Source organism: Somniosus microcephalus, chromosome 6 (assembly GCF_052327205.1).
Source record: "Somniosus microcephalus isolate GS21.2 chromosome 6, FLI_Smic_1.0, whole genome shotgun sequence".
NCBI lineage: Eukaryota > Metazoa > Chordata > Chondrichthyes > Squaliformes > Somniosidae > Somniosus > Somniosus microcephalus.
The window spans coordinates 194,786,983-194,908,878 of NC_140992.1; the positions used below are offsets into that span (position 1 = coordinate 194,786,983).

At 45.6% G+C, this 121,896-nt stretch overlaps 2 protein-coding genes, 2 long non-coding RNA genes and 1 pseudogene across 9 annotated transcripts in view; 3 read left to right on the forward strand and 2 right to left on the reverse strand.

Moving 5' to 3' along the window:
- Positions 1 to 382, forward strand: part of b3gnt9 (UDP-GlcNAc:betaGal beta-1,3-N-acetylglucosaminyltransferase 9) — an 8,876-nt gene extending 8,494 nt beyond the window's left edge. For both annotated transcript variants that reach the window (XM_085991148.1, XM_085991147.1), the window contains exon 2: positions 1 to 382. This exon is cut by the window's left edge and continues 4,358 nt beyond it. The gene's annotated coding sequence lies outside the window, so the exon portion shown is untranslated.
- LOC147116302 (uncharacterized) overlaps positions 1 to 3,742 on the reverse strand; it is a 19,116-nt gene extending 15,374 nt beyond the window's left edge. The window contains exons 1-2 of one of the 2 annotated variants that reach the window (XR_015078778.1): positions 669 to 3,742; positions 1 to 39 (exon numbers count right to left, since the gene is read on the reverse strand). The exon at positions 1 to 39 is cut by the window's left edge and continues 739 nt beyond it. This is a non-coding gene — a long non-coding RNA (uncharacterized LOC147116302). The other variant, XR_015078777.1, reaches the window with a different exon arrangement.
- Positions 3,743 to 21,647: 17,905 nt separating this feature from the next.
- Positions 21,648 to 120,794, reverse strand: phaf1 (phagosome assembly factor 1). Of its 4 annotated transcripts, XM_085991150.1 has the most exons (17): positions 120,077 to 120,794; positions 108,753 to 108,835; positions 97,891 to 97,974; positions 86,761 to 86,874; positions 71,187 to 71,230; positions 64,107 to 64,186; positions 58,504 to 58,598; positions 56,861 to 56,958; positions 56,127 to 56,239; positions 39,919 to 40,052; positions 39,363 to 39,446; positions 39,192 to 39,274; positions 35,154 to 35,197; positions 29,734 to 29,786; positions 27,650 to 27,708; positions 27,080 to 27,152; positions 21,648 to 23,322 (listed from the first exon to the last, which is right to left on the reverse strand). In XM_085991150.1, exons 1-17 carry the CDS (start codon positions 120,138 to 120,140, stop codon positions 23,233 to 23,235), a joined length of 1,395 nt encoding a protein of 464 aa, XP_085847276.1. In that variant the 5' UTR covers positions 120,141 to 120,794; the 3' UTR covers positions 21,648 to 23,232. The 4 variants fall into 4 exon arrangements, with proteins under 4 accessions (XP_085847276.1, XP_085847278.1, XP_085847275.1 ...); XM_085991152.1 differs by lacking the exon at positions 86,761 to 86,874 and having other exon boundaries at positions 120,077 to 120,786; XM_085991149.1 differs by lacking the exons at positions 108,753 to 108,835; positions 120,077 to 120,794 and adding an exon at positions 98,612 to 98,655.
- Positions 23,400 to 24,868, forward strand: LOC147116305 (uncharacterized; annotated as a pseudogene).
- LOC147116306 (uncharacterized) lies at positions 34,499 to 37,853 on the forward strand. The gene is made up of 2 exons (XR_015078779.1): positions 34,499 to 34,817; positions 37,574 to 37,853. It is a non-coding gene; the product is annotated as an uncharacterized LOC147116306 (long non-coding RNA).
- Positions 120,795 to 121,896: the final 1,102 nt, after the last annotated feature.

Below are 121,896 nucleotides of genomic sequence, written 5' to 3' on the forward strand. Positions count from 1 at the left end.
TCATCTCCATCCTCAACTGGTGCCAATCCTTTAATAAATCTGGTGGATAAACATTATGAGATGTCAGTTTACTAGTCCCACATGTTTTGATCACATGTAGCCAATCTGTGCACAGTAAGGTATAACTTTTATGCATGTGCTCCTTTTAGAGTTAACACTACCATAATCTAATCAATACTTCTATCCTCACTACTGTGACAGGCTAGTTAATAGAGTCACCCTGTGCTAGAGCCTAGCCAGTATAAATATTAAGGCACTTTAAGCTATTCTAGACAGTCCCATTGTTGTAAATATACATCTTTCAAAATAAATGTATTTTTATACTTTGTCTGTATCCCCTCAATAAACACAACCAGAATTATAGAGTCTGGATTAACTGTGATTCTAATATCTCTTCTTTAAAAATCAGCTTGTACGTTTAATTACTTTATCCATTTTTTATCAGGTTATAGTGTCAAAAGAATTTGAAAAGTATTCTAGATTTGTTACGGTCAGTAACCAGATTCAGCATTAACCTTTGTGAACTAGTTGACTTGTAGGGAAGACTGCTCTTTTAAATTTGCTTTTGCCCAAATGTGTGTCGACTAGTCTGAAAATTACTGTGATAACAGCAATGTCCTAAATATGGTGAAAAAACAAACTAAGTTCCATTAACTTGAATCACTCACCCAATCACTCACATAATCAGTGCAGACAGGGAAGACTCTTCTGGGATGGAATTGATTAAGACAGGTTGATTCTGCTCATCTGCATCGGTATTTCTGGAAGCTTCGAATTCACTATGCAACCCCAGAGACAGACAGAAATTAACCAGGTTCTTGCCAAAGTACTGATCAAAGTACAAACAATCTTTCATGTTGGGGAACAATGTACAGGCCTGGGTGGGGGTGTTCGGGCCGTGCAATACCAACTTTTCTAGGCTCTAAGATTGGGAGTGGGGGAATGAGCTTACCCAATAGAGGACAATATTGCATTGTTATTGTTGTGGGCCGACTAATGACTCGATACTCACCAACCCCCATCCCGATCCAATGTCCCATTCTCAGTAAATCATTGATTCAGATTGGTTTTCTTCAGAAATTTGTCACAGGGGGACACTTAACAACTTCAAGATAATGGCACGAGGATGTCAGTTTCTAAACAAACACACATCAACTGGAGATAAAAATAAGATGCAGGTTGTAATGTTGCTCTCCCCTTAATCATATTCTCTCTCTTGACCACTGCTGCTGTTCTGAATGGCTGGGAGCCATTTACCAACAATTGGTATTTATTTTGGAATCAGTTTCAGTACTTCTGACTCACTGCAGATGTTTGCCTTGGAAGCTCGGCTCCTCTTCCCTCCCCCACTCAGTTCATCAGAGGTCAGAAATATTTACTGCAAAATGCCAAAATTCACTGCTGCAGCCAAGTCATTGTAAAATGAATAAAACCTCCACAAGTTTGCCAGCAGACAGTGAGACACCATCCACGTTGCCTGCCAGCAGCAAAGAGAACAGCTGAATCTTAAGATTATAAGTAAGAGGTTTTAGAGGAAGACATGTAATGGAAAACGAGGAGCTTTTTAAGCCATTGGATGGCTGCGCAGGCAGTGTGTGCTGCAGTGTTAAAGCTCCCAGCATTCAGGAATCGATCCTGACCAGTACTGAATCTGTGCAACAAAAGCAAAATACTGCGGATGCTGTAAATCTAAAAAAAAAACAGAAAATGCTGGAAATACTCAGCATTGTGGAGAGAGAAACAGTTAACGTTTCAGGTCGATGACCTTTCATCAGAACTGGCAAAAGTTAGAGATGTAACAGGTTTTAAGCAAGTACAAAGGCACGGAAAGGGGGGAGGGGAGCAAAGAACAAAGGGGAAGATCTGTGATCGGGTGGAAACCAGGCGAGGTTAAATGACAAAAGGGATGATAGTGCAAGTTTAAAGAAGGTGGTAATGGGACAAGTAAAGAAACAAAACATGGGTCTAGAGGAGCAATGGATCTGTGCAGTTGGTAGCCTGCCCTGAAGATAGCTACCATGCGATGCGGAGAGTGACTGCACCTGGCAACTTAAAAGATTTTAATTATAATGGCCTTAGCCAAAGTGAAGGAGTTAAAATCATAGAATAGAATCATAGCATCGTTACAGCACAGAAGGAGGCCATTCGGTCCCTCGAGCCTGTGCCGGCTCTCCGCAAGAGCAATTCAGCTAGTCCCACTCCCCAGCCCTGCAATTTTTTTTCCTTCAGCTACTTATCCAATTCCCTTTTGAAAGCCACCATTGAATCTGCCTCCACCACCCTTTCAGGCAGTGCATTCCAGATCATAACCATTCGCTGCATAAAAAAGGTTTTCCTCATGTCACCTTTGGATCTTCTGCCAATCACCTTAAGTCTTTCTGCCAATGGAAACAGTTTCTATCTACTCTGTCTAGACCCCTTTAAATATAAAAGTCACACTGTTTTCATTAAAATGGGGGAATTCAATAAAGTTTGCCACTGGAGGTGAGAAGGTTAAGTGGAGACCTGATAGAGGTTTTCAAGATTATTAAGAGTTATGATGAAGCAAATGGTGAGAGATTGCTTCAACTGGTAGGTGACACACTAACAAAAGCCCACAAATTTAAGATAATCACAGAGAATTGAAGAGGTTAGTATTTGTTTAATTTCTCTGCCATTTCCTTATTCCCCATTATAATTTATCCTGTCTCAGCCTGTAAGGGACCCACATTTACTTCTGCAAATCTTTTCCTTTTTACATACCTATAGAAGCTTTTACATTCTGTTTTTATGTCTCTCGCTAGTTTACTCTCATTCTATTTTCCTTCTCTTTATCAATTTCTTGGTCCTCCTTTGCTGAATTGTAAAATCCTCTCAATCCTCAGGCTTACTACTCTTTTTGGCAACATTATAAGCCTCTTCCTTTGATCTAATACTATCTTTAACTTCTCTTATTAGCCACAGTTGGACTGCTTTTCCTGTGAGGTTTTTGTGCCTTAAAGGAATGTATATTTGTTGTAAATTATGTATTAGTTCTTTAAATGCTAGCCATTGCGTCATACCTTTTAATGTAGTTTCCTAATCTACTTTAGTCAACTCACCCCTCATACCTGCGTAGTTTGCTTTGTTTAGATTTGAGACACTAGTTTTGGATTTAACTAAATCACTTTCAAACTCAATATAAAATTCTAGCATATTGTGGTCACTCTTCCCTAAAGGCCCCTTTACTACAAGGTTATTAATTAACCCTTTCTCATTGCACAATACTAGATCTAAAATAGCCTGTTCCCTAGATGGTTCCTCAACATACTGATCTAGAAAACTATCTTGCATATATTCCATGAATTCGTCCTCCACACTATTACTGCAAATTTGGTTTGCCAAGTCTATCTGTAGATTAAAGTCTCCCATGATTACTCTATTACCTGTAATGTATGTAATGTATATATACCTTAAGGGAGAGAACTACTTTTTACAGCTCCTGTATACTGTAGTACCGGCAGTGACCACACCTGTATATAAACCCTGAGTAGTGATCTGTACAGTTAGTTCTAGAGTAACCCTCATTCAGTAAACACCTGTTGAATCGTTCCCTGCAGTCTGTTGTCTGATTATTGAAGGACACAACATTAAGATACACGGACATAACATTGGCGACGACGCAGATTCGAACCTACCTGCAACTCTGCATCACCTCCCAGGGATTCGCTCCTGGAGAACAGTGGAAGAAGGTCGAGTCCAGAAGCACGGGCGTCGACCACGGGCAACTGCCCAGTCATCCAGCAGAGATTTGAGCATCGCAGGGGAGGCTGTCGAGAGCCAGGCTTGGCTTTCCAGTCATGGTGGTCCAGCGAAACGGTCTGGCAACAGGTACTGCGCAGACCCTTCCCGGACAACAGCGGGCTAGAGCTCGACCGAGCGGCACAGAAAAAGGCCGAGCAGCGTCGACGGGGGAGAGAGGGCAGAGCGCACAGGGCGCAGCCGGTGTTCAGGACCGAGCGGCGTCAACGGGAGAGAGAGACGAGAGAGAGCAGAGCGCAGCCGGTGGTCAAGGGCCGAGCAGCGTCAATGAGGGAGAGAGGCGCGCAGGAAAATGCGAGGCGCTGCCATTGCCACGAGGACCGCAGAGAGCGGCATTAGCAGCAGCAGCGCACGAAACCCACAGGGCGTCGCCATTTGCCACAAGGACCGCTGAGAGCGGCGTTGGCAGCAGCGCGGGAGACGCCATTTTAAGCCGCAGCGGGGAAGAAATGAAAGCGCGGGAGACGCCATTTTAAGCCGCAGCGGGGAAGAAAGGAAAGCGCGGGAGACGCCATTTTAAGCCAGTCTAACCACACCCAAAATTGCCGAACAGTGGCAGTATCACAGCGTTCAACAATGAAGTCGAAGATTGGACGACATATGTCGAACGCATAGAAGTATACTGCAAGGCAAATGAAGTGCCAGATGACAAGAAAGCGCTGGTATTGTTGAATTCAATGGGTGCCAAAACGTATGGCTTACTACGAAACCTAGTAACCCCAGAGAAGCCAGTAGAAAAGGATTTTGAAAACATAGTGTCAATCCTACAGGACCACTTAAACCCCACACCGCTGCTGATAGCAGAAAGATTTCAGTTTCACAAAAGGAACCAGCATAAAGATGAAAGTAATGCTGAGTATTTAACGGAACTGCGCAAGCTATCGAAACACTGCCAGTTTGGAACGGGACTAGCAGATACTTTAAGGGACAAGTTTGTGTGTGGGCTTCAAAGTGAAGGAACCCAGAAACGGCTTCTATCAGAAAAGGATCTTACGCTGGACAAGGCTTTCAGCATTGCAGTATCACACGAAGCAGCAGCACGGGGCGCTGCAGAGATACAACGGAGACCGCAAGAATATGGCACAAATGAAATGTCATGCGGAACAGTGAAGTGCTATCGCTGCGGCAGAACACACGACCATAATGATTGCTGGTTCAAGGACAAAGTGTGGAAAAGTAGGACACATAGCAAGAGTCTGCAGGTCGGGAAAGAAAACCAGCAGCAAGAAATCTCCACAGGAGAAGTACAAGAAGGTACATAAGGTGACGGAGAGTAGTTCAGACGAACAGAAGAGTGATACAGACTCCGGAAGCAAGGAGCTGGGTTGTCTGAAACTACATAATGTGATCAAAACGGAGGATCACCAAACTATCTGGGTCACGCTCAAGATAGCAGGAGTCCAAGTGAAAATGGAATTGGACACAGGATCAGCCCTAACAGTTATAAACCGAAAGGATTACAAGCGGCTATTCTCACATATACCCTTGAGAGATACAAAGATTGTCTTGAAGATGTACACGGGGCAAAAAGTGTACCCCAAAGGAAAAATAAGGGTGAACGTTATATATAACGGCAAGGAAACACCAAAAATGGACCTATATGTATTGCCAGATGGAGGACCACCACTACTAGGACGTGAATGGATCCGGAAGATACAGCTAGATTGGCATTCCATACAAGCACTGACTGTAGATGCCAAAAAGGATGACGACGTCACACCTGGACGACTGTCAAAAATGCTAACTGATGCACAAGAAGTGCTCCAGCAGGGACTCGGAACACTAAAAGGCATAACAGCGACGATCAAAATAGAGGAAAATACAAGCCCAAAGTTTTTTAAGGCTCACACTGTTGTATCCGTGTGTTAATGGAGACACGGAATGCAGGAGCTGGTTTAACAGGTGTTTACTGAACAAAGTCTGGAGGTGAACTAAAAGATACAAGACACTATACAGGCTTATATAGCCCGAGTGGCCACTACCGGCATTACAGTACACAGGGGCTCTTAAAGGCACATACACCACAATTCCTCCCCTTTTAGACAACCAGTACATAACATTTTAAGTAATCATTAATTAACATGTTTACAAGAACAATAATCTACACATTTGCTGCAGTTAATCAATTATAAGTCAGTCTCTCTGGAGGCTTCCTGACTCGGTCCGGATAACGCCTCGGTGGTGTAGTAGGTTCTTTTGGCAAGGTCGATTCGGCTTGAATGCCAGTGTCGGGTTCATCTGGTTCCAGTATCACCGGATCGGAGGTAGATACTATGGGTATCTCTGCTTCATCATTAGGCGTATAGAGTTGTGGTGTAGGTTGTACCTTTTCGGATGACTCTATGATCTGGTCAGCATGGCGCCTTATTATGCTTTCTCCAATGTCCACGGTATACATCAGTGGTCCTAGTCGTGTGAAAATAGTTCCAGGCTGCCATTTCTCGGTACGGTAGTCCCGGGCCAAAACTTGTCGACCTATCTGGAAGGTTCTAGTTGGCCTTTCATTCATGCCTTGAAATTGCCGGTTCTCTACGTCCCTTCTGATGTTTGCTTGATCAAATCCAGCCGGCATCTTAGTCTTCTATTGAAAAACATCATAGCGGGAGTTTGGTTTGTAACCACATGTGTTGCATTCCTGTATACAAACAAGAAGTTATCTACCTTATGCTGTAGATTTATGTCTTCATTACCCATGGCCTTTATGGCCTTCTTGAAGGTCTGGACAAACCTTTCAGCCAATCCATTGGTGGCGGGATGGTATGGGGCGGACGTGTAGTGCTTAACCCCATTGTTTTTTAAGAACTTCCTGAATTCTTCGGACACAAATTGCGGTCCATTATCAGAACAGATCTGTTCAGGCAGCCCATTCCTGGCAAATATGGTCCTTAATACTGTGATGGTTTTTTCCGTGGTGGTGGTGGACATCTTTATTACCTCCGGCCACTTGGAGTGTGCATCAACCGCGATTAAGAACATTGACTCCATAAATGGACCAGCAAAGTCGATGTGTACCCTTTGCCATGGAGATGAGGGCCACTCCCATGGATGTAGAGGGGCTTGTGGTGGGGCGTTTTGGACCTTCTGGCATCCTAGACAGCCCTTGGTCATTTCTTCAATGTCTCCATCGATACCTGGCCACCACACAAACGCTCTGGCTAGGTTCTTCATTTTCACTCCACCCAGATGCCCCTCGTGAAGCTCCTTTAGCACTTTATCCTGGAGTTTGGGTGGAATCACCACTCTGGATCCACACATCAAGGTTCCTCGGCACACTGACAGCTGTTCTCTTCTTTGCGAGAATGCTGGCAACAGTGGTTCGCCATGTGCTGGCCATCCCTTCACCGTTAAATCGTAGACTCGTGAGAGAGTCGGGTCATTTCTCGTTTCCTTTTCAATGGTAGAATTTGTTACTGGTAGACATTCCACTATGGTTGAGTGGAACATCTCCACTGGGTCCACTGTAGGTGCTTCTACCGTTGGCAACGGTAGACGCGATAAACCGTCAACATTTCCATGCTGTTTTGATCCTTTGTATTCTATGTCATATTGGTGTGCCCCTAGGGAAAGGGACCACCTCTGTAGCCTTTGCGCTGTCATCATGGGAACGCCCTTTTTAGGGTTGAATATGGAGACGAGGGGTTGATGGTCAGTCAACAAGGTACATTTTTGTCCGTGTAGGTAATGGTTGAATTTCTTCACTCCTCATACCAGGCTGAGTGCTTCCCTGTCGATCTGGGCATAGTTACGCTCAGCTGAGTTCAATGAGCGTGACGCAAAAGCTATCGGCCGCTCCGAGCCATCAGGGAATCTATGCGATAATACCGCTCCTACGCCGTAAGGGGATGCATCGCACGCCAGTCTGATTGGCAGTGATGGGTTGTAATGAGCCAAAACTTCCTTGGACGTGATCAAGCCTTTGCAATTATGGAAGGCACGTTTACAGTCTTTGCTCCATTTCCAATTTACTCCCGTTTGTAGCAGTTCGTTAAGAGGGTGCAGAACAGTTGACAAGTTCGGTAAAAATTTATGATAGTAATTTATCAATCCCAGGAACGACCTTAATTGTGAGACATTTTCAGGTGCTGGGGCTTTTATGACCGCTTCAATTTTTTCAGGTGACTTACGCAACCCTTCTTCGTTAATTATGCGGCCACAATATATTTGTTTCTGGAAAAATTCGCACTTGGGGCGATTTGCTCGTAGGCCCCGTTCTCTCAGCCTAGTGAGCACCTGCTCCAAATTGGCAAGGTGCTCGTTGTCGTTTTCTCCTGTTACAAGGATGTCGTCTAGGTAGCATTGAGTCCCCGGAATCCCTTGCAGGACTTGCTCCATAGCTCTTTGCCAGATAGCTGGAGCTGATGCTACTCCGAAAACCAGTCGATTGTACTGGTACAGGCCTTTGTGTGTGTTTATCGTGAGATACTTTTTAGAGGCCTCCTCAACCTCCATCTGTAGATATGCCTGTGCCAAGTCAATTTTGGTGAAACGTTTCCCTCCGGATAGTGAGGCGAAAATATCTTCTATCCTCGGAAGAGGATACTGTACCGTGTGAAGGACCGGGTTTACAGTCACCTTGACGTCCCCACAGATGCGAATTTTTCTCTGTTTTCAGTTTTATCATTATTCAACGTTTTCTTCATGACCGGGATGATGGGTGTTGCCCACTCGCTCCAATCTATCTTGGATAACACGCCTGCCTTTTCCAAATTCTCCAGCTCTGCCTCGACTGCTGGACGAATTGCGTATGGCACCGGCCTTGCCTTAAAAAACTTGGGAATTGCCGCATCTTCCACTTTTATTGAGGCGGTGACGCCTTTCAAGGTTCCTAGTTCCTGTTGAAACACTTCTTTGGCGTTGGCCAAGATGTCTTTTAATTGTTCAGGTATGACATCATCATTTTTTTTCTTACTGGTCACCATCAGTGCCTGGAGTGCCAGTCTAAACGTATCTTCCTGATCCATTCACGTCCCAACAGTGGTGGACCACCATCTTGCAGAACGTATAAATACAACTTCTGTATTTCCTTGCCGTTGTATACAACAGGCACCCTTATTTTCCCTCTGGGGTGTACTTTCTGCCCCGTATATGTTTTCAAGATAATGGATGTGTCTTTCAAAGGTATATGCGGAAATAGCCGCTCGTAATCCCGTCGACTTATGACGGTCAGAGCTGATCCTGTATCTAGCTCCATTTTAACTGGGGACACCGCTATCGTGAGGGTAACCCAAATGGTCTGGTAATCTTCTTTGGCAATTACATTATGTAATTTGAGACAGCTTAGTCTCTTGTTTCCGGAGTCGCTATCGCTCTTCTGGTCTTCGGAGCTACTGTCTGTCATCATTTGTACCTTTCTGTACTTTTCCTTATTGATTTTTTTTCTGTCAGTGGATTTTTTGTTTCCAGATCGGCATACACGTGCAATGTGTCCCATCTTTCCGCATTGCCTGCATGCTTTGTACTTGAACCAGCAGTCCCTCTGGTCATCGGTGGATCTGCTGCAGCGATAACATCTCTCGAAACCCTGTGTCATTTCATGGGTGCCGAAGTCCTGTGGCTTTTGCTGTATCTCTGCAGCTCCTCTTGCTGCTGCTTCGTATGGTACAGCCACACTGAAAGCCTTGTCCAGTGTCAAATCTTTCTCAGAAAGTAGCCTTTTCTGTGTTCCTTCACTTAGGAGACCGCAGACGAATTTGTCTCGAAGATAATCTGCTAGTCCTGCCCTGAATTGGCAGTGCTTTGACAGCTTTCTTAATTAGGTGAGGTAATCAGCGTTACTTTCATTCTTGTGCTGATTCCTCCTGAAGAATTTGAATCGTTCCGCTATCAGCAGCGGTGTTGGGTTTAAGTGCTCCTGTAGGGTATCAACAATCTCTTTAAAATTCTTGTCCATCGGTTTGGCTGGAGTGATTAAGTTTCGTAACAGCCCGTATGTCCTTGCGCCCATTAGATTTAGAAGTACCGATGCCTTATCATCCTCTATTTCATTCGCTGTGCAATATACCTCCACTCTTTCCACATATGTGGTCTAATCCTCTACATCACTATCGAAAGCAGTAATATTGCCAGTCTTAGGCATCCTGAAAAAAAATGGCGCCTCCCGTGCTCCCCTTTCTTCCCTGCCGAGAAAAAATGGCGCCTCCCGCGCTTTCCCGCTGCTGACAACGCTGTTCTCCGCAGTTTTTATTTACACAGATATTTTTAATAGTTGGAGACTCGTTACCACCGGACTCTCTGGGACTTTTCCCTCCCTCTGCTTGGTCCGAATGCCGACCTGCTTTGCAGCGCTGGCCGTCTCCCGAGTGCTCCACCCTCCGTCTCTGTTTGCCTCCGCCTTCGCTGCTCGGCCCCGCTGCAAAGCCAGCCGATCGAGCCGCAGCCCGCCGCCCAGGAAGGATTATTGCAGTACCTGCCACCAGCCCGGCTAGCTGGTGAAACCAGAGGTTTTTTTCGTTTTTTTTCTTCGACCTTCGTCTGAGGAATCGATCTCCTTGAGGTGCTGCTGAATTGCAGGTAAGTCCGTTTCCAATTCGTCGCCACTGTTGTATCCGTGTGTTAATGGAGACAGGGAATGCAGGAGCTGGTTTAACAGGTGTTTACTGAACAAAGTCTGGAGGTGAACTAAAAAATACAAGACACTATACAGGCTTATATAGCCCGAGTGGCCACTACCGGCATTACAGTACACAGGGGCTCTTAAAGGCACATACACCACACACACCAAGCCCCATTCACCCATCATTCTAACTCTCACCTTATGCGATCCGCCCAGCCGTCGAAGCACAGCTGGAAGGTTTGGAACGTTCAGGAGTACTGTCCAAAATGGACTGGAGCGAGTGGGCTACACCCATCGTTCCTGTAATGAAGAGGTCGTTGAGTAATACGCCTGGGGAACCAAAGAAGGTTCGCATCTGTGGGGACGTTAAGGTGACAGTGAACCCAGTCCTTCACACTGTACAATACCCGCTTCCGCGGATTGAAGATATTTTCGCCTCGCTATCTGGAGGGAAACGCTTCACTAAGATTGATCTGGCCCAGGCGTACCTGCAAATGGAGGTAGAAGAAGCCTCGAAACAGTACCTCACGATCAACACTCATAAAGGTCTCTACCAATACAACCGGCTGGTGTTCGGGGTAGCATCAGCTCTGGCTATTTGGCAAAGGGCAATGGAACAAGTCCTGCAAGGGATTCCAGGGTCCCAGTGTTATTTGGACGACATCCTGGTCACGGGCGAAAATGACAGTGATCACCTCGCCAACCTGGAGCAGGTGCTCACTAGATTGAAGGAATATGGGCTCCGAGCTAATCGCCACAAATGCGAGTTTTTCCAGAAGCAGATCTCGTATTGTGGCCACGTTATTGATAAAGAGGGGTTACATAAGTCCCCTGAAAAGATTGAGGCAGTGGTCAAGGCTCCAGCACCGGAAAATGTGTCACAACTGAGGTCGTTCCTCGGGCTGGTGAACTACTACCATAAGTTCTTGCCGAATTTGTCTACCGTACTACACCCACTGAACACCCTACTGCAAACGGGGGTACCATGGAAGTGGAGTGACGAATGTAAACGAGCTTTCCAGAAGAGCAAAGCATTGATCACATCAAAAGAGGTGTTGGCTCATTTCAACCCAGCACTACCAATTCGGTTGGCGTGTCATGCATCACCCTATGGCATTGGAGCGGTGCTGTCGCACAAATTCCCGGACGGCTCGGAGAGGCCAGTAGCCTTTGCGTCTCGGTCACTAACCTCAGCCGAGCGTAACTATGCCCAGATTGACAGGGAGGCCCTTAGCCTAGTGTGGGGAGTGAAAAAGTTCAATCACTATCTGCACGGGCAGAAGTTCACCTTGCTGACTGACCACCAACCACTTGTCTCCATCTTTAATCCAAAGAAGGGCGTTCCGGTGATGACTGCGCAACGGCTACAAAGATGGTCCCTTTTTCTAGGGGCGCACCAATATGAAATCGAGTATAAGGGCACGAAACAGCATGGAAACGCTGATGGGCTATCACGCCTGCCACTGCCTACTGCGGAGGAAGCACCAGCAGTGGATCCTGTCGAAATATTTCATTCGACTATAATTGAATGCTTGCCAGTAACTAACGCTGGTATAGAGAAGGAGACCCGAAATGACCCGACACTGTCTCGGGTATATGATTTGACGGTGAAGGGATGGCCAGCACATGGCGACTCACTGTTGCCAGCATTCTCATCCAGAAGAGAACAGCTGTCAGTATGCCAGGGGACCTTGATGTGTGGATCCCGAGTGGTAATTCCACCCAAGTTAAGGGAGAGAGTGCTCAATGAGCTTCACGAAGGTCATCTGGGAGGGGTGAAAATGAAAAGCCTTGCTAGGGCTTATGTGTGGTGGCCGGGGATCGATCAGCAAATCGAGGACCTGACAAAGAGCTGCTCAGGATGCCAGAAGGTCCAAAATGCACCACCACATGCCCCTCTACACCCATGGGAGTGGCCCTCATCTCCATGGCAACGGGTGCATATTGATTTTGCTGGTCCATTCATGGAATCAATGTTCTTAATAGCCGTGGATGCGCAGTCAAAATGTCCTCCTCCACCACGGAGAAAACTATTGCAGTCCTACAGACCATTTTTGCCAGGAACGGCTTGCCAGAGCAGATTTGCTCTGATAACGGACCAAAGTTTGTGTCCGAAGAGTTTCAAAGATTTATGAAAAGGAATGGGGTAAGGCATTACGCATCCGCCCTCTATCATCCAGCCACAAATGGATTGGCTGAGAGGTTCGTACAAACCTTTAAAAAAGCAGTAAAGGCCATGTGCGATGACGACATTCCACTGCAGCATAAGGTGGACAATTTCCTGTTAGCTGACAGAAATGCGACATATGCAGTCACCAACCAGGCCCCGGCCATGATGTTCTTTAACCGAAGGTTGAGATCGCGTCTGGATTTGCTCAGACCAAATGTACGAAGAGATGTTGAGAGTAAGCAATTCCAGCACATCAATGAGAAGCCGACAAGGAGCTTCAATGTAAGGCAACCAGTCTTGGCCCGCGACTACCGAACAGAGAAATGGCAACCAGGAACGATATGCACACGGCAGGGGCCACTAATGTACACTGTGGACGTTGGGGAGAACATTGTGAGACGCTATGCTGACCAGATCCTAGAGTCACAGGAACGAGTCAACCCCATGTCTCGGCCATACGTACCTGGTGAGGAACCCGACGTACAGGTCGCATCCACCTCAGAAACAATAGCATTGGAAGCTGATGAATCAACTGACGACAGGGTGCTAGAATCGCCTCCGCACCAAGAGCGAGACACTCGGGAAAGGCGTTATCCAGAATCAGGAAGCCTCCCCAGAGACTGAATATATGAATGGACTATTTTCATATAACATTGTATATTAAAAATGTTAATTGTTAAATGAGTATTATGGTACTGTTAATCTAAAAGGGGAGGAATTGTAATGTATGTAATGTATATATACCTTATTAAGGGAGAGAACTACTTTTTACAGCTCCTGTATACTGTAGTACCGGCAGTGACCACACCTGTATATAAACCCTGAGTAGTGATCTGTACAGTTAGTTCTAGAGTAACCCTCATTCAGTAAACACCTGTCGAATCGTTCCCTGCAGTCTGTTGTCTGATTATTGAAGGACATAACATTACCCATGTTACATGCGCCTTTAATTTCCTGATTTATACTCTGCCCTACATTACAACTGCTATTTCGGGGCCTATAAACAACTCTCACCAATGTTTTCTACCCCTTGCTGTTTCTTAGCTCCACCCAAACCGATTCTACTTCTTGATTTTTGGAACTAAGATCCTTTCTCTCTACTGTCTTTATCCCATCCTTTATTATCAGGGCTACCCCTCCTCCTTTTCAATTTTGCCTATCTCTTCTAAAAGTTAAGTATCCTGGAATATTTAGTTCCCAACCTTGGCCAATTTGCAACCACATCTTCATTATGGTTATTAGATTAAACCTGTTAATTTCTATCTGCGCTATTAATTCATCTATTTTGTTGCGAATGCTTCGCGCATTCAGATATAGTGCCTTTAGCTTGGACTTATTTCTATTTTTCCCTGATGTCCCCTTAGTCACTGATGCCTTATTACCTTTGTTATTCTCGCTGTCCCTTCCTGACCCACTCTGCTTATCTCTACCCCAAAATCTACTCTGCTCTAGAGCCTTGACATTTCTTTCACTGCTTTTAAATTGACTCTTTCCTGAAGCCTTCCACCCCCGCTTCATTAGTTTAAAGCCCTGTCTGCTGCCCTAATTATTCGGTTCGCCAGAACACTGGTCCCAGCCGGGTTTAAGTGGAGCCCGTCCTGACGGAACAGCTCCCTCTTTCCCCAGTACTGATGCCAGTGCCCCATGAACTGAAACCCCTTCCTCCCACACCACTCTTTGAGCCACGCATTTAAACCTCTAATCGGTTTGTCCCTATGCCAATTTGCGTGTGGCTCAGGTAACAATCCAGAGATTGAGGTTCTGCATTTTAATTTGGATCCTAGCTCCTCAAACTCCCTCAGCAGAATCTCATTCCAAGTTCTACCTATGTTGTTGGTTCCTATGTGGACCACGACAACTGGATCTTCCCCCTTCCACTCCAAGTTCTTCTCCAGCAGCAAGGAGATGTCTTTAACCCTAGCACCGGGCAGGCACCACAACTTTTGGAACGCTCAGTCAAGGTTGCACAGAACAGTGCCTATCCCTATGGGGAATAAGGAAATGGCAGAGAAATTAAACAAATATTTTGTGTCTGGTTTTCATGGAAGAAGATGCTAAAAACTTCCCGGAAATAGTGGAGAACCAAGGCTCTAGTGAGAATAAGGAACTGAAAGAAATTAGTATTAGTGAAAAAAATACTGGAGAAATTAATGGGACTGAATGCCGATAAATCTCCTGGACCTGATGGCCTATATCCTAGGGTTTTGAAAGAGGTGGCTATAGCGATAGTGGATGCATTGGTTGTCATCTTCCAAAATTCCATTGATTCTAGAACGATTCCCATGGATTGGAAGGTAGCAAATATAACCCCACTATTTAAGAAAGGAGGGAGAGAAAATGGGGAACTACAGACCAGTTAGCCTGACATCAGTAGTAGGGAAAATGCTAGAATCTATTATTAAGGACATGGTAACAGGGCTCTTAGAAAATAATAATAGGATTGGGCAGAGTCAATATGGATTTATGAAAAGGAAATCATGTTTGACAAATCTAAGTTTTTTGAGGTTATAACTAGCAGAATAGATAAGGGATAACCAGTGGATGTGGTGTATTTGGATTTTCAGAAGGCATTCGATAAGCTGCCACAAGAGGTTATTAAACAAAATTAGGGCTCATGGGATTGGGGGCAATATACTAGCATGGACTGAGGATTGGTTAATGGACAGGAAACCGTAGGAATAAATAGGTCATTTTAGGGTTGGCAGGCTGTACCTAGTGGGGTACTGCAAGGATCAGTGCTTGGGCCTCAGCTATTCACAATCTACATCAATGATTTGGATGAGGGGACCAAATGTAATATATCCAAGTTTGCTGATGATACAAAGCTGGGTGGAAATGTAAGTCGTGAGGAGGATGCAAGGAGGCTTCAAGGGGATATAGACAGGCTAAGTGAGTGGACAAGAACATGGCAAATGGAATATAATGTGGAGAAATGTGAAGTTATCCACTCTGGTAGAAAAATGGAAAAGCAGGGTAATTTTTAAAATGGTGAGAAATTGGGAAATGTTGGTGTTGAGGGACCTGGGTGTCCTTGTACACGAATCACTGAAAGTTAACATACAGGTACAGCAAGCAATTAGGAAAGCAAATGGTTTGTTGGCCTTTATTACAAGAGGATTTGAGTATAAGAGTAAAGACGTCTTACTGCAATTATATAAAGGCCTTGGTGAGATCACACCTGGAGTATTGTGTAGAGTTTTGGTTTCCTTACCTAAGGAAGGAAATACTTGCCATAGAGGGAGTGCAATGAAGGTTCACCAGACTGATTCCTGGGATGGGGGAATTGTCCTATAAGGAGAGATTGAGTAGACTGGGCCTATATTCTCTAGAGTTTAGAAGAATGAGAGGTGATCTCATTGAAACATACAAAATTCTTACAGGGCTTGACAGAGTAGATGCAGGGAGGATGTTTCCCCTGGCTGGGGAGTCTAGAACAAGGGGTCGCACTCTCAGAATAAGGGGTCAGCCATTTAGGACTGAGGAGGAGAAATTTCTTCACTCAGAGGGTGGTGAATCTTTGGCATTCTCTACCCCAGAGGGCTGAAGCAGGTCAGTCGTTCAGTATATTCAAGACAGAGATCGATAGATTTTTGAATATTAAGGGAATCAAGGGATATGGGGATAATGCAGGAAAGTGGAGTTGAGGTAGAAGATCAGCTATGATCTTATTGAATGGCGGAGCAGGCTCGAATGGCCAAATGGCCTACTCCTATTTCTTGTTATGTAAAAATAATCTTTGCACAGAGGCTCACTGGAATGTGGAATTCTTTTCCACAAACTGTTGAAGCAGATTCTGTAATTCTTTTAAAATGAAATTATAGTCGTTTAGAAAAAAGGGAATATTAAAAAGGGAGTGAGTGAGTGAGATTAGACTTGGTGGCTAAGCATATTGGCTCCCATTAAAATAAATGGAAGGAATATCTGCTGGGCTCCTTTACGGGCATGCATTCCGATCCACCTGATCGCTGGATATCGAGTGCACGCAAGCTATGTAGTACTCCTGTGCACAGACCAAGGACAATCTCCCCTTCTATATTTGACTCTACCAATTATTCATAGTCTCAGCTGTACTAAGCAGTATTGAAGGAAAGGTGCATCCCAATGGAATGCCCTATAATTGTCCATCATATAAGGGAAGATGCCTGTAATTTGATTGCTATTTGTTAGTTACCTCTCAACAGATTTGAGACAATCTGGAAGAGGAGAACTGGTACAAACCTTGCTGCCCAGCAAGATGGTGAATGGAGGTAGGTTTGTGGTTCACAATAACACAGCAAGAGTTCGACAAGAATGCCGGCTTCCAACAATTCTAAACTAGGAGAGGATAACATGTTTCTTGAATTCTTATTTTCTAACATTTAGGACTGTCAAAAAGACCAATGAATATTACTTCTTTTTTAGAATGAACTTGTATATATTGTAGCAAATGTTTAGGATGTCCCAAAATACTTCACCTCCAATGGATCACTTTTGAAGTGCAATCTCTATAATGTAGGCAAACAGCACAGCCCACAGCAATATCTCAATGAACAAATGGCCAGAATCTGTTTTAATTACTGTGCATAGTGCAGTATCCATTTGAGGCATCAGACATGAACCAAACAATGAATGATTGAACAGAAAATGCTGGAAAGACCCAGGTCAGGTAGCATCTGTGGAGAGAGAAATAGTTAATGTTTCAGGTTGATGACCTTTTGTCAGAACTGGCAAAAGTTAGAGATGTAACAGGATTGAAGCAAGTACAGAGGCTCTCCACAGATGCTGCCCGACCTGCTGAGTATTGCCAGCATTTTCTGTTTTTATTTCAGTTTCCAGCAACTGCAGTATTTTGCTTTTGTTGAATGAATGATTGAAGATGTTTTCACTGATCAGTTTACATTCCTTTTTCAAACTATTCTGACCATTACAAACATCACCATCTCTGTCCTACCCCAGGCATTATCTGAGCTACAGTTTTTTTTTAATAATACCCACCGTTAATGAGACTCCATGGTTGGGCTGCAGGATTGAAGAGATGGTATCCACCCTCTACCCCCTCCCCAGAATGGAAGAAAGAAAACGGAAGGTGGTAGGTTAGAGATGTTAGTGCCCAGTGAACAAACTGGGCAGGATGGCCACTGGCACTGGGGAATTAGACAGTTGGGTTTGCTGTTTCGAGAGAGCCAGCAACAGGTGCCTCGAAAGCAATACTAAGTGTTGCAGTGGAGCTTTACACAAACACTCAAATGGATCCAAGTGAATTTCAGTAAAAAAAGGCAGCAATGGGTTTTGAATTCAAGTCCTCAGTCACATGCAATACCAGTTAATGAATTTTTTACTAAAAGATCAACAAGATGTGTGAAATTGTGTTATTTTGTTAAGTGCTCAACAGAGGGCTAGAGCACTGGAGATCAAATCCCAGCACAGTTCACCTTTCTGAAGTGGATAAAATCAGTACATCATCTTAGGATGAGGAGGGGGAGAACAGGAGTTAAGGACCATTGCAAGTAGTGGCTCTCAGCAATAGAATCAGGGATCAGCACCACCTTGTCCTACCATCCGTTGGCAATGGGCTTATTTTGTGTAAAGTTCAATTTCAAGACAGGCCCTCAAGCTATTAATCTTGTTACCTCATTTTAATGTCCTACCTCGAGAATCCTCCTTACTTTGCCTAGCTCTCTACTTCTTGTCCATGTAATGTCTGTCAATATTGCTGTGCATATTGGCCACCATTCCAGAAACAAGCCCACTCCCCACCCTTCCTTTTTAGCAATTTGCTGGCCTTGCTCTGTACACTCTACATCTCCCAGCTATGCTTCCTTCTCCAGCACCACTGACTCCCTCAATCCATCCTCTGTAGCCTACTTTTTCTCCTGCCGCCAACCCAGGCTCAAGTCAGTCTTGAACAAGTCCATGGTCTCCTCCTGCTCCTCACTTGGTATTTTCTGCCACTTCTTTTGCTGGCTTTACCCTGCTTCCAGTACAGAGACCATCCTACCCAAAGCCACATCATCTGCAACTGTGACTGCAGTGCCTAATCACTCCTTGACCTCTTTGTGCAGCATTTAGCATGGGACACAACACGCTCTTCCCCCTCTCTTGTCCAGCTGTGGGGCTATTCTTGCATAGTTCTACTCCTACACAGCTAGCATATCTCCAGTAATGGCTTCTATTCCCACCTCTGCACAGTCACCTCTGGAGTTCCTCAACAATTCATCTTTGACCATTTCCTCTTCATCTACATGCTGGGCCTTGCTCAGATATGGCATTAGCTTCCTTATGTATGCTGATGGCACTCTGTTCTACTCCATCACTTCTTGACCACCCCTGGTCATGTTGCCTGACTGGCTGCAAGTTATGAATAAGCCACAACTTCCTCCAATTGGACCAGAGCCATCATTTTCAGCCCCCGTCATAAACACCAACCCCATTCTCTGCCATTCACTCAGGTTGAAACAAGCTATACAAAATCTTAGCATACTGTTTAATCTAGAACTGAGCTTCAAACCCCATATCCTATCAATTGTAGGGTTCGAAAATCCACAACCACATTTTACCAAAAATTGGATTGCCCTATACAGTTTAAAACCAACATTTTCGGCCAAGGCAGAGGTCCCGACAAGCAGGCTGGTATATGCCTGGGACATCCAAATACAGGGGACTGTGGCTCAGAGGCGAGCCATAGATGTCAGCCAATCGAAGCAGAGTGCATTCTCAAAGGCCAATCAGGGGACCAAGTCAGACCTGAAGCGAGGAAACCCCCAGCCAATGGGGACCACCCAGTCCGGGTTTGAATATGTGACTCACCCCTAATCAGGCTATGAATACAAGCCATCATCACCTTAATCAAAAATAACAGAAAATGCTGGAAAAACTCAGGTCAGGCAACATCCGTGGACAGAAATTTGAGTTGACGTTTCGGGTCGAACCCTTCTTCAAAACTGGAAAGAAAAGATAGATCGGAGGCAGGGCTGCGATCGGACAAAAGAATAAAAGAAACAAAAGAAGCAAAAAAGAGACAATAAAAGGTGTTAGAAGCTAGACGAGATGGTAATAGGCTGAGATTGGGTGTAAAGTGTACTGGCAGGGCAAGGGATAGCTGCCAGGTGTGAAAGCAAAACAAAAAGGAAGGGGGGGGGGGGGGGGGGGGAAAAGGAGTGGAAAAATTATGATCCGAGGTTATGATCTGAAATTGTTGAACTCGATATCTTAATCAACTCTGACTAGGGACAATAGTCTTGGGATCACTACAGTTAAGAGGTAGCCCAAACTAATCAAGTCCCAGGACTGACACAATGGGGCAGCAGACTTGGAGGAGCCAATGTGCACTCAAAACAATACCCCTGTCCTCACACCTACCTGTATAAATATGGAACACAAGAAGGACCAACGCTGAGAGAGAACTATTACCAGAAGAACGAACAGGAGAGCGAGTTAAGACGCTGAGGGAAAAGACGAGCCCGGGAGGGACGAGCTGGGGCGAACTAACAACTAAAGAACTCCAACCGCGCTGAGAAGATCCACCATCAGGCCCCAGGCTCAATCGGTATACTGAAGGTTTACTCCGCTACCAGACAGCGCAACATCGCCGCAAGAAGCCGTACCGTATACCGACTCCCGTTCCGGGGACCTCGACAAGAAGACACCAATGACTGAAGTGGCTGTGGAAGACGGCATTCACTCGTGTCATTTCGGGAACCTTTTCCATCAAGCACAAACCAACCAACGACAACCGATCGAAAGCGCAATCAACAAAACCAAACTTCGAGAAAACCCGACCAGACGCAGCAAGGTCCTCTCCGAGGTTCGGCGAACCCCAAGGCACAGGTCAAATTCCGACGACGACAGCAACAACAACCGCACTCAAAATTCCATCTGTCAAGGGAGGAGGCGGAGAGTATAATCCAAGGGCCTGCAACTGTCAGTCTAGTTTAGGTAGGAAAGTGGGTTGGTGGGATTGGACTTGGTAAAGATAAAACTGTGTAAACATTCTCGTTGTGTCCGTTCTCTCTCATTTTATTTATAGTTATAAATGTGTGTGTGTTTATTATGTTTGTGGTAGAACTTACCTTGGCAAATAAAATTGGTTGTCACCTGTTCTTTTTCCAAGGACTACTTGTCTCCGAGTGTCTATTTAAAGTGCATCGTTCTCCACCCAAATTCTGGAGTTAGAAACAGATAGGGGCATTAGGGCGCTTCGAATCTGCCAAACAAGTGAACAGCAGACTAGGGAAAAGAGAGAGGACTCCAGGAGCACTTGGGCTCAGGAGTACCCCACAGATTAGGTATAAACTGTGCGGGTCGCCACCGTATTTTAGTCCTCCTCTATAAGCTGTTGTTCTCTATCTCCTTAGAGGGTGTTTAGTGACACCCGACCTGCAGACTAACATAAGCTGCAAGGGTATAAAGGAGACCGAGGCCCAATACATCAACAGGCACTAAAGACCCCTGCAATTGGGCAGAGCAGAGCCCCATCCCCCTACACAATTCGCCCCAGCTCACCAAGACTGCTTACCTCCAACCCTACATCGCCTCACTACTGCCAAAATCTATTGCAATGCTTTTCTCACCTCTGCACTCTATTTTCCCAACTACCTCCGTGCTGGTCTCCCATCTTCTTCCCCTCAAACTCCAAAGCTCAGTCACCCATATCCTGTCTCTCACTAACTTCTACTTGCCCATCACCTCTATCCTGGTTGATAGAGTCCCTGCCCAATGTATTGAGATTTTAAAAAAAGGTCAAATACTCTGAAGTGTCCAGGCAACATGTGAGCAGAGACTCCAGCCATTGGATGAACTTGCGACATCTGCTATGATTGACGGCTAATGTTTATTCAGATGCATTGTTATGCAATGTAAAGACTTCTTACTGGCCAGAAAGCCTCTTGATCATTCAGGAAAGTCCAGGATTTTGTTGTGATGAGTACTCAGTTCCTCTGATGTAGCACCAAGGGTGGTGATGTGATTGTTCTGGTGAGCTTCCCTACCATCCAGGAATGGATCGGTGACCAGGGTGGGGCAAGATGGATCCCCACTCAAAACAGCCTTTGTACAGACAACCAACACCTCAAAGAAGTGGTATCCAAGTGTGTAAGCTCTGCTAAATGAGAGGGCGGCCATTCCCCACACCTCCTACACATTCCAAAAAGAACCAGTCAACTCAAATTGTCACAAACAGCGAACTGGAGTCTGTTTTATTTGTGTTGTAGAATACATGCTCTTAATGTGCATATTCTTTTTTTCCTTTTTGTAATTAAAAAGTCAGGATTGTGCAGAAAGAAAAATGAATGAAGAGGCACAAATAGTTCCCATGGTAAGCAAAAAGCACAGGAAACAGCACTAAACTAAGCGAGTTTAGTTAAGAATCAACAGCTACAAGAGAACAGCTTCAGCTTCGAAAGTAAACTGTAACATAGTCTTTAAACAACATCCACATGTGTTGGGTACAACAGTCTGGAATCTCACAGTTTACAGGAAGACAATGCGAAGTATCACCACAACACACATCACACATCCCTGCTACTGGTCCAGAGTCAAAACATTGATTACAATTCAAAATACATCCTTCTCATTGTTCAGCATTAAACTATACAGGCACTCCCTGTACATTGTTAAAATTACAAAATGCATTATTTACAGATTTGTACACACAGTGTAAACACACAAAATTTGTCTATTTATTACAAGTTGCTACAATGTGATGTAAAAATGAGTCACAGCTAAGAGATTTAGTTAATAAAAAAAGAAAAGCACTAAGCACTCACTATTTTGACGAGAGAACAGCCAGAGTACCTTCACATCTTCCTATGAATGAACAGAGCTCTCGAGAATACTGCAAAGAGCAGGAGTCGCCACACTGAGCGCGTGCAGTGTGCAATCTCCTGTGGACTGACAAAAATCGGCCAATGGCCAGCACGTTGCTGGGGGTGTGCATTTCCGTCATGTGAAATAGCGCTGAGACACGAGGAAACTAAGCGCATTGAAGATATGTCTTTGGCATCAAATTAATAACATGCAATTCAAGACATGGCAGAGAGGATTGCATTTCAACCCAATATAGTGCGGTGAAGTGAATAAATCACCACTCTCCATTTCCCCACCCCCCTCCCCCCACCGAGCAGCGGGACCGGCTGTGTGCATGGACTGGACTCCTCTCCACAGCCCAGTCTCACCCGATTAGCTGGCACTATACCCTGACACTCCTCAGTGGATTAAACACATTAATCAAGTAATTAAAGTGTATGTAGTGCAAATGATATAACCATTTCTATAAAAACATGCTACTATCTAAGCTACAGAGATAGGCTGTGCCTGAACTCGGACAAATTTCTGTCTCTGCTGGGACACAGAAATGAGTGTATGGAGTACCACACCACTACAGTAACACCTATTAACAGAAACCTGAAACACTGCCCATACGAGGCTCATACAACTTGTGCTTCTTGTGTCTGCAGCTCCATTGCCTGCCTGCTCATCCTCTACAGACTCAAGATAGGGCAGAGCCCAGCCAGCCTGTGCTGTACAATGGAGGAGAGAAACTGGCATAATGCAAGCATAGAGCTGCACACCCCGTCGCCAGGGGCCATCACCAGCGATGAGGTCAGTGACAAACCGGAACCCCTCCCCTATTCAGATGAGGCCAAGGGCACGGCATGGATCGGATCGTGCTGTTCTGTACAATGGTGGCAGCAAATCAAGGCACACTGTACTAAACCGGTAGCGTCCTAGTTGGTTCAAATGAGATTGAGGCTCACTGGGTCAGCTCTGTGGTTCGAGATTGGCTGCTGGGCCTGGGAGGGCCATAAAGTGTTACCGATGCTATGTGATTGTTCTGCATGACCTGCGAAAGGAGACAGAAGCATTTGGTTATCTCAAACACTTTATTAAAAAAAAATATATATATATATTTATACATACATGTACATACACACATATATAGCAAACAAAAGTGTGTGTACTTGCAGGTGTATAGACACAAATATGCACACACACAATCTGGTTTCCCCTTGCTATTTTCTCCTCTATGGGCTGGCATATGTAGGACTAAGAAAGAAGTTCTGCTGAGGGAGTATGTGCAGCTAGGGGCCAAATTGAAAAGCAGAACCAAAGGTAATCATCTCTGGATTACTACCTGAGCCACGAGCAAATTGACATAGGGTCAATAAGATCAGAGAGTTGAATGCGTGGCTCAAAGACTGGTGTGGGAGAAATGGGTTTCAATTCATGGGGCACTGGCACCAGTACTGGGGAAAGAGGGAGCTGTTCCGTTGGGACGGGCTTCACTTGAACCATGCTGGGACCAGTGCCCTGGCGAATCGAATAACTAGGGCGGTAGATAGAGCTTTAAACTAAATAGTGAGTGCGAGGGTTCAGGTGAAGGGGAATTTAGAAAGTCAAAGAGAAAGGAGAAGGCAATAGTGCAGGGTAGCGATAGGGGTAATGATAACCAGAGTGTGAGGAGAGAGCGTACGAACATAAGCGTGCACCAGCAAAGAGAGTCAGAGTAGGGAAAAATGCTAAAGACAAAATTAAAGGCTCTTTATCTGAATGCACGCAGCATTCGTAACAAGATAGATGAGTTGATGGCATAAATAGAAATAAATGGGTATGATCTGATGGCCTTTACAGAGACATGGTTGCAAGGTGACCAAGGCTGAGAACTGAATATTCAGGGGTATTTGGCATTTCGGAAGGATAGGCAGAAAAGAAAAGGAGGTGGGGTAGCTCTATTAATAAAGGACAAGATCAATGCAGTGGTGAGAAATGGTATTGGCTCAGAAAATCAAGCTGTAGAATCAGTTTGGGTGGAGAGAAGAAATAATAAGGGAAAGAAGTCACTGGTGGGAGTAGTCTATAGGACCCCTAACAGTAGCTACACTGTAGGACAGAGTATAAATCAAGAAATAATAGGGGTTTGTAAGAAAGGCACTGCGATAATCATGGGCGATTTTAATCTTTATATAGAATGGACAAATCAAATTGGCATGGGTAGCCTTGAAGACGAGTTCATAGAATGTATTCGGAATGGTTTCTTAGAAGAATACATTGTGGAGCCAACCAGGAAGGTGGCTATTTTAGATCTGGTAATGTGTAATGAGACAGGATTAATTAATGATCTCATAGTAAAGGATCCTCTAGGGAAGAGTGATCCTAGCATGATAGATTTTCAAATTCAGTTTGAGGATGAGAAACTTGGGTCTGAAACTAGTGTCCTAAACTTAAATAAAGGCAATTACAAAGGTATGAAGACAGAGTTGGCTAAAGTGGACTGGGAAAATAGATTAAAGGGTAAGACGGTAGATAAGCAGTGGCAGACATTTAAGAAGAAACTTCATAACTCTCAGCAGAGGTTTATTCCAGTGAGAAAGACACTACGAGAAGGATGAACCATCCGAGGCTAACTAAGAAAGTTAAGGATGGTATCAAATTGAAAGAAAAGGCATACAATGTTGCGAAGATTAGTGGTAGGCCAGAGAATTGGGAAATTTCTAGAAACCAATAGAGGATAACTAAAAAAAGAGGGAGACGATAGATTATGAAAGTAAACTAGCAAAAAATATATTAAAACAGTAAGAGCTTCTACAGGTATATAAATAGGAAGAGGGTAGCTAAAGTAAACATTGGTCCCTTAGAGGATGAGGCTGGGGAATTAATAATGGGAAACAGGGAAATGGCGGAGACTTTGAACAAATATTTTGTATCGGTCTTCATGGTAGAAGACACTAAAAGCATCCCAATAATAATTGATAATCAAGGGGCTACAGGGAGGGAGGAACTTAAAACAATGACTATCACTAGAGAAAATGTACGAGGCAAACTATTGGGACTAAAGGCTGACAAGTCCCCTGGACCTGATGGCCTACATCCTGGGGTCTTAAAAGAAGTGGCTGCAAAGATAGTGGATGCGTTGGTTGTAATCTACCAAAATTCCCTGGATTCTGGAGAGGTCCCAGTGGATTGGAAAACCGCAAATGTAACGCCCCTATTCAAGAAATGAGGGAGGCAGAAAGCAGGAAACTATAGGCCAGTTAGCCTAACATGTGTCATTGGGAAAATGCTGGAATCCATTATTAAAGGAAATAATAGCAGGACATTTAGAAAATCATAATAGTCAAGCAGAGTCAACATGGTTTTAATGAAAGGGAAATTGTGTTTGACAAATTTACTAGAGTTCTTTGAGGATGTAATGAGCAGGGTGTATAAAAGGAATCAGTAGATGTAGTGTATTTGGATTTCCAGGAGGCATTGGATAAGGTGTCACATAAAAGGTTACTGCACAAGATAAGAGCTCACGGGGTTGGGGGTAATATATTAGTTAACCAATCCTCTATCCATGCTAACACAAAACAAAGTCGGGATAAATGGGGCATTTTCAGGTTGGCAAACTGTAACTAGTGGGGTGCCACAGGGATCAGTGCTGGGGCCTCAACTATTTACAATCTATATTAATAACTTGGATGAAGGGACAGTGTGTACTGCAGCCACATTTGCCGATGATACAAAGATAGGTGGGAAAGCAAGTTGTGAGGAGGACACAGAGTCTGCAAAGGGATATAGATAGGTTAAGTGAGTGGGCAAAAATTTGTCAGATGGAGTATAATGTGGGAAAAAGTGAGGTTATCCACTTTGGTAGGAAGAATAAAAAAGCCAATTATTACTTAAATGGAGAGAGACTACAAAATGCTGCAGTACAGAGGGATCTGGGGGTCCTCGTAAATGAAACACAAAAAGTTGGCATGCAGGTACAGCAAGTAATTAGGAAGGCAAATGGAACGTTGGCCTTTATTGCAAGGGGGATGGAGTATAAAAGTAGGGAAGTCTTGCTACAACTGTTGGTGAGACCACACCTGGAGTACTGCATAGTTTTGGTCTCCTTATTTAAGGAGGGATATACTTGCATTGGAGGCAGTTCAGAGAAGGTTCACTAGGTTAATTCCTGAGATGAAGGGGTTGTCTTATGAAGAAAGGTTGAGCAGGATGGGCCGATACTCATTGGAGTTTAGAAGAATGAGAGGTAATCTTATTGAAACATAAGATTCTGAGGGAGCTTGACAGGGTAGATGCTGAGAGGATGTTTCCCCTCATGGGGGAATCTAGAACTAGAGGGCATCGTTTCAGGATAAGGGGTCACTCATTTAAAACAGAGATGAGGGGGAATTTCTTCTCACAGGGTTGTGAATCTTTGGAATTCTCTACCCCAGAGAGCTGTGGAGGCGGAGTCACTGAACATATTCAAGGCGGAGATAGATAGATTGGAGCTACAGGGGAATCGAGGGTTATGGGGAGCGGGCGGGAAAGTGGCGGAGGCCCCTATTTCTTATGTTCGTACTCCTGCTCCTATTTCTTATGAGACGATACATAAGAACATAATAACATGAGTGCTAGTTGCCCTCTGGTATCTGACTTAAGTGGCCATTATTATGGTCTTGATGACAAGTGCTGGTAGGCTATCTGGCTGCAAGGATCGTCACTGCTGAGCCTCATCCTGTCTGCACACAATATCCACACTGCACACCCCAGAAAAGGTCACAGGAAAGAGAAACAGGGCCAATTTCCCCCCTCCCCAAGCCCAACATGCCGAGACCAATTTATCATACCTCAAAGATCATGCGCTGCAGTCCGAAGCAGAAAGTTGATCCGAAAGGGTTTGTGTTGTTTGCTGAAGACGATCTGCACCAGGAAAGAAATAAAAGCAAGGTTAGTTAATAGAACACAAAGATGGAGAACCGACTCCACACCATCCAGCATGGAGCCCCCTCCCCCCATAATAATGGGCTGGACCCCCTTAAAGCTCACTTCCCCATACAGTTTAAAAATTCATGCATCTTTGCTTTATGAAAGTGCATTAACCCAACTATGCTGAACTCTATTTGCAAATAATTTTAGATTTAAACACTGTGCAACTCAGAAGTATTGCTAGACCAAGCAAAGTTTCGTGGGATGTTGCCCACTTTACAGTGCCCATGTGCAATATCTGATTTTAAGCTACACTTTTAATTCTAGACTTTTTTTTTTTGCAAAATAAGCAACAAGTCAGGCTTAGTAAGAAACTCCACATGCATTTTAATTTTGTTTCCTCAGTTCTTGTGTTGCTTACTGCTATTCCTCACAGACCCCACCACTACCCTCTTATTGGTACACTTCACGCTCAGATGCTCATACTGTACCTATGAAGGACCACTGGCTTCTCCATGGGGTGTCCAAGCAACTCCTGAATCGCATCCCACTGAAAAATTGTAAGACAGGTATCAGTGCCGATCAACATTGGGAGGTCTATAAAGACCATGCAGGTTTACTTAATAAAGCAACATCACAGCTCCAGCCAGGCCATGGCATAGAAAGGGTTAAGCTTCCAGGTTAGAATACCACACCCCAACTTTCAGCTTCTCATTTTGCCAATGATTTTAGGCAGCGTTGATTTTAGTGGTCAGAGGCTGAGCGAGGCTGGCTCAAACAGCCTCATACTAAATTTATACTTCATTCAGATTAGGAAATTGGAGTTGGACAGGGGAAAGAGAAACAAAGTAACCCAATTAAAAATTAAATACAATCCAATTCCAAACAAATGTGACTAGCAAATGAGCCTCCTTGTCTGATGAGCTTCACAACTTGGCAAAAAACATATCCGCTACCACCTCCGACTGCGTCTCGCCCTCCCTCACAACCATTGCCCAACATTTGCTGCACGTCCTGCCCACATACAATAAAACAAGGAAAACACAAGGCATCAATGGAGGACTTTCTTCAACAAGCTCAAAATGGTTGCTGGGAGAGGAAAAAACCAAGAACCAGACAAACTGCAACTCTTATGTGAGGGAATGATGGAAAATGTGGCCCTTAGAAGTCTAAGGTGAGCAGAAGCTTTCAAAGAAACAGGGTTACTTTGACAAGAATTAATCCTCATTTAAAAAAAAAAATTCTCAGGATGTGGGCATCGCTGGCATTTATTGCTCAACCGTATTTGCTCTCGAGAAGATGGCGGTGAGCCGCCTTCTTGTGTCGCTGCAGTCTATGGTTTGAAGGTACTCCCAAAGTGCTGTTTGGTAGGGAATTCCAGGATTTGACCCAGTGACGATGAAGAATCGGTGATATATTTCCAAGTCGGGATGGTATGTGACTTGGAGAGGATCTTGGTGATGATAGTACTCCCTTTGTCCTTCTGGTGGTAGAGGTTGCAGGTGTAGCTTATGTAGAATGTGAAACGGGGCTGTAAAGGTTATTTTTTTTAAATGGTGGTGGTAGGAGAGTGTGAAAAACTGCGACAAAGTATGTACTCAAGGCAATGCATGTGTGTTGGGGCATGGAAGACTGCCACTTTTTGCTCAGTGTCTCTACTGAGCACTCCCAAACCAGTTATAGCAAGAGCTGGATTCAAGGTAAAGCTGCCACTATCTGCCCTGGCTCAGCAGCTACTTCCAGGAGATGCAACGTAAGTGAAATGTGGTGTAAACGTCATTATGTTGTCTCAATCATATTCCCCAACTCCCTACACCAGTATGGCATTTTGATTTCTCAAACAGGCCATCTTTATGGACCCCCAGCTGAATTATGGGCAATTTTATGCTGAGAAATTTACACCCACTAGGTACCGAGATGTAACTGCCTGAGCTGGTTCCACATCGGAGTCTGGAAGCCCGCAGACTTTGATCTCATCAGTCTGCAATGAATTTGACAATGCCCTGGAGTTGTAAATCCATAGTTTTTCAAACTGGGATCCCTGTGATATCTGAAAGAGGCTCACCAAGGTTATCAATTTTCTGACTGTCATTTTTCACGTTTTTCTATATCTGCTGACTAACTAGCACATGATTCCTGTTGCTTTACTCAAACATTTTCTGCAATGAGAGCAGTTTTCTTTTGGGTAGCTGACATGGTCTTTCGGAAGTTCGCACAGGTGTGTGTCAAATATTTGAAGGAGGGTCCCCACACACAAAAGCTTGAAAAACACCTATGGGATCTGCTCTTAAAACAGGCTTGTACTAGTTTGCCTCCAAGTCATTTTCCTAGTTATATACAGAACTAACATTTTTGTCTCCCATTCATCCAATCAGCGCAGTGCACTTGTGCAGTGCAATGAGGACAAGAATTAATCTATAAATATCACAGGTAAAAACAATAACATTTACGTGAAACAAGAGACAGGCAGACAGACTAATGAGTATTGCCCAGATAACAGTGGAATGCAGGAGAGTGCGTCTGCAAGTGATGGGGTGTGACAAATTGTTCAGTAGTTGTACTTTTGATGCCTCACCTTGCTGTATGTGGTTACAGTACACGCTCGTGTGTGTGCATCAGCACTGCCGTCTGTTGGTAAAACCAAAGCCATCAGTAAGAAGGAGAATTAGCAAAAGAAAACATTGCGATTACCACCCAGCCTACAGCCAGTCTGAAGTCATTCAACTTCAGTAAGTCTTGAGCAGTGGAAATCTGCAGGGATGTGAGACTGCTTCTGACACCACTATGTTCAGCTGCAAAATAGAAGTACCATCTATGTTTACCCCCCAAAAATACACAAAGCGATTAAACACTAAACTGCATTAAAGTTAGTGGTAATCAGGATCCCTTCTCGTTGTGCTAGTGACAAGAAGTCGAATAACAAACATTAAAGTCAGTGAATCCTTCCAATCTCACTTACGGACAACACAGGCCATCAATCACGACTGACTACGCGAAGCCTTAGTAAATGTCAGCTTGATGGTCTATTTGTTGAGTATGAGACCCAAGGTGGCAAATCTCGAAGATGTAAAGGTCAAAAGTCAAATTTCTCCTATAAAAGATAGGCAACTTGCTTTGTCATAGAAACACAGAAGAGCAGGAGTAGGCCATTCGGCCCATCGAGCCTGCTCCGCCATTCAATGCGATCATGGCTGGTCATCCAAAATTCAGTACCCTGTCCCTGCTTTCTCCCCATATCCCTTGATCCCTTTAGCCTTAAGAAATATATCCAACCCCTTCTTGAATATATTTAATGAATTGGCCTCTACTGCCTTCTGTGGTAGAGAATTCCACAGGTTCACCACTCTCTGGGTGAAGAAATTCCTCCTCATTTCTGTCCTAAATGGCTTACCCCTTATCCTTAGACTGTGATCCCTGGTTCTGGACTCCCCGATCATCGGAAACATCCTTCCTGCATCTAGTCTGTCCAGTCCTGTCAGAATTTTATAAGTTTCAATGTGATCCCCTCTCATTCTTCTAAACTCCAGCGAGTATAAGCCCAATCGACCCAATCTCTCCTCATACGTCATTCCTGCCATCCCAGGTATCAGTCTGGTGAATCTTTGCTGAGCTCCTTACATGGCAAGAACATCCTTCCTCAGATAAGGCGACCAAAACTGCACACAATACTCAAGGTGTGGTCTCACCAAGGCCCTGTACAACTGCAGCAAGACATCCTTGCTCCTGTACTCAAACCCTCTCGCTACGAAGGCCAACATACCATATGCCTTCTTAACCGCCTGCTGCACCTGCATGCTTACCTTCAGCGACTGGTGCACAAGGACACCCAGGTCTCGTTGCACTTCCCCTTCTCCCAATCTATTGCCATTCAGATAATAATCTGCCTTCCTGTTTGACACCAAAGTGGATAATCTCGCATTTATCCACGTTATATTGCATCTGCCATGCTTCTGCCCAATCACCCAACCTGTCCAAATCATCCTGGAGTTTCTCAGCATCCTCCTCAGAGCACACACGCCCACCCAGCTTTGTGTCGTCTGCAAACTTGGAAATATTACATCTAGTTCCCTTGTCTAGATCATTAATATATATTGTGAATAGCTGGGGTCCAAGGACCGATCCCTGTGGTACCCCACTAGTCACTGCCTGCCACTTGGAAAAAGACCCATTTATTCCAACTCTTTGCTTTCTGTCTGCCAACCAGTTCTCTATCCAAGTCAATACCTTGCCCCCAATCCCATGTGCCTTAACTTTACACGCTAATCTCTTATGCGGGACCTTATCGAAAGCCTTCTGAAAGTCCAAATACACCACATCCACTGGTTCTCCCTTATCTATTTTACCAGTTACATCCTCAAAAAATTCCAGTAGATTAGTCAAGCACAATTTACCTTTTGTAAATCCATGTTGACTTTGTCCTATCCTGTCACTGTTCTCCAAGTGCTCTATTACATCTTTTATAATGGACTCTAGCATTTTCCCCACTACCGATGTCAGGCTTACCAGTCTATAATTCCCCGTTTTCTCTCTACCACCTTTTTTGAATAGTGGGGTAACATTAGCTACCCTCCAATCCATGGGTACTGTTCCAGATGCCATCGAATGTTGGAAGATGATCAGCAATGCATCTACTATTTCTAGGGCCACTTCCTTAAGTACCCTAGGATGTAGATTATCAGGCCCTGGGGATTTATCGGCCTTCAATCCCATCAATTTCCCTAACACCATTTCCCTACAAATACTGAATTCTTTCAGTTCCTCCCTTTCATTAGACCCTATGTTCCCTGACATCTCTGGGAGGTTATTTGTGTCCTCCTTTGTGAAGACAGAACCAAAATATGTATTTAATTGGTCCGCCATTTCTTTGTTCCCCATTATAAATTCCCCTGATTCTGACTGCAAGGGATCTACGTTTGACTTCACCAATCTTTTTCTCTTCACATATCTGTAAAAGCTTTTACAGTCAGTTTTTATGTTCCCTGCAAGTTTACTCTCATACTCTATTTTCCCCTTCTTAATTAATCCCTTTGTCCTCCTTTGTTAAATCCTAAACTGCTCCCAATCCTCAGGTTTACTGCTTTTTCTGGCCAATTTATATGTCCTCCCCTTGGATCTTATGCTATCCCTAATTTCCCTCGTTAGCCACGGTTGAGTCACCTTTTTTGTTTTATTTTTATGCCAAACTGGGATGAACAAATTCTGTAGTTCATCCATGCGGTCTTTGAATGTTTGCCATTGCCTATCCACAGTCAACCCTTTGAGTGACATTCCCCAATCAATCCTACCCAACTCGCGCCTCATACCATCGTAGGTTCCTTTATTTAAATTCAGGACCCTAGTCTGAGTCAACTACTTCATTCTCCATCTTAATGAAGAATTCTATCATATGATCGCTCCGACCCAAGGGGCCTCGTACAAGTCCTATATCTGCCTCCTTTGCCAGTGAAACACAGACTTCAAAAAACTACCATTTGCAAAAATCTGTGCAGTGCACAAGTCCAGGCATCACAAGGAAATCATGGTAACAACTGCAGATATTTGAACTGTAGTGTCACAGTTATGTAACAAAAATGGAGATTTTGATTGGGCATCTTGCTCCAATATCCTCAGTTAACAGCTGGGGTTATGCTGCGCCAATGTCTTTTTTATTACTGGCCTGCAACTATGTACTACTTCAAGAATGGAGTTCCACATCTGCATGTCAGCAGTGGGTTATACTGATGAGTTTGTTCTGGGAAGAATTGTCAAAGCTAAATTCAAACATGAGCAGGATTTCCTGCTCTCAGCACCGCCAGGCTGCCACCTTCAGATGTAAATGATAATTAGCACCTGCCCAAGACGGTTATAAAAAGAAAACCAACATTATTGGGCCAAGAAACTGCGTGGTACTGTGCCACTGGCCAATAATTGCTGGGCAGCTATTTAAAATCGGGTATGGCAACATAGGAACAGAGATGTAGTCGGACTGTGCTCCAATTAGGCAGCTTTAATTATTAGAATGCTTAGAACTTTAGATTTCAATGGAATGTGAAAAACTCCCAATAGACAGATTCCTACCCCTGCCAACTTCCAATGAACCTGTCCCTGAGATGTCCTGGTTCAATACAATTTCAAGGACAGGCAGACCTCAAATGTTTGTTTTAACCAAATCAGAAAGACCTGTGTCCACTGCAAGGGACAGGGTAAAATACATCAAATGTCACAAACCCTTAAAAAAAAGTTAATTTATACAATAGTTATACATCAGATCTCTATCCTGGAAAACAAATTCCAGAAGAAACCACCACAAATGAAATTTGTTGCATTAGACACACAAGCGGGGGTCTCCTCTATATGACAACGATGTAATTAACCAGCAGCAGGTACTATTAAAACCAGTGACTTAGCACATGTGGCTGTGGGGGTTGGGGGGGGGGGGGGGGGGGGAGAAGGACTTGTCGGAGTGTAGCACCATTTGTCGATCTGTGATCTGGATTTCTTGTGGATTAAAACCAACAGCTATTTAGAGGATTACATTAGTCCAAGGATCACAAATGCAGCAACAGTGTGGCGTGCAGTTGTCTTTGCACCCACCCCCACCACTGCTCCATCACTGATTCCATCCCCATCTCACGGCCACGGTCCCAAGCGGTTCATAACCTCGGCATCCTATTTGATCCTGAACTTAGCTTTCAGCCCCCTATCCTCCCCATCACGAAGACCGTCTACTTCCACCTCCGTAACATCTGCCTCCAGCCATGCATCAGCCCATCTGGGTCTGTTGTAGACTAATGGATAGAGATTGATACCACGATTAGTCAACAACTCCATTATTATTGTATTATGCAACTATCAGGATGGTAGAAGACAAATTAGATGGACCGTGGTCTTTTTTCATTTAGTAATTCCTATGTTTCATCTGCTGCTGAAACCCTCATCCATGCTGTTGTCACCTCTAGACTCGAGTATTCTAATGATCTCCTGGTTGGAACCTCATTTTCCACCCTCCATAAACTTGAGTTCATCCAAAACTCTGTTGCCTGTATCCTAACCTGTACCAAGTCCTGCTCACCCATCACTCCCCCGCCGCCCCCCCCACCACCCCCCCCCCCCCACCCCACCCCCCCTACATTGGCTCCCGGTCCACCAACATCTTTGAATTTAAAATTCTCATTCTGGTGTTCAAATCCCTCATTGGCCTCGCCTCTCCCCATCACACCCCATAACCCTCCCGAGACCTCTGGATTCCTCCAACTCTGGCCTCATGCATCAGTCACTCCCTTCGACCCACAACTGACGGCCGTGCCTTCAGCCATCACGACTCTAAGCTCTAGAATTCCTTTCTCAGATCTCTCTACTTCTCTCTGCTCCTTAAAACCTACCTCAAACCAAGCTTTTGCTCACCTCTCCTAGGGTTCAGTGTCAATTGTTGTTTGATTAAGTTTCTGTGAAGCGCCATGGGACACTTTCCCAAGATGAAGGTACGATATAAATGCAAGTTGTTATTGTTGATGTGCCATTTTTGACACCAAATAACTCCCACAGATACTTCAAGAGTCGCTCTCAAATACACTGACCTGCAACACGGCTGACTGAGAGATAGGTGCGGGGAGCAAGATACACACAGGATCCATAAACAACTCTGCTGGCTGGACACGAGGCCCCAGCAGTTAATGTCAAGTAAACACTTTTTTTTTTAAATCAGAGTTAAAAATTAAACCACACTGCACTATAATGGAATGCTGAATTTAAATTTGTTGAAAGGATCTTAAAAACCAGAGCACTAACTGCCCGTTTGTTCTCTTATCGCTCAGCAACTATTTCCTTCGTCTCTTCCACTGGGCACAGTGCCACACCAGGCAGTTCATTTAATCATGGGGCTGCAACCTCTTCTTCCAAGAACATGTGTTCTGAATTCTTTGGAACTATCTGCTTTCCAAGGCAAAAAGCAAGCCGAAACCTGGCCAAAAAGCAGCATTGCGCCCACACCAGTCTGTTTCTCAAAAGGGATCTCACCTCGTTTAACTGCCAGTGGGATCTTGAAATCACAGCGATGGTATCTGTGAAAAATAATGAAATGACAGAAAGTCTATTAGATCAAAGGAAGAGGCTTATAATGTTGCCAAAAAGAGCAGTAAGCCTGAGGATTGGGAGGATTTTAGAATTCAGCAGAGGACCAAGAAATTGATAATAGAATAAGAGTGTAAACTAGCAAGACATAACAGACTGTAAAAGCTTCTATAGGTATGTAAAAAGGAAAAGATTAGCAGAAGTAAATGTGGGTCCCTTACAGGCTGAGACAGGAGAAATTATAATGGGGAATAAGGAAATGGCAGGGAAATTAAACAAATACTGTGCATCTGTCTTCATGGAAGAAGATGCAAAAAACCTCCCGGAAATAGTGGAGAACCAAGGGTGTAGCGAGAATGAGGAACTGAAAGAAACTATTAGTAACAAAAAATACTGCTGGAAAAATTAATGGGACTGAAAGCTGATAAATCCCCTGGACCTGATGGCCTACATCCGGGGGTTTTGAAAGAGGTGGCTATAGATAGTGGATGTATTGGTTGTCATTTTCCAAAATTCAATTGATTCTAGAATGGTTCCCACAGATTGGAAGGTATTAGCAAATGTAACCCCACTATTTAAGGAGGGAGAGACAGAAAACGGGGAACTACAGACCAGTTAGCCTGACATCAGTAGTGGGGAAAATGCTAGAATCTATTATTAAGGACGTGGTAACAGGGCACTTAGAAAATAATAGGATTGGGCAGAGTCAACACGGATTTATAAAAGGGAAATCATGTTTGACGAGCCTGTTAAGAGCTTTTTGAGGTTGTAACTAGCAGAATAGATAAGGGGGAACCAGTGGATGTGGTGTATTTGGATTTTCAGAAGGCATTCGATAAGCTGCCACACAAAAGAGGTTATTAAACAAAATTAGGGCTCATGGGATTGGGGGTAATATACTAGCATGGATTGAGGATTGGTTAACGGACAGGAAACAGTAGGAATAAATGGGTCATTTTAGGGTTGGCAGGCTATACCTAGTGGGGTACCACAAGGATCAGTGCTTGGGCCTCAGCTATTCACAATCTATATCAATGATTTGGATGAGGGGACCAAATGTAATATATCCAAGTTTGCTGATGATACAAAGCTAGGTGGGAATGTAGGTTGTGAAGAGGCTTCAAGGGGATATAGACAAGTGGGCAAGAACATGGCAAATGGAATACAATGTGGAGAAATGTGAAGTTATCCACTTTGGTAGGAAAAATAGTAAAGCAGAGTATTTTTTAAAATGGAGAGAGATTAGGAAATGTTGGTGTTCAGAGGGACCTGGGTGTCCTTGTACACAAATCATTGAAAGTTAACATGCAAGTACAGCAAGCAATTAAGAAAGCAAATGGTATATTGGCCTTTATTACAAGAGGATTTGAGTAAAAGAGCAAAGATATCTTACTGCAATTATATTGGGCCCTGGCAAGACCACACCTGGAATAGTGTACACAGTTCTGGTCTCCTTACCTAAGGAAGGATATACTTGCCATAGAGGGAGTTAAAGAAGGTTCACCAGACTGGTTCCTGGGATGGAGGAATTGTCCTATGAGGAGAGATTGAGTAGACTAGGCCTACATTCTCTAGAGTTTAGAAGAATGAGAGGTGATCTCATTGAAACATACAAAATTCTTACAGGGCTTGATAGGGTAGATACAGGGAGGAGGTTTCCCCTGGCTGGGGAGTCTAGAACCAGGGGTCACAGTCTCAGAATAAGGGGTCGGCCATTTAGGACTGAGATGAGGAGAAAGCTCTTCACTCAGAGGGTGGTGAATCTTTGGAATTCTCTACCCCAGAGGGCTGTGGAGGCTCAGTCGTTGAGTATATTCACCACAGAGATCGATAGATTTTTGGATATTAAGGGAATCAAGGCATATGGCGATAGTGCAGGAAAGTGGAGTTGAGGTAGAAGATCAGCCATGATCTTATTGAATGGCGGAGCAGGCTTGAGGGGCTGAATGGCCTAACTATTTATGCCTGGAGTTATCCCCTCCACATAACAATTGAGATTCCCCTCCCAATACCCAGGAGAGTCAAGACACCAAAACTGAACTCAGTAGCCCAGAGAAATCAGGCTCCCACACACCAAATACCCACAGGACAGTGGAGATCTCCCATTATAGGAGAGTCAAGAATCCTGTCCTACCTGGAGTATCAGGAACAGTATAGAAGGAAAGTTAATTCTTAATCAAATTGCAAATCCATAAAGGATTTGCCTGTCTGAATCTAACAAAGCTTTCCCTGCCACTAGAGGGGACTGTTTCATGCAGATCGCTATCCAGCTTTCAGAAATATGAGGTGCCACTTTAAAGCCCCAGTTACCGAGACGAGGTATTCTTTTTGGAGATTAATCAGTTCTCAAATTTCTACTTTTGCAGGAGCTTTAACAACCAACTTTCAAGGACTGTAGAAACATCATCACGAAACAAAGCATAACTCATCTAGGACCATGGATGAAAATACACATCTTCAAATCAAGACCCAACAGCAAAACCATTAACCTAAACACAGCGCCAGTGAAACAGCTGTACACAGCGCAGTGAGATCAATCCTGAAAATGATTAAATCCTAGGTTTCCTTTGAATGAAACACATCTAGTAGACTGCGAATTAAGGCAACACAGGTGAAAAACAGTAAAATCACCACTTCTTGTCCCCAGTGCCTGCCTCCCTGACTGGATTAATTTCTGTAAATTACAGACTTCATTTATAATAAATACAGGACAGAGGCTATCTGAACAAAACACAGCAACATACACACATATCACAGCCAATCCACTAATACCATACAGTTAGTGTCATTTTGTGCATCAATTAAAGATTAGGGATTTTTTTTTGATCCAAGCACCCCAGTGATTTCCTTCACTGATTAGTCTGCAAGTAACCTGTGGTCACATCATGTTCAAACTTACCCTGCTGCTTAAGTGTAGGACAAATACTCATCTGTAAGTCAGCACAGGGCTCTTTATCCAAGGTAATCAACAGTCCTCCACTACCTTGCTCAAGTTACCATCCTTCACATAATGCTGGCAGGCTGCTCAACTGTTCAGGCCAACACTAGCCTTACTTATGCGCGCACATGTACACTTTGCAGCAGGGGTCCACTGGACAGCCATCTGGAGTGAGAACCCCGGCCAATTCCTGCCATCCTCCCCACTTTTCCCCCACCTTCTTTTCATATGGCTGTATGTACCAGAGATTGGAACCTTTGATCTTCCTGAAGTGTACGGCCCCATCAGGCAGTGCATTCATCCACTGGGCCATTGAGACCAGACTCTCAATATTATGTGCCGATCTATGGTTACCTATGAGGCCCATCAGTACTGAACAAGGCACACCTTCTACCTGCCCAGTACTGAAGGGGGCTTGGCTTCTCCCTAAATGAAGATGGACGTTCCAAGGGAAGAGCACTCTGATGCTGCACAGCAGTGCAATTGGAAGCAGCTGCACAACGTGCTTTAAAGCTGCTCTCAGCATTCATTTTACAGCACAGAAATAGAGAGCTCAGCTTCAATAGGAGAGCAGCCCAGTGGCAAGTAGCACGGTCAGATTGTACTCGAAAAACAGCTGCAAACCTTCTGCATTGGGATATTACACGAGACACAGTTCCACAGGAGTCGGTAATCTTCTAGTTTTTCTTTCAAAATGGGCGCTTTTTAGTCAGGCGCTTAGACAGTGAGTATTGGCTGGCTATACAGCTGAGAGAGGCATCAATGCCAAACCTGATTCCACCCTCACACAAAATCTACACACATACTTTTCAGCAGAGGTCGTTGTTCAGTCATGAGCCAAAACAGTGGTAAAATTTTTCTTGCCTAGATTGTGAATGTAAATATTTAATACTGAAACATGTTGCAGAGGTTTTTTTAAACTATTATTTAAAAATTCAACAGAGTAGGAATGGCCTACTTTGTGTAGGAAGTGATGCAGCATTCTATGATTCTAAGCCTACAAGTCTCTCTAGAATGCAGTGGGTACTGCTGCAGCTGACACTCACATGTTAAAGTTGTAATGACCTGGGTAGTTGGTGTGAAGGACAAATTTCTTCACCTGATGTGTGGTGGCGTCAAACAGGACGTCCTGTTGAGGAGAAAGAGAAATAAAAGCTCTGGGAAGTGAACAGTGTAAAGCCAACTTCTCAGCAACAAGTGAGATTGCAGATACGCACCACTCCCAGAGTAAAGTAGTTGAAAAAGTAGTCATTGCACTTGGAGGGAACCTGCTTGTGAGGGGAGGGAGAGTGGATCTTCATCTGTAGAAAAAAAGTAGATAATCAATAACACAACAACCACCACAATAGGCATAGCTCAATGCTGTAAATGGGCAGACTAACAAACTTCTCAATATACGAGATCTACAGCAATTTGGGCAAAATACATGTGGTTTCATAACTAGAGTCTCCACAGCCAATAAGGACATTTATCTGTGTTACCATCCAATGCTAGGTCTTCAGGACTGAAACTGTATAGTATAGAAAGGTGCAGTCACTGTTTAAAGGTCACTGGTGTTAAACAGGAGATGAGAACTGTACAATGCGAAACATGCACAAACTGCTTAAAAAGCAATTCACACTGAATGCAACAATTCTGGAGAAAGCTGTAACAAATACATTCAGTCCCAGACTAACACTACAACCCTCAAGGTTCAGTCGGTCACAAGTGGACAACGACAAGCTGCTCCCTGACATTCTCATCACCCTACCCCTGACCTCACATCAGACTTACCTTGTCCTCAGACTTGTAGAAGACTTTGTGCGGAGATCCCAGAGCACTCAGCACATCTTGGCAGGAATCCCCAAAATACACACAGCGCTCAAACGTATGCATCTTTGTATCTGCCAATACCCCGGGGCCACAACCTGCAACCAGGAGAGAAAGGGGCAGCTTAGAATCAGCTCAGAAAGCGCAGTACACTGGAGAAAAGGAACACATTTGCCAAGACAGTAAAGTTTATTCAGGCAAGTTAATAAAATACTGGCACCTGGTGACAAAGTAGACTGGTTCACCAATATTCTGCACCATGAAATGTCCATGTATGGGTTTCAAACACTCCATCTCACCCCACCCTCAACACAGCATCTCAGCTGGGTTAGGCAAGTGAAAATCAGGTACACTGCAAGACAATCCGCACCAGGTTACCCTTGTGCACCTCGAAATGGCCAGCTTTAGATGAACGCTAGCAGAAATTAGGGAAGGGGTCACCTCTCAGCATTCCCAGGCAGGTGGCCATGTCTGACATTCAGTGCTGAAGTTAGGAGGAGCAGAAATACAAAATCAATCCCAGTAGCTGTGCTACGGTGTTAACTATTGCATAACTTAGTACTGATTAACAATCAGTTAAACCAAAACCAGGGCACGGTTTACGTTAAATTCCACTTTTATTACATGGCATGCCAAGATTTTTAACCAGTATTTTAAGGATCAGTTTCTGCAACACTGCCCATTTAGAATCAAGCCAACAAATATGCACGGTGAATGAGTAAACCAAATTCTGTTTTATTACATGGGATTACCAAGGATTGTTAGTAGCGTTTTTGGGATCGTGTTCTGCAATTCCATCCACCAAACTGCAGATTAGTGGCCTTAACCATAGAGATCGTTTGGTGTGGAAAATGGAAATGTCACCATTTCTGTAAGGAGTGCTCCAGCCTGGAATTAAAATGCACTGTTGGAGCTCCCCAATGACTTAATTGCCACAGCCAAAAAGACCAAAGGTCCGAGGTCAGTGTAGAGTTAGTTGATCTCAGTCAGGTTGGCATTAGGGCCTGTGCAATTGGCAACAGCACCCAGGATTAAGAGGGTAAAAACCTCATCCATGCTTTTGTCACCCCCAGACTTAACTATTCCAATGCTTGCCTGGCATCTCATCCTTCACCCTCCACAAACATTAGCTCATCCAAAACTCTACTACCTGCAGTCTAACCGGCACCAAGTCCCACTCACCAGCAGCCCTGTGCTCGCTGACCTATACCGAGTCCCTGTTCCCAAACTCCTGAAATTTAAAATTCTCATCCTCGTGCTCAAATATCTCTATGGTCTCGCGTCTCGCGCCTCCCCATCTCCATAACCTTCTCACCTCGGAGTCAGAAGGTTGTGGGTTCAAGTCCCACTCCAGAAACTTGAGCAGAAAAGCTAGGCTGACACTCCAGTGCAGTGCTGAGGGAGTGCTGCACTGTCGGAGGTGTTGTCTTTCAGATAAGATGTTAAACCGAGGCCCCGTCTGCTCTCTCAGGTGGATGTAAAAGATCCCATGGCACTATTTTGAAGAGCAGCAGGGGAGTTATCCCCGGTGTCCTGGTCAATGTTTATCCCTCAATCAACATAACAAAATCAGATTATCTGGTCATTATCATATTGCTGTTTGTGCAAGGTTGCTGTGCGCAATTAGCGGTCACATTTCCTTCATTACAACAGTGACTACACTTCAAAAGTACTTCATTGGCTGTAAAACGCTTTGGGATGTCCTGAGGTCATGCAAGGCGCTATATAAACGCAAGTCATTCTTTTTCTTTTCTCCACCCCTACAACCCTCCGTGAACTCTGCATTCCTCCAACTCTGGCCTCTTGTGTATCCTCCATGCCCTTCACCCCACCATTGGCAGCTGTGCCTTCAGGCATCTAGGTCCCAAGCTCCATAACTGCCACCCTAAACTTCTCCACCTCTCCTCCTTTAACACCCACCTTAAAGCCTACCACTTTGACCAAGCTTTTAGTCACCCCTCCTAATATGTCCTTCTTTACTCTGTCTATTTTTGCCCGAGTACACTTGTGAAACGCTTTGGGATGTTTTTCTACATTAAAGGCACTACATAAATGCCAAGTGGCTGTTGTTGTTGATGCCCTCTGCAGTCAATCGGCCTACTAAGACTTGCATGTTAAGGTACTGGAAGGCACCTGGCACCCATGGAACTATACCCTAGCATGAAGAAGCACCTTCTAGAAAGGAGGTGGTAGGGTAGAGAAGAAAGAAGAAAAATGAATTACTGCAGCAGAGAGAGTGATTTACTTTACACCTGACATAGGCAATACTGTTCTTGATAGGGCAGTGGAGAGCAAGCTTTATTCTGCATCTAATTCATGCAGTATCTGACCTGGGAAAGTTAGGCAGAGCACGAGAGAGGAAGCATTATGCTACATGTAACCTGTGCTATGCCTGATCTGTGGGTTTGATGCAGAGATTGGTCATAAAACAGAAACAGGCTGACACCAGACTGGACTAGATATTTGTAATGTATGTACCTTTAAGGGGAGAACTACTTTTTACAGCTCCTGTATACTGTAGTACCGGCAGTGACCACACCTGCATATAAACCCTGAGTAGTGATCTGTATAGTTAGTTCTAGAGTAACCCTCATTCAGTAAACACCTGTTGAATCGTTCCCTGCAGTCGTTGTCTGATTATTGAACGACACAATTAAGATACACGGATCAAACAGTGGCGACAAGCAAGTTCGAACCTACCTGCAACTCTGCATCACCTCCCAGGAATTCGCTCCTGGAGAACAGTGGAAGAAGGTCGAGTCCAGAAGCACGGGCGTCGACCACGGGCAACCGCCCAGTCATCCAGCAGAGATTTCAGCATCGCAGGGGAAGCTGTCGAGAGCCAGGCTTGGCTTTCCAGTCACGGTGGTCCAGCGAAACGGGCTGGCAACAGGTACTGCGCAGACCCTTCCCGGGCAGCGACGGGCTAGAGCCCGACCGGGCGGCACAGAAAAAGGCCGAGCAGCGTCGACGGGGGAAGAGAGGGCAGGGCGCAGCCGGTGTTCAGGACCGAGCGGCGTCAACGGGGGGGGGGGGGGGGGGGGGGGGGGGAAAAGAGACAAGAGAGAGCAGAGCGCAGCCGGTGTTCAAGGGCCGAGCAGCGTCAACGAGGGAGAGGCGCGCGCAGGAAAACGTGAGGCGCTGCCATTTGCCGCGAGAACCGCCGAGGGCGGCGTTGGCAGCAGCTCGGGAGACGCCATTTTAAGCCACAGCGGGGAAGAAAGGAAAGCGCAGGAGACGCCATTTTAAGCCAGTCTAACTACACCCAAAAATGCCGAAGAGTGGCAGTATCACAGCGTTCGACAATGAAGTCGAAGATTGGACGACATATGTCGAACGCATAGAAGTATACTGCAAGGCGAATGAAGTGCCAGATGACAAGAAAGCGCTGGTATTGTTGAATTCAATGGGTGCCAAAACGTATGGCTTACTACGAAACCTAGTAACCCCAGAGAAGCCAGTAGAAAAGGATTTTGAAAACAGTGTCAATCCTACAGGACCACTTAAACCCCACACCGCTGCTGATAGCAGAAAGATTTCAGTTTCACAAAAGGAACCAGCATAAAGATGAAAGTAATGCTGAGTATTTAACGGAACTGCGCAAGCTATGGAAACACTGCCAGTTTGGAACGGGACTAGCAGATACTTTAAGGGACAAGTTTGTGTGTGGGCTTCAAAGTGAAGGAACCCAGAAACGGCTTCTATCAGAAAAGGATCTTACGCTGGACAAGGCTTTCAGCATTGCAGTATCACACGAAGCAGCAGCACGGGGCGCTGCAGAGATACAACGGAGACCGCAAGAATATGGCACAAATGAAATGTCATGCGGAACAGTGAAGTGCTATCGCTGCGGCAGAACAACACACGACCATAATGATTGCTGGTTCAAGGACAAAGTGTGCAGACAGTGTGGAAAAGTAGGACACATAGCAAGAGTCTGCAGGTCGGGAAAGAAAACCAGCAGCAAGAATTCTCCACAGGAGAAGTACAAGAAGGTACATAAGGTGACGGAGAGTACTTCAGACGAAAAGAGTGATACAGACTCCGGAAGCAAGGAGCTGGGTTGTCTGAAACTACATAATGTAATCAAAACGGAGGATCACCAAACCATCTGGGTCACGCTCAAGATAGCAGGAGTCCAAGCGAAAATGGAATTGGACACAGGATCAGCCCTAACAGTCATAAACCGAAGGGACTACAAGCGGCTATTCTCACATATACCCTTGAGAGATACAAAGATTGTCTTGAAGACGTACATGGGGCAAAAAGTCTACCCCAAAGGAAAACTAAGGGTGAACGTTATTGTGGTAAACCACTGTTATACCTGCCTGTGTGGGTGTTTGTATTCCACTGTGTACATGTCTGTACATGCCTCGGCTGACTCCTCCCACGAGTCCAGGTATAAAGGTGACTGTTCCACAGTCCCTCTGTATTCTGGACTGGTCGACCACTCGAGGCACACCTTCATTCTCGTTAATAAAAGCCTGTTAGTTACTCACTTCTCAGTCTTTTGAGTAATTGATAGCGCATCAATTTTATTAACAAGATTTTTTTATAATGGAGAAGGTCCTCACACCAGCATGCCTGGACTTAGACCATCGGGAGGCGGACGCATCCACCAAGTTTGCTCACTGGCTTAGGTGCTTTGAAAGATTCCTGATCGCCTCCGCTGCAATGGTCAAATCGGATGAGGACAAACTGGATGTCCTGACCTCCAAAGTGAACCACCGAGCGTACTCGGTCATCCAGGACGCAACCTCGTACACGGCTGCTCTCAAGCTCAAGGACCAGTACACGCGCCCAGTGAACGAGGTGTACGCCAGGCACCTCCTGGGGAGTCATAAACAACAACCTGCCTTTTTGACTCTGGGAGCACGGAGAGCTTCATCCACCCCGACACGGTGTGGCGTTGCTCTCTCCCAGTCCTGCCTGCGCACCAGCGGATTTCTATGGCCTCCGAGTCCCAGTCGGCGGACATTGGCGGCTACTGCGTGGTGACACTCTTAGTAGACGGGACTGTGTACGATAATTTTAAACTTCTGGTCCTGCCCCACCTCTGCGCTGCCGTTCTACTGGGGTTAGATTTTCAGTGCCACCTTAAAAGTGTTACGATGGCGTACGGTGGACCCCTTCCCCCACTCACAGTCCGCAGCCAGCAGCTTCCAAATTGCCCGCCGCGCACCAGGTGCAACCTCTCCACACTCAGAGTCACCCCCCCCCCCCCCACTGTTTGCTAACCTCACCCCCGACTGTAAGCCCATCGCCACAAAGAGCAGGCGATACAGTGCCGGGGACAGGGTTTTCATTAAAACCGAAGTGGAGCGGCCCCTGAAGGAGGGGATTATTGAGGGCAGCACCAGCCCCTGGCGAGCCCAGGTTGTGGTCGTTAAGACCGGCGAGAAGCAGCGCCTGGTCATCGACTACAGCCAGACAATAAATCGCTACACCCTGCTGGACGCTTACCCACTCCCCCGCATAGCTGATATGGTCAACCAGATCGCGCAGTACCGCGTCTTCTCGACCATTGACCTGAAATCAGCGTACCACCAGCTCCCTATCCGCCCTGCGGACCACCAGTATACTGCCTTTGAGGCAAACGGCCGCCTCTATCACTTCCTTAGGGTTCCCTTTGGCGTCACCAACGGGGTCTCCGTCTTCCAAAGGGAGATGGACCGGATGGTCGATCAAAATGCGTTGCAGGCCACTTTCCCATATCTGGACAATGTGACCATCTGCGGCCATGACTTGCAGGACCATGACGCAAACCTCGAAAAATTCCTCTGCACCGCCCAACTCCTGAACCTGACGTATAACAAGGAGAAGTGCATATTCCGCACAACCCGCCTCGCCATCCTTGGCTGTGTTGTGGAACACGGAGTCATCGGTCCCGACCCCGACCGGATGCGTCCCCTTATGGAACTCCCACTGCCCCAAGGCCCTGAAGAGGTGCCTAGGGTTTTTCTCCCATTACACCCAGTGGGTCCCCTACTATGCGGGCAATGCCCGTCCGCTGATCAAGTCCACCTCTTTTCCCTTGACGACAGAGGGCCGCTTAGCCTTCCATCGTATCAAGGAAGACATTGCCAAAGCCACCATGCACGCAGTGGACGAATCCATCCCCTTCCAGGTGGAAAGCGACGCGTCCGACTTTGTCCTGGCCGCTACCCTTAATCAGGCGGGGAGACCCGTGGCCTTCTTTTCACGAACCCTCCAGGGCCCGGAGACCAGACACTCCGCTGTTGAGGAGGCGGCCCAGGCTATTGTGGAGGCTGTGCGTCATTGGAGGCACTACCTGGCAGGAAAACGATTTACCCTGCTCACTGACCAGCGTTCAGTTGCTTTTATGTTTAACAACAAGCAGAGGGGCAAAATCAAAAACGACAAGATCTTGAGGTGGAGAATCGAACTTTCCACCTACAATTACGAGATCTTGTACCGGCCCGGGAAGCTCAATGAACCCCCAGATGCTCTATCGCATGGCACTTGCGCCAGCGCGCAGATCGATAGACTGCGGGCCCTCCACAATGACCTCTGCCACCCGGGGGGTCACCAGGTTCTTCCACTTCATCAAGGCCCGCAACCTGCCTTACTCCATTGAGGAGGTCAGGACCATGACCAGGAACTGCCAAGTCTGCGCTGAGCGCAAACCGCACTTTTATAGACCAGACAGGGCTCACCTGATAAAAGCCACTCGCCCCTTCGAGCGCCTGAGCGTTGATTTTAAAGGGCCTCTCCCCTCCTCCGACCGCAATGTGTACTTCCTCAACATTATTGATGAGTACTCCCGTTTCCCGTCCCCTGCCCGGACATGACCAGTGCCACGGTCATTAAATGTCTGAACGACCTCTTCACCCTGTTCGGTTTCCCCAGCTATATCCATAGCGACCGGGGCTCATCGTTTATGAGCGACAAACTCCGCAAGTACCTGCTCGCTAGGGGTACTGCCACAAGCAGGACCACCAGTTACAACCCCCGGGGGAACGGACAGGTGGAAAGAGAGAATGCGACAGTTTGGAAGGCCGCCCTGCTAGCCTTAAAGTCTAGGGGCCTTCCGACCTCCCGCTGGCAGGATGTGCTCCACTCTATTCGGTCACTGCTCTGCACTGCCACTAACGCCACCCCTCATGAGAAAATGTTTGTCTTCCCAAGGAAGTCAACATCGGGGACATCGCTACCGCCATTGCCGACGTCCCCAGGGCCGGTCCTACTGAGAAGACACGTGAGGATCCATAAAACGGACCCCCTGGTCGAGAGGGTCGATCTCCTCCACGCCAACCCCCAGTATGCTTACATTGCGTACCCGGACGGGCGGGAGGACACAGTCTCCATACGAGACCTCGCACCCTCGGGGGGCCCCAGTAACCCACTACCACCCCCCCCCCCACGATCCAATATCCAACCCCAGCAGACGGCACGCCTGGGCCCCACGACCCCCACGAGGACTACACACCAGTGCCCCAGCCTACGCGGGACTCGACGCCGGAAGCTTCACTACCCCTGCCGTCGCCACGTCGATCACAGCGGCAGACAAGACCTCTGGAGAGACTCCAATACACAAACTTTTAATACACTTCACCCCGCCGGACTCATTTTTAAACAAGGGGTGAATGTGGTAAACCACTGTTATACCTGCCTGTGTGGGTGTTTGTATTCCACTGTGTACATGTCTGTACATGCCTCGGCTGACTCCTCCCACGAGTCCAGGTATAAAGGTGACTGCTCCACAGTCCCTCTGTATTCTGGACTGGTCAACCACTCGAGGCACACCTTCATTCTCTTGTTAATAAAAGCCTGTTAGTTACTCACTTAACCTCAGTCTTTTGAGTAATTGATAGCGCATCAGTTATATATAACGGCAAGGAAACACCAAAAATGGACCTATATGTATTGCCAGATGGAGGACCACCACTACTAGGACGTGAATGGATCCGGAAGATACAGCTAGATTGGCATTCCATACAGGCACTGACTGTGGCTGACAAAAAGGATGACGACGTCACACCTGGGCGACTGTCAAAGATCCTAACTGACGCGAAAGAAGTGTTCCAGGAGGGACTCGGAACACCAAAAGGCATGACAGTGATGATTAAAATTGAAAACGCAAGCCCAAAATTTTTTAAGGCCAGACCGGTACCTTATGCGATCCGCCCAGCCGTCGAAGCAGAGCTAGAGAGTCTGGAACGTTCAGGTGTACTGTCCAAGGTAGACTGGAGCGAGTGGGCTACACCCATCATCCCTGTGATGAAAAAGTCGTTGAGCAGCACGCCTGGGGAACCAAGGAAGGTTCTCATCTGTGGGGACTTTAAGGTAACAGTGAACCCGGTCCTTCACACCGTACAATATCCACTTCCGCAGATTGAAGATATTTTTGCCTCGCTATCTGGAGGGAAATGCTTCACTAAGATTGATCTGGCCCAGGCGTATCTGCAAATGGAGGTAGAAGCAGCGTCAAAAAAATACCTCACAATCAACACCCATAAAAGGTCTCTACCAATACAACCGGCTGGTATTCGGGGTAGCATCAGCTCCGGCTATTTGGCAGAGGGCAATGGAACAAGTCCTGCAAGGGATCCCAGGGACCCAGTGTTATTTGGACGACATCCTGGTCACGGTCGAAAATGACAGTGATCACCTTGCCAACCTGGAGCAGGTGCTCACTGGATTGCAGGAATATGGGCTCCGAGCTAACCGCCCCAAATGCGAGTTTTTTAGAAAACAGATCTCGTATTGTGGCCACGTTATCGATGAAGAGGGGTTACATAAGTCCCCAGAGAAAATTGAGGCAGTAGTCAAGGCTCCAGCACCGGAAAATGTGTCACAACTGAGGTCGTTCCTCGGGCTGGTAAACTACTACCATAAGTTCTTGCCAAATTTGTCTACAATACTACACCCACCGAACACCCTACTGCAAACTGGGGTGCCATGGAAGTGGAGTGACGAATGTAGACGAGCTTTCCAGAAGAGCAAAACACTAATCACATCGAGAGGTGTTGACCCATTACAACCCGGCATTACCAATTCGGTTGGCATGTGATGCGTCACCCTACGGCATTGGAGCGGTGCTGTCGCACAAATTCTCGGACGGCTCAGAGAGGCCAATAGCTTTTGCGTCACGATCACTAACCTCAGCCGAGCGTAACTACGCCCAGATTGACAGGGAGGCCCTCAGCCTAGTGTGGGGAGTGAAAAAGTTCAATCACTATCTGCACGGGCAGAAGTTCACCTTGCTGACTGACCACCAACCACTTGTCTCCATCTTTAATCCAAAGAAGGGCGTTCCGGTGATGACTGCGCAACGGCTACAAAGATGGTCCCTTTTTCTAGGGGCGCACCAATATGAAATCGAGTATAAGGGCACGAAACGGCATGGAAACGCTGATGGGCTATCACGCCTGCCACTGCCTACTGCGGAGGAAGCACCAGCAGTGGATCCTGTCGAAATATTTCATTCGACTATAATTGAATGCTTGCCAGTAACTAACGCTGGTATAGAGGAGACCCGAAATGACCCGACACTGTCTCGGGTATATGATTTGACGGTGAAGGGATGGCCAGCACATGGCGACTCACTGTTGCCAGCATTCTCATCCAGAAGAGAACAGCTGTCAGTATGCCAGGGGACCTTGATGTGTGGATCCTGAGTGGTAATTCCACCCAAGTTAAGGGAGAGTGCTCAATGAGTGCTTCACGAAGGTCATCTGGGAGGGGTGAAAATGAAAAGCCTTGCTAGGGCTTGTGTGGTGGCCGGGGATCGATCAGCAAATCGAGGACCTGCTCAGGATGCCAGAAGGTCCAAAATGCACCACCACATGCCCCTCTACACCCATGGGAGTGGCCCTCATCTCCATGGCAACGGGTGCATATTGATTTTGCTGGTCCATTCATGGAATCAATGTTCTTAATAGCCGTGGATGCGCACTCAAAATGTCCTCCACCACCACGGAGAAAACTATTGCAGTCCTACGGACCATTTTTGTCAGGAACGGCTTGCCAGAGCAGATTTGCTCCGATAACGGACCACAGTTTGTGTCCGAAGAGTTTCGAAGATTTATGAAAAGGAATGGGGTAAGGCATTACACATCCGCCCCGTATCATCCAGCCACAAATGGATTGGCTGAGAGGTTCGTACAAACCTTTAAGAAGGCAATAAAAGCTATGTACAATGACAACATTCCGCTGCAGCACAAGGTGGGCAATTTCCTGTTCGCCTACCGGAATGCGACACATGCAGTCACCAACCAGGCCCCAGCCATGATGTTCTTTAACCGAAGGTTAAGATCTCGCCTGGATTTGCTCAGACCAAACGTACGAAGAGATGTGGAGAGTAAGCAATTCCAGCACATCCATGAGAAGCCAACAAGGAGCTTCAATGTAGGGCAACCAGTCTTGGCCCGCGACTACCGAACAGAAAAATGGCAGCCAGGAACGATATGCACACGGCAGGGCCCACTAATGTACACAGTGGACGTTGGTGAGAGCAACGTGAGACACCATGCTGACCAGATCCTAGAGTCACAGGAAGAAGTCAACCCCATGCCTCGCCCATACGTACCTGGTGATGAACCCGACGTACAGGTAGCATCTACCCCAGAAACAGTAGCATTGGAAGCTGATGAACCAACCGACGACAGGGCCAGAATCGCCTCCGAACCAAGAGCAAGACACTCGGGAAAGGCGCTATCCAGAAAGGATCAGGAAGCCTCCCCAAAGACTGAATTTATAAATAGACTATTTTCAGCTAATGTTGCATGTTAAAAGTGTTAATTGTAATTAGTTTGATATTGAATTGTTAAATGAGTGTTATGGTACTGTTAATCTAAAAGGGGAGGAATTGTAATGTATGTACCTTTAAAGGGGAGAACTACTTTTTACAGCTCCTGTATACTGTAGTACCGGCAGTGACCACACCTGTATATAAACCCCTGAGTAGTGATCTGTATAGTTAGTTCTAGAGTAACCCTCATTCAGTAAACACCTGTTGAATCGTTCCCTGCAGTCGTTGTCTGATTATTGAAGGACACGATTAAGATACACGGCTCTAACAATATTCAGGTAAGCTCTTCACCACACTGGAAGGTCCCATAGTTGCTCAACGTAAATATCATGCATCAATTGGTCCGGAGGAAGAAGGGCTTCAGCAAACATTGACAAAGGAGAACAGTTCTCAATTAAAGAAGCTTATGCCAAGTTTCCATGATGGCCTAGTAAATAGCCAAGGAGCGGTCGGGGAAGTGGCTTTGAGCCCAAGATCAGCCATGATCTTATTGAATGGCGGAGCAGGCTCGAGGGACCAAGTGGCCTATTCCTGCTTCTATTTCTTATGTTCTTAAAAGGTACTGCTCAGCATGGTGCTCAGCCATACAGACCAGAAGGTCCCAGTTAAGAGTGCGACAACTGCTCAGCTGCCAGCAATGGAATGGGGAGGCCCTGCCAAAATCAGCCAGGATTCTTACAGCTGATTGCAAGCCAGTGGTCACAGGCAAGGATTTTTTAAAATTACATTTATATAGCGCCTTTCACGACCACCAGATGTCTCAAAGTGCTTTACAGCCAATGAGGTACTTTTGGAGTGTAGTCATTGTTGTAATGTGGGAAATGCGGCAGCTAATTTGTGCACAGCAAGCTCCCACAAACAGCAATGTGATAATGACCAGATAATCTGTTTTAGTGATGTTGATTGAGGGATAAATATTGGCCAGGACACCTGGGATAATTCCCCTGCTCCTCTTTGAAATAGTGCCATGGAATCTTTTATGTCCACCTGAGAGAACAGACGGGGCCTCGGTTTAACGTCTCATCCGAAAGACTGCACTTCCAACAGTGCAGCACTCCACTGGAGTATCAGCCTAGATTTGTGCGCTCAAGTCCCTGCAGTGGGACTATGAACCCACAACCTTCTGACTCAGAGGAGAGTGTGCTACCAACGGAGTCACAGCTGACAGCTGAGAATTGAACTCAACTGCCTTCCATAGCCAAATAGGCCATCAAGACTTAACTAAAGAATGGCCATTGGGAGGGGGAGAGCAGAGTGGCAGATGTAGTCCAGCAAGAATCAGTGGTTTCAGAATTGCAGGAGGAGAGAAAATGGAGGGGGAAAGAGAGAGGGTGAATCTTTAATTTTAGCACAATAGCAAAATACTGTGGGTGCTAGAAATCTTTGTTCTGACAAAGGGTCCCAGACCTGAAACGTTAACTCTCTTTCTCTCCACGGATGCTGCCTGGCCTGCTGAGTGTTTCCAGCATTTTCTGTTATTTCTTTAATTTTAGCGCACCATTTCTACATGCTTTTGTGAGTAAAAGCAAGTCACTACCCACTAACCACCATGCAGGTCACCTGATTATGGAATCAATTCTGAAATAATTACTACTACTAGTATTTATATAGCACCTTTAACATAGTAAAACATCTCAAGGGGCTTCACAGAAGCATTATCAAATAAAATTTGACCAAATAGTCGGGCCAGACTACTGGGGGCGAGATGAATTGAGGTTTTGACAGTTAGCGCCAACTATAATGGGGCCCTACCAGTGAGTTTACAAACTGCTGTTGCAAGCTTGTGACAAAGACATTCCAATGGATATTTTCTGCAGTTTGATCTGGGGATTTAGAACAGCGCATGAAACCAGGAAGCGCACAGTGACAATGCTGTATTTCTACTTGAGTGAAGATCTTCACTGGTGCACACTCTTCCTTATTGATTGAGAGGAGTGGGAAATATCCCAAGGGATAGCAACCACTGCACACCTGATCCACCCAGCACTGGCCAGAAGAGAGTCTAGAAAGACTGCATTCACAAACCCAGCAGTGAAAGCCAGCTCTGTGGAGCACATGCTTGGAGACTGATGCACATCAGCCCTTGCCTTCAGCACTCAGTGGTTTCTCACTTCAGCTCCCATTAGCTGGTAACCATGACAACCATGCCCATGTTCGTCATGAGCTCATGTGACCTCGGACTCTGGGGAGCACCTTCAGGAAGACATGACCTCCTTCCAGAATAAGTAGCAGTATTCTGTCCCAGTTACTGTGTGTAGAGTTGGAAACACAGAGCAGGCAGGCAAGTGGGCAGGAGGGGCACTGGCACACTGAGCTGGGGGCAGGAAGGTCACCGGTGCACCAGGCTTTTGGGGGGGGGGGGGGGGGGGCATGGCTGCAAGTTCACCAGGAACATGAGATGTTTTTGAAGAATTATTTTTCCTGAATCTTCACTCAAACCATTTTCCAGCTTACAGAAAATTAAAACCTTGTGTTTCTGTTGTGTGGAAGCAGTTCATCCTAACACCATCAGATCAGAGATGTAAGTGGAATCAATTTCCCATCATAACTCCATCGAAAGAATCAAAAGGAAGCTATTGACAGATCATGTTGGTCAACACACCCAATCCAGGTTCTCAGGAATTTGCATATATCTCACGTTACTGACAAACGAAATCCCGCTGTTCCAGCTTCGTATTTATCCACCAGTGAGGCAACAGTGTGAAACGCAGCCCTTTCCAAACCTCCACACCCACAAACTATAAACAGGACCAAACAGCAAATAGAAATGTAAATACTACGAGGTCACCTGGGTTTTGCACGCGGGATTGCCTAGGCTCAGGGGCTGCAGAGTTTCCGGTTATGGGCTCTGCTCCTCCTTTCAATAATAATGTGGGTTTACCCAACTACATACCATTTACTGTAATATTTAATGCATCTTAATGAGCTCCTTTCCCGCAAGAGGAGCGCATGGTCTAAATCTATAAAGAAGCCGGTTAAAAGGGAAGAACTTCAATAAGGCACATGAAATATTAAAGTGCAATATAGATGGGTAAACCCACACTATTACTGCAAAGCAAGTCTTGAAAAGGAGCAGAGCCATAAAATATTTAAACAGATCAGGAAGAACACCATAAGAACGATAAATGTTTAGAATAATCTGCCATGCAGGCTAGTCGAGCAAAAAAACATTAGAGATGTCCCAACTACAGCAGAATGAGAGGATGGGGGAACCAGGGATTTTTTTTTTTTTTAATCTTACCCTTAACTTTTCTTATGCACTTCTACAGCACCCATGCTTCACATGCAAGTCAGACACTAATCGTACACAACCCAACCCCAACCTCGCCGATCCAAGGACAATCGGAGCCAACTACAGTATATAGCTGTCCTGGCAGAAACCAGCTGGCTCAGCATTTGAACCTGGGAGCTTCCTGGATCGTGGGGTTCAGCATCACCACAAAGTTAACTTAACCACTGAGCCATCGTGAAACAACATTCTTCAAAAAGGGTTCAACAAATATATTACCATTACCCTTCAGATAATGCTACACAGATAACAGAACTTGGTATTTCCATTTGTATAAATACTATTTTTTTTTCTTCCAAATGTCTCCCCTTCTTCTGAATATAATGATTCATACTTGGGTATGGTTCCACTTGTGATAAAGGACTCCCTTGCCTCCCTGCTCCAAAACACTTGGACCTCATACCTGCGTTTGGACAGACGGGCTGCTTAACCACAAGAGTCACCACAGCAAAGCCTAATCCTGTCCTCATCTGGTGTCCAAACACATGGGCTCCCAGTTTGAATTGAAGAGTACGAGATATGGTTGAATTTTTACACTCTAAACGAGGGACACAGATCAATTATGGCATCTCCACTGCCAACCATGGCAGAGGTTAGCGAAGTCAGCACAGACTTGGCAATAAACATTCCTGGTTTATAGACTGCAAGTACGGGCCTCCACTATGCAGTGCATTTTCACACCTGAACCAGCAGGGGGAGCCAAGGCATCATTTCAATAGAAATTCAAAAATACAGTAATCTCACTTTGGTTGAGAACTCCCAGTGGAGCTGGGAGTTATTACAGAACTAAAGAAGCCAAATACCTGTCTCAAGGTCCACGGAAGCCATTCAGATGCACCAACAATGCTCTGAGGGTACCCTCCCAGCTTCATGGGGAATAATGCAATAGGACAAAAAGCACACAGTACTATCCAGGAAAGGCAAACTGCCTCACTGCTGCCAATACCCTAGGGTGCTCCATCTGGAAGGGATCACAGATACCCCTTGCATTTACATCAGGAGCCATTTATCAAAGTCTGACCTCTGCAAGGGGATTTAAATACAAGATTCACAAAGCCACAGGGGTCTATCTGTAAATAGCGTACATTGATGGAGACTAGAACCATTTTTTTGTAAGCTCTAACTTCACAATTTTACAAATGGCCTTCTTGGTACAAACATTTTACTCTCAATGACAGGAAAAAGACCAGTATGCAGGTCGGGGTTGGTATTGTGTAGAGAATAAAGCATCAAGCCTGGTGACATACAGTACAAACATACTTGACCCATACAGAGCAGAAAGATGCACATCTATATATCTTAAACATTCTGAAATGCAGATATTGAATGATTTTGAAGTACAGCAATGCTTATGTAAGCAAACATGGCAGCTGTTTTACACAACAAGATGTCACAAACATCATGAGAGGAGTGATCAGTTTGTTTTTCACTTAAAAAAAATATTGGTGGTGTTCAAGGTAAGGAAGTTGGCCGAGGAGAACTGCCCGCTCTTCTTTGAATAATGCCATTGGATCTTGCAAGTTCCCCTCAATCACCAGAACAGGCAGGTGAGAGTCTCAGTTTAAGGACTCGTTCAAAGAACGGCACCTCTGACAATACAGCATTCCATCAGTGCTGCACTGGAGCATCAGCCTGGATCAAGTACATAAGTTCAGGAGTAGGGCTTGAACGCTCAAACTTCTGACCGAGCCAAGCCGACACCAAAATCATGAGATCACGCACTGTTGGTAGCATTTTCCAGAAGAAAAAGTATGCAGTATACCCATTGATCAGGCTGGCCCCATGTGTTGGTTATGTCAGTACTTGAGATTTGCCTCAGCCAATGCAGATAACCAGCACTGAACGAAAGTGCTGCTCCCACTCGATCAATTGCGGCTCCCAATTTCTACTGCAATGATACAAATTTCCAATCCCGGCTTTCTTCCATACACCCACGCACATCAAGTGAAGAGCTGTACCTTCACTACATATGAAGTGTAACTGGGAGTTAGTCCTAATCATTTGCACTAAACAGAGCGAATATAACATTACTTTGGGGCATGCACATACAAAAATCAGAATTCCTCTTCCATCCACACCAAAAAAAGTGCAAAATGGTTTTTGTTTTACCTGCTGTCAGTAGTCGCAGCCGGAGGCCATGGGGTCCCACTGCATCTCTCAATACTTCAACAGTCTCTGCATACACGTTACCATAGAAACAACTCAGTGGCATCATGGGAGCTCTAGAAAAGCCAGATTGATGTAGTTACAAGCAATTCAGGAAACTCCACTGAAATAAATTCTTTTCAGATGCTCAGTCTTGCTGTGTAATTCCAGCATTGTGTGTTTTTACTGATTATTGTTGTCTGGGTAACCAGCTGTAGTGAATATTAAATTCTATAGTGAGCATACTTCATTGTGCAGCATGCCTTTAATTAGCATTTAATATTTTACAGGACAAGTCTCATCCACATACACAGCAAGCAAGTGGCATCAACCAAGCAAGCCTAGGTTTTAATTACTATCCTGAGGCTGTGGGGCTGTCATAAAACATACCACAAAGACACTGCCCATTAAAGGTGCACCTGCTGGCAAATACAATCTAGGTTTCAACAGCAAGTCGGATTCAGCAATTACCAAATATGTGCAGGTTTAAGGATTTATTTTAAAGTGGCAAATTGCTACAAGCTGACATTCACCAGTGCTCAGTTCACTGAATATTTTGCTCCATTAAGTTATTGGACAACATATGGACTTTTGACAATTATGAAACTCCTCTTTCGTACACTTCTTTCCAATGAGCAGATGGTGGAAAAGCAATCAGGGAAATCACATGATACCCATTTCTTTGACAGTCTCCTTACTTTGTGTCCTGTAGACTGTTTGCAGTGTATATGTACATGCGTTTCACAGTAGCACCATGAGGAATCTGCAGGGAGGCCAGGCCATGGGCAAATTTAGGCTGTGAAAACACAAATTAATCAAACCTTTTTAAATTTATAGTAATCAGCAAGAGCAATTAGTATAAAAAAGGAGGTCCAGATCCCATCAATCAAGTAATGAACCCACACCTCCCTCATCACACCCAACTCAATCTTTACTCCCAATCCACACTTCCCTCATCATACCCAATGCCCAAAACACCTCCATTACTCTATCCAGGATTGCCTCCCTTAGCATCACCCCATCCACAGCAGGTCACACTCAGCACCACTCAATCTACACCCGTGCCTAGCTCTTGACCTCCATCACCCACACCTCCCTCAATCTGCACTCATCTCCCTCATCACCGCTCAATCTGCACATGCGCCTCAATCACACCCTCCGGACACGTCTGCAATTCCCACTCCCTTTCTATACTCGTGTCCCACCCAGTTTACATTCACTTTTATAGGACTGATTTTCCTCTGCTTTGCAGGAAACACTTAAGAGGCATAGACCCATGATACCAGATGCTCACCATTTTTGCATTACCCAGGTACTTCCAGGAGCTCCCCCAAGGGGGTGGTGGAGGCAAGAGTGGGGCACTTGTAGCCAGGACTGGTGCAAGCATTGAAACTGTATGGGAATGAGGTGGAAGCAACATCACTTTCATTCGTCTCCACTCACCGGACTCTCCAACAGAGGTTCACCAGCAGCAAATTTGACTCACTGCTACTGACCAGTCCCCTCAAATCCAAGAGGAACAGGCAGCAAGCACATGGAAGGACCAAAAAGCAGAGTACCCTTTTTGGGGTTGTGGTTGGGATGGGAGGGGCAGGGAAACAGACAGACTACCGGGACTGGAACTCGTCTGGCTTCAAGTCTGCAGCAGTCGTTGACTTTTCTCCCATGCTTCCAGGCCCTGCCAAGGGGCTATCCTGCACGAGGAGAATTTTAGGCCGACTAAAATGACCTGAACTGCGAAACACAGGTGGGGACCCAGGACACTTCAGCCTGACATGCGCAGGTGGAGGGGAGAGGGATAGAGGAAAATGGTCCGTATAAGGGTTGCATCATTGAGCTCTGCCAGATGTGCTGAGCTCAAAGAATTCTCTCCCATTTTTTTCCTTCGCCTCTCATGCTGGGGTGGCTGGCATCTCTCCCAAATGGCCATTCTTCCAGACAATGAGTGATGGCTGGTTGGTAGACCATGACAGCAGCCTTAGCCAATCCTTAACTTATGTTCACAGCAAGAATCACTGGATAGCAATCAGAAGTGGAAAACTTGGCCAATTTTCCCTCTACCCCAAGCCTAGGGAATTTTCGCAATCTTGTCAGCCCCACACTGGAGATTTAAAACAAACCAATGATCCAATTCAGATTTTCCTGTATGGCTCAGTTCCACACTGGGCTGTGCATTTACCAGCTAAGCCATCAAGGGAGCCCGGGGTGGGTGGGGGAAGAGAAGGATTTACGTAGAAAAACCAATGGTGTGCATCGGAGAACAATGGACAACTTCAGCTCAAGTGTGAGCAGAGTCATTACTCTCCCCAAGCCCAAGAGCCTTTAGAGCTGGTCTCCTCACCTCAAATTTTGGAGCTTCTTTCCAGGAGTCCAGTTGAAAGGAAAAGGAAAGCCCTCGGAAGTTGAGATGAAAAAGTTGTTCAGCTGCATTGTACACTGTATTGTGAGGGAAAGGGGGAGGAAAAAATATTAAAACTAATGTACTTCAACTCGTGACTAAGCAGACTGTAAGCATTGTCTTGCACACACCAGCAAAGCTCATTTATCCCTGTCAACTCACACCCTACCTGCTCACTTCTGTTTCTCTCTCCCCACAAGTACTCTCCCTCACTGGCCTACAGGCATCATCAGTAATCAGGAAACCTAACTACCGAGAACCTGTTATTGCCACCAACACAGACGTCTTTGTTGCTTTTATCATTGTATCAACCGCAGCACAATTGCACTGCTCGCAAGATGAATCAGCCCATCGTTCTGGCAATACACACAGTATGTGCACCATTCACACTGTTACTGCATTCTGGTAACATTGGGTGACTATTCTGGTAACACTGGGTGCAATGTTGCCTCACTTCCTGCTCATCCTCTTTAACAGATCCCAGAAGTGAACACCCACTGTGTAAGGGGAACCGTGGCAAGCAATGAGCAGATCCCCCAAATCTATTAGCTAAAAGCCCTGCCCCCTGCACAATAAAGGGTAAGCTTTATGACCAACACCTGCAACTAAGTGGCAGTGACAAAAACAGCAGCAGTAAACAAAAATAGCTTACGACTTAACAGAAAATGCTGGAAAAACTCACCAGGCCAGGCAACATCCGTGGAGAGAAAGTAGAGTCAACATTTCAGGTCCAACCCTTTGTCAAGACTGAAGGCCAGGCTGGGAGAGAACAAGAGAGTAGTGAAGAGGCATTAAGAGGTATTCAAAACAAGACGCAATGGTGATAAGACTAGTGGAGACAAAAGACGGCTCTAGATTAGGTGTGAAATGCGCTGGCAGAATGGGAGACAGCTGCCATGTGGGAGGGAAAAAAAGGGGGGCGGGGGAAGGGCCAAAACAAAAGGTGTGGATAAAAAATATAAGTAAAAATGTAATGGGGGCCGAGGTTATGATCTGAAATTGTTGAACTCGATATGGAGTCCGGAAGGCTGTAAAGTGCCTAATCGGAAGATGAGGTGCTGTTCCTCGAGCTTACGCTGAGCTTCTGTGGAACAATGCAAGAGTCCGAGTACAGTGAGGTCTGAGTGGGAATGGGGCGGTGAATTAAAATGATAGGCGACCGGAAGCTCGGGGTCATCCTTACGGACTGAACAGAGGTGTTCCGCACAGCGGTCACCCAATCTGCGTTTGGTCTCCCCAATGTAGAGGAGACCACATCGTGAGCAGTGAATACAGTATACTAGATTGCAAGAAGTAAAAGTAAATCGCTGTTTCACCTGGAAGGGGTGTTTGGGGCCCTGGACAGTGGGAAGGAGGGAGGTATAAGGGCAGGTGTTGCATCTCCGGTGCTTGCACAGAGGGTGATAGAGGAGTGGACTAGGGTGTCTCGGAGGGAGCAGTCCCTACGGAATGCTGAAAGGGATGGGGAGGGGAAGATGCGTTTGGTGGTGGGATCACTTGAGGTGGCGGAAATGGCGGAGGATGATCCGTTGAATGTGGAGGCTGGTGGGGTGAAAGGTGAGGACAAGGGGAACCCTATCGTGGTTCCGGGGAGGGAGGGGCAGGGGTGAGAGCAGAAGTGCGGGAGAGAGAACGGACACGGTCAAGGGCCGTGCCCTTATACCTCCCCACTTCCCACTGCCCAGGGTCCCAAACACCCCTTCCAAGTGAAACAGCAATTTACTGGTACTTCTTGCAATCTACTATACTGTATTCACTGCTCACGATGTGGTCTCCTCTACATTGGGGAGACCAAACGCAGATTGGGTGACCGCTTTGCGGAACACCTCCGTTCAGTCCGTAATGGGGACCCCGAGCTTCCGGTCGCCTGTCATTTTAATTCACCACCCCATTCCCACTCAGACCTCACTGTACTCTGACTCTTGCATTGTTCCACAGAAGCTCAGCGTAAGCTCGAGGAACAGTGCCTCATCTTCCGATTAGGCACTTTACAGCCTTCCGGACTCGATATCGAGTTCAACAATTTCAGATCATAACCTCGGCCCCCATTACATTTTTACTTATTTTTTATCCACACCTTTGTTTTGGCCCTTTCCCACCCCCCCTTTTTTTTTTCCTCCCACATGGCAGCTGTCTCCCATTCTGCCAGCGCATTTCACACCTAATCTAGAGCCGTCTTTTATCTTCACTAGTCCGATCACCATTTCGTCTCGTTTTGAATACCTCTTAATGTCTCTTCACTTCTCTTTTGTTCTCTCCCAGCCTGGCCTTCAGTCTTGACAAAGGGTTTGACCCGAAACGTTGACTCTATTTTCTCTCCACAGATGTTGCCTGGCCTGCTGAGTTTTTCCAGCATTTTCTGTTGTTATTTCGGATTTCCAGCATCTGCAGTATTTTGCTATCGTACTAGCTTACGACTTGCTCGCTCTCAAACTGATTTGCATTAAAAGCTTCCTCACTTACCTTTAACGCCCTGTCCAGATGAGTAAGCATAACACCTAACCTGTGCCCAGTGACGTGGAAGGCATGAAAAGAACCACCGTCATTATAAGAAAACGTAAATGGCTCCACCAATCTCAGGTGCACAGCTCCTGCCCCTGCATAACGCACGACTAGAAATGCATTTCCTTCTCATAACTCCCACCCAAGTGCTAATGTGGTGAAAACAGTTGGAAAATTGGGGCTGCAATTCTAGGATCAAAGAATTTTACACCACCAAAACAGGCCATTCAGCCCAGTGCCTGCGCGGCTCTCAAAGGGCATCCCCATTTAGTCATAGAAACATAGAAGATAGGAGGAGTAGGCCATTTGGCCTCTCAAGCCTGCTCTGCCATTTAATGAGATCATGGCTGATCATCCAAATTCAGTACCCTGTCCCTGCTTTCTTCCCATATCCCTTTAGCCTTAAGAAATATATCTAACTCCTCCTTGAATATATTTAATGAATTGGCCTCAACTGCCTTCTGTGGTAGAGAATTCCACAGGTTCACCACTCTCTGGGTGAAGAAATTCCTCCTCATCTCAGTCCTAAATGGCTTACCCCTTATCTTTAGACTGTGACCCCTGGTTCTGGGCTCCTCCGTCATCGGGAACATCCTTCCTGCATCTAGTCTGTCCAGTCCTGTTAGAATTTTATAAGTTTCAATGAGATCCCCTCTCATTCTTCTAAACTCCAGCGAATATAAGCCTAATTGACCCAATCTCTCTCCATACATCATTCCTGCCATCCCAGGTATCAGTCTGGTGAATCTTCGCTGCACTCCCTCCATGGCAAGAACATCCATCCTCAGATACACAATACTCAAGGTGTGGTCTCACCAAGGCCCTGTACAACTGCAGCAAGACATCCTTGCTCCTGTACTCAAATCCTCTCGCTATGAAGGTCAACATACCATTTGCCTTCTTAACCGCCTGCTGCACCTGCATGCTTACCTTCAGCGACTGGTGCACAAGGACACCCAGGTCTCGTTGCACTTCCCCTTCTCCCAACCTATTGGCATTCAGATAATAATCTGCCTTCCTATTTTTGCCACCAAAGTGAATGACCTCACATTTATCCACATTATACTGCATCTGCCATGTATCTGCCCAATCACCCAACCTGTCCACATCATACTGGGGTTTCTCAGCATCCTCCTCACAGCACACACGCCCACCCAGCTTTGTGTCGTCTGCAAACTTGGAGATATTACATCTAGTTCCCTCGTCTAGATCATTTATATATAGTGAATAGCTGGGGTCCTAGCACCGATCCCTGCGGTACCCCACTAGTCACTGCCTGCCACTCAGGAAAAAAAACTGTTTATTCCAACTCTTTGCCAACCAGTTCTCTATCCAAGTCAGTACCTTACCCCCAATCCCATGTGCTTTAACTTTGTACGCGAATCTCTTATGCGGGACCTTATCGAAAGCCTTTTGAAAGTCCAAATACACCACATCCACTGGTTCTCCCTTATCTATTTTACCAGTTACATCCTCAAAATATTCCAGTAGATTAGTCAAGCACAATTTACCTTTTGTAAATCCATGTTGACTTTGTCCTATCCTGTCACTGTTCTCCAAGTGCTCTGCTATTACATCTTTTATAATGGACTCTAGCATTTTCCCCACTACCGATGTCAGACTTACCAGTCTATAATTCCCCGTTTTCTCTCTGCCACCTATTTTGAATAGTGGGGTAACATTAGCTACCCTCCAATCCATGGGTACTGTTCCAGATGCCATCGAATGTTGGAAGATGATCAGCAATGCAGCTACTATTTCTAGGGCCACTTCCTTAAGTACCCTAGGATGTAGATTATCAGGCCCTGGGGATTTATCGGCCTTCAATCCCATCAATTTCCCGAACACCATTTCCCTACAAATACTGATTTCATTCAATTCCTCCCTCTCATTAGACCCTATGTTCCCCAACATCTCTGGGAGGCTATTTGTGTCCTCCTTTGTGAAGACAGAACCAAAGTATGTATTTAATTGGTCAGCCATTTCTTTGTTCCCCATTATAAATTCCCCCGATTCTCACTGCAAGGGACCTACGCTTGACTTCACCAATGTTCTTCGCTTCACATATCTATAGAAGTTTTTACAGTCAGTTTTTATGTTCCCTGCAAGCTTACTCTCATACTCTATTTTCCCCCTCTTAATTAATCCCTTTGTCCTCCTTTGCTGAATCCTAAACTGCTCCCAATCCTCAGGTTTGCTGCTTTTTCTGGCCAATTTATATGTCCTCTCCTTGGATCTTATGCTATCCCTAATTTCCCTTTTTAGCCACGGTTGAGCCACCTTTTTTGTTTTATTTTTATGCCAGACAGGGATGAACAAATTCTGTCGTTCATCCATGCGATCTTTAAATGTTTGCCATTGCCCATCCACCGTCAACCCTTTAAGTAACGTTCCCCAATCCATCCTAGCCAACTCGCGCCTCATACCGTCGTAGTTTCCTTTATTTAAATTCAGGACCCTAGTCTCTGAGTCAACTACTTCGCTCTCCATCTTAATGAAGAATTCTATCATATCATGATCGCTCCTCCCCAAGGGGCCTCGCACAACAAGATTGCTAATTAATCCTCTCATTACATAATACCCAGTCTACGATGGCCTGATCTCTAGTTGGTTCCTCGACATTGGTCCAGGAAACCATCCCGTATACACTCTAGGAATTCCTCCTCCACAGTATTGTTACTAATTTGGTTAGCCCAATCTATATGTAGATTAAAGTCACCCATGATAACTGCTGTGCCCTTAGTCCTGATCTCCTGCCCTTTTCCCATTCCATTTAAAGCTTTTCTTTTCCAAAATTTTATCCACTTCCTTTTAAAAGCTATTGTGGATTCTGCTTTCATCACTATTGCTGCTAGGGCATCCTCGATGCTATTAACCCTCCGAAACATATTCTCCTTTCATTCTTCTGGCGATTATCTTAAATTTATGCCTTCAAGTTACCAATTCGCTGACCAGTTGAATTAGCTTTTCTCCATTTACCTCATCAGGAGCCTACAATGTTTAACACCTCTATCTGATTTCCTGCATACACACACAGCACTTACCTCCGGGGTGAGTTGCTCCAAATGACTGGTCAATCTGCTCTATGGTTGGAGCTATAGCCTGAGAGTTGAAGTGTACACCACTACAACACAACAAAGAACAATTAGAAAGATCCATTACAAAAGAGTTTAGTACAGAGATTGGAGGCTTATCCAACAGGGGGGGAAGCAGACTGCACTTCACTGTTTCTCTCCCCCCCAAATTAACCTCAGGCCTTAAAGATTTTGTAATTGGTGCATTACAGCTGGCAATCGCATGCAGAGGCAGATCCACTTAATTTCTTTGTAGCCAAGTGTGTGTAAGGAGATGGCATTCTTCAGCACTCCTCCGTCTGTCAGAGGCATTCCTTCCACACCCACCCTAACTGGTCACAATAACCAGTGCTCACCACCCCATCTCATTTTGTGGGAAGAGTCCTGTGGTGAACAGACTGTTCTTGGTGTTCAGTCAGAATGCACAGCACAGTCCAGGCACTCAAACCCTTGTATCCTCCCAGTGCCTCTGCTCTATATATACGCAGCAGCCCAGAGGAGTTTAACAGCCGCCTTCCTTTCCCCCACACCACAGACACTGGTTGCCCTTCAGTACTTCACCCAAGGGCCCAGTATTTGTGAGAAAGCCTGGACAGGTGGTGCTGTAGGCCATTTGTCTGCAGGGGCATCACACCTGTCCAACACAATGTCCAGAAGCTGTTGGAAGCGCGCTCAATGATTCGGAGCAGGAACCTGGACAATCTTCCCCCTCCCTAATCCAGAAGCAGTTAGATCAATGACAGCAATCATCAATGGAGAGCTTCGGTGGAGATTAGCCAACACCAATCAAGGAGCTCCTTGGTCTGCATGGCTTAGTTACTCAATGGGTAAACACAGGAGAGAAGCTCTAAGCTTGAATCAGTGAGACAGCGATAAGAGGTTCTGTCATCAAGAATCCCTAAAGAACACAAACAACCCTGTGTGGTCCCGATTAGTTACCACCCAGTTTGCACTCCATAAATTCTTTCCTCAATTTTCATTGAGCACTGTGCAATCAGGGGGATTTAAAAATTAAGTTAACAAACTACTTGCATTTGTGGGCTGACTGGACTGCTCATTCAACGTCTGAAGTTTAACAGTTTGAAAAACAGACTTGGGATTCCATCCGGAGCTCACTGGGTTACCTTTTTTGATGAAATAATCAGAAATGACTATTTCATTGCTGTAGCTTCTTTCAGAAGCCAAACACACTTCTGTGATGAAATAACTGTGTTCTGATATTTGTACTTGTACTGTAATGTCTGGAATGTTCCACCAGGGGGAACCACTAATGCTCCTCCCTGGCCCCGCCCCTCTTCTGGTATGTTCTACCAAGGGCTCGGTCGATGATGTACTCTGTTAACTCTGCCATGATTCTCATTTAATAAAAGGCTTCTGTCTTAAGCTTTAACTTCACGGATTCGGCAGTTATTTGGCACATCAGTTTTATTAATTAACAACTTTTGGAAGATGGATCGATTTTTGAAACCAGAGCGTCTGGATATCGATCCCCATTCGGCAGATGCGTCGAAGAATTTTACGCATTGGCTCCGATGTTTTGAACACTTCATCGCATCATCGACCGATCCGACGGTTAACAAGTTGGGTCTTCTAACCAACTTGGTAAGTCATCAAACTTACTCTATAATTGAAGATATTACTACATATGAAGAGGCCCTTGCAGCTCTTAAAGCCCAGTACCTTAAGTCGGTTAACGAAGTATACGCCAGGTATCTCCTGTCTACTCGCAGGCAATTACCCGAGGAATCTCTGGACGATTTCCTGCAGGACCTTAAGGCTTTGGCTAAGGGTTGCAACTACAAGGCTGTCTCTGCCATAGTGTATCAGGAAGAAGCCATCCGCGATTCTTTCATATCTGGCCTCCGATCTAATTATATTAGACAGAGACTCCTCGAGAATGACTCGTTAGTTTTAAAAACGGTTGTCGCTGCTGCTCGATCGTTAGATGTAGCCCAGAAGAATTCAGAAGTGTATGCATCAGCCCATGCATCTCTCTCAGCCTCGTGTGTTCCGAGTATGGAGGCATCCATAACACCAATGGAGCCCCCACTTAATCCTATTGTTGCGGCTGTGCCCCATGGGTCTAAGTGTTATTTTTGTGGCCAATCTAAACACCCCAGGCAAAGTTGCCCAGCCAGAGAAGCTACCTGTTTTAAATGTAAGAAACGGGGACATTTTAGTAAAGTGTGTAAGGGTAATCCTGTACCCGATGTCTTCTCTGCTGCCACCTATCGTTTTACTCTAGCCTCGGCTACGGTTGACCAGACCATACCATGTTCCTTGTCAAAATCTATGATGGACATTAAGATTAATGGTCGTCCTACTGGGGGTTTGATAGACTGTGGCAGTACTGAAAGTTTTATACACCCCAACCTTGTTAACTCCTGTTCATTGAAGGTGTATCCTACTCGAAGTGGAAAGGCTTCAACGGGAGGGAATCATTGAACACAGTGGTAGCCCGTGGCGTGCCCAGGTGGTGGTGGTTAAAACTAATGAGAAGAAAAGACTTGTGGTCGATTATAGCCAGACTATAAACTTGTATACCCAATTAGACGCCTATCCTTTGCCTCGTATTTCTGAGATGGTGAACCAGATAGCTCAGTACCGCGTGTTCTCCACCATAGATTTAAAGTCTGCCTACCATCAACTCCCCATCAAAATAGAAGACCGACCTTATACGGCCTTCGAAGCTAATGGGTGCCTGTTCCAATTCCTTCGGGTGCCCTTTGGAGTGACGAATGGGGTATCCGTCTTCCAACGGGAGATGGATCGTATGGTGGATGAATACGCGTTGGAAGCAACATTCCCGTACCTGGACAATGTTACCATCTGTGGGCGTGACCAACGGGAGCATGATCAAAATCTCGCGAAGTTCCTAGAGACTGCAGAGAGGTTAAACCTGACCTACAACGAAAACAAGTGTACCTTCAATACTACACGTTTGTGTATTCTTGGTTGCGTATTCTTGGTTGCGTTGTGGAGAAGGGGGTAATCGGGCCAGACCCTGAAAGATTACGCCCACTTAAGGAATTACCTTTACCTCACACTGTAAAAGCTTTAAGGTGGTGTCTGGGATTCTTCTCGTACTATGCCCAGTGGGTGGCTAGCTACGCAGATAAAGTCCGACCTCTTATTAAGTCGACGTCTTTTCCGCTATTGGCGGAAGCTCAGGAGGCTTTCCTTAATATCAAACGGGACATTGAGAAGGCAGTGGTATGTGCCGTGGATGAGAAGATCCCATTTCAAGTGGAAAGTGATGCATCTGATTTTGCGTTGGCAGCAACTCTTAACCAAGCTGGTAGACCAGTAGCTTTCTTCTCTCGTACATTGCAAGGACCAGAAGTTCGACATTCTTCAGTGGAAAAGGAGGCACAGGCAATTATTGAAGCAGTCAGGTATTGGAGACATTATCTCGCTGGCCAACGTTTTACGCTCATTACTGACCAGCGATCTGTGGCCTTTATGTTCAACACTAAGCAGAGAGGCAAGATCAAAAATGATAAGATTTTAAGATGGCGAATAAAACTGTCAACATATGACTATGATATTCAGTACAGGCCTGGAGTATTTAATGAGCCATCAGATGCTTTGTCACGAGGAGTATGTGCTAGTCTAGGTACAGATAAGCTTCAAAGTCGCCACGACGCACTCTGCCACCCTGGGGTTACCAGAATGAACCACTTCATTAAGTCCCACAATCTATCCTACTCTATTGAGGAGGTCCGGACAATGACCAGAACCTGTCGTGTTTGTGCTGAATGCAAACCCAGCTTCTATAAGCCGTCCGAGCCAGCTCATCTTATTAAAGCAACTCGACCATTTGAGCGTTTGAGTCTCGATTTTAAAGGTCCCCTTCCATCGAGCGACCGTAATGTCCATTTTCTTATTATAGACGAGTACTCTCGGTTCCCTTTTGTTATCCCCTGTCCGGATGTGACTAGTGCTGTTGTAATTAAATGCCTCTGCCAACTGTTTTCCTTGTTCGGCATGCCTAACTATATACATAGTGATAGGGGTTCTTCCTTTAGGAGTGAAGAATTACGACAGTTTTTGCTATCGAAGGGGATTGCAACGAGTAGAACTACCAGCTATAACCCTCGTGGTAATGGGCAGGTCGAGAAAGAAAATGCGACAGTGTGGAAGGCTATCGTACTGTCTCTGAAGTCACGAGGTCTGCCGACCTCTCGCTGGCAGGATGTCCTGCCAGACGTGCTGCATTCCATAAGGTCTCTTTTGTGTACAGCGACGAATGCCACCCCTCATGAAAGGATGTTTAGTTTTCCAAGAAAAGCTACTAATGGAGTATCGTTACCCACATGGTTGACGACCACGGGCCCTGTGTTGTTGCGCAGACATGTGAGAGGCCACAAGACTGATCCACTGGTGGAGGAAGTACAACTCCTCCATGCTAATCCCCAGTATGCGTATATTCAATATTTGGATGGGCGAGAGGATACGGTCTCTATTAAAGATCTTGCACCTGCTGGAGCTCGAAAAGAGTTCGACTCAGTAGAGTTTTCAATCGTGGTATTGGACCTTCAGAGACACAAACCCTCAGTGTGGAAAATACTGATGATTCTGGGAATTCAAATGAACCGGAGTTAGTACTCCGGGAGGAGCCTCAGCAAGAGTTACGTCGTTCCCAGAGGATTATCAGACCTCCTGACAGACTGAATCTATGGCAGGGGGTGAATGTGATGAAATTACAGTACAAGTACAAATATCAGAACAGTTATGTCTGGAATGTTCCACCAGGGGGAACCACTAATGCTCCTCCCTGGCCCCGCCCCTCTTCTGGTATGTTCTACCAAGGGCTCGGTCGATGATGGACTCTGTTAACTCTGCCATGATTCTCATTTAATAAAAGGCTTCTGTCTTAAGCTTTAACTTCACGGATTCGGCAGTTATTTGGCACATCACCTTCCAACTTTGATACTTTTTACAACGTACAATGTGTGCTACATTGGTGCTTACGACATTTGAAATGGCTGGGGAAGAGCTCCATTAATCATGAACCTATAAAGTAACTATGAGGTCCTGCGATGCTCCAGGAGAGTACACAAACAACCCAGTGTGGTTCTCTGATCTGTTATGTTCTGGCTCAAGACTACATAAACCCTTTCTCCAATCTTCATTGGGCATGCACTGAAATACTTGACCTACAGCAGTGGTATGCAAGTGCTCTGTAATTACCAGGGTAGAAGAAAGGCAGCTTTGTTGGATTATACTTTGAGAATCTGCGACAAACGCTGGTAAAATGGTCAAAAAAAATTATTGTTTGTGGTACGCTGATAATTAAGTGCAGTGAGGACAGTGCCAGAAAAGGCAGATAAAGTTGCTTTGCCAACATGGCTATATTGCCAGAAATGCAAACTATTCAATCATGCATTTCATGGAGTTTTTGTTCGCAGCTGCATTGCTGTGGGAGATGAGAGAGATTGGAGCAAAACCAACCCTGGGCTTCCTTCACAAATCACTTGGTGGCCACTTCACTTGCCTACCCTCTTGGCCTCAGCTGGCACATGGCAAAAGTAGGTTACAGGAGTGCAAAATATCAGAGAAACATTCAATCTAAGAAAAGTGATCAATACAATGTCAGAATCTTCAATTATAAATTATGGCCTCTCAGATTAATTGTAGTATTTGGTTAAATTGGCCCCTTTGAGCCAATGCTGTGGTGTGCCATTTTCTGTTAATGGGAAATCGTCATTTCTGATTATTTAATTAAAAAAAGTAACCCAGTGAGCTCAGGATAGAATTCCAAGTCTCTTGTTTTTTCAAACTGTTAAACTTCAGACGTTGAATGAGCATTTATCTTGGGGGGGGGGGGGGGGGGGGGGGATTTGTGGTGATCTCAAAGGGATGAAAGAGTCAGAAGCTGCAATCCATACTTTGTGTTTCTTCTGCCCTGCACAACAGTTTAAGAATAGGAAAGAAATGCAGTATTGTGAATTTGAAGTGCATCAAGTCCAATGCAGTGAAGATAGTAGCTAGCCCAATTTGCTGTAAATGCAGCTCAGCTCCAGGTTGATGTGCAATCTTTCTAAAGACTTCCCAAACCTTGCGAAAATTAATGGATTTAGCTGCTGCCAAATAAACTTAAAACACACACACTCGATCCTAAAATGAACACAAGCATTTTACTCCTAGCTACCCGCCAAAACGTGGAGCTTTTCCAATCAACTGGCAGCAGATAATTTGTCAACAACAGGAAGTTACAGTATCCCATGCTCTATTAACGAATAAAGCGTTCCAAATTAGCTGATCGCAACTTGGGTGTGAGCATGAGGGTCCACCATGACTTCAGTGGGGATTGAGGCCAGGTTTTTTTTTGGGGTGGGGGGGGGGGGGAAAAGATTGAATAGCCTGAAGACAAAGTTGACATGAATAATAACCACTTGGGTGAGCTAACAGTGTGTCCTAATCTTGCAGAATCATATCCCACCCAGGTGACAACACCATTGGGAGGTCTATAATTGCCGAGAAAAAAGAAGTTTTAGAAAAAAAGTTAACATTTAATGACATTTTCAATGTTTTTCTTGGATTTGAGCTTTGGGTCTCGAGCCGTGCTCACTCATAGCAGGTTTCAGCTCAGTCCAAATGTGAAACTTACTTTCCCATTTCGTGCGACAATACAGTCCCACCGTAAAGGTTAACCTGAGAGCAAAAGATCTGGGCACAGTTTCAGTTACCAGAGGAAAAAAACAATACAATTACCCTAACTTCTTGCATTCTCACCTTTTAAACAAAAGCTCCGGGGATCACAGCATGCTCAGTCTTGGGATCAGGCTACAAGAAAATAACCAGGCAATGCCCACTCTGCTTTTCCAAAGCCCTGGTAACACCACTGCAGCCAGATCAGTTATAAAAGAAAGTCAAGTCAGAGCCAGACTTCCTGTAATTGTTTTGCCAATAGAGGACAGTCAAACTGTACACCCTCCTCCACACTTAGCATCCCATGAACAGGCCTCCAGGAGGCCACTGACCTAGGGTCCCAGCACGATTGTTTATCACGAGGTGTATAAAGGGAAACGCAGTAAAAATACTCACCAGTATTTCAATTTAACTTTACTCAAGTCATAAACTTCAATGACCTATGGGGGGGGGGGGGGGGAAAGAAATAAAAGATCAGTTTTGCCATTGTGCCCCAAGTATTACATTAGAGTTGGAGAGCGCGAAAGCCCTCATTGCTTGTACACCACGGTTCGGTGTTATTTTGTCTCCTCTCTACCTTCCTGTTGTATTGTACACAACTTTGGAGGGGGGGGCAACAGGTAAATAATTTGCTCGTGTAACTAGCTGCTATAAGTGCATTTGCTCAGATTTCTCCCCTCTCCCAGTAGTAAAACATTTTACCATCAGTCTTCACCCCCCACGCCAAGCCAACCAAAATAAGAATTTTATCATGTGAAGACAAAATCCAACATATCTAATCCTACCATTCACCACCCAATATTGTACACGCAAGGGTTGGGGTAGGAAAGGAGAAGGAGGAGGAGGAGAAGAGAGAGAGAAAGGAGTGGGGATGCTGGGAGAATAAAGGAGGAAGTAATATGGCATAATTGGAGATGGTGGTGGGACTCAGAGACCCAAAGTATCGAAAGATCTGGGATCCTAGAAAACGCGTTTCAGAATTACTCACGACTGAATATTCTTTGAGTTACGAGCTGCTGAGTCAAGGAACAAAGATCTCGTGGGTATTGTACACATTCCTATATCATGAGAACCAAGAACTTTGGGTGTAGACTGAGGGCTGACATGAGTTAAATATTCCTAGAGCTAACCAACACCCCTTGTCAAGTATAAAGCTGGGGCAAAGTTTCCACAATTACACTTTCAAAACTGCCAGCCGTTAGATACAAAACAACCCACAGCAATTTATGATCCCCATCTCAACTCCCAATTTACCAAGCATGGAACACGTCAGAGGAGCAGAATGCCACCCAAAAAGGCCTGGAAATGATAGTCGACTCATTATTTTAATGTCTGGACACTGTGGTAAAGCTATTAAATAAAACAGAATGCAGAGATATATACAGGAAACTTTGGTTTATCGGAGGTTGTATGGCCGGAAACTTTGCTCTAACGGCAGAAATCAGCAGCCGTTTTAGTTAGTTTTTTTTTCTTCTCCTAGCATTCTGTTAACAGGCAGGCTCTGGAAAGCGTCTTTGTAGCTTCGCAACAGCTTCAGAGACGCTTCAAGGTACGGGCCGAGTGTTTACGAGCTGTTGCTGAGCAACAGTGTTTGTTGTCAAATACGGAGATTTTCATCTCCATATGCTTCAACGTTGACTTTGCATGTCCGGCACTTTTGATAGATCGGCAACACGCCGGTCCCGTCAGTGCCGGATATCAGAACTTTTCCTGTAGCCAGAACGGATATGGTAGCCTAGTGGTTATGGTACTGGAGTAGAAACCCAGAGGTTAAGAGGTCAAGCCACGGAAAGTAGTAAAATTGAATTTTTAAAAATCTAGTAATTTGTGGGCGAAAAATGAAAGCTGCCGGAAGTTTTACATAAGATATAAGGCACAGAAACAGGCCATTTGGCCCAACCAGTCCATGCCTGTGTTTATGCTCCACTCGCGCCTCCTCCCGACTTTCCTCATCTAAATCTATCAGCATAACCCTCTATTCCCTTCTCCCTCATAAGTTTGTCCAGCCTCCCCTTAAATGCATCTACTATTCGCCTCAACCACTCCCTGTGGTAGCGAGTTCCACATTCTCACTACTCTTTGGGTAAAGAAGTTTCTTCTAAATTCCCTATTGGATTTTTTGGTGACTATCTTCTATTGACGGCCTCTAGTTTTGCTCTTCCCCACAAGTGGAAACATTCTCTCTGTATCCACTCTCAAAACCTCTCAATTTTAGACTTCTACTTTGCCAACAAGAATTTTTTATAAAGTACACAAGTCACTGGAGGTTCTGTTGGGGCTTTACAGACCTCAATTTGAGCAGTTCAAAAAGTATATACAAGACACACCAATGGGGATGGATTATGAAGATGGATTATGAAGATAGATTAGAAAAAAATTAACTTCTGAAGAGCTGGTGGTTAAGGGGGCAGGGAGGTCACTGGGGAATTTTTTAATTTTTTATTTTTTTTAAATTTTTTTTTTTATAAATGGTGTAGATAGGATAAATCCTGAATATTGCTCAAAGCAAAGTCAGGATTAGCAGGACATATTTTCAAATTTGTGAAAAAGAGTTTGAAAATTGTTCTTTGACCTGTCTGTTTTCACTCAGTGATAAATGTATGTGGAGTAAGTAGAGGAAGAAATATTAAAGAAACATTCGATGTTATCCTGCAGTTTATTGTTAAAGCCTGTTCATTTCATTAAAGTTCATTTTGTTTGATCGCCTGAGTAGAACTCAGTCTTTTAGTTAGGAACCCACGTTCCTACAATGGTATACTTTTTAAAATCTCTATAGTTGTCACTTGGTGTAACTGGTGTATGCACTGGGAGGGCTCAAATCACATTAAAGCCAACATGGTTTAGTGTTGTGCAATGTGTTTATGATATACTCATTCATCACCTCAAATTACTCCTAGCAAAGCATTGTACAACTTGTACACTCTAGCTAGACAAGACAGGCTTGGAAAGACATACTTGGCACTCTAAGGTGTTTTTCATAGCTCAAGTGCACGTATTACAACATTTTCCACACATCCTCTCTTGCACTTTACTGAACTCTTACTAACATCACTGCCACTAACAGTCATCAAATGCACTAATGAGATCTCGCAGCAGTATGAACAAAGTTGCATTTACATAGCTTATCACATTCTCAGGATGCCCCAAAATGCTATACAACCCATGGATTACTTTTGAAGAACTGTTTGGCTAGCAAACAGTCAATTTGCACACAGCAAGATCCCATAAACAGAAAATGAATGAAGGAGCATAGGAACAGGAGTAGGCCATTCAGCGTCTCGAGCCTGCTCCACCATTTAATTAGATCATGATTGATCTGCACTTCAACTCCATTTATCCACCTTTGCTCTGTATACCTTGATAGCCTTATCTAACAAAAATCTGTCTTGAAAGCTCCAATTGTCCCAGCATCTACATCCTTTTGGAGAGTTCCAGATTTCTACTACCTTTTGTGAGAAAGTGCTTCCTGATTTAACTCCTGAATGTCCTAGCTCTAATTTTAAGATAGTCTCCCTACTCTTGATTCCCCCACCAGAGGGAAAGAGGCCGAAGGGCCTCTTTCTGTGCTGTAAAACTCTATGACTCTACCCTATCAAATCCTGTTAACATCTTAAACACCACAATCAGATCACCCCTCCTATAATCAAGAGAATACAAGCCAAGTTTATGCAACCTGTCCTCAATTTAACCCTCTAAGCCCTAGTATCATTCTGGTGAATCTGTGCTGCACCCCCTCCAAGGTTGTATCATTCCGAGGTGTGGTGCCCAAAACTGAACGCAATATTCCAGGTGGAGTCCGACCAAGGCTCCATACAACTGAAGCATAACTTTCTCCCTTTTGTATTCTAGTCCCCTGCAGATGATAGTCAGCACCACCAAAAACCTGAGTCAGGATAGTTGTCCAGGGCACTAGGAGAACTCCCTGCTCTTTTTAAATAAAACATCCAACTGAGCAGACAGAAGAGGATTCAGTTTAATGTTTCACCTGAAAAATAGTATTTCTAACAAGGCAGCACTGCCTCAGTACAATACTGAAGTGTCAGCCAAGATTATGGGAAGTCCGTAGTGGGGCTTGAACCCACAACTCTAATGAGAGCACTAGAAATGAGTTCAAGCAAACAGTAAACGATACAATCCAGCTCTCCCATACCAGACTGCACTGTTACTGCAATGCTTTAAGTCAGACATGAGCTGGCTCAGTGCCAAGGGACACTGACTCTTAGTAAAATCAGAACTTAAGCAGTGTCAGCAAAGCCAACAATACAACACATTCAGGCATGCTCTAATGTGAAGGAGCAAGCTTTGAAAGACACTCTGCTCTCCAATCACTGCCACCACTAATGAATAGCAATTGTAGGAAAAATTATTTGCATCCGTGCATGCTTGTCCTTATAGGGCACTAAATAGGCACAGTTCAAATTCAGTTCACTTGCCGAGGGGAATCTTGGGCCGAGCTTAGTGCTCCTGTCTGGGTTTCAAATCAAAAGCACGCACTATTTAAAGGGGATGGGCCATCTGTCACCAGGGACAGACAAGATAGCCATGCCTCTTAAAATGATGTACATCATGAAAATGGGAAGACCCAGTTGAGTACTCCACAAAGTAATTCAAACTGTTTAATAAAGACAGTAGTAGTATAACCCTAAACAGCAGACTGCAGCCATGGGGTGGGTTGGAAGGAGGAGGGAAAAAGTGTAAAAGAAAAGGAGAAGCAAGAAGAGGGAAGGGTACGGGATGTGGGGGGTACTGGTATTTCAGCAAATGGGGAAACTCACATTCCTATGTAACTATATGAAACCCAATTACAGGTTTTGACACATTCAGCCCCAGCTCCAAATGTTAGGCACGCCTGGTACTAGCAACACAAAGCAGCTACCCATGAGGGGGTACCCATGAAGAAGGGTTTCGACCCAAAACGCCAACTCAAATTTCTCTCCACGGATGTTGCCTGACCTGCTGAGTTTTTCCAGCATTTTCTGTTGTTATTTCGGATTTCCAGCATCTGCAGTATTTTGCTATCGTACAGGGGTCTGCAACTGTCTGGTAAATAAACTATAGCATTGGTTATGGTGAGCTAATTTCTTCCCAAACAGGTCGAGTGCTTATCTGCATACAGCCACGTCTTCATATACGTTTACGTGCAGGTACAGGATGTCCCTTCTTGCCAGAGCCTGTGACGACTGCCAGTACTGATCAAATCCAATGACATAGGAATTTTATTTGCACACAACTGCCAAATTTCCTAATCAGGGAGGTTTGTTTACTCAGACTGTTTAAAGTACGCAGACGTGCTTTCAACTGCAGAGATCGACAGCTAACCAGAACCTGGATTTCATACACACTCAAATTTTAATGTTTACTTTCCCTCTTCTCCTCCCCCGAGAGCACTTACTTGGCCTTTCTGCATGTGAGGCAGGAGAGAGCATGTTCACAAGCTATCCAACCATGGGGGTATTAGTGTCAAGGCCAACTCCATCCTCCACAGGAACCTAACCAGATTCTGCGACATGGGATCTTTTGTTTCTTTACTTGTTCCATTACCACTCCCTTTTGATCGCACCATCGCCTCTTGTCATTTAATCACTCCCGTCTTCCACCCAATCACAGACCTTATCTTCTGTTCTTTCCTCCCCTCTCCACTTTGCTTGCCTCTGTACTTGCCTAAAACCCGATGGCCCAGAAATTCGGGTCGGAGGCTTCCCGCGGGTGCAAGCCTCCGACCTGCACTTACCGAGCGCGCCGGCCGTTGAGCTGTGGGCCCGCATGGGATTCCGATCCTGGGCCTGCTCCAACTGCCGGCGCGCAGTGCTTGCGTATCCCAGGGGCGCAGTTAGTTCGAAAATCACATTTTTTAAATAACTAAATTACATAAAATAACTATTTTAAACAATTTAAGTTTTTGAAAAAATTAATTACATTTTCTGACGGGGCTAAAAATAAACTTACCTTTCTTTAAAGTATTTAAAAATAATAAACCTGTGGAAAAAATGTTTTAATTTTAATTAATTCACCACTTACCTTGCGCCTGCTTTTTACATGTGTAACTCCTGGAGACTTACCCTCCCAGAGAAACCTGGAAAAAAAACGTAAGTTCCATGCGCACACGCTGCCTCTCCGGCGCATGCATTTGACCTCTGAACCCCTTCCTTTAAGGGAATGGAAGTTCCGGTTTCCCGCGCATGCACGAAACCGGCACTACCGTTGGGCCTACGGGTGAATACCCCGTGCGTACTCACCCGGGGAGATTCAATTTCTGGGCCATTACTTCTCTGTCAATTCTGACGAAAGGTCAATGACCTGAAACGTTAACACTGTCTCTCTCTACAGATGCTGCCTGACCTGAGTATTTCCAGCATTTTCTGTTTTTATTTCAGATTTCCAACATCTACAGTATTTTGCTTTTGTTTTAGTGTTTAATTCACTGCCACTTGTCTTCCAGAAATGCCTACCTGGAAGTTCTGCTCCGACGGGGTTTCAGTTTGTCTCTTTTACTTAGATTAGATAAGGGAGAACCAGTGGATGTGGTGTATTTGGACTTTCAGAAGGCTTTCGATAAGGTCCCGCATAAGAGATTGGCGTGCAAAATTAAAGCACATGGGATTGGGGGCAAGGTACTGACTTGGATAGAGAACTGGTTGGCAGACAGAAAGCAAAGAGTTGGAATAAACGGGTCTTTTTCCGAGTGGCAGGCAGTGACTAGTGGGGTACCGCAGGGATCGGTGCTAGGACCCCAGCTAGTCACAATATATATTAACGATCTGGACGAGGGAATTGGATGTAATATCTCCAAGTTTGCAGACGACACAAAGCTGGGTGGGCGTGTGTGCTGTGAGGAGGATGCAGAGAAATTCCAGTACGATTTGGACAGGTTGGGCGATTGGGCAGATGCATGGCAGATGCAGTATAATGTGGATAAATGCGAGGTTATTCACTTTGGTGGCAAAAACAGGAAGGCAGATTATCTGAACGGCAATAGATTGGGAATAGCGGAAGTGCAACGAGACCTGGGTGTCCTTGTGCACTAGTCGCTGAAGGTAAGCATGCAGGTGCAGCAGGCGGTTAAGAAGGCAAATGGTATGTTGGCCATCATAGCAAGAGGATGAGAGTACAGGAGCAAGGATGTCTTGCTGCAGTTGTACAGGGCCTTGGTGAGACCACACCTCGAGTATTGTGTGCAGTTTTGGTCGCCTTATCTGAGGAAGGATGTTCTTGCCATGGAGGGAGTGCAGCGAAGATTCACCAGACTGATACCTGGGATGGCAGGAATAACGTATGGAGATTGGGTCGATTAGGCATATATTCACTAGAGTTTAGAAGAATGAGAGGGGATCTCATTGAAACTTATAACATTCTAACAGGACTAGACAGACTAGATGCAGGAAGGATGTTCCCGATGGCGGGGGAGTCCAGAACCAGGGGTCACAGTCTAAGGATAAGGGATAAGCCATTTAGGACTGAGATGAGGAGGAATTTCTTCACCCAGAGAGTGGTGAACCTGTGGAATTCTCTACCACAAAAGGCAGTGGAGGCCAATTCATTAAATATATTCAAGAAGGAGTTGGATATATTTCTTAAGGCTAAAGGGATCAAGGGATATGGTGAGAAAGCAGGGACAGGGTACTGAATTTGGATGATCAGCCATGATCTCATTAAATGGCAGAACAGGCTCGAGGGGCCGAATGGCCTACTACTGCTCCTATCTTCACCTTCATTGCTTTCTGTTTCCCTTCTCATATTTGATCAAGATTCTACTAAAACTCGCTTTCACAGCCACATCTCTTTCCTCAGCAACTGTCTCTGGCTCCGACTTATTCCACGTGGATTCCAACTTAAATTCCTCTCCATGTTTCGGATCCACCCACAATTACAGATATCTCCATGATATTCAGCGATCCTCAAACCACTGCTCTCGTCACTTCCCGAGATCCACGCTCAACACCATGCGCCTCCACATGCACGCTCTCGACCTCAGCAGCACCAACTTACTATCTCAGAGCTGTCCTGGTCCGCAGTTCCATTTCATCCTTCGCCTCACCCGGCGCTTTAACAAAAAACTTTTTTTTCTTCCTTTCAGGTGTCAAGCTTCAACAACTCTTGATACCAACACCCCTCCGCATCCTTCTTCCCTTCCACTTTCCTCTGACTCCATCCCTACTTCCAATCTCACCATTTGCCGGTGTTTTCACTAGCCCTTTCCTACCGACTCCGATTGATTAGTCCTCAGCAAAGGCCTCAGCTTCATCCCCTTACACCCCCACCTAAATGAATTTTGAGCTTGGCACAATGCTGAGCTCGAACGTTGCCTTTGTCTCCCTTCTTTGGCCAGGAGTCTTATCCCTGCACCACCTCTCTCCCTCGGAACCTGCAGCACTCTCTTCTCTTAGTTCCAACCCCAAGTCATTAAATCTGCTGCCACGGGCAGTGCTGTTTGGTGAACAGACCGCCACCGAACATCAAGTCATCATTTCCCAGACCGTCACTGACCTAATCCCCCCTGGAGATCTTCTCACCACTCTTCCATCACCCTCTGACACTAACAGTTTCCAGTTTCCTGTCCCTAACTGTCTCCTTTTCACTATGGACTCTGTCCCTCTGCACCTCCATCCCCCACCAGGGCGACCGCTTCTTCCTTGAAAAGGCGGCCCAACCAGCCCCCATTGCCCGCCTATGCCTGGCTGAACATGTTCTTACATTAAACAACTTCTCCTTTGATTCCACTCACTTTGCCAAATAAAAAGATGTTGCTATCGGCCTCCTGGTGACGGTAGCAAACCACGCAAATTGAATGGTCCTCTCCAGGACCCAATCATCCAAATATGCCAACTTATCAAAGAAATCTCTCGTTCAAAATGCGAATATCGCAAAAGGTTACTCAAACACAGCGTTGATAGCCTGGTTCTTGAAACACACATCGAACACATCCACCAATTCAACACAAGAGGACGTATCGCAAGTTTTGACCTAATCGCTTGCAATAACCTTCCCAAATATAGCCTGGCGTGCCATGTCAAACAAGGTATCGAAGGCTGCACCGAACTCAAGCATACCAGTATTGCCGGAGTTTTCACTGCAGCAATACGCGGAGGAGAGCGAACAATTACCAATGTCTAGGGGGGAAGAAGCGAGCCCCGGGGGGGGGGGGGCGAGCAAGCTCCTCCTCCTCCAGTGGAAAACATTTCTCTCTATCTACCCTATCAATTCCTATCAAAATCCTAAAAGCCTCAATCAAAATCACCCCTTAACCCTCTATATTCCATGGAATACAAGTCTAGTTTATGTAATCTCCTATTTGCAGCGAATTTGCCCAGCTCAAGTTCCCACAAACAGCATTGTGGTAAATGACTAGTTAATCTGTTTAGTGATGTTGAACGAGGGATAAATGTTACCTCAGGCACCTAGGGAACACTCCTGCTCTTTGAATAATGCCATGGAATCTTTTGCATCCACCCGAGACTGTAGACGGGGCTTCGATTTAAAGTTTCATCAGAAAGACAACACCCCTGACAATGCTGCACTCCCTCAGTACTGCACTGGAGTGTTGGCCTAGATTACATGTTCAATTCTCTGGCCTGGACCCCATGATCTTTTGACTCAGTGGCGAGAGTGCTACTGAGCCAAGCTGACACTTGTTTTTCATTCCCAAAAAACTTGAAATGTTAGTTCTTCACCTTGCAAGTGTTTATTCACAACCAAAACTGGAAACAAAGGGCAGATGCATAACTCAAACAAACAACGATACTGGTGACCATTCCCCAGGAGACCAGGAGCACAAGAACATTGTGCCATTCTGAGAACATTATGTATTCTAAACAATTTTCTCAGCTGTCTTTCCCAATGCCTTGGCTCCGACCCAAAAGATGAACAAACAAACATTGAAGCTTGATGTCAACTTCAGACTAATTAGAAGATCTTTTTCACTGTCAGAACAGAAAGCCAGAACCCAACACAAGTGGTCACAACTCCTCTCCCCAGGGTTGTATGGCACTGCCCCACAAGACTGAGAGCTTCTTTCCTTAGGAAAGAAAAAAAAATTGAAGATTCTTCAGCAGAGCACAGCAAAAGCCAAGTTCACAATTCATTCAGCAGGATCCCAAGGGAGTGCATTTGATGAGCGCAGTCACTCCAGCCCAAACTGAGCAGCTTTAATGAAATGAAATAAAAATTTCACCCCATTGAGTTGGTCATCAAGAAAGCAAATAACCAACTCCTAAACTTTGTCAATTTAAAAACCTGCATTAATGCACCTCCCTGGCCTGACAGAGGCGAGTGGAGACAGAATCTGGAATGCAGCTTCTGCATGATATACCAGTCGGTGCCAGGAGTGCAGTGTGGTACACCAGCCTTGGCAGTCAATCAGAAGAATGCAACCACCGCACCACTTGGTCTACCATCAACAGTCTGTCCCAGGCTTTCCTCCTACATCCCTTCGATTGGGGTGTATCCCTGGCAGAAAGAAATTCCATATTTAAATAAGTGAGTCATGCCAGTCTTTGCGGGGGGGGGGGGGGGGGGTGTAGAGACATGCCGAGGCGGTCTAGGGGGCCTGCTACTGCAGGAGAAAGAGGAAGCCAGTGGAATTTTTTTTTTTTTTTTAATAAAAAGTCTCCCATTTTACTAATGGAATTTGTGTGGCAGTGCTGTGAAAGAGACTGCACAGGCCACCTCTTCAACGTTTACTGGTTGTGGGGGGGGGGGAGTTCTCCAACAATCTGTGAATGTTGGGGCCCAACAGGCAGGCCATGCTTCCGGCATTCCATGCACAAATGGCAGGTAATGGGGGTGGGGGGGGCCAAGAAAGAAAAAAATCTTAAATCCTGCATCCATTTTGCTGCAAGCGAACATTAACCCTTTGGGTACCCTGTACAGATTTTCCATCAGAGGCACAGTGTACTTTATGGTATTCTCTGAATAGCCTATAATTTCTACACGATCGCAGTAGTCTTCGGGGTCAGCTAGAAGTCTAGTTGGAGCAGCCTCCTTCAGGGGAGGGCATTAAAAGATTGAGACATGGTTTCAGACAGGCCTGTTCCTTGTACTGCACAAACACTGCACTTACTGTGTTTAGATTAAGGAACAGTGCAGCTTTAGGACCCAGCATGATAGAGGCAGGGAGAGATAGACGAACAGTCACTTCCATTTGACTCTCTGAAAACTAACTGCAATTTCGCAGCAATTGGAAGCTATTCAGAGAACGCCATAAAACAAGCAGTGCCTCTGCACACTTGCACAGGTGGCAATGGAAAAGTGGTTCAATAGTGTCCCGGGTACTCAAAGGGTTAATGTTAGTTAACAAAATGAAAGTGGGATTCCATGAATTGTTCCCTAGCTCAGCATCCCCCGTCCTGCTTGCTCGCCCACACTCCTCGATCAGCCACAGCAGGATAGTCTGGGCTCTGCATTGGTCAAAGGAAAATGCACTCTGCAGGGTGGGATAAAGCCTTCTCCTTCCTTATGGAGCAATTGATGCCACAATCCTCCAAGAACCCAGCAAACATGCTTGCTGAGGGCGGCCAAATTCCAATGCCAGATAAATCCAGCAGTTAGAATCGATGCGAGTCCTGTGCTCGGCTGCCAGACAGTTGCGGCAGGCTACTGTGAGGTGGTTTGAAGTTCACATTTTTATGGCAGCTTTCCAACCAACATCTAAATGCCGATTGTGGGGTCAACGGCCTACACATCTCAGCAACTCCCTCTCAGGTAATTAACCACAAACCTCTTCATGCCTGAAGGAGTTGAAGGGAATGTATCCCATTGCAAGCAGTGCACTGTACTCCTCATTGAGAAAGTGGAACGTATTCAGTTGCTTGCCTTTTTGTTGAAGCTTTCCTTTAAGCCACAACCTACAGTGTTGTAAACATTCCTGTATCCTGAGGGACCACAACTGGGAGTCCAGGCAGGATTGCTGGTGGGAAGGGAAAACAGACTGGACAGCAAACATTCCAAAAACACTGACAAAACTCATTCAAAAAAAATGTCAATCTCAGTATAGTGCCCATCGCAATAAGTGCAGACAAACCCTTCCTAAAAAAAATGTCAATCTCAGTATAGTGCCCATCGCAATAAGTGCAGACAAACCCTTCCTTAAAAAAAATGTCAATCTCAGTATAGTGCCCATCGCAATAAGTGCAGACAAACCCTTCCTTAAAAAAAATGTCAATCTCAGTATAGTGCCCATCGCAATAAGTGCAGACAAACCCTTCCTAAAAACTTTCTCCAGTAAAATTAGAATACACACAGACAATTTAATTGATGTAAATTTGTCCTTTTTATTATTGGGTAATTTCTGGAGGAATGTGGAATTTGCTATCAAACATGGGAGAAGTAAAAATAATATATAGAACAAGAAACGATAGAGGAGAGCAAGGGGCTGCAACAGCGCCCCATTCTTTTGTAACATCTCCACTAGAGTGCTGTACTACCTATGGTGTAGGAGAGAGAAAGGAGACTGGAATAGGTCACATTACATCCCACAGATATGCGCCTCCTCATTGGAATGTGACTGATGGTCAACACTCAAACAATGAAAAATAGAGGAATCACAGCACACATCAGAGTCAAACCTTATGTTGCAGGTCTTCTTCCATAGCTAAACTGGTAAAGGAACTGTAGTTGAGTCACATGGACCAGAGGGTTGATACACAGGTTATGCCATTATCAGCCGATCTCGGTAAGGGCGCTACAATTAGCCTCAATGCCCCTTGCCAGGAAGGGAAATATCAGCTAGGGCCCCTGCTCGATCGCTATCCTTTGATCCCTGCTAGACGTGCGCACATATGGACATCATGCAAGAACAGGATCTGTCTCTCTCGGTCTCCCTCTTGCCTATGATGTCCTGCACTGTTGAATAGCCTTCCGACACCCGCTGGCCTCACCAGCACAGCCCTGCCAGCAGACAACTCCTTCAAGAGAGGAGGAGGAGAAAAAAAAAGTGAAAACTTAAAACCCCTGTCTGGCATTATGAATCAGATGATCTCCTTCAGAACAGAACAGAATTGAATGAGTTTAAGTAACAATGTGGATTGTCTGGTGTTAAATGTACAAACATTCCAGGTCATGGAGAAGCAGCACTAAATTCAGGGAAGGGAGGGAGGGATGGATCATATAGAAGGCAAGTAATCTAAAATTCATTCATCCTTCACATACAAATTAATTGAACCAAGTAATGTAACTTAGTTTTAAGGCTAGCTTGGAGTACTGAATTGGATTGCTCATGCTACAGGATACAGGTCTTGGCTGTACTGCTCAATTGAAATATTTGTAGTTATCTGGACTAGCTGTTTTTGGAGCTATTAGTCTCGGAAGTAAGCACAGCAATTTTAATTCTGACTCATGGTTTCATAACCAGCTAAAGAATAGACACCAACACTAAGCAGTCTATGGGGAGATAGCTCACAGGTGTAACTAATGCGCTGTTACAAAACAAACAGTTTCCCACTGAAAAATAACCATGGCCCCCCCATCTGTGTAGAAAACAAACGCTCCTTGACCAAGAAAAAAAGCTATTTTCTTTCCAGAGAACAATGCTTCAAATGGACCACAAGAATGGACTTGTAAGCAAAATGAAAGCCCATGGGATTAAAGGGACAGTGGAGGCATGGATATAAAATTGGCTAAGGGACAGAAAGCAGAGGTGAACGGTTGTTTTCCAGACTGGAGGGAAGTATATAGTGGCGTTCCCCAGGGGTCAGTATTGGGACCACTGCTCTTCTTGATATATATTAATGACCTGGAATAGGGTACACAAGACGCAATTTGAAAGTTTGCAAATGACACGAAACTTGGAAATGTAGTAAACAGTGAGGAGGATAGTAACAGACTTCAGGAGGACAGACAGGCTGATGAAATGAGCAGACACATGGCAGATGAAACTTAACAGAGAAGTGTGAAGTGATTAATTTTGGTAGGTAGAATGAAGAGAGGCAATATAAACTAAATGGTACAATTTTAAAGGGTTGCAGTAAGAGACACCTAGCATGTACATACACACATCTTTGAAGGAAACTACGATGGCATGAGGCGCGAGTTGGCTAGGATGGATTGGGGAACGTTACTTAAAGGGTTGACGGTGGATAGGCAATGACAAACATTTAAAGATCGCATGGATGAACTACAGAATTTGTTCATCCCGGTTTGGCATAAAAATAAAAAGGTGACTCAACCGTGGTTAACAAGGGAAATTAGGGATAGCATAAGATCCAAGGAGAGGACATATAAATTGGCCAGAAAAAGCAGCAAAACTGAGGATTGGGAACAGTTTAGGATTCAGCAAAGGAGGACAAAGGGATTAATTAAGAGGGGGGAAATAGAATATGAGTGCAAGCTTGCAGGGAACATAAAAACTGATTGTAAAGGCTTCTATAGACATGTGAAGAGAAAGAGATTGGTGAAGTCAAGCTTAGGTCCCTTGCAGTCAGAATCAGGGGAATTTATAATGGGGAACAAAGAAATGGCTGACCAATTAAATACATACTTTGGTTCTGTCTTCACAAAGGAGGACACAAATAACCTTCCAGAGATTTCAGGGAACATAGGGTCTAATGAGAGGGAGGAACTGAATGAAATCAGTATTTGTAGGGAAATGGTGTTAGGGAAATTGACAGGATTGAAGGCCGATAAATCCCCAGGGCCTGATAATCTACATCCTAGGGTAGTTAAGGAAGTGGCCCTAGAAATAGTAGATGCATTGCTGGTCATCTTCCAAAATTCTATAGACTCTGGAATAGTTCTCATGGATTGGGGGGTAGCTAATGTAACCCCACTATTTAAAAAAGGCGGTAGAGAGAAAACAGGGAATTATAGACCGGCAAGCCTGACATCGGTAGTGGGGAAAATGCTAGAGTCCATTACAGGAAACTTTCTGGTATCCAGCACGGACGGGACCGAGCTGGTGCCGGTCTATCAACAACGCCGGAGAATCGAGCGCTATAGTTAAAACATACGGAGCTTCTGAGCTCCGTATCTAGCAACAAACCCTGTTGCTTAGCAACAGCTTCAAAACAATCAGCACAGCTTGCAAGCGTCTCTGTAGTTTAGCAACAGCTTCAGTTAGACGCTTGCACAGCCAGAAATGAGTAAAAAAAGTTCTGAACCGACTCCTGAATTTTGCCGGTTAACCGACATTTCCGGTTATTTAGTGGCCAGTTAATCGAAAGTTTCCTGTATAAAAGATGTAATAGCAGAGCACTTGGAAAACAGTGACAGGATTGGACAAAGTCAACATGGATTTACAAAAGGTAAATCATGCTTGACTAATCTACTGACATTTTTTGAGGATGTAACTGGTTGAATAGATAAGGGAGAACCAGTGGATGTGGTGTATTTGGACTTTGAAGGCTTTCGATAAGGGCCCGCATAAGAGATTGGCGTGCAAAGTTAAAGCACATGGGATTGGGGGGTAAGGTGCTGACTTGGAGAGAGGACTGGCTGGCAGACAGAAAGCAAAGAGTTGGAATAAACGGGTCTTTTTCCGAGTGGCAAGCAGTGACTAGTGGGGTACCGCAGGGATCGGTGCTAGGACCCCAGCTATTCACAATATATATTAATGATCTAGACAAGGGAACTAAATGTAATATCTCCAAGTTTGCAGACGACACAAAGCTGGGTGGGCGTGTGTGCTGTGAGGAGGATGCTGAGAAACTCCAGTATGATTTGGACAGGTTGGGTGATTATACTGCATCTGCCCAATGTGGATAAGTGCAAGGTTATCCACTTTGCTGGCAAAAACAGGAAGACAGATTATCTGAACGGCAATAGATTGGGAGAAGGGGAAGTGCAACGAGACCTGGGTGTCCTTGTGCACCAGTCGCTGAAGGTAAGCAGGCAGGTGCAGCAGGCGGTTAAGGCGGCAAATGGTATGTTGGCCTTCATAGCGAGAGGATTCTAGTACAAGAGCAAGGGTGTCTTGCTGCAGTTGTACAGGGCCTTGGTGAGACCACACCTTGAGTATTGTGTGCAGTTTTGGTCGCCTTACCTGAGGAAGGATGTTCTTGCCATGGAGGGAGTGCAGCGAAGATTCACCAGACCGATACCTGGGATGGCAGGAATGACGTATGAGGAGAGATTGGGTCGATTGGGCTTGTATTCGCTAGAGTTTAGAAGAGAATGGATCTCACTGAAACTTATAAAATTTTAACAGGACTAGACAGACTAGATGCAGGAAGGATGCTCCCGATGGCAGAGGAGTCCAAAACCAGGGGTCACAGTCTAAGGATAAGGGGTAAGCCATTTAGGACTGAGATGAGGATGAATTTCTTCACCCAGAGAGTGGTGAACCTGTGGAATTCTCTACCACAGAAGGCAGTTGAGGCCAACTTATTAAATATATTCAAGAAGGAGTTAGAGATATTTCTTAAGGCTAAAGGGATCAAGGGATATTGGGAGAAAGCAGGGACAGGGTACTGAATTTGGATGATCAGCCATGATCTCATTAAATGGCAGAACAGGCTTGAGGGGCCGAATGGCCTACTCCTATCTTCTATGAAGGTGACAGGAAGTGTTGAGAAGGTCATTATAAAATCATACGAGATCCTTAGCTTTATTACTCGAGGCATAGAGTACAAAAGCAAGGAAGTTATGCTAAACCTTTATAAAACATTGGTTAAACCCCTGGGGAACACCACTGTATACTTCCCAATATAACAAGTCTATTATGTTGTACTGTCAAACACCTTTTGAAAGTCCATACACACATGAACCACATTACCCTCATCAACTCTCTCCGTTACTTCAAAGAATTTGACCAAGTTAGTCAAACACCATTTGCCTTTAACAAATCTGTGCTGACTTTCATTTATTAGCTCATACTTTTCTAAATACTGAATACTGTCTCTAAATGTTTCCCACCAACATTAGGCTGACTGGCCTGTAGTTGCTGGGTTTATCCCCCTCGCATTTTTTAAACAGGCGTATAACCTTTGCAATCCTCCAGTCCTCTGGCACCACCCCCGTATCCAAGGAGCATTCGACAATTGTGGCCAGAGCCTCCACAATTTCCACTCTTACTTCCCTCAGTAATCTAGGATGCATCCATCTGGATCGGGTGAATTTTCTATTTTGGAGCACTGCCAACCTTTTAAGTACCTCATTATTTATTTTTATCCTATTCAATAGCGCTACTGATGCCTCCTTTACTGGCAGCATCCTCTTCTCTGGTGAAGGCAGATGCATAACACTCATTTAATCTCAGCTATGCCCTCTGCCTCCACAAGAAAATCTCTTTGGTCCCTAATCAGCCCCACCCTTTTACTATTTATGTGTTTATAAAAAGACTTTTGGGTTCCTTTTTTGTTAGCCGCTAATCTATTCTTACTCTCTCTTTGCCCCTCCTATTCCTTTTTTTAAAAAATCTCTAGTTTCTATATTCAGCTTGGTTCTCTACTGTATTTTGAACCTTACAATTGTCAGAAGCCTCCCTTTTCCTGACTCATTTTAACATCCATGTCTTTAGCCAGCCAGGGAGCTCCAGTTTTGCATGCCCTTCCGCACCCCCTCCCCCCTATAGGAATGTGTCTACTCTGCACCCAAACCATCTCCTGTGAAGGCCTCCCATTGTTCAATTACTGTTTTGTCTACCAATTTTTGATTGCAATCCACATGGCCCAGATCCCTTTTCAACTGACTGAAGTTAACTGGAGGAGGGTTAAGTATTTTTACGCTCGATTGTTCTTTGTCCTTTTCTATAACTATTCTAAACCTGATATGATCACTGTTCCCCAAATGCTCTCCCACTGAAACATGCTCCACTTGCCCCACTACATTCCCCAGAATTGCTTCCTTCCTTGTTGGGCTGGAAACACACTGATCAAGAAAGTTCTCTTGCACACATTTCAGGAATTCCTCCCCCTCTTTGCCCTTTACACTGTTACTATCCCAGTCTATATTAGGATAATTGAAATTCCATTACCACAACTCTGTAGTTCTTGCATCTTTCTCTAATTTGCCTGCAGATTTGCTCCTCTATCTCCTTCCCACTATTTGTTGGCCTATAGTATAAACCCAGTTGTGTAACAGCTCCTCTTTTGTTCCTTAATTCTAACCAAATAGACGCTGTCTTTGGCCACTCAACTAAATCATCCCTCTCCAGTGCTAGAATAGTTTTTGATCAATACTGCCATCCCCTCCATTTTTTCCTTGACCATCTTTCCTGAATACCTTGTAGCCAGGAATATTAAGTTCCCAATCTTCCCCTTCTGTGAGCCAGATTTCTGTTATTGCCACTATATCATAGCCCCATGTGGTGACTTCAAATCATAGGAATTTACGGCACAGGAGGCCATTTGGCCCATCATGTCTGTGCCAGCTGGAAAAGAGCTATCCAGCCTAATTCCACTTTCCAACTCTTGGTCTATAGCTTTGTAGGTTATGGTGCTTCAAGTGCATAGCCTTTTAAATGCGATGAGGGTTTCTGCCTCTGCCACCCTTTCAGACAGAGAGTTCCAGACCCCCACTGCCCTCTAGGTGAAAAACGTTCTCCTCGACTCCCCTCTAATCCTTCTACCAATTACTTTAAATCTATGTCCCCTAGTTATTGACCTCTCTGCTAAGGGAAATAGGTCCTTCCTATCCACTATCTATGCCCCTCAATTCTATACACCTCAATTAAGTCTCCCCTCAGCCTCTTCTGTTCCAAAGAAAACAACCCCAGCCTATCCAATCTTTTAGCTAAAATTCTCCAGTCCTTCAGGGATCTGTGGACATACACTCCCGAGGTCCCTCTGTTCCTCTACACTTCAGTATCCAACCATTTATTGTGCATTATTCCCTTGCCATGTTAGCCTTCCCCAAATGCATTACCTCACACTTCTCTAGATTGAATTCCACTTGCCACCTTTTTGCCCACCTGACCAGTCCATGGATATCTTCCTGCAGTCTACAGCTTTCTTCCTCACTATCAACCACACGGCCAATTTTTGTATCATCTGCAAATTTCTTAACCATGCCCCTGCATTAAAGTCTAAATCATTGATATATACGACAAAAAGCAAGGGACCTAGTACTGAGCCCTGCGGAACTCCATTGGAAACAGCCTTCCAGTCACAAAAGCACCCCTCAACCATTACCCTTTGCTTCCTGCCACTGAGCCAATTATGGATCCAGCTTGCCACTTTCCCTGGGCTTTTACATTTCTGACCAGTCTACCACATGGGACCTTGTCAAAAGCCTTGCTAAAATCCATGTAGACTACATTAAACGTGCTACCTTCATCGACCCTCCTTGTTACCTCCTCAAAAAATTCAATCAAGTTAGATCTTCCCTTAAATCCATGCTGACTGCCCTTGATTAATCTGTGCCTTTCTAAAATGATTAATACTGTCCCTCAGAATTTTTTCCAATAATTTTCTCACCACCAAGGTTAGGCCAAATGGCCTGTAATTACTTGGTCTATCCCTTTCTCCCTTTTTAAACAGCAGTACAACATTAGCAGTCCTCCGGCACCACACCTGTAGCCAGAGTATTAGAAAATGATGGTCAGAGCCTCCGCTATTTCCTCCCTTGCTTCTCAACAGCCTGGGATACATTTCATCCGGGCCTAGCAATTTATCTACTTTCAAAGATGCTAAACCCCTTAATATTTCCTCTCACTGTTTGTCATCTAATATTTCACACTCCTCCTCCTTAACTACAATGTCTGCATCATCCCTCTCTTTTGTGAAGACAGATGCAAAGTATTCATTAAGAGCCATACCCATGTCTTCTGCCTCCACACACAGGTTACCCCTTGTAGTCTCTAATAGGCCCTAGTTATTTCTTTAGTTATTCTCTTGCTCTATGTATTTATAAAACATCTTTGGGTTTTCCTTGATTTTACTTGCCAATATTTGTTCATGCCCTCTGCTTTCCCAATTTCCTTTTTAATTTCACCCCTGAACTTTCTATACTCTAGACTTTTTGCAGCATTTAGGTCTCGGTATCTGACATAAGCTTCCCTTTTTTGCCTTATTCTACCCTGTATGCCCCTTGACATCCAAGGGGCTGGAGATTGGAGTCCCACATTTTCTCTTTGTGGGAACATTATTTGCTCTGAACCCTCATTATCTCCTCCTTGAATGCTTCCCACTGCTCTGACACCGATTTACCTTCAAGTAGCTGTTACCAGTCCACTTTTGCTAAATCACACATTTCAGCTTAGTAAAAATCGGCCTTTCCCCAATTGAGCACTTTTACTCCGGGTCTAATCTGTCTTTTTCCATGGTCTATCTTTGTCTTTTTCCATAACTATGCTAAATCTAACTGAATTATGATCACAACCACCAAAATGCTCTCCCACTGATACCCATTCCACCTACCTAGCTTCATTCCCTAAAACTAAGTCCAGAACCATCCCCTCTTGTTGGGCTTGCCATGTACTGGCTAAAAAAGTTCTTCTGAATGCATTTTAAGAATTCTGCGCCCTCTATACCTTTCACACTGATTCTATCCTGTTAGTATTAGGGTAGTTGAAATCTACTTGGGGTACTGCCCTATTGTTTTTGTACTTCTCAGAAATGAGCCTACATATTTGCTCTTCTATCACCCTGACTGTTTGGGGGTCTATAGTACACCCCCAGCAGTGTGATTGCCCCATTTTTTTTCTTCAGTTCAACTCTCATATGGCTTCATTTGACGATCCTTCTAACATATCATGCTTCCTCACAGCTGTAATTGTTTATTCAACCCTCCTCTCTCTCGTCTGAAAACCCTGTACCCAGGAATGCTGAGCTACCATTCCTGCCCTTCTTTCAGTAATAGCTATATCATGCTTCCACGTGTCTATCTGTACCCTCAGCTCAGCTGCCTTATTCACCACGCGCCGTGGATTTACATACATGCACTCCAAACCCACCTTAGGCTGCTTCACAATTGCTCCCTGGCTGATCCCTGCTATTTCTGAACTATTCTTTACTCTAGTGCTATTTGCCTCTCCTAGTCCTCTGTGCACCTTGTTTCTCCTCTCTAATGCTTCATCCTGGTGCCTATACACCCCAGCCAAATTAGTTCAAACCCTCCCCCACAGCACTAGTTTACCTTCCCACGTGGACATTGGTCCCAGCTCTGTTGAGGTACAATCCATCCACCTTGAATAGGTCCCTCTGTCGTAGTACTGGTCCCAATGCCCCAGGAATCTGAAATCCTACCTCCAGCCACGTGTTAACCTGTTTTATCCTATTTTTCCTATACTTACTTTCACATGGCACTGGGAGCAATCCAGAGATTACTATCTTCGAGGTCCTGCTTTTTAACTTCCTCCCTAGTGTAAAGTCTGTGGGTTGTATAGTGAAGTAATACACAGACTACAAGAGTAACTTTAACAGGACTTTACTATTCGAAGGTCAGGGCGAATCTGCCCAATAAATTCTGCCACAGCACTTATATACCGGTGTGGTCACCGTCGGTATTACAGTATACAGCAGCCAGGATAAAGTAGTGCCACACCTAAAATAGTTCTCTTAAAGGTGGACGGTTACATACAATAGTTCTCTTAAAGGTAGAACAGTTACATACACTACAATCCTCCCTTTTTAGCTTACAACATACTTATTCCCCATTAACATATCATAACATATCCAACTTCATGTTACAACAGTTCACAGAGGTAGTCTCTGATCTTCTTGACTCGGTCCGGACCACGCCTCCGTGGTGTAGTCGGGTCACCTTGCTAGAGGGACTCATCCCATAGTCCTTCCCTAGACTTAACAGCTTTACTTCCATCACTTCTGAACCAGCATTGCTGACTTTTTAAAACAAACAAAAAACAGTTGGATTGCCTTGGGAAATTTTCCTACCTTCCAACTGATTTGGCTCCGTTCGGGGAACCACGTGTGTGATCGGGTAGAGGTAATAATGGTTCAGATGGTTATCATCTTCTGCTTCGTCTTTTCCTTTTTTGCTTCTTGGAGACTCTCGGAGCTCCACTGCCAGCTGTAACGCCACCATCTCCCTATGTTCCTTAGACTTTAAGTGATTCATCCTGATTTCGGCACTTTGGGAGTTCTCGACACAAGCTGGGCAGACCAGGTCCTCGTAATATTCAGTGTCACTCAACAGATCATGGTAATATTCGGTGTCGTCCTGAGCTAGGCCAGCGAGAGGGTCTTCTATTTCCTCCTTACCCAGCTGGACGTTAGCCGACTTTTGTTCCAAATCCCGACATCTGTCCTGAAGAGACTTCATCATGCGTTCAGATTCATCCCGCTTTTTCTGGGCTTCCTGCAAGTCTTTTACTAATGACCTCATTTGTGATTTCAATACTTCAACTTCATTCGGAGATTGATTGATCGGACTATTCAATCCCTCTACTGAAGTAGCTGTTTCAGTATTCTGTTGTTCTACATTGCCGTGCGTCAGCGTACTTTTGGCATCCAAGGGCTGTTCTGCTGCAGACTTCAGTCTGGGTTGCCACCTCAGCTCTTCCAATGACTTTTGAAAGCTCCCTTCCCTTTGAAGATTGAGGCTCGTATTTAAGTTTTTCCCATTTTAGAGTTTTATCCCTCAGCATATGAATGAGTTGGCTGACTGTTAACTCTTCTGCCATCATCCCTTTCCCATTAGCTGCAGGGCTGTTTAGAACCTTGCACTGGGGTCCCTTTGCTGCTTCTACTTCGCCATCATCCGCAGCCTCCACCATTCGAATTTCCACAAATGAATCGTCCGGTGATGCTGCACCCGACTTCAGTAGGAGCTCGGAATTCATGGCAACCAAATCAGCCTTTTCTGCCTGCAACCTGCTAACAAGCGCCTTCAGTTGCTGAACATCTTGCTCCACCAGATTAGAGCACGCACCTTCAGAGACCGAATCAGCTTTGATTCGTTTGGCCTCCTCGCGCAGACGGTTTGTGTGCTCCTGCTCCATTTTCTCCCCCAGCTGCTTCCGTTGTCTTTCCAGATTCTCCCACTCTGTGTCCAAGAACTTTTTCATTGCTGTTGTCTCTTGCTCAAGACGGCAACTCAATTGTTCTAATTGCTGTTGTAATTTTAAATAAAGTTGAGTTTGAGCTCGGTGTTCCTCAGTAATGTATATGTCTGTAAACTGGACAGACTCAGAATTCTCTGTCAAACTATGTTGTTGTTGTTCAGTGGAATTCTGTTCTGAAACTTTGTTCTCCTCTGGAGCATAAGCCTTTATGCACGCCTTCGTTTTTCCAACCTCAGTCAGCAAGTTCATTTTAGACTTGTCTTTCATACTTGGGCTGGTCTCATCGTCATCCGTTTCAGAGTCTGAGCTGATTGTCTGCACCGAGTCCTCACTCGTTATTGCTTTTAGGTAGTGCCATTCCATGTCTATTTTCTTGATCCACTCCCGTCCTAGAAGTGGTGGTCCTCCCTCAGGTAGTACATATAAGTCCATTCCTGGGTGTTCTTTGCCCCTGTCTCTCACCTTGACTCTTATCTTCCCCATGGGGTATACTTTATGCCCCGTGTATGTCTGCAATACGAACTTGGTATCTCTCAAGGGTATATGTGAGAATAGCCGGTTGTAATCCCTTCGATTTATGACTGATAGGGCTGATCCAGTGTCCAACTCCATTTTCACTTGGACTCCGGCTATTTTTAAGCATGACCCAGATAGTTTGTAGGTCAGCTTTCTTACTCACATTGTGAATTCTCAGACTACCCAGTTCCTGGCCGTTTGGGTCGGAATCCGAATTCTGTTCGTCTGAACTCTTCTCAGCCACCTTGTGTACTTCGTTGTACTTTCCCTGTGATGGCTTTTTTTGGTTGTTGGTCTTCTTTCCTGACCGGCATACTTTAGCTATGTGACCCAGTTTGCCACATTTTCTACATTCCTGGTTTTTAAACCAGCATTGGTTCTGGTCGTGTGTTGTCTTCCCACAACGATAACATTTCGTTGTACCCGAAGTAATTTGATCCACACTGAGTACCGCTGCCTTTAGCTGCATTTCCTTTCGCTGCGGCTTCGTGCGATGCTACAATAAGGACAGCCCTCTCAAGTGTAAGGTCGTTCTCTTCGAGTAGTCGCTTTTGCGTTCCTTCCTTCGACAGCCCGCACACGAACTTGTCTCGCAATGCCTCTGTCAGATTTCCTCCAAACTGGCAGTATTTCGCTAGTCTACGCAGTTCGACCAAGTATTCCGCGGTGCTTTCCTCTTTCCGTTGCGTTCTCGCATAAAATTTGAATCGTTCCGCCAACATCAGCGGTGTGGGGTTCAAGTGATCCTTCAGAACAGCAACAATATTATCGAAAGTCTGATCCGCCGGTTTAGCTGGTGATAGAAGATGCTTCAATAACCCGTATGTCTTCGCGCCCATCGAGTTTAGCAAGGTTATAGCTTTATCATCTTCTATTTTATTGGCCTCACAATATATCTCGATACGTTCTACGTACGTGGCCCAATCTTCCACCTCGGCATCGAAGTTGTTGAGGTTACCATGCTTAGGCATCTTCACTATCTTTCTGCGAAACAACAGGATTTCTCTAACTTTTTCTTTTTTTTTTTCCAAAAATGGCGGTTTCCCACGCTTGTCTTCTTCCCCGCCTACTGGCAAAATGGCGGTTTCCCACGCTTGTCTTCTTCCCCCCTACTGGCAAAATGGCGGTTTCCCGCTCCTGACTTCTTCCTCTGGTGGGAGGGGTAAGCTTTGCCCTCGGGCGACGACCGCTGGTTTACGGGGTTTGTAGCCTGTGCGCCGGCTTCAGTTTATTCTGAAGCGCGCGCTAGAAAAGCCGATCGCGTTCCTTGTTTCCCCCCCCCTTCTTTTCGGCAGGGGCAATCGGCGCTGGGGACAACCAGTTGGCATCGGACAGATCCAGCTCCTGGTCCTTCACGGCAGCTGCTGCAAGCCGCTGGCCGGAACCTCGCTCGGTCTCTCTCTCGGGCTCTGTCTCTCCCGCGGCTTTAAACGCCTCTCCCAGACCTCCCGCAGTCTGGTCCTTTCCTCCCCGGCTGCGGCTGATTCTTCGCGGGTTATTTCATTATTTATTGCCTCCGCGCCTTATGATCCCGGTCGCAGCGCCTCGCGGCCTCGGTAGGTGCCCGGCCTTTTTCGCTCCAATCGCGCCTCCCAGCCCCCTCGCAGTCCGGTGCTTTCCTCCCCGGCTGTGGCCGAGTTCTCCGTGGCTTATTTATTTTTATATCTTCCCGCGCCTTACGATTCCGGTCGCAGCGCCTCGTGGTCGCGGTAGTTGTCCGGCCTTTTTCGCCGTCGCGGTCTAGCCGTCTCACAACGCTCCCCAGCCCGCTTGTACCGCGGCTTCCGTGTTCCACGCTGCCCCGTCTCAGCGCCTCTGGGCCCGACTTCTGTCCGGCTCCTTTCCCCCTCGACCGTGGTCGAGTTCACTGCCCTTATCCTCCGTTTATTTTATTTTTTATTTTCCCTTTACTCAGTCACCGTGGCCGACTTGCTTCTCGTGTTGATCGGCTCACTCACCACCGTGGCAGAAGGGACAATCCGTGCCTGTTGCTGATGGAAGACTTCGTGTTTGAAATCTTCCTCCTTTCTTGGTCTGCAGACTCGAGTTTTCTCTCAGCAAAACGACGAGGGCGGGTGCCTCTTTTCGACGCTCGTTTACTTCTTCAGAAGTATTGTTGCCGCAGGGTAAGATCGAACTCGTCGCCACTGTAAAGTCTGTGGGTTGTATAGCGAAGTAATACACAGACTACAAGAGTAACTTTAACAGGACTTTACTATTCGTAGGTCAGGGCGAATCTGCCCAATAAATTCTGCCACAGCACTTATATACCGGTGTGGTCACCGTCGGTATTACAGTATACAGCAGCCAGGATATAGTGCCACACCTAAAATAGTTCTCTTAAAGGTGGACGGTTACATACAATAGTTCTCTTAAAGGTAGAACAGTTACATACACTACACCTAGCTCCTGAAACTCTGACTGCAGGACCTCAACCCTGTTCCTTCCTATGTCATTGAATTGGATAAATACTTGAAGGGAAAAAAATTACAGGGCTATGGGGTCAGAGCCAGGGAGGGGGACTAATTGGATAATCTTTCAAAGGGCTGGCGCAGGTGCTATGGGCCGAATGGCCTCCTTCTGTGCTGTATTATTCCATGATGCTATGAAAACACAGCACTGTAATTTGAGATAAATAACATTTAGAAAGCATTTAAGCAAAAGATTCAGTGGGGGTCTTTGGCATCCAACACAACAGGTCTAACAAAAGTTTAAAAAGCTTCAGTTTAACTGGTTTGAAAAAACCTAATTCACTTTTTTTTTTAAAAATAGAATGTTCCAATATAAAAAGAAACTTAAATGTTTCCACAATTTCCTTTCAGCATTGGAAGCTTTCCTGGATGCTTAGATTATCCATCACCAAAGGGAGAAAATATTCATTAATCGGAAGCCCCCTTAGGAAAGTTAGACCCCTGCACTTAAAAACCTGATAGAAAACCTCAGGAACTGGAAGATTAAAAATGACCCCTTTTAATTACAATAAAAACTCATGGCTTTCAGCTTCAGCAGTACATCATGACCAATATCAAAACACTGCACATATGGTGGCACTCTGGTGCAGGGTGTGTGCCACTCTACCAAGGATCTCTCATTTAGCCAAGAATCGGACTTTTATGGTGCTTGAGCACAGCAGCGAAATTTGCAGTTGCTCTAATTGAATTACTGCACTACATCTCTAAAATCATTAATAATCTTGCATCTGGGCACAACTTCTCCCATTATAAATTCCGATGTACACGGTTACAATGGAAACTGCCTATGTAAACTTGTCACACTGTAATTACACCCTCCTGCCAGTGGCTGTGCTGTAACATCATGCATTTCCCAGCCCCTCAGCTCATACTGCAGAGCAACTCCTATGCTCCAATCAACTCTACTTCTCTGCTTTCCAAATTCCCATACATTTTGCTATTTCAGTATAAATATAAAAATTATATAAAAATAAGGATAGATTTTAAAACAATGACTGAATTTTATCCATGCACTCTAGTCCAATTATTCCCTACCCTCTAAACTGAAGATTACATCTTGGTCTTTACTGCTTATATGCAGTGCCATGGGAGATTGACTAGTATATTTTATAACATATATAGTGCATCGTCACATCAAAACATCTCAACGCTTCATATTAGAATTCATTTTTAAGTGTATTAACTGTTGTATAGGAAAACAAGGCTTAAGCATGTCTCTGACCTTTAGTCTCTGATTATAAGCGTCAAAAAGTAGTTTGATTCCATCCTGAGTCAGATTAAGGATGAGGTCATGGCTGAGTGGCGACTGCAAAGAAAGAAGAGACACTCCATTAAAGAATTAACAGTAACAGCATTTATGGTATTAAATGCAAAGAGTTGTGTTAAGGTTTTTTTTTTTACACAACCATGTGGAACGGATTGCCAATCTTTCACTAAAACACAAGGGCCTCAAACATGACCTGGAAAGAACATCACAGCACAAATCTCAACTTACTTGCATCACTGTAATAAATTAGTGTTTCTTTTTATATTCGGTCTTGGGATGTGGGCAATGCTGGCAAGTTGCATTTATTCCCCATCCCTAGATGCCAAGTAGGTGGTGGTCCTTCTCCTTGAACTACAGCAGTCCTTGCACAGATGGTGCTCCCACAAACATATTTCGGTAGGGACTTCTAGGATACCTACCCATCAGGATGACATGCGACTAGGAGGGGAAGCTGGAGTTGATGTTCCCATGACAGAGCTGTTCTTGCCCTTTTTGGTGGTCGAGATCACAGGGGAGGGAGGTGCTGATGAAATAACCTTGGTGAGCAATGTTCCCGCTAAGGTACGCACATGTAGCTGTTCACTGGCTTTTACACTGTAAATACCCCGCATGCGCAGAAATTTAAAGGCACCGCGCATTAAAAGAAACAGGCCGTGCAGAACAAAGTGCAGCTCACAGGGAACATTGTTGGCGAGTTGCTGCAGTGCATCCAAAAGATTGTACATACTCCAGCCAGTGTACCTGCAATGGAGAAGGTAGATATTAAGCCCAACGGCAGGGAAATCAAATCAAGCAAACTTCTTGGATGATGTTGAGCTTCTCGGGTGTTGCTGTGGTTGCACCCATCCAGGCAAGTGGTGAGCATTCCATGATACTCCTGACTTGAGCCTTGTGGAAATGGAGGGGCTTTAAGATGTTAGGAAGAGGCACTCGTTAGGAGTACGCAGCTTCTGCCCTGCTCATCAGTGTTGATACGGCTGGTCAGCGTGGCCCCCACGATGTTGATGATGGCGGACTTGGCAATGGCAGTGTTGTTGAAGGTGGGGAGATGGCTGGGCTTTCCCTTGTTCAAAATGGTCATTACCGGTCACTTATAATGGTGCAAATCATGCTAGACAAACCTGATGAAATTCTTTGATGTGACAGACATGGTGGATAGGGGAAATGTAGTGGATAAGGACTTTCAGAAAGGCTTTGACAATACCTCACAGGAGACTATTAGAGATTAAGGAGTAACTGAATTAAGGGAAGGGCAACAAATTGGATCAAAAATTGATTGGAAGGGAAGAAACAAGAGTAGGAGCCAAGGGCAATTTCTCACAAGTGATTGGAAGCGGGTAGCAGCATCACAATGGGTTCTGTTCTGGGACTGCTTATGTTCACAGTGTGCCTCTATGATTTGACTGTAGGTGTTCATATTTGCAATACTAAAATTGAAAACAGGATAAATAATTCAGAGGACCATAGGAAGCTACAAGAGAGTGTGTGGAGATGGTGGAATGGGCAAAAAAGTGGCAAATGGAACTGGGAGGCGGCTGTTGGGCAGTAATTTGCCACATTAGCTTTAGTTATTTTGTGGATAGGACATACTGAGCAAGCTTCCATATGGTCAGGTAGATGCCAGGGTCATAGCTGGGCTAGGGGAACGAGTAGCTCTAGTGCACAGGTCTTCAGCACTACAACCAGGATGTTGTCAAGGCCCAAAGCCTTTGCTGTGCCCAGTACAGTATGCAGTTTCTTGATATCACAGGCAGTGAACTGAATTGGCTGGACATAACATTACGAGTGGACGAACCAATGACAAAGGAATTCAGTGGGATTACGAATGGGAGAGTACAATGTTGATTCTCATTTTGACCAATCCTCAATTCCTGAAAACTGCCATTCAGCAGTTTTTGAGCTGTTGGTAAAGTAACTTCAATCTGTGAAAATTGCAAGCTATGAATATATCCAGAACAGATACAATTAGGAAAGTTATTTTTTATTTTTCCTCCCCTCAAGTAGGTACTACCTGTTGCTGTGGTGCAGTTCCACAGGTGACAACATCCCTCCAGTACTTCAAGGAGGCATTCTTCATTTATGAGCCCAGGTAGTGAGTAACTGACTTCTGTGTCCAGTCCTGCCGTCCATACACACAGGCAGTTTCCACCAGAAGTTGAAAAAGTGACTGCACCAAGATTCGGGGCCAACTTTCCTCCTCCTAGCCCAACACTACTGTCCTTGTAGTACCCAAATTACAGTACCAACTCTAGGAATCATAAATACAAGATGGTCACTAATAAATCCAATAAGGAATTCCAGAAAAACGTATTTTCCGAGAGAGTGGCTAGAATGTAGAATTTGCTACGACAAGGAGTAGTTGAGGCGTAGAATAGGTGCATTTAAGGGTAAGTTAGATAAGTACATGAAGAAGAGAGGGTTATGCTCATAGGGCTAGAAGAAGGGTGGGAGGAGGCTTGTGTGGAGCAGCAATACATAGCATGATACAGATAGCACAAATAGAAAACAGATGTTATAATCAGTCCACAAGAGCTTAAAAGTATCCTAACAACAACAACCTGCATTTATATCGCACCTTTAACATTGTAAAACAGGAGTGCTTCACAGGAGCATCATCAAACAAAATTTGATACTGAGCCATACAAGGCGATATTAGGACAGGTGGCAAAAAGCTTGGTCAAAGAGGTAAGTTTTAAGGAGGATCGAGATCTAGAGAAGTAATTCCATAGCTTAGGGCCTAGGCAGCTGAAGCCACGGATACCAATGGTGGAGCAATTATAAATCGGGGATGCACCAAAATTGGAGTAGAGATCTTGGAGGAGGTTACAGAGACAGGGAGGGGTGAGGCCATGGAGCGATTTGGAAACAAGGATGAGAATTTTAAAAATTGAGGCGTGCCAGACTGGGATCCAATGTAGGTCAATGAGCACAGGGGTGATGGGTGAACTTGATGTGAGTCAGGATACAGGCAGCAGAGTGTTTTGGATGAGCTCAAGTTTATGGAGGGTGGAAAATGGGAGGCTGGTCAGGAAAGTGTTGGAATGGTTGAGTCTAGGAGGTAACAAAAGGCATGGATGAGGGTTTCAACAGAAGATTAAGGTTTCAACAGGAGAGGAACTTAGGCAGGGTTGGAGACGGGCAATGTTAGAGGTGGAAGGCGACAGTTTTGGTGATGGAGCACTTTTACAACACATTTCTTATATAGTCTCAATCTACAAGATTTTTGAGATGAAACAGCCTTTTGTAGGCTTACTGGTGCAACATTTTAATGTAGGTGACGCAAAATTCCTGCCCACCGCATGGAGTCCAGTTAACAATTAAGCTTAACCAAAATCTAAACACACAAGCAACATATGAAGACGACAGACAAGACCAGCTGGTACATCAAGGTTGTTCCATACCATCACGGTGCAACTTACGCACACCATAACATCTATCTGCACTTCCCCCCATCCCACCAGTCAGTCATGCAATCTTCTGGGGGAGGGCAAAAGTAGAGAAAAACCCTAGGCCAAATTAGCAGGAAATACTCTGGGAAGTTCCAGGAGATCAGAGAGACTGGGAGAAATAACTTCCAATAACCCACCTACCTTCTATTCATAGTGATGTCAGCCAGTTAGGAACATGTCTCTTTCCATTCTCAGCGCTTGTGGTGAATCCCCACTCAGTACACAAGCCAGCAACTGGTGGCAAAATCTCCGACATCTAACCAGTTCTATGCTTCGTAACATAGTCATACCCCCCTCGTCCTTCCTAACCTATTAAACTCAAATAGCCTATCCACATGGACTGAATCCGATCCTTTCATTAAAACTCCTCAATGTCTATGCTTTTCTAGAGTAAAGTGCTCCAGCTCTCCAAGCCTAACATAGCAACTAGGCCACCCATCTTCCAACCTTCATAAACCAACATCCAAAACTTTGCTCTCTATATCCTAACTGGCACGAGGTCCTAGTCACGCATCCCCCGTGTTCGCTGGCCTACATTGGCAACCAGTCCCCCAATGCCTCAAACTTTAAATTGTCATCCCAGGTGTTTAAATCTCTCCATGGCCTCACCCCTCCCTACAACGCTCCAACAACTGCGTTCTTCTAGCTCTGGGCTCGTGTGTATTCCCCGACTCCTTTCACATCAGCATTGGTAGCTGTGCCTTCAACCATCTAGGCCCCAAGCTCGAGTTCCCTCTCTAAACCTCTCCGACATTCCTCCTTTATGGCCCTCCTTAAAATGTACCTCTTTCACCAAATATTTCATCACCCCTCCAAATATCATCTTTGGTTTGGTGTTGATTTTTTCCAATTATGCATCTGTGAAGTGCCTTGGGTTGTTTTTCTATGTTAAATGTGCTGTATAATGGCAATTATTTGTTGTAGTATCAATCTACTGGCCCTCCTCTGAACCTTTGCCAGGGCCTCACCATGTGAGGGACCAATGCTAGACAGTATTCTAAATGAGGCCTAACCAAGGTCTTGTACCAGGGCTGTACAGTATTTTTTGTTTTGTATTTAATGGTCCTTGAAATACACCCTTGCACTCTATTTGCTTTTGCAATAGCCTTATGGCACTGCGTGAATATTCAGAGGTTCATGTATAACATAATTTCTCCTGCTCAACAGCCTGAAATTCATAACCCTGCATGGTGTACGCATGTTGGCTCTACCCACCTCCGAATAAAGATCTATAAATAAAGGTGGCACAAAAGCATTTTGTGCATACATGAGCATATCTTATTTTTTAATGCCTTGGCCACATACAATTTGATTAGCACATGGAACAAAGTTTCTATAAATTGGCTGAATGACAGAGCAAATCTAGCCTAGTCCCATAGCCAATTCATCTCAAGCTATCTATTTTGAAGTTGTTCAAAGGAAATCAGTTTCCATTTTAAGTTAGTTCAAAACTATACAATACTGATTTTCTTTCTAATTCAACGACAAAAGGTCTGTTTTCATCCCAAGTGCATGCATCTGGACCACAGGCAAGGGGAGGATTGGGCTCAGCTATAACATCCCCCCCACAGTCAAAACAGCTTCTCTCAGAAGAATGGCTATTTAGACAAGGTGTTGAAGGGCAGCTGGCACACATGGAACAATGTTTGAGCACCTTCAAGAAAGGAGCGGAGGGAAAAAAGGAAATGGAGAAGAGGTTTGCATGTTTGAAAGATTTTCATTATTAAATGGATGGCAAAAGCTCAATGCAAAAAAAGTGCTAGAAATACATATAGCACCCACAACTGAAGAGTTAATGTTTATGCGGTAGACCTTTGCCAAAACTCAGAAGGTCTCTACTGAAACCACAAACTATCTTCTCAGATGCTGAGGCCTTGTATGCACTTTCAACATTTTCTGGTTTTATTTCAACTTCTGCAGTTTTTTTTATATGGCAAAAATCTCAATTCAAGCAGCTCTTCGAGCAAGTGAAAAGTTTGGACAAGTTCAATTGAAGACCTACTGGGCAGTCAGCCAGCAAATTAAACACCTTCCAGCCTAATCCTTATGGATAGAAGCCTGGAAAACAGCCTACAACGAAGCTTCCTCATGCTTAGTTGCTAACTTCGGACATCATGAATGTAATTGGAAATATCAACCTTTTAAATACAAAATCCAGCTTTTTTCTACTCTGACAAGCAATTCTATTAGTAAGACATCATGGAGACAGGTCAATCAAGAATGTCTTCTACATTCCCTCCTACCCTCAGTCCCCAGACAATTTCACAATAGTTTCCCACTTCATTCAGAACTGATTCCTAATCATGCTGGGAAATGACCGTGCCCCCATAGCATTCATTGTTCACTTCAGAATAACTTAACAGGGCCTTAGCAGGAGACTGAGGGCTGATCCCACTGTAATGGCAAGACCCGCTCCCACCAAAACAATTAGCAAGCACATCTACTTAGAGGGGAGGACGCCACAGCTACTTTAGAAAAAGGGGAAGGCATAAACAGTAATAATGTGGCGGAGCCACTAAGGGACTCCGATCAATTGTATATAATTCCCTTTAATATGTTAGCTACAGCCCGAGTCTGTATCTTTGTTTTCACTGTTTACATGTACAGAGTGCGATCACTTTAATAGCGCGGGTAAACAAGATGACGTCACGCCGTTCATCACGTGATTCCCCCACGGGCGGGAAAAACGTCATGACGTCAGCCACGGGACCGCCCAAGCAGTCCTCGTGGAGCTGCCGAACTGACTAGACCTATATTCGATGTTCTCCTGTAATTATCCGTTAAACTCTTAGTATTCATTAAACCTCGTTTATTTGATCGCCTGAGTGGACCTCAGTCTTTTGATAGGAACTAGACATTCCTACATTGGTGACCCCGACTTTTGCGAACGGTTTTCGCAGAAGTTACTGAACATGGAAACGAAAGCCGTTGCTTTGAAGCTACCACAGTTCTGGGAGCAACAGCCAGCCGCGTGGTTCATCCAGGCTGAAGCCCAGTTCGCAATCAGGAACATCGTTGCGGATCAGACCCGTTACTATCATGTGGTCGCCGTCCTCGACAGTGCCACAGCCTCGCGGATTGTCAGCCTGCTTGGTAATCCACCAGAAGATCGCAAGTATGAAACGATAAAGGCGCGGTTGTTACAGGTCTTCAGGCTCACGAAGTCGGAGCGCGCCTGCCGGCTGCTCGCTATGCCCTGCCTTGGGGACTCCAAGCCGTCCGAGCTCATGAGCCAAATCCTCATGCTCCTGGGCTCCGAACCGGAATGCTTCTTCTTCAGGGAGCTATTCCTCAGCCAGCTACCGGAGCAAGTTCAGGCTGCTCTAGCCAGGTCGGAAGTCACAGACTGCGCAGAGCTGGCTGCCGAAGCGGACAAGATTTTCGCGGTGACACAGCAGCACTGCGCTGCCACGAGGCGCCCATCCCCCACAGACGCTGCTCCAGCCCCTCAACCTGCGGGGTTGTGCTTCTACCACGCCCGTTTTGGCGCGAAAGCAAGATGCTGCCGCCCTCCCTGCAGCTTTTCGCTCAACAAAAAAAACCCAACAACCCTGTCGAAAGAGGACCGGTTATAACGAGCGCCCCACGGCTGCGATGGCAATCGGTAATTCGGGAAAACGCCTCTTCATCACCTACTCCCTATCTGGTCGACGTTTCCTCTGCGACACCGGGGCGCAGTGTAGCATCCTACCCACGTCAAATCTTGATATACAAGCCGGGGGGCACGGCCTCTCCCTCGAGGCGGCTAATGGCAGGGCCATCCGGACCTTCGGAAGACGGCGGGTCCAGGTGTGCTTTGGCGGCCAGCGGTTTTACTGGGATTTTATCACGGCCAAAGTCTCTCACGCCATCCTCGGGGCGGATTTTTTGTGCGCCAACGGCCTCCTGGTGGATGCAAGGCACCGCCGGTTGATCAATGCGGCCACTTTGCACTCCATCCCGTGCCACCGCAGTAACGCCGTGTCGCGCACCGTCTCCTGTGCATTCCCACCTCCGGATGACTTCACTCGCCTCCTCGGAGATTTCCCAGACCTGACCAGACCCACTTTCTCTTCCACGGCCATGAAACATGGTGTCGAACATCACATCACCACTACTGGCTCCCCGGTCTACGCACGGGCCCGGCGCCTCGAGCCCGACAAGCTCGCGGCTGCGAAAGCGGAGTCCGACACGATGGAGCGGCTAGGGATTATTCGCCGGTCGAATAGTCCCCGGTCTTCGCCTCTCCACATTGTTCCGAAACCTGGCGGCGGATGGCGGCCTTGCGTCGACTACAGACACCTGAACGCCTCTACTCCTGATCGGTACCCGATCCCTCATTCAGGATTTCTCTGCCCATTTGGCGGGAAATACCATTTTTCCAAAAGTCGACCTTGTCCGTGGCTACCACCAGGTCCCCGTGCACCCACAAGACGTCCCGAAAACTGCAGTCATCACCCCATTCGGCCTGTTTGAATTTCTGCGAATGCCGTTTGGATTGAAGAACGCTGCACAGGCTTTCCAGCGCTTGATGGACTCCGTGCTTTGGGACCTCAAGTTTCTATTCGTCTAACTCGACATACTCATCGCCAGCCCTAATAAAGAGGAGCACATTTGCCATTTACACACCCTCTTTATTCGCCTCAGTCAACACGGCTTGATCATCAACCCGGCCAAGTGCCAGTTCGGCCTGCAGCAGATTGATTTCTTAGGCCATCGCATCACATTGGACGACGCAATTCCCCTGCAAACGAAGGTGGAGGCAGTTACTTCGTTCCCACACCCGCAGACTGTCAAGGCCCTGCAGGAGTTCCTCGGGATGTTAAATTTTTATCACCGGTTTGTCCCTAATGCAGCTCTGCTCATGCAGCCCTTGTACGAGGCCCTCAAGGGCAAGTCCGGCAAGGATCCGATTAGCTGGATGGTCGACATGGACCGGGCGTTCGTCGACACAAAAGGCGCCTTAGCCAACGCAACCATGCTGGCGCACCTGCTGCCACCATTGCCCTTACCACCGACGTGTCAGACTACACCATCGGCGCAGTGCAGGAACAGTGGATGAATGGGACGTGGCAACCACTGACGTTTTTCAGCAGTCAACTACGGTGAAACAAACGGAAGTACAGCACGTTCGACCGGGAGTTGCTGGCCCTTTTTCTGGCCATCCGCCATTTCCGGTTCCTGCTAGAGGGCCATCCGTTCACAGCTTTTGTGGACCATAAGCCACTAATGTTCGCTATGGCCAAGACCGCCGAACCGTGGTCAGCTCGGCAACAATGTCAGTTGACGTTTATCTCAGAATTCACCACTGACATTCAGCATGTGTCCGGTAAAGACAACCTGGTGGCGGATCGCCTCTCCCGCGCGACTGTTCATGCAGTCCAGCTCGGCATCGACTATGCCCTCATGGCTGCAGATCAAGCCTCGGATCCGGAAGTCCAATGTTACAGAACCAACCCCTCCAAGCCGCCGACGTCACATTCCATGCCACAGGCACTACGCTACTCTGCGACGTCGCCGTAGGAGATCCTCGCCCTATCGTGCCGGTCGCCTGGCGCTGCAAAGTTTTTGACGCCATACACGGGTTGTCGCACCCTGGCATGAAGGCCTCTCAACGGCTGATGTCGTCCAAATTCGTGTGGCGGGGCATGCACATTGATGTCCGCAACTGGGCCAACACCTGCGTGGTCTGCCAAAAGGCCAAGGTGCAGCGTCACGTCAAGGCTCCATTGGCCACTTTCGCTGTTCCAGAACGTAGGTTTGATCATGTGCATGTGGACCTGGTGGGGCCACTTCCGCCTTCGCACGGGTTTACTCATCTTCTTACAATGGTGGACCGCACCACTAGATGGCCTGAGGCGGTTCCTTTGTCATCCACCACTTCTGCAGACGTCGCCAGGGCATTCATCTCCCATTGGGTCGCCCGTTTCGGGGTACCGGCGGACATCTCGTCTGATCGTGGGCCGCAGTCTTCTTCGGAGCTCTGGAACGCTGTGGCTCAGGGGCTCGGCGTCAAGCTACATCGCACCACTGCCTACCATCCACAGGCGAACGGCCTGTGCGAACAATTCCACAGATCGCTCAAAGCCGCACTGCGAGCCAGCCTTCAAGGCTCGGGCTGGGTGGACAGGCTTCCATGGGTCCTTTTGGGTCTTCGTACGGCACCTAAAGAAGATCTTCAATCGTCCTCGGCGGAGCTCGTATATGGCCAGCCGCTACGCGCACCAGGGGATTTCCTTCCGACTCCAACAGAGCCATGGTCCGCATCCCAGCAGCTCATCAGCCAACAAGAGGCAGCCAGAAGTTTCGCTCCAGTGCCTACGTCGCATCACGGCTTGCAGAGCTCCCACATCCCAGCTGAGCTGAAGAACGCCGACTATGTGTTTATCCGCCACGACGCTCATCGGGATCCGCTCAAACCCCCTTACACTGGTCCTTTCCGCGTGATAGAGCCGGGAGACAAAACTTTTTCGGTCGATATCGGAGGTAAACCGGACCACATTTCGGTTGACGCCGGCACACTTGGACCTTGACCGCCCAGTCGAGATCGCACAACCGCTGAAACGTGGCCGACCGCCCAGTCGCCGTGCCAGATCAAACGCAACCGCCCGCCAGCCGTCCATCAGCTTCCACTTCAAGGCTACAGAAGTCGATCTGACAGGCTTGTCAGGCCTCCTCGCCCTTTTACTTTTGCTGTTAAAGACAATTCTGGGGATGCGCATGTGACGGAGCCACTAAGGGACTCCGATCAATTGTATATAATTCCCTTTAATAATATGTTAGCTACAGCCTGAGTCTGTATCTTTGTTTTCACTGTTTACATGTACAGAGCACGATCACTTTAATAGCGCGGGTAAACGCGATGACGTCACGCCGTTCATCACGTGATCCCCACCAGCAGGAAAAACGTGATGACGTCAGCCACGGGACCGCCCAAGCAGTCCTCGTGGAGCCTCCAAACTGACTAGACCTATATTCGATGTTCTCCTGTAATTATCCGTTAAACTCTGTTAGTTTTCATTAAACCTCGTTTATTTGATCGCCTGAGTGGACCTCAGTCTTTTGATAGGAACTAGACATTCCTACAATAAACTATTATTGTGAAATCAAGTGCAATAAGGAATCAATTATCACGTGGTGTCCATCGGTCACAGAAGGCTTCCAGTAATCTGCATTCAATACTCTAGGGTCATCCGGACATGTACAGTCAGAGACCCTGGCCAGTGAATGCGGGTTAGTAATCAATAACCAGAGTAAATGTTGTGATAACATTACTGTTTTTTCCCCCCCTTTAACTGTGACATACCCTTTACTGAGTGTTAAAACACTAAACCGGACTCGAAACAAATGCTGCTCCCACAGCAAATGTAGAGGGCTGGTCTCACTCACCTGCTCGCTGTAGAGAACCTGCACGTTTTTGATGATGCGACAGTGCTTCTGGAGAATAGCAACACCCTGAGCCAATGGCATTCCTGAAAAAGACAGACAACACAAAAGAATCCGTTTGTAACCAGGTCTTTCCATCTGGACACATTAAGTACCAGAAAGATGCTCAAATAAAACCTTTCAAAATTGTCAAGTTATGTTGAACTAATGTTCAGCCAGAAAGAGACAAAGATCAGAGGGCAGAGGGGAAAATAAAATCAATAAAATCTGGCAAATCATTGCAAGCCTCTCGTACAATCCCAGTAAACAGTTTGCACAGCTCCTTGATAAGACACACACTCACACTAAAGGGGGACCAAAATAAACATATTAAGGGGATAAACAGGAAAGGGGCAAGAACTAGTAGGTAAAACAAAAAGACTCATGGACAGCAAGTTAATAATATACTTGAAAGTTGCAAAACTCAGGACACCGATGTTGGGAAAATTACCACAATCACAGCATTTATGAAATCAGCTTATTCACTCGTTCATTTTTAAAATACCTAGAGGGCTTTTAATCAGATTATGCCATTTGTTGATTACAGATTTCACAATACAAATAGCGTATTCATCAGGTGCTGGACGAGAACAATTATTTTAAACTTTTTGAGAGTTATTAGTGTTGAGGAACAGCACACTTTCCCACTCCTAGCACCCAGTTTCAGTCGTGAGCACTCCCAGGTTACGTACAGGACAGTTAGATGCAGACTGAAGCTCAACAATTACTCCTGAACCCCCAAGTTCAGAACAGCACCCGCTGCTGCACCAGTGAAACATTTTCATTTCCCACACCAGCTCATCGTGGTGAACAAGACTCCCAATTTAATGCCAATGTCTAATGAACTGTGTTGTGGACTTGCTCCCACAAGGAACGAAGTCAAGACAGCATGTAACATCTCACCGCTGGCACGGAGAGACAACTTTCATTCCATTAGTTTCCCACATTACAACAGTGACTACACTTCAGAAGTACTTCATTGGCTGTAAAGCACTTTGGGATGTCCTGAGGTTGTGAAAGGCGCTATATAAATGCAAGTCTTTCTTTGTTAGTCTGAATACTAATCCAGGTACCACAGATGAAAGGACAATGTGCAAACAAACTACATTCCCCAACCTCCCAACTGAGTTTTTACCTCCCCGCCCCCACCCCCTATCCTGCCTTTATTCTGTGGTACAGTTCCATAGGCAATGGTCACCTTCCAGTATCTCGCACATGTGCTGATTATGGTCAGCTCACAGGTGCACATTGTCCTTGCAGTCGGGCCTTATCCTGCTGTGTCATCGTCCACACCTGCAATTCAGCAAGGGTTGCTGGACAATCAGAAGCTTCAATTGTGGCTGATTTCCGTGCCCCCCTACCCCCCGCCCCCACCTTTCCTTGCATGGGGTGCTAGGCCAAATGTAGCATCTCCACTGCTGTCCTGTCTGAGATCAGCTAACTTAGCATGGCTTGGGGATCAATCGCTGTCTTTGTGGTAGCCAACTGAGATTTTAAAAAGGGAAACAATCACAGCTACAGATGGGAGCTTTTCCTGAAATTTAAACCTAACACATGTACAAGACTTAGTACTTATGTATGGGTTACAATGCATTGTGAAATTACTGTGCACTTGCTGTGTTAAATACTGAACTATCATATGCGCATCCATTACTTTATTTAAAAATTCATATATAGGTGGGCATCGCTGGCAAGGCCCTAAAGAAGGTGGTGGTGAGCCACCTTCTTGAACCGCTGCAGTCCGTGTGGTGAAGGTACTCCCACAGTGCTGTTCGGGAGGGAGTTCCAGGATTTTGACCCACGACGATGAAGGATCGGCGATATACTTCCAAGTCAGGATGGTGTGTGACTTGGAGGGGAACTTGGAGGTGGTGGTGTTCCCATGCGCCTGCTGCCCTTGCCCTTCTAGGTGGAAGAGGTTGTGAGTTTGGGAAGTGCTGCCGAAGAAGCCTTGGCGAGTTGCTGCAGTGCATCTTGTAGATGGTACACACTGCAGCCATAGTATGCCAGTGGTGAAGGGAGCGAATGTTTAAGGTGGTGGATGGGGTGCCAATCAAGCGGGCTGCTTTGTCCTGGATGGTGTCGAGCTTTTTGAGTGCTGTTGAAGCTGCACTCATCCAGGCAAGTGGAGAGTATTCCATCACACTCTTTACTTGTGCCTTGTAGATGGTGGAAAGGCTTTGGGGAGTCAGGAGGCGAGACACTCGCTACAGAATATCTAACCTCTGACCTGCTGGTCCAGTTAAGTTTCTCGTCAATGGTGACTCCCAGGATGTTGATGGTGGGGGAGTCGGCGATGGCAATACTGTTGAATGTCATGGGGAGGTGGTTAGACTCTCACTTGTTGGAGATAGTCATTGCCTGGCACTTAGGTGGCGCGAATGTTACCTGCTATTTATCAGCCCAAGCCTGAATGTCGTCCAGGTCTTGTTGCATGCGGGCATGGACTGCTTCATTATCTGAGGAGTTGTGAATGGTGTTGAACAGTGCATTCATCAGTGAACATCCCCATTTCTGACCTTATGTTGGAGGGAAGGTCATTGATGAAGCAGCTGAAGATGGTTGGGCCTAGGACACTGCCCTGAGGAACTCCTGCAGCGTTGTCCTGCGGCTGTGATGTTTGACCTTTTTGTTATAATTTATTATTTCATTTTTTGTCATTAAGCCATCAATAAAAAGCAAATATAATTGAAAGTGAACTTCATTTACCACAAACAGGATACGATCATAGACATTCTCCCGAGGCTCACAACTGTATAGGAAAACGGCCCCATCGCAGGAGTAAGAACTGAAGCATTGTTGCTCAGGTCAATGGAGTGTAAGGATGCAACTTCCAATCCTACTCTGGCCAGGGTCACTAACACAATCCATAGACTGTATGTGTTATACTGACCATCGCATATAACCAGCAAATCGCACACGCACAGACCCTTCTGCTATAAGCGGTGGGGACTGCATCAGCAGGAGGTTGAGAGCAGACAGCCTGCCAATCTCAACAGCAAAGGCACCAGTCCAGGCAGAACGTACTTCCCTTGGGGGGAAAAAAAATCAATAAAAAAGGTACAACTAAAAAATCAAGTTGGCTCATTGCACTGCAATATCACATTTAATGGTGGTCAGATCAATAATAAGGTTATATAAACCCATCAGGAAAACTGCTGGTAATTATATGGATCTTAATGATTTCCCTTCCAAACTTCACAGAAGGGCAACAGCATAAACCACATACAACACGGAGTGACACCAGTCCCTAAAAATCTGGCAATACATAGCATTGCACAAATCACAGTATCTTAAAAAGACTGGTCCCATTTTCTTTACAAATAGTGTTGTTTCTGAAGCGTGCACCCTAGGCCTGCGCATTTCATCTGATCAATCATTTCAGCACAGCCTCTCCACCAAGCCCAAAGCACCTCAAAGCCAGATGTTTATAAGGAACAGGGAAAGAATACTTTGCTCCATCAACATACTGACCATCTAAGCATTTTGCACATCAGACAGGAGTACAGGGAGGGACTGGCAATACAAAGGAGGGCACTAAATTCAAGAGTCAAGGTCCAGTGTTCTTGTAGATGGGTTTGCCAGATACTTCAAGCAAACATTGTTAGACAAGAAACTAGATTTGTCACAGGTCCCAGTGAGAAATTAATATTTTAAAGCAAACTGAGAAAATACAAACCAAAAGTAGTTTACTAAAATAAGGAAGTGAATACATGTTTATCAATGCAGGCTACTATTGCAGTCCCAACCAGCTAGTTTAACAGCTGCACTGGGAGGAACTTGTATTTGGCAATTTCATTTTCTTCCCAGTACCATATATTATTACAGGGGGTGGACGCTTCAGTGTATGGGGAAAGTGCATTCATCCAGCCAACTCCAGCTTCAAGCACAGAACAAAGATCAGCACTGGAAAAAAACCCAAATACCTTCAACAATAACTTGCATTTATATAGCACCTTTAACATAGTAAAATGTCCCAAGGCACTTCACAGGAGCATTAACAAAATTTGACACCAAGCCACATAAGATAATATTAGGGCAAGTGGCCAAAAGCTTAAGTCAAAGAGGTAAGTTTTAAGCAGCATCTTAAGAGGAGAGAGGTCGAGAAGTTTAGGGAGGGAATGCCAGAGCTTAGGGCCTAGCCAGCTGAAGGCATGGCCGCCAATGGCAGAGCGATGAAAATCAAGGAAGTGCAAGAGGCCATGATTGGAGGAGCACAGATATCGCAGAGGGTTTATAGCACTGGAGGAGATTACAGATAGAGGGGCGAGGCCATGGAAGGATTTGTAAACAAGAATGACTATTTTAAAATTGAGGGGTAGCCAGACCGGGAGCCAATGTAGGTCAGCAAGCAGAAGGGTAATGGGTGAACGGGACTTGGTGAGAGTTGGGAGTTCAGAAAAGATAGTAACTGGAAAGACAGCAAGCTGGTTGCCTCCTTAGCTTTGACCTGCATGGGGGAACCTTGGAAACCTTCAGCTTTAACACCAACACGCCTGCAAGCTTAGCTAACCAGGCACTGTTACGGCCTGAAATGGGCACTGGGAGAACATGGCACCTGCCCCAGCAATTGAAACCATTGTGCCAAGTTGCATCATTATTCACAAAAACGTGCAGAGATTTTTATAACTGAAATTTTCTTGTGCAGCACAAATTCCTAATAAGAGAACTGTTAAGTCTGTGTGTTATATTGAGAATTATTACACAGACCACAAGAGTAAACTTTAACAGGTCTTTACTAGTCGAAGGTCAGGGCGGAACTGCCCAATAAATCATTACACAGCACTTATATACCGGTGTGGTCACCACCGGTATTACAGTATACAGCAGCCAAGATAAAGTAGTGCAACTCTTAAAATAGTTCTCTTAAAAGGTGGAACGGTTACATACACTACAATCCTCCCTTTTTAGCTTAACAGTATATATTTCCCATTAAACATAACATCATAACATATATACACAACTTCATGTAAAAACAGTTCACAGATTCAGTCTGAGGCGGCGCCTCCTGACTCGGTCCGGATAGCGCCTCGGTGGTGTAGTAGTTTTCGGTGGTGTAGTAGGTTTTCGTTGCTGGGGTGACTTATCGAATAGTCCTTCACTGGACTTAACAGCTTGAATTTTCGTAACTTCAGAACCAGCATTGTTGACTTCTAAAGGCTCGAGTACCTTGGGAAGTTTTTCTGCTTCCAGACTGATTTGGCTCAGTTCGGAGGGACCACGTGCGTGACCTGGTAGGGGTGATAATGGTTCAGATGCGTCATCATCATCATCATGGGACAACTCACATGAATATACTAGATTGCTGTCCTCCTCAGTATCTACGTCCTCCAAATGTTTTATTATTTCTATTTTTGGAGCTTCAACTGTGAGTGTGGCTGTGGTCTGTGCATTACTTGATTTGCAGCTATATTCACCAGAGTCTTTGGGTGTGAGATTTGTAATGGTAAGTTCTATCACATTCTTATTTTGTTTAAATTTGTATCGGTCAGAAGATTCGATCAAGCTCTGGTCTTTGTACCATCTGACCATCTTGGAAGTAGGTGTAAACTCACAGCTCAAAGTAGCAGAATGCTTCTCTTCCCCTGTAATGTTCTGTAGTTCTTTGACTACGGCTCTTTAATAGTCAGCCTCGCCTCAGATTTTGATTTCCCTGCGAAAAACTGCAGCAAGCCGGTCATCTTACAAGTTATTTTTTTCCCCCAGAGTGAGACGATGAATAGTGCCACGATGCTCAATGTCCACATCTTCAGAAGCATGAAGAATTTCACCATTTAGTATCCATTTGAGGCTTCACGTCAGCAACTGAAAGCTCACACTCAAGAATGGCATCACTTGGCTCTGTCACTTCCACATCACATATGGGTTTAATGATGGCAATTGATTGCTCTGCTACATATAACTTTGCTGTGCTTTGGTCATCTATGGCATCGCACATGTAGTTGCCTTCATCTTCAAAAGCGACATTATTAATAACGAGCTTCCTGTACACCTCTTCACTCACAATCTCATATTTATTACTGGGATGAATCTCTTTGTCTTTGTAATACCACTTGACAGCAGCATTTGGCCTGGAAACCTTGCATTCGAAAATGACACGATGTTTCTCCATGCCAATCTTCTCTCTTAAGGGTTTCACAATTTTAACTGGCAATTCTTTAATTCGAAGCAAAGCTCTGGAAGTAGTGCTTTCAGCAACAAACTTGATCTCTGCAGCATCTTCAGTTTTTGCCTCTGCCACCAATTCCCTGAGTGGCTTATTACTGCTGACACTGCTCACAAAAGGGTGCTCTTTCTTCTTAGCTTTCAACTGATCGATGAATTTGACATATTCCCTTTCTTGCTCAGCTTTGATTCGTTTGGCCTCATCGCGCAGACGGTTTGTGTGTTCCTGTTCCATTTTCTCAATCAGCTGCTTCTGCTGTCTTTCCAGATTCTCCCACTCTGTGTCAAAGAACTTTTTCTTTGCATTCATCTCTTGCTCAAAACGGCGAATCATTTGTTCTAATTGCTGTTGTAGTTTGAAATTGAGTTGAGTTCGAGCCCGGTGTTCCTCAGAAATGTGCATGTCTGTAGACTGGACAGACTCAATTCTCTGTCAAACTATGTTGTTGTTGTTCAGTGGAATTCTGTTCTGATACTTTGTTCTCTTCTGAAGCATTTATGCACTCCTTCGTTTTTCCATCATTAGTCTGCAAGTCCATTTTAGACTTGTCTTTTGCACATGGGCTGGTCTTACCATCATCAGTTCCAGAGTCTGAGCTGATTATCTTCACCGAGTTCTCACTCTCTGCTTTGTCACTGTCACTGCTGCATATGCCCTATCCAATATTCTGGACAATCGTGCAGGTTTGACATCTTTGTTTTTTCCGGAAACTACCGTTATTGCTTTTAGGGAGTGCCAGTCCATATTTATTTTCCTGATCCACTCCTGTCCCAGAAGTGGTGGACCTCCCTCAGGTAGTACATATAAGTCCATTCCTTGGTGTTCTTTACCCTGGTGTACCACCTTGACTTTCATCTTTCCGATGGGGTATACTCTTTGCCCCGTGTATGTCTGCAATACTATCTTCGTATCCCATAGGGGAATATGTTTGAATAACCTTTTGTAATCTTGTTTATTCATGACCGTCAACGCCGATCCGGTGTCCAATTCCATCTTCACGTGGACTCCTGCTATCTGCAGTGTGGCCCAGATAGCTTGTCGGTCAGCTTCCTTACTCACATTGTGAATTCTCAGACTACCCAGTTCCTTGCTGTTGGAGTCCGAGTCCGAATTCTGTTCATCCGAACTCTTCTCAGCCACCTTATGTACCTTTCTGCACTTTTCCTGCGGTGACTTTTTGTTGCTGGTCTTCTTTCCTGACCGGCATACTTTAGCTATGTGACCAAGCTTGCCACATTTTCTACATTCCTGGTTTTTAACCCAGCATTGGTTCTGATCGTGTGTTGTCTTCCCACAACGATAACATTTCGTTGTACCCAAAGCCATTTGATCTACGCTGAGTACCGCTGCCTTCAGCTGCATTTCCGCAGTGCCTCTCGCTGCGGCTTCGTGCGATGCTGCAATAGTGACAGCCTTATCCAGTGCAAGATCATTCTCTTCAAGCAGCCGCTTTTGGGTTCCTTCTTTCGACAATCCACACACGAATTTGTCTCTCAGTGCCTGTCAGGCTTTCCCCAAACTGGCAGTATTTCGCTAGCTTACGCAGTTCAATTAAGTACTCCGCGTTGCTTTCCTCTTTCAGTTGCGTTCTCGCATAAAATTTAAATCGTTCCGCTAACATCAGCGGTGTGGGGTTCAAATGATTCTTCAGAACAGCAACAATATTAGCGAAAGTCTGATCCGCCGGTTTAGCTGGTGATAGAAGATGCTTCAATAGCCCGTATGTCTTCGCACCCATTGAGTTTAGTAAGGTTAGTGCTTTATCTTCATTTGATATTTTATTTGCCTTACAATATATCTCTATGCGTTCTACATACGTGGCCCAATCTTCAACATCGGGATCGAAATCGTTGATGTTACCACGCTTAGGCATCTTCGCGACCTTCTTGAGAAACAAAGAAATTTTTCTTTTATTTTTTTTTTTACAAAATGGCGGTTTCCCGCGCTTGTCTTCTTCTCCCGCCTACGAAAATGGCGGCTTCCCGCGTTTGCCTTTCTCCCCCGCTGGCTGCAATGGCGATTGCCGTATTGCTGCGTTCGCCCTCCCCAGCGGTTTTCAAATCGTGCCTCCCAGCCCCTCTTGCAGTCCGGTCCTTCCCCCCCCCCCGGCTGCGGCTGAGTTCTCCGCGGTTTTTTTTATTTTCTCCCGCGCCTTACGCTGTCCCGGTCGCTGCGCCTCGCGGCCTCGGTAGCTGCCCGGCCTTTTTCACCGGTCGCGGTCGAGCTCTCTCTCGACGCTGTTGCGTCTCCCAGCCCGCTTGTAGCCCGGTCTCTCACACCGGCTGCATTTGCATTCACCGCGGCTTCCGTGCCCTACGCTGCCCCAGTCTCAGCGCCTCTGGCCCCGACTTCTGCCCGGCTCTTTTCCCCGGCCGTGGTCGAGTTCTCCGCCCTTATATCCTCCGTTCTTCCCTCCCCTATTTCACAGCCAACGTGGCCGACTTGCTGCTCGTCGCTGATCAGCTTACCCACCACCGTGATAGAAGGGATGATCACTGCCTGTTGCTGATGGAAGGCTTCGTGTCAGAATTCTTCCTTTGCTCTGCAGACCAGAGTCTTCTCTCAGCAGAATGATGAGGGCGGATGCCTCTTCTCGACACCCGTTAAACTGCCTTGGATGTATCTCTGCCGCAGGGTAAGATCGTACTCGTCGCCACTGTTAAGTCTGTGTGTTATAATGAGAATTATTACACAGACCACAAGAGTAAACTTTAACAGGTCTTTACTAGTCGAAGGTCAGGGCAGAACTGCCCAATAAATCATTACACAGCACTTATATACCAGTGTGGTCACCACCGGTATTACAGTATACAGCAGCCAAGATAAAGTAGTGCAACTCTTAAAATAGTTCTCTTAAAGGTGGAACGGTTACATACACTACAAGAACCCACTTCACAGAGGGGTTACTGTTGTGCTTGCCTCCTCGGATTCAAATGCACAAATAATCATCTGAACGAGCATTTCAATTTCCCTGGAGATGTGCTCTCATCTAATTTCTGAAGGGCAAATACATCTCCAGTGAGAGATTAGCTGCCAGGTAATAGCGCAGGAGCCAAGATAAAGACATCACTAAACATGTGGCTACACACACACCTCATTAAAAGAAGTGAATTACACCAACACCAGCATCAGGGATGCTACAGCAGCCCAGCACAACAGGGATAACTCAAGACTACCCTATCACAATTACAGGATTTAAAGTGCTTAACAGACATTGATGAATTGTTGGTAATTAGCAAGTGGCAGGCCTTATACTCAGTCCACCAAGAAGTTATACATGTCCTCCTCAGGAAGAGAGAGACACACAGCACCTGTTTAAAAGAGGAATCTGCATAAAATTGCACTTATCCAGTCTAGGGAGGTCCAGCTAAATGCCTGGAATAGCCTCCTATAGCCACAGGTGACGTGCTGTCCAAGTAGATGCAGCCAGTCTTATGCCAGGTTGTTAAGAGATTTATACCTTAATTCTAGCAGCAGCGGTCAAGTCTTGCATGATAACAGCCCAGAAAAGTTTTTAAAAAAATCATATTTACGTCCATATAACAAGGACCAATTATAAACTCCTCCATATACCTTACAGGGACAATATTTCCCCTTGCGCCGCCTCCTCTCTATATTCCACACCTTGACAATATCTCCCTCTCCCTGGACTCCAAGTGTTAAATAATGAGGCAAAATTAAACAATCTCAGGTTGTATCCCCTGGAATTTAGACAGTTAAGGGTGATTTGATCAAAGTTTTCAAGATATTAAGGGGAACTGATAGAGTATTTCGAGAGAAACTATTTCCACTAGTTGAGGAGTTTAGGACTAGGGGACATAGTCTAAAGGTTAGAGCCAGGCCTTTCAGGAGTGAAATTAGGAAACACTTCTAAACATAAAGGGTGGTAGAAGTTTGGAAAACTCTTCCGCAAATGGCAATTGATGCCAGGTCAATTGTTAATTTTAAATCTGAGATGGATAGATTTTTGTTAACCAAAGGTATTAAGGGATATGGGCCAAAGGCAGGTACATGGAGTTAGGTCACAGATCAGCCATGATCTCATTGAATGGCAGAACAGGCTCAAGGGGTTAAATGGCCTACTCCTGTTCCTAATATCTCCCTCTCTCCACGTTCCACACTTGGGCACCGTCTTCCCTTCTCCCCCTACCTTTCAGGACCAATATCCCTCTCTCCCCCCCCCCCCCACACCTTTCAGGACCAATATCCCTCTCTCCCCACCCCCCATACCTTTCAGGACCAATATCCCTCTCTCCCCACCCCCCATACCTTTCAGGACCAATATCCCTCTCTCCCCACCCCCCATACCTTTCAGGACCAATATCCCTCTCTCCCCACCCCCCATACCTTTCAGGACCAATATCCCTCTCTCCCCACCCCCCATACCTTTCAGGACCAATATCCCTCTCTCCCCACCCCCCATACCTTTCAGGACCAATATCCCTCTCTCCCCACCCCCCATACCTTTCAGGACCAATATCCCTCTCTTCCCCACCCCCCATACCTTTCAGGACCAATATCCCTCTCTTCCCCACCCCCCATACCTTTCAGGACCAATATCCCTCTCTCCCCACCCCCCATACCTTTCAGGACCAATATCCCTCTCTTCCCCCCCCCCCCATACCTTTCAGGACCAATATCCCTCTCTTCCCCCCCCCCCATACCTTTCAGGACCAATATCCCTCTCTTCCCCCCCCCCCATACCTTTCAGGACCAATATCCCTCTCTTCCCCCCCCCCCATACCTTTCAGGACCAATATCCCTCTCTTCCCCCCCCCCCATACCTTTCAGGACCAATATCCCTCTCTTCCCCCCCATACCTTTCAGGACCAATATCCCTCTCTTCCCCCCCATACCTTTCAGGACCAATATCCCTCTCTTCCCCCCCATACCTTTCAGGACCAATATCCCTCTCTCCCTATACCTTACAGAAACAATATCTCGTTCACAATACCACTCTCTCCATATATCTCACAGGAACAATACGACGCCTCTTTATATGCTTCCCAGTGATACTATCCCCTCTCCTACCCTCTGCATATACCTCACAGGAACAAAACATTTCTCCCTTCTGTGTGGAAAATTCCTTTCAAAAAAAGTACTGAAACACCTTAATACTTACCTAAAGCGAATTCCCATCGTTCGTTTCCCAGAGACCGCTCGGGCACCACTTCCAGATCCAGCATTGGCCCGGCTGCAGGGGAGGCGGCGGGCGGGTCCGGGCTCGGGGTCTGCGCCAGGCCCGTGTGTCCTGGTGGAGGAGCCGCTTGCTGCTGTGGTCCGGCTAAAGGGAGCCGGGGGCTGATGTGTCCCAGGTATAGGAGCCCGGGAGCTGATGTGTCCCGGGTATGAATGGTCGGGTGCCGATCCGTCCCGGGTATAAGAAGCCGGGTGCCACTGTGTCCCGGGTTGAAGGGGGGTGGGGTAAGATCTAGATAATAAGGGGCCGGAGTGTCTCGGCCACAAGGGACCGGGTGCCGCTGTTTTCCAAGTGTTAGGGCCGTTGGCTTGCTCTCAAACCCGAACAATAACAGCCGCCGCTTCCATCACCAGCAGCTGATTCTACAACACCACTTCCGTCCGAACCGCTTCCGGGTTGCACTCCCCCCACGTTTGCGGCAGTCCGGTTCCTGCGGTGGTTAATGCTCAGTTTTTAATTATTCGTTGTTATTTCTGACATAAGCAACGAGTATTGGGCTGTACATCGGTAACGTTGTTGTTGTCCTCCTCGAACAGACTGGCACCCAGTCGGCGGCTGCGCACAGACTCCCGGCACGTGACTAGCAGAATCCGGAGAGCGTTCGGGCTCCCTGGTCATGTGTCCAAGTGGGAAACGGCTGCAGCTCGTGCCGTCATGTGATCAGAGGCAGACATCCCCCCCGCCCCTGGGGGAGGGGTGAGTGGGCTGCGTTGCCGTGGTGACACTTCATGCCATCCTCGTGACTGTAGTGACCAAAGGAGGACACAAATAACCTCCCAGAGATGTCGGGAACATAGGGTCTGATGAAAGGGAGGAACTGAAAGAAATCAGTATTTGTAGGGAAATGGTGTTAGGGAAATTGATGGGATTGAAGGCCGATAAATCCCCAGGGCCTGATAATCAACATCCTAGGGTACTTAAGAAAGTGGCCTTAGAAATAGTAGATGCATTGTTGATTATTTTCCAACATTCGATAGACTCTGGAACAGTACCCATGGATTGGAGGGTAGCTAATGTTACCCCACTATTCAAAAAAGGTGGTAGAGAGAAAACGGGGAATTACAGAGCCTGACATCGGTAGTGGGGGAAATGCTAGAGTCCATTATAAAAGATGTAATAGCAGAGCACTTGGAAAACAGTGACAGGATCGGACAAAGTCAACATAGATTTACAAAAGGTAAATCGTGCTTGACTAATCTACTGGAATTTTTTGAGGATGTAACTGGTAAAATAGATAAGGGAGAACCAGTGGATGTGGTGTATTTGGACTTTCAAAAGGCTTTCGATAAGGTCCCGCATAAGAGATTAGCGTGTAAAGTTAAGGCACATGGGATTGGGGGCAAGGTATTGACTTGGATAGAGAACTGGTTGGCAGACAGAAAGCAAAGAGTTGGAATAAACGGGTCTTTTTCTGAGTGGCAGGCAGTGACTAGTGGGGTACTACAGGGATCGGTCCTTGGACCCCAGCTATTCACAATATATATTAATGATCTAGACAAGGGAACTAGATGTAATATCTCCAAGTTTGCAGACAACACAAAGCTGGGTGGGCGTGTGTGCTGTGAGGAGGATGCCGAGAAACTCCAGGATGATTTGGACAGGTTGGGTGATTGGGCAGAAGCATGGCAGATGCAATATAACGTAGATAAATGCGAGGGTATCCACTTTGGTGTCAAAAACAGGAAGGCAGATTATTATCTGAATGGCAATAGATTGGGAGAAGGGGAAGTGCAACGAGACCT

Bases quoted from the DNA above. Each gene is read 5' to 3' on its own strand.
- phaf1 (XM_085991150.1), bottom strand. From the start codon at position 120,140: ATGCTGGATCTGGAAGTGGTGCCCGAGCGGTCTCTGGGAAACGAACGA. The intron at 40,053-56,126 runs GTAAAACAAAAA...TCCTGGTTGCAG, and splicing joins GCTGCGACTACTGACAGCAG to GTTGTGGCCCCGGGGTATTG. The intron at 23,323-27,079 runs GTATGATAAATT...CTCCTTTCGCAG, and splicing joins TGCAGCGCATGATCTTTGAG to GTCATGCAGAACAATCACAT.